This window comes from Brachyistius frenatus, unplaced genomic scaffold (genome assembly GCF_029030835.1).
Source record: "Brachyistius frenatus isolate BFR_SWC_R1_liver_20210118 unplaced genomic scaffold, ASM2903083v1 Contig_2, whole genome shotgun sequence".
Lineage (NCBI taxonomy): Eukaryota > Metazoa > Chordata > Actinopteri > Embiotocidae > Brachyistius > Brachyistius frenatus.
Genome location: NW_027210601.1, coordinates 3029680 through 3141610, shown reverse-complemented (window position 1 = coordinate 3141610; position 111931 = coordinate 3029680). Strand labels below are relative to the sequence as shown.

At 42.0% G+C, this 111931-nt stretch overlaps 1 protein-coding gene across 1 annotated transcript; it reads left to right on the top strand.

Annotated features, from left to right (window-relative positions):
* Positions 1–38538: 38538 nt before the first annotated feature.
* Positions 38539–95053, top strand: efna3a (ephrin-A3a). Its single transcript, XM_069693428.1, has 5 exons — positions 38539–39148; positions 84519–84820; positions 85113–85178; positions 86925–87002; positions 92688–95053. The coding sequence occupies exons 1-5, from the start codon at positions 39039–39041 to the stop codon at positions 92804–92806; spliced, it is 675 nt and encodes a 224-aa protein (XP_069549529.1). The 5' UTR covers positions 38539–39038; the 3' UTR covers positions 92807–95053.
* Positions 95054–111931: the final 16878 nt, after the last annotated feature.

Sequence of the window (111931 nt, the reverse complement as noted above, 5' to 3'; positions counted from 1 at the left end):
GCAGCAGAGTGAAAGATGATGTGTCAGAGAATCCACTGGCCACAAAAGATCTGAGTATAAACATGTATCCTGTTGTTAGCAACCTTGAACATATACTTTTATATTTACTCGGATAGGAAAAACATATATTGAGCTCTCACTTCTAAACCATCTTTTTCACCTTGTCATGTGCACAGGACAAAAAAAAGTAAATTGCTGGAAAAAAGCACAATAAAGGGTTGGAAAACATAAACACCAGAAACATTTAGTGAGCGTCTTACCGGAGAGACAATCAGCTGAGGACCAGGAGCCTCTGAGTTTTTGCCCTCGTGAAGTTAATAACAGCATATACCACAGCAAAACAATCAGATAGCAAAGAGCCACAAGAGGTGCCTTAATTATAGGTAGGAGCTAATTACGCTAGATTGAAGTTATGCTTGCCACACAGATGTCACCATATAATGAGACGGAATGGAGCGTGGGTCAGGAGGAAAGTGCATAAGGCAACGGACCACACAACTTGATACCGAGGTCACGCCAGATCCAGACGCAGATTTAAAATCTTCATTACAACTCTGATAATTGTGCGGCCCATTGGATGTAAATGAAGCTTGAAGATCGATAACCCCACGCTTGGTTCAGTCTAATGGAGAAAAGAGTGACTGTGATACATGGTTAGACCCACGCTGCTCCGCATTACGGATAACCCTTGCTAACCCTGTGTACCCGCTACACCTGCAATTAAACGATAATGCCTTTGGGAGAGAACATGAGCGAAGGGAGAAAGAGAGAGAGGCCCGCCGCTCAAAGCACAGATGCTTCTATCACTGCTAAATGTTACTCTGTCTGACCTCGGGTGTCGCTAGCAGTGGAGCGTTGGGAGCTTTTCAAAGCTGTAATGCACCATTATGATATTGAACGGCCGATAGCTTGCTCCCTTCTCCTTCCACAACCCCCACTGACCTCCACACAAGCCAAGCATGTATACTCCTTCTTCCTCCATCCCATTCAATGCTAAGCAATCCATTAGAAGCATGGCAGCGTGATTTTCAAGACTTGAAAACCCCGAGGAGAAAGCAGAAAAGTTAAATTGACCAGAATACTGAGACTAATTGGTCCAATCGTGAATAACTGGCTCATTAAGGTGTGCGAGGAGATAACGAAGCACGGTACCCAGTAGATGAGAAATGTGTGAATAACACACATCCAGAGTAAACACACACATGCAATATGCACACATGTTCTATTGGACTTTATGGCACACACACACACACACACGCACGCACACACACACACACACACACACACACACACACACACACACACGCACGCACGCACACACACACACACACACACACACACTAGCAGAAGAACCTACCTGGTTCCAGATAATTGGCATTGTTAAAGTATAGCACAGCATGTACTAATGAGATCTTTATTAAAGGCTCAGTTCACCCAAAAGGCAAATACCTGTTTTCTGACTAACCCCTAGCAGTATCTAATCTAGGTTTGCAGACATTTTTTGTTTTGTTTGTCCAAACTTTTCATTATCTGTCTCGGATGTTTCTGCTTCCAGCACCTAAATTTCAAAAACTTTTTTCTATCAAAGCAATAATCCCTGCACAACCTTGTCTCAAAATTATAGGTATGACTTTACATAATGGCCTGCAGCATAGTTTTGCCAAATTTACAGTGTAATTTTTTTGTACTAATGAGGTACGATTACAGTAACATTGACAATGTCGGTATAAAAGGAAGATGTCAATTTAGGAGAAAGAGCTAACAATGCAGTAAAAACTAAACTCTTCTCTTTTTCTGCTTGTTCCAAAGTGAAAACAAAAAGTCACCCCATAATTTTGGTAAAAATCCCCAAAATAAATAAAAAGCTTTGTAAAATCCACTTTTTCTTACAATCGGTACAATGCAGTGTTTGTAGTAATAAATGGTCATTTTCAAATTAAATTACTGCAGCTTTACCTGCTTCAAAATTCATCACCATATCTTCTAAACCTTTCTATTTGTTGCTTGGTAATGGTCATACTGTGTCCTATAATGATACAATAGGTACATTTGAATTAAAATAATACCTAAATATATTTTTTTAATGTTCCCTTGCTCCTTTGTGTATGTTTCAGTAGATACTCTACTTGTACACCTAATAACTCTGTACATAGTGCAGAATTACACTATATGTTGTACTATATGTAATTCATAGGATTACCAAATTCTTTATATTCACTAATAGGTGTTTTGGCAGTGATATATCTTGGACTTTCATCAACATGATAAGGAATCAGTTGTTAATTAAGGCGTCTGGTCAGTTGACAAATTCAATTTAAATGTTCAGTCTTAAAATGCAACATTAACTAAAGCATGCTCAAGCCATTCATGGTTAACTTCAGCTGCAAAGGTAGGGAAAGATTGTGGTCTTATTTAAAAACAAAGCAGCTAACAGCCACGAACCCTAACGTGATTTTTTTTTAAAAATGTAACCACTCAAAATTCAGGATGCAAACCCCTCCCTCCGATCTGGCCGCCTTTCCATGACTTCTGTGCAGCACCTTCTTTCTCGGAAACAAAGTTCCCATCAATCAAGAAAGGGAAGGATTATGTAATTGATCATAACAAAATCGAAACAAAATCAGACCTATCTGTTGTAATTCAGGTGAGTTGACCCTTTAATGTAAAAAGGTCCGTTGTTATGTTCTGAAAGTTGACGTACAGACAATAAATTATTAATCGAGTAGATGTTTAGTGTCAGCAAAAGATGCCAGAAGAGGGAAGGGAGTGTTTCCTTGTGCTGAAGGCCTCCATCGCTTCATCGCCCCTTCACTCCGAAAGCCATCCCTCCATCACAGAGTGAGAGAGGGGAACGGACAGCATTGCCGGAAGCCAACGGAGCAGCAGAGCGATCAGAGGAGAGAGAGAAAGAGAGGAACAGAAAATAAAGGGAGGAGGGAGGCAGAGGCAGGTGTGGAAGAGCGAAATGCAGAAAGACGGAGCATAAAGAGCATAAGAGAGCAACCTGAATGCTACCTGGAGAAGTTGTCCTTTCCTCTGGTTATCCTCCATCACCCTGCTTGTGTTTTCTCCATCCCTGTGACTCTCTTCATGGCCCTCTGGCTCCATGACCCCCGTGTCGGCTGCCATTTCTCTGCCAGGCCCTGTCACTCTCCCCCCGGCTCACACGCAGCCCACACCGGAGGGTCGAGTGTCGTCAGCGGACCTTGAACCTCACACCATTGTTGTAAGACAGAGCAGATCCTGTGACGGACTAAATGTGACAGTTGAGCTGCTGACCTTTGGTCCGGAGACGACAGACAGGAACCGGCAGCCGGAGCAGCACCGCCCCTGCACACATGGATACTTCATACATACAGAAACACACCCTTTGCTTTTGATGGGTCAGGGTGAGTGCAGAAGGTATAACAATGATGTGTGAAACCTACGAAGCACAGCGTGAGTCAGTTTTTCTTGTGCAGTGTTGAAATAAATAAAATATCACACAAGTATCTGAGGTCATTCTCAGAAGTAAAATTAGTATATCATTAAGAGATCAGATTAGATGACAACGGAAATTTATAGATTATTTATTGGCCAGGATCTGATGAAACATCATAAAGGCATTGGCATACATTTTCAGTTGCTAATTAGCTGACGATGCTCCTCTTAATCTCAACCGCTGAGCTCCGATTAGTTAATTCTGATCAGTCAGTTGTCAGATTTATATGAATCATTGAACAAATCATAAACATGTCTGGCAAATCAGAGGTCTGGAAACAAGCTACAGTAAAGAAAAGTCACCTTGGAATTTGGAAAAGATATATTGAAGACTTTTAGCATCATTTGAAATTTGCATTACCTTGAATTATTTATTCTATATGTCATGAATCAGCAATGAACCCATGCTTGTGTAAAGTATAATGTCCATTAATAATACATCTACTGTGCATGAAGTGCTTTACTGTATGAATAAATACATCCTTTTCAGTATCTGGCAAAAAAAAAGAAGACCCCCCCCCACCTCCCCGAGAGGACAGGTGGATAAAAAAAGCTCACATGTTAATTGCAGCACTTTCAGTTAAATAAGCATTTGTTTTTGTAAATGTCAGTAGGTTTAAACAGGTTTTACAACCCCTGTGGAGTCATGACACTGGCTCCTCACATAACAGACCGCGTAAACATTGGCTGAAATGAACGTGAAAATGACCAGGATTGGAGTTAAAAGGTTTTTCTATCCCAGCAGCCTTATATGAGGTAAGGCTGAAGCGGTCCCTGAGGCATTTTTTCCCCTCTGGCAGTCATTGCTTCTGTTTCCATCAATTCACTTTCCTCAGTCACTCACTATCTTTCCCTCTATTTTGCCAACCGCATTTCACCTTCATTGCCTCCATCTTTTAAAATGCTCCACCTCTGAGATCAGCTTTACGGGCGGGTTCGTAATCTGCCTTTTTTTTGGTGGCACACACCATTTACCTCACTTCCTTTACCACCGTGTCTATCTCCTAAAGCTTCTCCTCTTCTCCTTCCTTACTTAAAAAATAGCCTGCGTCCACTTTCTTGCTCCTCTTTTCTTTTTTTCTTTTTTTACTTTCGCTATCCCTCAGAGGGGCCTAGTCGCTGACCTTCTCCCCCTCTCTCCATCCCTCCTGCTCTCTTGCAGTGTTTATTTAAGCAGTTTCACAGTCACTGCACCCTGCTCCGACTGTGTCCAACGACCAGTCCTCCTCTCCCTCCCTCCCTCCCTCCCTCATGGACACACTTTGTCTGACTGCCTCTGTATATCTGTACTCTCTCTGTCCTTTTTTTTTTTTTTTTTTTTTCTTTCTCTTTATTATATTTCTTGTACACTTCTCCTTTACTTTATCCCTCCTTCATTTCACTCTTCCTCCTGGTGCTCCCTGCCTCTTCACACATTCAGAGATTCAGAGTTGCTTTAAAGACTTCACAGCCCCCCTCTGTGGTTGGCGCTTTTTAGATCAGAGAGGAGACGGCAGCGGAAAACTGGGCCAGATAGAACGAGGCATAGGCAGGAGAAAATATATCTTTACACTTAGGCTGTCTCAGAGACATGTAATTGTTAAATAAAAGGAAGATATTCCCAGGCAGCTCATAATTATCAAAAGAGATGGATGCCCTCAATGGGCAATTTAATAACCTGGAGAGGGCAGGGACTGTCGTATCTAGCTAATGTTTGAAAAGAGAGCAGCATCAAGACACTAATCCTATTCATTTTAAGTTCTATACTCATTTTTCTTGCATTAATAATAGCTGCATAAGGACATGGCAGTGCTTCACTAGCCTTGTCTCTTTCATCATTTAGTTTTAAAATGAGTTTGTAATGAAATTATATATATCACATCTCAAGTACCTGCTGAGGAATAAGAGGAATAAAGATTATTGGTCTTGAAAGCGTTTTATCCGTAGATTAACGTGAAGCTGGACTGATACGCAGTTTAAAAATGTACTTCCAATGTGTCCAACTCCTTATTAAATTTATAATCCTTCAGGTTTTCAAGAAATCAGAACCCATTCTTATCTCCGCCAAGGAGGTTATGTTTGCTGTGCAGTTTGTTTATTGGACAGCAGGATTGAAGAAAAACTACCTGCCCAATTTTCATGAAACTTGGTGGACGGATGTTGTATGAATCAAGGAATAATCCATAACATTTTGGAGAGGCTCCAGATCCCAGCTCTGAATTACAGGGCAGATCCACAACTCATTTGCCACTTTCATTAACATTGGCAGACAGGGCGTTTGTTCTACTAAATGCCACATCTGAAAATCCAGTAGGTGATATTACAGATCAATAGTCATTCTTATCTTCTATCCCTTAGTTTTCAGTTCACAGGAGAGTCATTTACCTCGCGTTATCAGGGCAAATGCTAAAAATCAAAACTGAAAAGTGTCTCTGTCAAAGTGATCTGAGTCTGTCGCACATGTGCAAACCTGTATTAATTAAAGTAAATGGTGCGCAAGACTCGACATGTAACAAAACACAACAGCCACATTAAACATCCATAAAAAGCTGCCACGTTCATGAGGCTTATTCCTTTCTAAGCATTTGATATTAGCACATATGTAGAGGATACTACAATGTTTTCTGTTTTTCACAAATGTAGGCTATGTGTTAAGGGTTAAATAAGCCTCTACATGATTTAAAAAGTATATATATAAAAAAGCCATGGGGACTATAGCACAGTTAATTGTTTTGATATTAAGTTCAAAATTGGACAACGTAAACAGCCCAGTATTTTTTAATTTTTTTTAAATTTCATTGTGTCTTTAAAAAGCAGGTAAAAGCCGAATCCATTGTAGTCTTGTTGTCTTGGTACGATGCTAGTGCAGTAAGTGATGACCGTGCAGTAAATCGTTAGGTGATAATGTGCAGTGTTTTGTGTTGAGTAAATCTGATGTAATGTGTAAAAGTAGACCTGTTTAGCCAAACCCTGCCATGCTAGGCTAACGGGCCTGTTTTCATATGTTGTTTTACTGCTCAATATGTAACAGAAGAACATTTATGAACATTTACGTGGTTCATTTCACAGTATGTAAGTTTATTATGTGTTTATACTGACCGAGGTCACGTTTGTATTTTCTGGAGCGGTTGTGACGTCTGTTTCTACGTGAAGATACTGTAAATCACAGTGATTCATTTGTTAGTTACCTCTGGTTAGTCGTTGGTAAGTGCTTCATATGTAGGAGGAAGCAGAATAAAACCCCGCAGTTAAGCTGGACACAAGCGAAAGTTTTCTGCCTCTTAATTTCTAAATTCAGAGCGGCAGGGTTCCCAACGACAACCCTCCCTGACTCCTACCAGGATAAGTACGAAAAGTATTTTCAAATTGTTAAGTACATAATAATCGCACAGCCGAGATGTGAGTCTTCAGCTTTGCACAAGTGTATTATGATAATCTAATACTTTTGGAAATATATGTACACATATAAAATGGTTGTTGTTGTAGATTTGTAGATTATAGAACTATGGACTATTGACCTTGATGGAGGTCGGTGCTCTCTGTGTGCACTTCTAGTTGTTAATGTATTTACCGTCTGTAATTATCTAGACATAATAGCTTATATTAACAGTCAGGGCGTCCACAACGTCCCCGCTAGATGCAAATTGCCTTCACATGCAAAAGGTATTCACAGAAAACATGTACTGCATCATACAGTTTGTGATTTTATGCATCTTAGTGATATCAATCTAACTATGAACAGTTTGCTCTCTTAATGTCGTAGCAGAGCTGTATTAAACGATGGTTAACCCAAACGTAATACTTCCTACTGTGGCCTCCTCGCATCACAATCATTCAACCGTCGAAACACAGGGTGGCTTTTCTTGTGGGGCAGTCACAGCGACGTAATGTATTTGTCACCGAGGTTAGATCTAACTGCAATCATTTAAAAAAAAAAAAAAAAAGCATCGGTAAGAATACATGTGGTCATTTTCTGCATTTGTTTCACTGTTGTTCATTTTGGCAGGGAGTAATGGAACAAAGATGACCAGCCACAGCTGTAAGATGAAGAGTTTCAGACGAGCTGCACACCTTTCAACACCTCAGCAAGGTAGGCAACTTTCTTATGTCCTGCTGTCACATTGAAAACTACAAATGCTTAGTGCTTGCCTGGTATTGCCAGACCCAAATTCACATAGTGATTAGGTGGGTCTGGCTACGCTCCATTGGGGATTGTGTCCAGTTGTTGCATCCTAATGGCCATGTACCTCAGGTTAATTTTGAAATGGCTGGAGCAGCTTTTAACCAATCAGTATTGACTTCCATACACCATATGTTGTCCGCTGAAACTCACCAAGCTGTCAACGATGGAGACCCTCCCCCAATATAAGCAGAGTCCAACGCCATGTGGCTAGATTACCTTTCCACACTCATTCTTCTTTATTTTAAGCATTGTTCTTGCTCCGGCTTCAATACCTTAATATTTGATAGCGTTGCTGCAACTGTTTGTATCGCTTCATCTAGCTCTGCCACTGCCGCCATTGTTGGAACTACATTTAAAAACAAACGCTTGGCGTCAAAGTCTTCCCATTGGTTGCTGATTGGTCCGCCCTTCAGATTGACAGAGCAAACATTCACGCGATCAGGGTTTCTGGACTGTAATCACAGCAAAGACTTAAGCTGTGAGCAAGAGTCGGATTTAGGCTTGTTTAGTGAAGGATGAAAACAGATGATGGCTGTTGAATGAGTTTTGTTTGGCTGCACTGTAAACAGGTACACCAGTAAATTTCTGATTAAAGGCGTAGTAAGCCACACTTACTATTACGTTCAGTTACGATGGGTTTTGCTAAATCAACTGGGTTTGTAATTTTAAGGATTGCACTTTAAATGTCTTCGTCTACTTCACTCTGATGTCACAACGCTGTAGCCTGGAGACAGTGTTTCCACTTTACATGCTTCAGAAAGGAAGCAGACACTTTCAAATGAGTTTTTCACATTTTCAGCTCATTCATTAGTGAAATGATATTTGTTATTGTAATTCATTATGACAATTCTCTATCATGTGGCTCTGCTCCACCACCACCCACTAACACACACATTCACACATGCCTCCACCTCCACAGCCCATCCACTACATCATTCACAGATCCATTGACAGCTAGAACACTTTGTAGTTCTATAGAATCGGTTGTGTTCTGCGTTGCCCTCGCTCTCAACACTACTTTATAGCCCCGTGAGTCTGGGGAACTGTGCCATCGATGACAGTAATGTATTCTGGCCCTCCACACAGGCCTCTATGGACCTGGCTCCCTTCCTTCTTCTCCTGGGACTTCCTTGATGTTGTGGGAGCTGAGGCCTGCTGACTACCTCCCCACTCATCCTTTTATAACGTGTTTCCTCCCCTGTTGATTCTGTCCCCCTGCCTTTATCATGGGTTAATGTCTTCTCTCCTAGACCCAGCAAACAGCTGGAGAAACGGCATGTGGGACAAAGAGAGGATATGGTGCAATATAGGCTCATAAAACTGAAATGCAGATTCTGTGCTGTAGACTCAAATAATGCCAAGATTACATTCCTGCTCCAAAAATTGGATTATGTGACAGACAATAGCATGATTTGGATTATGAAAAAGTGGCACAAATTGGATGAGCCTTCTTTCATCAGTGCGTTCGTGAGAAGCAAATGTTACAATCAGGCAAGAAAAACAACTTTTATTAGGGTTAATGTCAAGTTTGGGGAAACTAAAATGAATTTGAGCTTAGAAAAGTACAAAAAGATAAATTAAATATCACTGTAGAAAATCTCTATATCCACTTTACTGTTACCTAAATGTCTGCACCATTTCCTTTTGTATTTGTAGTATATAAATAATAGACCACAGTATATTTTCACCACAGCTAAATGCAGTCTCTTCTGAGAGTTGTGCTAAATCCAATATAAACACAGTCTACACTTGAGTACTTCACTGTACCTACGATTTTCAGATAGCCAATGTTAAATTTGCAGATATGATTGATATCCACAATACATATTAGATTTGAGATAGAAGATGTAGAAGCTGTGACTCATAGATGGAGATAAGAGAACTGTGATTTTGTCACATTTTATACCATTTGATTGTGGGTCACACATGATGACGATACAATGGTTAATAGCAAAGGCTCACAAACTGTTTATTGCTATCAGTTTGTTACCTAACCCAATGGACACCTGTGGTGAGACATAAATACGTTATGAAGCTGCTGAGGTCACCGTCTTTTGACTGTACTAAACGTTGTGGTTATGGACCTTAATTCTACATTGGCTAAGGGAGCTAATTTTGTTTACCTGTTCACACGCACACAGTGCTCATTTCATCCTGTTCTGCGGTGCACCACAGATTGAAATTCATTAGCGAATAGCTTATCAATCTCAGACACTGACAATACAAATGCACAGCAGGGTGAGCCTAAAAGGAAAAAACAAAACGAAAACAAATATTTTAGCGTGGTGGATACTCTAAAGAATTTGTTTTTTCATCTTGTTGTCTGCTGAGACAATATCAGCTGCCACTGCCAACAATTTGTAATACCAGCAGGCACAAAGAGAGACCTGTGGCGTTTTTAGCTGTTAGCTGTAACGTGGAAGCACCCGGTTTGCCGGTTCATATCTTAACCACAGAATACATGTTTGCACAGAAGAAAAGACATCAGAAGAGTAATGGCAGTGTCTTTTTCTCTTCCCTTATTTTTTTCCATATCCCTGTGCTCTCTTTGTGTGTGTTGTGTCCTTGTGTTTGTCCTCTAACCTGAATTATCTCATTGACATACTGATAAGTAGCTGTGTCTCACATGCACACACACACACACACACACACACACACACACACACACACACACACACACACACACACACACACACACACACACACACAATGTAAACAAAGGCGACAGTCACATGGGCATGCACATACTGCATACAATAAACTCACTGTCACAATGAACACTGCACATTCACTGACACAAACACCTACTGGGAAACTTTACTGACCGCTTGATATCTTGAGCAAACCTGTTTGGCAGAAGTAACATTTGGCAGCGGAGTTCCTCTACAGCGAATCACACTGAACTAATGAGTTCATCTCTTTCATTCCTCTTCTCTCCGTCTCTGTTTTGCTCCTGTGTTCACATTTGCACTCTTGTTCTTCCAGTTTTTCTCCTTAGTCTCACCCTCTGTCTCAAGCTGTCGCTCTCATCCACACTCCTCCTCTTAATTTCTCTGCTAGTCTCTCCTACTCCTCTGTTGTCCCTCTTGGACATCCTCTCTCTATTCGCACAGATGGTTTCAGTGACTCCTCTGAGTCTTAATTATTCCGTCAATTACTGTGGGAAAATGTGCAATTAAAGTGGACAGTTATACAGCGCCGTGCGGCTCCGTATTTATTAGGCTTACACCTGAATTTGGGCCTCGGGAGTTTTCCGATGCTCCATGCCATCTTTTCTGTCACCTCTAGGTACGCGTGAGGGACACCTTGGGGGAATTAGCACATTTTATTTCCCTAATCCTTTTCTCTGCAGGGTTTCCCACTAATGGACGAAACAGTATTGTGAACATGTGGCTATAACATTAGATGACAGACCACTATATCTTTCTGAATTGCTTGACACTGAGCAGGCAGTTCGGTGTTGAAATAGGAAACCATATCAACATGTAAACATTCAGATTTTGTTCTTTGTAGTGGCATTGATCTGTTTTCGTGATGTGCCAATCTCACTCGGGCACACTGTGTTCATTGCCGGCCTCGCTGCAACCCATAGAGAGTATTTCCCTGGGAATGAGTTTGTCAAATCACACACTGTGGTGCAACCAAACACTTATGTGCTGCGTTAATCCGTCGGAGTACTTTTCCAACCCAACCTTCAGGTCTGTGACTCTCCCTCTGCTCTTCATTACGAGGCCTTAATCCTGACAGCGACACTCCACACACAGGGCAGTGAGGAGACAGACGGACAACAGGAGACCTGCTTACTCACAGAAAGCCCAAAGCAAACATTGGAGCTGCTACGGGTGGGTGATGCTGACAGCTAGAGCAGTGTGTGGGGGCCTAGAGAAGGAGGGACAGGTATAATAAGAGTGATAAGTGTAATATATATTTATATATATTTATCATAGGCTGTATATGAAAGTGGATGTAGCCTCCGGGTCTAAAAAAAAAAATGGCCAATGCGCAAGTGCCTTAAACTGCCATACCACTGAGGGCTGCTTCGGGGTTGGCTTCAAAAAGGCTCTGACTCCATAGACTCCCATTAAACTTCTCTCATCAAATATGAAGTCAATACATTTTTTACACTAGTCATAATGGTCTCGTTCACTATCGATATCAGTGTCAAAAAGCTGTATTTTGGGGGAGCCTGTCTGTTTGATTGACAGGCCTGTGGTGCAGTAAGGTTTCTGCTATTGGTGGGCGGGGCTTAGTGTCCTTGGATTCCCAATCAGATTGCGTCGGATTCACTGCTTGCTCATCCACAGGCTTGTCCAAATATGGTCATTTCTGGCTCCAAAATAGTAAGATGGAGAGAGCAAAAAAACTAACTTGAGGGTTCATAATGGCTGTTTCCAAATCAATAGAAGACATCACGGTTGGTTGCCGCTCGATATACATGTATATATTGTCTGTATATATACAGACAAACCTGTACCCAAGTATGACAAGCAGCAGAGCAATCTAGACCAGTATGCAATGTAATGACAGTCACTTAGACACAGATACAGAGTGAAAGAGGAAAATGTGAAGAGGGTGCTTGGCTGATGAGAAAAGTGAAGGAGAGAGAGAGAGGCACGAAGGGCGTTGTGCAGGAAGAAAAGACTCAGAGGAGGAAGTTCAGGAGAACAGCACATAAAAAACCGAGAGAGAAGTGGGAGGAAGGGGAAGAAAGAGAAGGAATACGAGTGAAAGATTAATGGGGAGAAGACGGAAATGGAGGATGGTGGTGGAATAGAGTGAAGGGCCCGTAGCGCCACTCTAAGTCATCCTAACCAATGAGGACCTGGATGCTGAGAGGGCTTGTTCACAGCATGCAGCTGCTAACACATAATTTTGAAGCCTCCCTCACATCCCTCTTCTCCCTGTCTTCCCTGCTCCCCTACTTAGATTACATGTCACTTATATGAATTGTTTATTTTAAGTATTTCATTTTTGGTTTGGTAGTGGCTCTATATGAAGCAGCTGTTGAAGCTAGTTAATTAGAATTTAGATCGTAGTGGGAGTATCTTAAAGAAAGGTTAATCAAAATCGACAATAACATGAAAACTCTCCTCCTCCTCCTCATGTTCCTCTGCATTTGTAGATGCTGTAAACGTATGAGTTTAACTGTGCAGAAGCCTCCTCCTCCTGCTCATTAATGAAGAGATGTGAAGAAAGCTGTAAATAGTCCCAACATGATTCGTGAATATTTTCCTGTCAATGTAGAAAGAATATCAAGTTTCTTTACACATTAATGTTGAGGCGCATTGAGCTGCTGATGGAAAACAAAAATGGCCCTGTGAACATATCCATTATCAAGTCTTTGGTGTTGACTTCAATCTCGTCACAGTGATTGACAGATTGACAGGGGCCACATTGTGTCAGTTCAGTGTGCAGGCAAACCTTAAGTCCATACTATCCCTCCATTGAAGTTCAATAATCAAGTACAGAGGGAAAAAATATCGCAGACTGATAATTCTCAGTTAATGGGAAGCAAGAAGAACAACAGGGAACCTTATCAGCTGTGTGATGTAATGTTTACCGGCTTTTTAATTAATTATGAAAATTAGCCAAAGCGGTAGGAACACTGAGAAGTGAAATCAGATCTTTACGCTTATCGCAGCCTCGCAGCGCTCACAGTGCGTCGTTTGAATGACATCTCAAGCAGAACACACAGTCCCACACGCTGTCCCTCACAAGCCCACACACATATACACAGCAGGCCCTCGCAAATATACCTTCGCACACCGAGACACATGCAGAAACGCACACACGAACTTGGAAGTTCGTAAAGTTCACAAATTGACATTAATGTACGCAAACATAAAACAAAACAAAAAACACACAATAGCACTGAAAAACAAATTGGACGGATTTACACTTTTTCAAGGTCTGAGTAAATTTAGATTTTTTTTTCCTTTGATCCTTGAATGATGACAGAGTACTCCTCATTAAATTCATCTGTCAAAATGGACAGCAAGTGCGAGCTTGCCTGATCTATATTTGTAAGCATTGATCTGGAAAAAAAGGTGAACCAAATATGTACAGAGGAACACAAACAAGCAATTACTCCAGTGGCTGACATGACATTTCTGTGCTGTTAGTTTACTCAAAAGACACATTTTTCTGTGTTGTGTCTCCAATCAGCAATCAGTTGCCTCAGTGTTTAGTCTTCAGAGAGAGTTTTTATTTTATTTGCAGGAGAGAAAAACATTCCCAGACTGTTGAGAATATGACCGCCATACATGATAATGTACAAGTATCGCTGCTGTATTCTCATTGTTTCAGTGTTTATCATTACCTGTGCAGAGCTGGAGCAGGGAATCTCCTCTCTGTTAGGTCTTAATTACTCATAACGCAAAGTTGGTCCATGCAGCAGGGAGATGGGCAACAAGGCAGAATCCAATATTCCACCTTGGAAGACAACCTGCTCTGTTCCTGTCATCTCCAGCCGGATTAGGGAATGGGGGGTATTTTTGGAAATAAGAGCGCGAAGGAGAGCGGTGGAAGCTCCACTGCCAAGTTTCCTCCTCCTCCCTCTGGACTTGAGTGGAGAAGTAGTGCAAAAGAGAAACATGGACAAGACAAGAGTTTTTTTTTTTTTTCCCCCTCTGCAACTTTGGATCAAAGGAGGGGAGCCAAGAGAGGAGGTGTCTGTGGGGAGAGGCGGGATTATAGCTGGATTAGCTCAAATACACCAGACTGGGTCCTACTGGACAGATAGTCAGATGCTGGCAGCTGGGATAGTGTGCGTGGGCCAGATGAACGGGGCCCAGCATTGTCTCTACAAAATTGCTCAGGGCTCGGTTCACCATAGAGTAGGCTGCATCTACTATTTTCCTCCCACCTGTGTTTGTTTGTCGATAATAAAAGGGACACGCATTCGCTGTCAGGTGCAATGATTTCTAGTTTAGGTCAGTAAGTAGGTCTTTCACCTCCTCTTCTATGGAGAATCTCCTTCTTTCAGCTTCGGTGCCTTCCAGAGACTTGGTGAGAAGGTGTTATGAATAATTATTTCCCTGATTCTCAACATAGCATATTGAGAAAAAAAAAACACTGCTATTAATAACTAATTTATGAGAAATGTCTGCAGGGATAAATACAAAAATGAATAAGTACAGTTGGTAGCCATAACATAAACCAGCAATTTATTTGGTTGATTGGTCATGTGAGACAACATTAATGATCCACTGCCAATGTACCGTGCACTCTTCTAATTTAACAGTGTTTCCACTCTCAGGATGTTCAATTTCCCATGTTTTTACTTCTCCTCTCTGTGGATTATGTATATGTTATTACACTGGAATTTACATTGTAGGTGCTTTGTCGCAGGCACAATGCCCATAAGTCCTCCATAGCATCATGTGTGCCACACACTGCTCAATTTAGGCACTATATATATATATATATATATATATATATATATATATGCATCTCGTGTGATGTGGTCTCAGCATTCATTTCTTTGCATGTTGCCTCAAGGGTTCCCAACAGAATAGATTTCCTACACTGTATCTAACAGAAATCACAGACGAACTGGCAAAAGAGAGAGAACCAAACAGAGAGCAGCGGAGAGGAAGCCAGAGAGCAAACAAGAGAAAAGAGAGCCGTGAAAAGATGGGAGGGGAGCAATTAAAGGAGTGAGGGAGAAAGCCAAAGTGGGAACGTGAGAAGGAGAGAGATGTGAAAGTGTGAAAAGGGAGGGGGAATTGCATGTTATTAGCCATGCTGGTGTCACATTACAGCACCATGGAGTTTGTAAAGTGGCAAGATAACTCTCACCTGAGGCCGTATGCCGCTGCCATCACTCACAAGGACAGTCATGCGGCGAGACTAATGCTGCGGTGCCGACTGTTTCCACTGGGCATGCATGTGTTTGTGTAGCTGTGCACAGATTTGCACGTTGGCGTGTGTGTGTGTGTGTGTGTGTGTGTGTGTGTGTGTGTGTGTGTGTGTGTGTGTGTGTGTGTGTGTGTGTGTGTGTGTGTGTGTGTGTGTGTGTGTGTGTGTGTGTGTGTGTGTGTGTGTGTGTGTGCGTATCCATCTCTGTCTGGATTGTTGACAATGTGTGTATGGCCATGTGAATGAATGTATGTCGCGGGCCAAAACTACAGAGGAACATCTCCTGCATGCAGGCCTAAAGCTGGTCTGCAGGAGTTGCAGAGTGGCTCCTCCGGCCGTGATTAATTCTCTGGTCTGCACACGGTCCGAGGAGTCAAGCACGCTCTGGTGTTTATCTGCACCCTGGTTAGTCCCTCACAGGGCTCCCCCTTGGTCGCTTGACACGAGACCACGGTCTTATTGTTGTTCGCTGGTGCCTTATCTGCAGTCCTGTCGGGAAAGACAGAGGGAGGAAAAGGAAGGGGGGAGGGGGGAGGCGGAGGGGGGAGGGAAAGGGGCAGCGACGGGGCAGAGCTTTACCTGGATTGTCTTTACTCTGGCTTTGCAAAGAAAGATCGAATGTAAAAGAATACGGCATCATCTGTCGGCTCAAGTACGTAATGGAAACTGTCTTTAAATTTGAATGTAGATTAAAAAAAAAATAATAATTCTCTCACCATCTGAGCATCTCTGATGACAACTCGATGAAACAGTTTATTGTGCACTCCAGATGTAACAGCTTGCTGTATGCATGTCAGGGGTGGCATATGTAAATTTCATACAGACATATTACAGAGATTTACAAGTGGATGTGGGTGTTCAGGCTCCTCTTGAATACAATCCCAGTGCATTACAGGATCTGTGCGTCATGTGTGCGTTGTTTTTACAAGTGCGTGTGTGTGTGTGTGTGTGTGTGTGTGTGTGTGTGTGGGGGGGGTTTGAAGGAGACAAAGACAGAGCCACAGGGGAGGAGAAAAGAGACATACAGTAATAGAGAATGGCTATTCGTTACAGTACATTAGAAAACATTATGCTCCAGTAGCAGGGCCTCAATGATGAAAGAACAACAACAGCAAATGACACGCACACTTGAACATTTGCAGTCTTGCGCGCACACACACACACACACACACACACACACACACACACACACACACACACACACACACACACACACACACACACACACACACACACACACACACACACACACACACACACACACACACACACACACACACACCTAGTAATCACTGTGCAATCACACAGCTAAAGGGTAATTGCACATAGTAGGAAAGCACTGCAGCTCTGTACAGTATGGCGAGCACGTACTGATACAGGAAAAATGACCTCTACGTTCCATGTTCACTCTCACCTTTTTGTCTTTACTCTGCCAACATCATCACCTACCCACTGTAGTGAAGGTGTGCAGTAACTGCTTGTGATTTTACACAGCGAGGCTGAGCACCCTGGAAGCTGCTCACGGTAAAAGGGAAGGATTGAATCTCTCCCTCAGCGGGGTAAAACTACAGACCAATCACAGAATTATAGAGCCCTGGGGAGCACGACCTGTTTTCTGCTTGTGTTTAAAGGAAAGCAATGAGTTTGACCATCCCTCGGTTTTCTTTCTCCTTCTACAAGTCGAAGGTTTTCCTCTTCTTTTTAATTCCAACCAACCTCTGAGTGACGTCTATTTTTTTTTAAATTTTTAATACCCAGCTTTCCCAGTCTTCTCCCTCTCTATCTTTCTCTTTACTGTAATAACTAGCCTGATTCTCGTGATGCTGGTAAATGGTGGCCCAGTTTGCCCCCCCTTCTTGTCCCCCGTGCTCCCACTAGCCAAATTACCAGTTGGTTACTATAGAGACGTGTTTATAAATGCAGTTTATGACTCCCTTTCTGCCCTTTCTCTCACTGCATTTACCTCCTCATTTTCCACACCTATCTTCCCCGAGCCTCTAAAATGACATCTTTCTGTTTTCCTTTTTTCTGTTTCCAATCTGGCTCACTGCTTTCTCCTTCACCTGACCCTTCCATCCGGATTTGTTGCCCCTTCTCTCCTCTCTCTTTGTCGAAATCTCATTATTTTGTTAATTTCGTCGCCAGCAGCTGTCAACGCCACTTGCCATGCTAGTCTCATTGCATAGTATTAATACCTAATTTACCCCAATACCGAGATGGGCTCCATTCAAATAGCCTCCCGATTTAGATGTTTACAGTAACACGGGGCTCCCATCTTTGTCTGGCGTGTGACTCAAAACTCGTTCTCCTACGATAAGTCACTGTAGGCCTCTTCTTCATGATAACGCATTTGTGTGGGTATATGCCATATATCATTGCTTGCAAAGCACTCTTCCACCTTTGTAACTAGAGAGATAATGTAAAGGAAATAAAAGCTGTGGGTTGTCTTCCTGCTCCCTCATGAAAGTCTAATGGAGAGCTGATTCATGCTTATATCTACCCGAGAAGACAATGGACGTATGTATTTATAACACTCAAACCAAAGTGCTGCTGAGGCTACAGTTTTACTCCTACTGAGTTCAGGTGTGGAGGGGAGCTAATGCACAACAAAGGGTTACGCTTTATGTAATTATGTAATAAGCAAACTACCTCCACACTGACTCCAAGTGAAACACTTAGCACCAGTTTGATTTTTCCAACAGTTGTAAGTGCTTGTTTGAAAACACATTTATGAGCCTTGTTGTGAAGGCAGCTCTGCTAAAAGTCATATGTTTAACATTTCAAAAACTACTCAACATATCAAAAACACTATTAACCTAAACTAAGATAAACTGAGAGGAAAACAGCTCCGTTTTGAGTGGATGCCTGATGAGTTTGACGTGATTGATATATTTCCTTCAGCGATAGTGATTTTAGTAAAATGTCACTTTTCCCTGCAGCCAGGGAAAGTTCACAATAGAGAGGATTTGGATGCCTCCTGTCTGTTCACCTTTAATACCACTTTGATCCTGGCAATATTACAGTATGCCGATCTGAGTCTATCATGTGTCAAAGGTAACACACTGAGCACTCAAGATGTAGGCTATCACCTTACAACATCGATAAAATAAAGAAATGAAACGGAAAAAAAAAAACGTTGTTGGCTATTAACTCAAATGGGAACATCATTTTGGATTTTTTTATGTTTCAACAATAGTTTTTTAATAAAACATTGTAATTTTACTTTCATGGTGTTTCCACTTTCTTCTCACAAGCACATTTACCCTCAATCTTTTTGTTTGTTTCCAAAAACTAACAGTGGTAGTGAAACAGTGACAAGAAAAGGGTCATTTTTATTTTCTCCATGAAGGGAAACATTCTTTCTCTTACAGTAGCTATTATGTGGCTGCAATATGTGGTCTTTTTAGATAATTATAGACAGTATCTCCATCTTTTTTCCAAAACAGAATTTTCTCTGAATTACTGACGAGCATTAGATTGTAGGCGTATTAAAAAAAAAGAAGACTTCCTGCAGTTTAATACTGCCTGTCTGTTTGTGCATCTGCCTGCATCATGTTCCTGATTTTGTGTGTCTCGTCATTGCAACTCCATTCCAAGAAGCCATATTGGCACGGCAGAAAAAGCCTGTCTAACACCCGGGCTGGTTAGATTATACCGTACAAGACAGCAGGACGCGCTGCCATGACATCGATGACACAACGCGTGTCACCGCACTGCTGTCTCTGCCATTTAGCTATGTGGCGCTCTGTGTGGGGCCCGTGCCGTATTTTTTTAATTTTTTTTTATTTGTTTTGCCGTTTCTCCTTCAAGGGTGTGATGAGGTGCAGCAGTATATAAGAAATGACTTGGTGGCAACTCATCTAATATGATTTGTGTAGGAGCTCATAAAACCTCACCAAGCGTAACTTTAAAAGAATGAAATGGAGCTGCTGTGTTGATTCGACTCCCTCTGTCGCATTGCAGGGATCATAAATGTGTTTAAAATCAGGCCGTGGGATGAGGATTTTCTGTGAATTTCCATCAGCGCTAATTGCAACCACATAATTTTGTCATAAAACGTGTATGTGCACAATGTGTGTCATCGTGCAGCCACTTTGACAACACCGACCTGCACCTCGGTAACTCTCCTTCAGTCTGTATCATCCTGTAAGGAAGCAGTGAGGCGTCTGATTCTCCCTGCTTCTCTCCTGCAACGACTCTGGAAATAAATAATAAACACATTTAATTAAAAACGAAATGCGCTGCATTTCTGCGTTAATCCTAATTTATTCGCCTTAATTGAGCTTCCATTTGCTTTGCCAATGGTTGGCAGAGGTGTTAATAAATAAGCCATTGTCTAGATGCCATGAAGCATTTAGCTGAGCAAATTCTAATATACTGTAGCACTTCACCTGCCTAATCAGCAGGAAGAAAACTCCTCAATGTCATAAACCTCAACAGCAATCACACACAAACTCCAAGCTACAGACACATACTGGCAATTTTTCTGCAATAATTACAGCACCGCAATCAACTGTTGTATAATGTGCAATGATAATATTTCCTCACTCACTTATCTTCTTCCTTGCCCAACATTCAGTTGCTGTTTGGTCAATTGATCCATTTGTCCCTGTGTTCCTCAGCTCAGTGTTGCTTATTAGTGTAATTTTGGTAAGAGGATATCTCTCTGACGGCAGCCTTTACTCCCCTTCTAGCTCCTCATCTTTCCCACCTTGTCTTCTCACTTTACTTTTTCTCTTTTTTTCCACTAAATGATGAAAAGCTAGCTTTCTTTCTCTCAGGGCTAGAATAATCATTTTCCAAAGCGGGATTTAATTGCAAGTTAAGAGTCCTCTTCTGAGTCTTTCACTGTTCTTGAACTGTGCTCCTTTGTCTGTCACCAAACCAGCATGGAAGCGAACGCTCCCTCTCTCGCCTTCCTTCAGTGTCTCTCGTTCTCATTAGCAAAGTTTTCCCTTCATTACCCTAATGTCATAATTTTTTTGTCTCGTTCTTCTTCTTTTCAGAAAATGTAATTGGGCCTTTGCGTGTTGGTGATTGTCTCTGTATCTGCTTGCATGTAAAATCACCCAGAGGGAGGTTTCACCTGAGGCGTATTCTCCCTGTCTCTCATCATCCCTCCTGGTAAATGCAGAGAGCATAAAAAAAGGTTGATATGGGCACATCTCTATCAATCCCCTTCTCTCTGCCCCCTTCAATGACCCTCCAAACATGATTCGATGCAATAGAGGCAGGCCAGCAAAATATTACACCTCATGCATTCAAAACAGTGTTTATTCTGAGCAACTGATTAGAGTCCATGTGTTTTTCTCGGGGCGCAGTAGATATCTGGTATGTATATATATATATATATATATATCAAGTGGCATGGTCCTCTTCCATGTTGCCCTAGGCGAAGCATCTGCACACATCTGCAGAGTGCGCAGTATCCCCCGTTGCCTCGTTATCTTCTCCAGAGCTGCTTAGTGATTTATTTACCTGCTCACCACATGCCGCTCAGGCGAAAAGGACGAGGGGCATAAAGAGAAGAGAAAATGGAGTGAAAGAGAAAGAGAAGGGGGGAGGGGAGAGGGTCCGGCTGAGGACAGGTGACGTGAGACGCAGGAGAGGAGAGAGAAAGGAGGCAATGAGCGAGAAAGAGTGTTCAGGCGATGATAACATGCTGACGATGAGAGGAGCAGGTGGAGAGACACATTCAGTTGTCGCTTACAGACTGACAAAGCCAATGAAGGTCCAGGCGCAAGGAGGAAGAAGAAAATGAAAACGACATGAATGAGATTCAGTAAACACATTGCGCCTTCTGGGCCACTTTTAATTCTAATCAGGAGATTTTATTTGGGTAAAATAAAATCCATGCAAACCCCAAGGATGCCAATACGCATTAGTTTGGACCCTGTCATCCATAAGGAGACACCAGGTGGTGGGAGAGAAAAGTCTGTTAACAACTGCACTCGCTTGAATGCATAAATATACCTACAACGTATTTTTAGTGATAAAATATATATATATATATATAAAAAAATATGCTGTAGACATCCATTTAATATCACATAATTGTAAATATAAAAATAATACTTTGGCATGTGTTTTTTTCTCTCATTGTATACTGTACCAAGTCCAGACCTCGAAATCTAACAAGTGCTTTGAGCTTTTTAGTGTTGGCTGTAGGACACGCTAACATGGTATGAGGGTATTAAATGCAAATAAGCAACATGCCACATTACCTTCACAAAATATGAAGCTGTAGGCTAAATAAAGCTGACAACTTACAACATTAGGATATTTTTATCTGACTTATCGTTGTAATTCAACCTGTTATAATCCCAGGGAGTCAAATGCTGCTGTTTTGTCAAAGTTGTTGGTGTCACACAGATATGCACAAGGTGCCCTTTGACCTTGGCACTGTAACCTCTGGGGAGGAGAGGTCATGTGACGGAATAGAAAGTGACAATGTCTGCATAGTGAGGAGGTGAGTAATGGCTGGGGGAGTGAATACAGGACTGTCAACATGTAGAATAGTGTTTGAGTCCTTGAGGAAACAAAAGTCAAGTGAATTTTTTCTAAGTAACCAAAGTTAGTTACTTGTGTAATAACGCATAACAAGAAAATGATGTCATATACGTAACGTTTCCTAAATAAAATGACTTATTTTAACACAAACAATAATCTTTTCCTCACCCTAACCAAGTACTTTTGGTGTCTAAACCTGACCAAATTGCAACTGTCACATTTAACCCAAACCATGAACTATTCCTAAGCCTAATCACGTGGTTTTTGGAGTCTAACCCTTCACTGTATAGCCCTTTGTGCGTATCTAAGACGCCAGCAGGCTGCAACAGAACGACACTGTTTGACACCCTGGGATGAGAACGAGTTGGTTAATTGTGTAGATGTTATGTTGTACCAGGAAAGAAGCTGAAATAAGAAATATCCTGGATAAGATAAAAACATTCAAATCAAAATGCAAAACACTAACAGGCTACAAAATGTTGACAACTATCAACCAAATTGCAGCAGCGAGTCTAAGCCAGGATCCTCAGGTTTTAGGCTCAAAGGCTAACGATTCCGCTGTCTGACTCTGGTATGTGAGCAAATCTGTCACGTCCCAAAACCCCTAGTCAGTCTGTTCAGGATTCCTCAGCTTACCAGTTGCAGTTCGGCATGTATGGGATGTGTAGAGGGCATGGACTATGTCCAAGAGCTGCTATCAGCATCGGCCAAGTCGAGTCAAGTTGAGTATACAGATTTGCAGGAGTTTGTAGTGCTGAACAGTGGCAGCTTCAGTAAACCCAGAGGGGAAAACATGTATCAGTAAGTCACCACCTGCACTGCTTAAAGCAAGCTCAACTTTGTCACACTCAACTCAGTGAGTTTGGAACAGTATCTGAGGCTTGTATGCTTTCATCTGGATGGCCGGTAGTTAGGTTGGTGATATATAAAAGCCAACAGGGCAAAAGCTGTTTTCATGTTGGACTTCAGAGTACATACACAGGGCGATTACCTGGAGGTACCAGTGTAGACCTGACATGTATCCAGCTAGCAGAAGTACCAGTCGGGCAGATTTCATACATAGTGTAAGCACTGTATCAGAGACTTATTAGTTCCCCTTTATGGTGTGAAAGTATCACTGTTTTAAAGTCATTTTGGTGCATGCAACATTTAAAACAAATTTCTAATGACAAACAAAGATACCCCACTTACCTCCCTAACCACTACATCTCTGTGACAAGCAGATGGGCTGGCAGCAAGTGCAGGTTTGCCAAGGTCAACCCCAGGGTACTCAGAGATATCAGTGCCTGTGAGGCAGCACTTTCATCCACAGCCAAGACTCACGCTGCTCCCTGGAGCTCTGCCTCTCCTCCCCATGCCACCCCCTCTGTCCCCTCTGGATCTGCAGGCTTAGCTAACTCAACCGTGTAAGCACATCTCCCCACCGCTGGAAGCAGCCTCTGTGGGGGCCCTTGCTTGCTTTGCCACACAGCACGCACCAGGCACGCACCGCCAATTTCACTGGAAGCCAGACAGACGTTCGTGGAGAAATCCCCCCTGCAGCCACCCTCCTGTGCTCTCAGCCCTTTCCCCAACCCAGCCTGCTGGTTTTACCCCAGAGGTTCAGTGCCAGTCATGTCGCAGCCAAGCCTTAAACCGTCTAGGGGTCTGAGATCTTGCTACTACATTCCGCTGATTCCTGTCTGCTGCCGTTCGGTGGGGGGGGGTTAGGACTTGTTCAGCCCGATCAGGGTTTTTGGAGTTGCAGTGCTAAATGACCCTCTTAATGTCACTGGGGAGAAAAATGGGCAATCTCTCAATTTGGCATGAGCTGGTCCGTGGCAGCATGGCAAGAACTTGATAGAGTGTGGAGGTTTTAAGCGGCAGGAAACCTGGTGACCTTTCCCAGTTTTCTGACGCACTGACTCGATTGCCCTTTTGAAAATGCTAATACCGAATGGTTCTCGACAAAACAGGTCCTCCAAGAAGGCCCTTGGCGTGTCAAATAAAAGGGTGGAAGAAGACCACACGCAGCGTGTGTACAGAGGGCACTGTGTTAAGTTTTGGGGTTAAAGCTCTATGTAATGTGAAACTGGCTGCATTTATTACAGACTGTGTTCTTTAATGTCAGAGTAACTTTTCAGCGGCATCTAAATAACTTCAAACACTCAATTAAGTTCATGTACAAAACCAAATTCAATTACTCTCTCAAAAATTCATCGTCTAACGCTTTAATTTATAATTTTATGGCGCTGTTATGAATTCACTGTAAGCTTGCATTTCATATTGATTAAGCCAGTCTTATTTTTCCTCTTATAGATATTTATTATCTCCCCGTAGCACCTGCCAAACCATGCACCTGACGTGTAGCTGTTTCGTTTCTTGAGCACTGCAAAAACACATTAAGAGAAACTTAATTATTTGCGATTTTATTCATTCAATAGGCCACAGAGGTGTGCAAAAGGCGCTAGAAAGCATAATTATCTTAATGGAAGACTGAGATGCATGCCCTTTGTAACACAAGCACCTCTTAACATCCAAATCAATAGCGCACTACGGCTGTGCCCTCAACCCAGGAGTGGATCACCTCCATCTCCACTATTGAGCACTGATCATCATAATAAGCCCCTTTGATGCGATTCACATCACCACAAATAATGAGGCATCCTCGATCTAGAGAATGCTATTACCTTGTCCGTCTCCCTCTCCCTCTATCTCTCTCACGGCAAAGTTCAACATTAATGTAGCAAAACAACTTTCTCTTCAAACCTCTCCAGGGTTTTAAAACCCACTCATTTACTATCTCTCTTCCACTTTCCTTCATTTGCAGTTTGGGTGGCATTTTTCAGGAGATTATCGAACAAAAATGATCGCATCATGAGAAACAAAAATAGAACAACAGAATCTGGTGACAGTGGATTATCAGCTCATTTTAAGAGCACGGAAAAAGAAAAGGACATACTGTTTCAAGATGGCTGCCGCACATCGGGTACACTCTGCTGAGAAATAGATGCAGCTCCACATGAAGTTAAAATCTAGCTCCACGTCAGCTGTGTGTCACTGGGCTATGAACAAGTAACACTGATTGCTCGGCTCATTACTCCTCCTCACTGGACGACTGACTAACAATGCTCCGCTGAGGCACTGCACTTGGCCTCTGTGCAAGTACTTACAGCAAAGCTAGTTGAAATACCTCTTTGAGCATCAGCTGATCGTCCTGTGGCTTATACTTACATTCACTAAACAGTAGAGCCGGGGTGTTCGGGCAGATGCCAGAACAAAGGGGTTTAAATAGAGGAAGATGCAGCTTTGTGAATCTCAGCTGAGGATGGGGTCAGTCTGGAAGAGTTCTGGTGAAATGTCATTAGGGGCAGAACAAAAGGCATCAGGCTTCCCCACGTGTGGACGATGTGCATGCTGTTGGTTGACCAGATGACTCTTATGGCTGATTTTTGCATTCGCTTTCAGGAACTGCTACCATTACTGCAGAGATGTGGTTGAACTGAACACTTACTGTACAATGACAGCAGAGCTATTTGAATTGTTCCTCCGTCAAGAGCAAGGTCGTCTGTGTGAAACTTACTCGTCTGAAAGGAAAAAATAATATAAAGGAAAAAATAACATGAAGTTAGTGCTTCTGTCCATTGTCCATAGTGTGAATGTGAGAGTGACGTGGACAGTGTTGCTAGATTTGACTGATATACAGTAACCATTCTTACACTAAAAGTTAAAGTCTTCAGTTGTTTGAAGTGATGTAAAACCTTTACTAGAAAAAGGGAAATATATGAAGCACGATCAAAAAGTTCAGAGACAGTTCCTGTTGTGCACAAACATAGCGAAGCGCAGTCATGAGCATTGAGCAGTGTGAAGCTATAGCTTTTGTAAATAAGTAAACAAGTTACATCGTGAGATCAGCAACTGGGTAACACATCTTTTTGTGAACACTGTCATGTGCATATTTGTAGTTTCACCACAATCCTGGAACTTAAGCAGAGAGCACACATTAAATGTTGTTTCAAATGCAGGAAATCAGCAATGGATACCTTCAGAAAAGCCTCCAGCATGAAGCGATGACCTGGTCGAGGTGTCTTTGAGTAGCCTTTGCATTTCAAGAAGGGCAGAATTTCACTGTCCTAGAATGAAAAAAGCACATCAGGTCAGGAGTTCAGTCAAGAGCATGGTTGCGGTTTTCTTTGACATTCATGATGTTGTAGACCATGACTTCGTCCCCCCGGGTCGGACTGTCATCACCGGGTTCTACTGGGATGTTTTTGAGGTGGCTGAGGAAAAACCTTTCCGAACTATGCTAGTCGCTCGCTACCTGCGACTGCTTTCTGTTTCCCAAAAGGAAATCCAAGTTGCTGTTTTGACGTTGTGGAGGAGACCAAGTGCAAATTACAGATGGTGCTTGGCGTGCTTACCGGATGGGACTTTCATGCAGCGTTCCAATTGTGGCAGGAGCTTTGGGAGCGGTGCATCATACAAGAGGACTATTTTATACAGGATGACAGCCAGCCTCAAATTTTGGGATTTTAGACTTTTATGTCTCATCACTCAGGCCTCTCGTTCCCTGTTTAGCACGTTCAGTACGTTCACTCCAAGTGAAAGGACCTGAGTCGTCAGCCACCAATTTTTTTTCACTAAAATCTACTTGTCCTTTTCACCAAATGCATCTTTTGTCTCTCCCTCTGCACCTCCCTGCACGTCTCCCATGCCTCTTACACAGATCGGAAACCTTTGTCCTGTAGGCAGGTTGCTCGATATGTGACAGTCCACAGTTGGCTCAGAATGAAAGAGAAACATTGGATTTAATGGTTATTTATCATTTGTTTCTGAGTTGACATTTAGTTGACATTTTTTCGAGATTATAACCTTTATTTAAATGGTATGTGACAACTGTATTTTCTCAGTGGAACAGATTCGAAAGAAACTATTGGACAGATTTAATGGATAAAGAAAAGTGTGATCCTTTGTGAAAAAGTGATTCTAAATGCATACTTTAAAGTGTTATAAGTGGATTAACAAGTGAGGTGAGACTACAGTAATGGAGACTTGTCTACTTTTAGTTTTGTTCACAATCCAGACTCATCTATATGAATGAAAGGTGCCAAAAATGTTTCATTTAATGCCAGCCATCTACCAGATGTCCTCGCTGTCACTCCCTCTGTTACTTAGACACCATCACTGAAACACACACACACACACTTACATACATCAAAATCAGCCACATGCCAGGCAGGAAGGCAATTATTCAAACTGCTAATTAGGTCAGTCAGCTCCTTCGGCACCGGAGGCGGAGGGTTGTGCAAGATGGTCAGGCCTGACATACTGACCTCATGATGGCTTGCCTGGGCCTCACTTGCTGAGATTGGTCCAAAGCCAAGGGATGAGTGACCTGAGCGTCAGTTGGACTCATGATTGAAATCCTGAGCATCAAGTACAGGCCTTCTGGGCAGTTTGCCATGTATCACTGTGATATTATACTCTACGGATATAAGACAGCCAAGAGGAAAATCCTTTTGTACAGTTGAACAGGGTTATTTTTTCCCCCAGTAGTCAAATCTTGAATCAAGACAATAAAGATATGCCATTCACTCATGTTTATGCAGAAATGTATTCAGGATTTGGTTAAATTGTATTTGCAAATCATTTTTAGATTTTACTTATCTGCATGAGGTATCATGAGTTTTCAGGAGAAGTGATGAGGTTACCAGTTCTGTTGCGTAGCAGCGTTGCAGGTAGAAGGGCAATGCTGCATACTCATGAGACTCATAACTCATTTTATTTTGTATTCAATAGATAAATATTTGGGCACACCTTGTTTTTCAGGGATCATCATGAATTTCTTCAGGTGCTTAAGTTTTTCCTGCTTTCCCCAGGTTTTAATTTAACTACTTTTACAGACTGGAAGAAGAGAAGAGGGAAAGCAACGTTTTGAAGAAAGAATTATAAGCTACTATAATATTTGATTTTTCAGCTCAATAGTTGATTCTTTACTTTGAAAACAGTGTTCAAGGTCCATCAACTTTCTTTTGTAGCTTTTTCTAGTTCAGCTTTTACCCAACAGAGAAATCAGCAATGGAAAGCCTTCTACTCGTGCATGACAACACAGCTTCATCTGCTAATAAAGATCATGTGAAATGGTCAAAAGCTCAAAAGTAAGAAAATACTTGTAGATCCTTATGTACACAAATCTATTCCCATCAGCGAATTTCATCTTTACTTTCATTTGGACTCAAAGGAAAGTGTTGTTTCTCTAAAATTACATTTATTGGAGGCCATTTACTGTTGTGTTGTTTTGTCAACTTTATCAAATCTATATAACAGATTAGACAAGGTTAGCATGACCCATTGTCTGAAGTTGTTAAAATATGAAGGTTGTAAAATCAAAAGAATTTCCCTTTATTTTTCTCACAACACTTCATCTTTATCTTGCAACCTGGTATTTGTTTATAAACTGTAGAGACTAATGTATGATATGTATATAAATACTATGTAATTTGAACATGTTTATAGCAGGTAAACAAATAGAAAAGTAGGTCAGTGCAGACTGACAGGATGCAATTTGAATGAATGCGGGAAATAATGGCGCTTGAGCCACAGTAACTTGTTGCATGCTGACCATTTGGTATTTACAGCTGTCCACAACATTATGAGAAATAGCCTATAATGAGCCGTGCTGTAGATTACATCGCCTCTTGCTCTCTGCCTGACAGTATATACATAAATAATCAAATCGTTATTTTGCAGCCAGATGGATGTTGAATTTACATGGTCATCATCCCCCATAATCTGCTTGTCTCCCTCCTCATCACAATCACAATCTGTGTTTCCATTCCATAATTTGAAGACATAATCCAGAGGCTCTGTTTTTTCTTCTTCTTCCAGGAAGCACACACAGCAAAAGGTTGATGTCCAAGCCAGGCCTTGCTCTGGTAGTGATTGTGACATTTCTTCTTTTCCCTCAGGGCTTTGCTGAACCCCTCCACCCCCCACCCTCCCTCCTCTGTGCACCCTCTCATCCAAAATGCTTCAATTTCTCAGGAGCAATATCTTCTGCTCGCAGAGAAAAAGGTCACATGCTCCATTATTTCAAAGTGAACTTTCGACCTAACATTTACAGAGGAGGCAAAAAATAGCTGTCAATGTGAGGACACAGCAGGTTTAGTATGGCTGTATATTTTTGGATGAAGGATAGATGGATAGGTGAGTGGAGGCAGCGTGGAAGGATTATCATTGTTTGACAACACAAGGCTCAGTCCTGATACAGAGAAAAGGGATAACAAGGCTGACAGGGATAAGTGGTCACACATTGATCTCGGGTGTTCCAGTTGCACGAGCTGTACAAGATATTTCGGACTATTGCAAGTCGTTTCTATGCTAATAATAACTGTTTTCCTTGTGCATTATTGAGCCTATACATGCAGGATACAGCAGGCCCCTGAGGCTGTGATGGCAGTGACTAACACTGCTTTTTGACTCTGATTCACTCTGCCAAGATCAGTTCTCTGTGCCAGTGAAGCTTTACCTCCATAACTTCTCATTAGAGCTGTGGGCAGGCACAATGATGAGATGCAAAAAGAAATTTTATGCATTCAGGGTGTGTCGTTAAGTTAGCAAAGTGACAATGCGATGGAAGCTGTGTTTACTGATGTCGCCCTTGTTACAGCCAGTTACTGATCATTAAAGGATTTCAGGAACATTAACTTTACCTACCAACCAATGACATGGAGAGAGAGGAAGGGAGAATGAAGAGAGAAACAATCCTTTATGAATACATTGAGATGTACACTGAATTGCTTCTTCAATCGATGCTTATTCTGTGGTCAGTCGAGGCTGCTGATTCTTTTTTTGTCTTGTTATCGACTCAGCTGTTATTTGCTTTGTTGTACAAAGCCAATCCTCTAAGCTTCACTAAATGCAAAGCCAAGTGAGGAAAAAATACTTTTAATCAGACAAAATAGTGCACAATAAACATCACTTCCTGTCTTCCTGATTTTTTTTCCTCCTTTGCAACTCTTGTTGCTCTCAGCATGTTATCAAGTTTGACAATACTTGTTCCTGCTTGTGCTTGTCAAATGTTATTGTAGAAGGCTTATGTAGGCATTTTTAATGCTTGGTGTTCTATAATGACGCGCAACACCCAATTTCCAAGACCCAGCCGCAGTGAACAAAACACTTGGCAAGAAGATTTGTCATTACTTGCATTGATTTGTAGTCAGTCATGAAGAAGCTGGAAGGCTTTTCTTCATTTTTATCTATCTATCTATCTATCTATCTATCTATCTATCTATCTATCTATCTATCTATCTATCTATCTATCTATCTATCTATCTATCTATCTATCTATCTATCTATCTATCTATCTATCTATCTATCTATCTATCTATCTATCTATCTATCTATCTATCTATCTATCTATCTATCTATCTATCTATCTATCTATCTATCTATCTATCTATCTATCTATCTGTCTGTCTGTCTGTCTGTCTGTCTGTCTGTCTATCTATCTATCTATCTATCTATCTATCTATCTATCTATCTATCTATCTATCTATCTATCTATCTATCTATCTATCTATCTATCTGTCTGTCTATCTGTCTGTCTGTCTATCTATCTGTCTGTCTGTCTACAAATGGCACATAACATTAACATTTTGTTGAAATTTTTAGAATTTAGATGACTAAATAATCAGCTTAGTCATGGGAAATGGGGGTAGGGTAGGCCCACCTCCACATTTATCACGCCCTCAAATTAAATCCATAAATTTAGAATCAGAGGTTCCAGATTAAGTGTCAATAATTAGAGCTTCCTTTGGGAGTAACAGGTGGAACATGTCTTGATTAAACCTCTGACAATGTTGAAGTTGAACCGGAAGTGACCCTTTCCATAGGTTAATGATCCCAAGCACACCATCAAATCCAGCAAGACATGTCTCAAAGAGAAGGAAATGTAGGGTTATAGGGGAAAAAAACAAAACTGTTTTGAATCCCATCCAAAAATTGTGGAGGGATTTGAAAGCCACAGTATATAAAAGAAAACCATCAAATGTCCTGCATCTTTGTTCAGTAAATGAACATGATGAAGCTAATGTTTCTTGTGGTATTTTTGTACATCACCTTTGTATGTCAGCACTGTTAAAGAAGATTAAATGTTTGCTTTTCCAAATATGTCCAAAAAAAACCCAACAGTCTTCACATAACTGTATCCATGCAGTTAAACCTTATTAATTTTACAGCCTGTACTCTCCTCCCATCATTATTTATATAGCATGTCTAACTCACTCATTCAGTTGAGCACTCAGTTCTCTAGTATTCTTCAAACTATTTCTCTTTAACAATGCTCTGGTGTCACAATGTCAAAAATGATTAAAAAAAATAAATAGCTAGCAACAATTAAAGTTTTCTGGATTTTTGACAGGATGCTGGATAAAAGTGAAAGTGTGTGTGTGCTGACTAATTTGGGTTTTGAGGGTGTCAGTCAATGAGAAGTTAGAATATGCTGTGTGCAAGATAATATAGTATAAATGTTACATAAACCAGCCTACACTGAGAATTATTGAATTTCAACAAAATAAAATACAATTCTGACATTTATAAATGATCGTAAAAGTTTCATAAATGTCAAACAGGTATTTTGTTGATAGTAAACTCTAAAAAGGTTACAGGGAGTTGTATAATTTTGTGGAAGTGGCTGGAGATGTAATAGTGTTTGAAAAGTGACCTCTGCGTTTAAATCGTGACACGCAGCTGCCCATCTTTCACTGTAGTATGAAGCCCTTATTCCATTTTTATACAACATCAACCTTCCTGGTGGTGGAAAAAATGTCCTGTACTGTTCTGTTTGGCTTCCTGAAGCTTCTGTGCTATGGAAAATATTCCTTCATCCTGGAACAGTCATGCTAATAATTTCTCCTCTTTTTGTTTGCTCATCAGACGCATGCTGCTCGGCTCTTGTTTTCGCTCTCCTCCTCAATATTTCATGCCACTGAAAGTGCATCTATTCTCAGCAATGGCCGTGCCCTACCACCTCCTGCCTGTCAAAACATAATTTTCTATCATTCGACACCCCTCCACCTTTTTAACTCTCTCTGTGCCTCTCCGTCCTCCAAGCAGAGGCTATTAAAGTGACCTTTGGCGTACTAAATGAGCTTCTCTTTGCCTTCAGAGCCACATTTAGATTTAGGTCAGACTTTTAGTGTGAGGGGAAATACAGTATGTGGCCTATCATAATACTGGCCTTTTGTTATAATTGGACAATGTGTAACATATTTGGTCTTCAGAGAGTTTTGAGGGGCCTTGCACTACTTGAACTGCATAGCAAGGGCCATGAATTGTATCACATGATCTGTCTGATGAAATCAGATAAGAGTTGACACACATGGCCCAGATATTATGAAGCAAATCTGTTAGATTGCTGAATACTGAATGTGAGTGCAGCCTATAAAAATTGTATTATACATAATTATATATATAATTACTATCCAACTAATTGTGCAGTTGATTAAACATCGGTTTGACAAAAAACTGAATGTGGCACTCTCGTTCTAAAAAGCATTTTAAACATGTCAGACTGCTGCGATGCTACGGTGATATTTCAAAAAGTAATTTCTGAATCTTCAAGTTTTCTTGGCAGCAGTCATCCAAGTTTTAATTAGTTGATCAGTTTGTGTCAGACATTTTTCGGACGAACAAGGTCATAATACTAATATCTAAGTGGGCTGTGAGCCATTGATTTGAGACATTTTGACAACTTCTTGACATTTCTTGACAACACCATAAAGACAACACGAAGCTTCAACTATAACGTACCTTTCAAGCGATTGAATAGCATCTGAAAGCTTCTTTCACACCTCTCTGATGTGGTAACAAAGAAAGCATGATTTGAATATTTCTTCGAAGCGTTCTTTCTTCATTCTTCGCATCATTACTTCCTTCATGTATGTGAAAATGACTGCATCACTATGGATGACTTTGTAGAAAAATTGATCTATAATCACTGTTGCTTACCAAAATACAGTGTCGATATATTTCCAACCAAATAAAACATTTGCAAAGTTGACATTTTTGAATAATATGGACCTGGCATTTTTAACACTTACTTAGTCTGCTTACCAACACTGTAAGGTTTGTTACACACGCAGAAGAACAAACAAAACAGGGAGCCGGTGGTAGAAATCCTACCAGCTCTCCACGGTGCTGCTAATGGTCAAAAACTTGAGCTTTTGTGTAGCTTACAGAGGGCTTAACAGGGCTACCACACTCATGTTTACCTCTATGTCTTTACAGAAACTAGAAACTGCTATATTGTTGTTATTTTTTCAGCTTTTTTTCCAAGCGCTCATATAAAGACAATATTGTGATTTATTGAGAGGCATTGTGCCCTTAAACCATATCAATTTACTCCCATAATTACACTAGTATTTCATTTCTATCTGTTCCACTAAACAGATTGTCCTCACCGTCCATCGCCTTTGCTCCTGTCCTTTTCAACCGTTTACTAACACATCACTCCTTTCCCCAAAGGCTCAGCCTTCATCCGAGCGTCCATTTCCTGGTACTCTGTTTCCATCGCAGCCCGATGCTAAGGAACATTGTTCCTGATTGCTTGGCAGATGCCATTATTCTGGGCTTATATCTTCACAATCACATTAGCCACTTGCACAGCTGGGTACTTACTGAAGCGAGGCAGGTTAAGCGTCACACTCGAGGGGACAAAATGATGGAGGCCCACCTGGAGCTTAGGCCAGGACTCTCCTCAGCACCATACCATTAACAAAACCACTGTTGGCCTTTCTTCCATTTGGATAATGCTTCCATGTCTCCCTCTCCATTTTCTCTCCCCACACTCCTTTTTTTTTGCTCACTTAAGTCTTCTATAACTTTCTCTACCTCTGCCTTGATTCCTGCACTTTAATTTCTTCCTCCACCTCAAACCTCGATCAATCGGTGCCGCCAGGGATTCTTTATTTCTTTCTGTCTTCTCTCGCACCTCTTTGTCCCTCGCTTCATCACACTTGCATGGGCTGGGTGGAGCTAAAAGACTGCAAAATGCATATTCACAACAAATGAAAGAAGTAAAGGCAGGAGGATGAGGGAGGGCGGGCAAGGTGAGTGTGTCACTGTTGAGCACGGGGGGGGGGGGGAGGCATGCCAGAGATACAGATTTATTCAATTCAATTTTATTTATATAATGCCAAATCACAACACGGGTTATTTCATGGCACTTAACACATTAAAGTCCTTACAGCAGAACTTTACAGCATTATACAGAGAAACCCAACAATTCAACAATTCCCACATAAGGTAGGAGGGAAAAGCTCCTCTTTAAGGGAGAAAAACCTCCAACAAAGGGAAGGAACAACCTCCGACAGAACCGGGCTCAGAGGTGGGCGGCCATGGACCTTGACCGGTTGGGGTGAGGGGTGAGCAGAGAGAGAAAAGGACAGCATAGAGATCCAAAACATGAACTGTTGCTGGGGCCGACAATCACAGAGCAGAGACATGCAGCTACATGGAGATCTGCAAAAGAAAGAACAGAAACTACGCGAGCGAGGGAACTGTATGGAAAGGCAACAGACAAGCAAAAAAAACATTTATGCATTTTTACTTTTACACGGAGATGTTTATTTGTCTGTGTCGCTGAGTTCAAAAGTCTTCCACTTCCGTTGTTATCTTTGTCACAGTCACTTTATATTCAAAGTTTGACATTTCACTAGATTAACTGATTAATCAAATAAATCGCTGTTTACTGACACCGCCACTGGACATTAAGCTCAATCACGACAACCTCCTTTTCATCCATTAACATTAAAGCTGAGATAACTCCAAAATGAGACGTAGGGAAAAGGGGAACAGATGGGAAATTAGAGATAGCACCAATGGAGGCCAGGAGGAAGAATAAAGAAATCTCGCTAAGGGAGAGACCAGCATCACATTTTTTACTAGAATATTGCTTACAATGGGAATGAAGTAGGGTGAGGAAGGAAATCAATATTGAGCCAGCATGGATATATGAAAGTGTTGAGGCAGATTGATGATAACAAATTATCAGAATAATCAATATGCCCATAGCTACTGTTTATGAATTAATCACAAACAGAGTCACAGTCAAGGTAACGGGCCATATTTACTGTTACAATAGTGTACATCCAATGCATCGCGAAATAGCCCACAAAGAGTGCAGCCACAGAGGCTGCAGCAGGCAATAAGCATCATAATCAGACGAAAGAACAAATGTGTTCAATAAGTTATGACACTGGGAAGCTTCACTCAGTCACATGATCAGAATGCACACTCAAACCCACAAAGCATATCATAAATATGCATCTGTGACTCTGCTGGCTGAGACAGGTCCAGGAAACATATTAAATGTCATTCCCTATATTTTCATCTCACTTTCATTGGCACTGTGTGGTCGGCAGACGCTGTAGGAAGCGAGAGATCATCAGTTTATGGAGAATTGGGAGAATATGCTCCTTGTATACAGCACTTTCCCTCCTGAGTGAGAGGCGACAAAAGGATGACAAATGTTAGAGTGGATGGAGGCGAGTGATCCAGTGGAGCTGCACAGATAGGTGGTGGGACAGAGAGAGGGAGAGTTGGAGGGGGGAAAGTGATGGTACTTGCTCTTTCATCCACCCCTTTACTCCAGTCGCCACGGCAACATGCCTGGAGGGTACTCAAGAGAGGCGTCATCACTGACAAAAACAACAGAGGCAGAGAGTGAGTGAGAGCAAACGAGAGCAAACTAGACAGAGTGTGTATGAATGAGAGCTGTAAGAGGGGAAAGTAGGGAGCAGATCTACAACTGATTCGGGCTACCTCTCCTCACTCAAAGAAGTGTGAGTTTTGACCTTCAAGGACTCGGCTAAGAAGTGTAATGAACACTCATTTATCATTGGAGGTAATTCAGATTAATGCTTGGATTGCTCAGCTAAAGTTTCACCAACAGCGTCCATGATCATGTTTATGGGTGTGAATATCACTGATATCCCCTCCAAAAAGGACACTATTACGAGATATGAAATTGGCAGAGTTAATCAAACCGAGGCTAATGCCTAATATTTGGAATTAACTGAGCCATTAATACTGTGGGCTGCCGTTGGGCTAGATAGAGTGGTTAAACCACCACCGGCGAAATTAAACAGGTTAATTAAAGTCTCCAAATTTACATACACTCCCCCTAAGTCTGTGTTTCACTATTCAACACACATATGCACACAGATACACACTCATATAATTACTTAGACACATGTATGATTACTGTACTTGTGATGGCCTTCCACTTTTTTTCTAATATTCATTAGAATCTTAATTCTAACCTTCACCTTAACCCCTGCTGAATTGTATATCTGAAATAACCTAATTTCTACAAAACCCTTCTCTCCAAACGCACAGAGACTAAACAGTTTCTTTAAAAAAAAAAGAAAGAAAAAAAGAAGCATATCACACAATAAATCACACAAAAACATCCTAATGTTTTGTGCAAAGCCTTTCACTACTCATTACATGTGGTCTTTTTTTTTTTTACAATGTTCATTTTGTATGTGCATTGGGCATCTATGGGAATATGCTGATTGTAAGACATAATTTTATTCAGCAGGTCCAGGTCATTATCAGCTTTACATCACCGAACACAGTATGAGACGAAGCTCTCCACTGCTTTCATGTTGGTTCTTCCCATAATTTGTCACCAATTTCTGTATCAAACAGCTTCCACATTTTCTGGTTGTTACAGGAATTTGAACAGTGTGTTCATAATGCAGGGTGATAATCATTAAATGTGTGATAATGAGTCATTTCACAGCCGGAGAGGATTTTTGTCATTGAGCGTGTTCTTCCAGCTCAATCTCAAAGTTAAACCCTAAAACTAACCCACTGTACGTTTCGAGAAAGGAAACAGCTGTAGAACTTCCAAGATGGGACCTGTGGTGTATTTTATAACATCTCTTACTGTTCAGTGACTGGAAAGCATTTTATTTCAGTGAGTTACGTTACCAGTCTGTGGGGGGTGAGGTCTGAGAATAAAAGACCAAACAAATAAGCAATCCCTTACAGCAACAAAAGTGGCACGTATGCATTTCCCAGTCATACAGCTGGCTGGTTAGCAGTGGTGGAAAATAGCTAAGTACATTCACTCTACATCAGTACTGTACAATTTCTAGACACTTGTACTTGACTTGAATATTTTTGCTTTATCGTGACACTTCCACTCCACTATTTCACAGCTTTAGTTACTTCTAAGATGGAGATTTGACCTTTTGAAATACGACACATTGTTAAAGATTAAACCAGTGGTTTCCAGCCTTTCTGGCTTTTGACATCTTACAAAGTGTGAAGTCTGTGTCACATTTCAGATATCTGTGAGTTGTTAACAGCTCCACCGAATAGTAATGTTTTTTTTTTCCTCAAAATTTCACACATGGTTTAATTTCAATAAACGTTCTCATGGTCCAATTACTCAACAAAAATCAAAGCTCAGACAAAACTGGAAACAGATTTGTGTATCTGAACTTCTTATGTCCTCTCCCAGTAATCATTTGACGACCCTTCAGATTTGTCTGCTGTCCCTGTTTATAAAACTGGACATAAAGTAGTTCAAACTAGCTCCACTTGCTACAACATTAGCATGCTGCTTACATACAGATCCTTTAGTATTAGCTACTAATCTAATGATGTCATACATACGAATATATCAGTTAGAGGAAACCAAACCCGTACTTGTACTTCAATGTTTTAGCTACTTGCGTACTTTTAGATAAGCAGGATTTTTGATGCAGGACTTTTACCTGTAATGGAATATTTTTACGTTGTTTTATTGGTACTTTCACTTGTGTAAAGGATCTAAATACCTCTTCACCATTGCTCATAATACACTGAAATAGTATATCTACAATGTCATGTGTATACTCACAAACAAGCATGTCTTAATTTGAAGCTATCAAATGGCAATCACTAACAAACGTCCAAATATGGAAATCAATACATGGATTCTGACGTTAACTGTCATTGTTAGTGATTATTTACAGGTAATGTAAGTTACACACAATAAGGCAGCAGAGCTGGATGCAAACTAGCCGCTGGGTGTAGCAATGAATGAATGGCTCTGACCTAATTACTAATTAAGGGGTAGTGCAGCGCAGGCTTTGCTGGGTTTATGGTTTGTGAAATGAATGTACATTAACTAAAGCTGCTCCTAAAGTCTCACCTTCTCTCTAAACTCAAACAAACATTAATTGTAATCCTTATCCTCACACCGTAATCCTTACGCAATCTTTAACCTAATTCCTTACTAAAACACATCCGATATCCTTAAAAGATCGCGGGTGAGTGAAACACACACACACACACACACACACACACACACACACACACACACACACACACACACACACACACACACACACACACACACACACACACACACACACACACACACACACACACACACACACACACACACACACGCTGCCTGGTTTCAGGGGGCGGGGCAGCAAGATAGATGGACATGTGAGCTCCACTCGGCCATCAGAGGGCGGGTTTGTAGCGTTGTGTGCGCAACGTGCGGCTCCTTCTGCTGCTGTTGATTATGAGAGAGACGACAGGTACATAAACCTTCCAGCAGAGACACATCGGCTTGGATGCGCCTTTAAAGCTGTGTAAAGAACCATAAGACCGACCTCAGATCTTAGCTGTAAACGTGGTGCCTTTTCATCTCCGGTGTTGTCCCCCTCTAATGAAAGCAGAATTGGAAAACAAAAGGAGTGACTTGAAAGTGCGCAGCGGCCACGAGACAGAAGTCCAAACAGATTTGGCACAAGTAGGCTAAAGAAGTCCAAATGGGTCTCGTCGCAATGGGATTTCAGTTGAAGAACACGTAACCACTCAAAGTCACCCCGATTCAACCCGTTGTTAAGGTAACTGGGAACTTGAAAAGGCGTTTTTGACCGCTGGGATGTTGTGAACGACACGTCGCCTGGGACAGAAGGAGCGGGGACGCAGAAGGAAGAGGGGAACCAGGGCTGGACGAGCACCGGAGGGGATTATGGCTCTCGCAACGCTTTCTCTCAGCATCATCACGCTGGTGCTTACAAACTTGCACCTTTCGAGAGCCAGCGACCGGCATGCGGTGTACTGGAACAGCTCAAACATACTGTAAGTGGCTTTCGGCACCCGCAACGCGGTCCTGTCCGTGTTAACACAAATTAACCGGTGTTCCTCTTTGTTGATGCGCACCTGTGCTGATAACTTGTTTACAAGACAGTGGTCATACCCTGCAGCGACGCGTTTCCTTTTTTTTGAAACACCTCTGAAATGGGCTACATTACAATACATGCAATAGTTATTTTAAATTTTTTTGTTGTTGTTGTTTTTTTGCCAGCTTTCAGATAAGACAATCAACTGATTGCAATAGTGAATAACTATCTGAATGTTTCTTTTCATCTGTAGAATAATTGTGAGTCATATTTTCTTCCTGTATTCCAATCACTTAATCAGTCTGAGTACAGTAATGCATCTCCAGTGGGAAACTGTTTCTACGACATTGCTTCTGTTCACCCTGCCTGCAGAGTGCTTGCTGTATGAATATTTGATTTCTGTCTCATATTTAGTCCATCTACTGGCTCTCGGTAATGACTCATTTAAGCAGTTATCTTTTCATTTACCTTGCTTTCACATTTGTGCTGTCAGTCACCCTCTCTGCCTCCATTCAGCATCAAAACGGCTCAAACTTCCATAAATCGGCCTGAGTATGTGTGCACGCATTAACTGTGCTTGCCACACACACACACACACACACACACACACACACACACACACACACACACACACACACACACACACACACACACACACACACACACACACAGAGGCATACATTATTGTACAGAAACGCACATCTGAGCCTGTGCTCAGGCCCTGATTCCTCCAACAACAGTAAGGTTGCTTACCTCAGGTAAGCTTCCTCAGGCTCTCCTATCTCTCTACCTGTATAAAGCCAGCTTGCTGTGGGGCAGAGATCGATGTGGATTCTACTGCCTTTGTCTTCTCATTAACCAACAGTGAATCCATCTTTCTCACATTCTTTTATCACTTCTCCTCACACAACCTCCCTCTTGCCCCCCTCCCCCATCCTCTATCTGTGTTCCTCCTCTGTCCATTTGTATTCACCTCAGACGCGGGTCTCTCCTATCGCCTCTCTCTATCTCATACTTGGTTATTTTCTTCCCTCTTATTTTTCTACTGTGTCTCACCAGCCAGCCTGTCCCCCTCAATTCCCTTTTTTCTGCATCTCATTACCGCCCCCCCATCTGCTCCTGGTCCCTCACTCACCTCCCAGGCTCTCAGTTGAAGGCACACGTACAGTAGATGATGATTAGAATCAGAAATTTTATGGAAGTTATTTGAATTCATGTGAATGCGTTCCGATATTTGAAGGTTTCCTCTCGAAAAGCTGGAAAAAAAGGCTATAAAACCTCAGAAACAGTCAATGTGATGCAGAAACACTGTCACCTCCTCATTAATATTAATGTGTAAATGGCAGACTAACATTAAAAAATGATTTTACATTTATGACTGCAGTTAATCCCATCAGTGTGACATGAAAAGACAAGCAGTGTATTAACTCAAACTTGGTTGCATTTAAGTGCTGTAAAAGGTTTTTGAGTGTCGCAATCAGTATTAGTCCTATCTATCAATTTTAATTAGTCTTTCGTTATGCGCTTCATCTAAAATGATTTTCACAGCATGGGTATGGTCGCTCAGTGTAGTTATTCATTATGGTGTTAGCACATTTGGTGGCTATAAATTGACATTTATGTGCTAGAATGACAAATATGTGCTCATATTAATGAATTCAGAATACTGTGTGTGTGAGAAAGGCAGAAGGGGGGTGCAGGGGGGAACGGAGAGAGAGACAAAGTGCAGGTGTGGGTCTGTCTGCGTGTGCAAAACCTTGCTTTTCTCCACAGCGAGATACAAATCTCTAAAATAATGCAAAAAGTGACCCAGTTTGCAGGTAGCAGACAAATCCTCAGAGGCTATGGCAAGAATACTGATGGCCATCAAGCTTTAAAAGGCCTTAGGCTTGGAGCCACTTCTCCACCACTCTGTCTACATGCATAGAGGATCAGCTGAAGGCCTCACTTGTTCAGCAATGCACCTCTTTCCCTCATCCAGCTCTTGTTATAGTGACAAGCTCAGAAGGGAGCAGCAAGAAATGAAGGCAGCAACAGCGAGACAGAAACCAGAGGCCTTTAGGGCCAAAACTCTGGTTGAGGCTGTAATGTTTTACCCTTGAACGCAGCCTTCAGCCCAGATGGTTACGGCACAGCTGCAAGAAATGGGATCACATGGAAGCCAAGCTGTTTGTGCCAAAGCCATGAAAATGGCTTTTTATGAGGACGCTCAGCTAGATATGTCTTGCACTGGTGTACTGAAAGTCAAAAGTGGAATGTCAAACAGGTGCAATCCAGTAATATTGTGCTGTTTGACTTTTTGCAGCTTTGCTGAGGTAAATCAGATGATTTATTACAGTTTTTTTTTTTTCTGTCTCAGATAACTTGAAGCGAGATGTCTCGATTATCAAAACCCAAATAAATACCTCGGAGTGCTTTGATTACCTCCCAAGTCCGTCACGACTGCACTACCCCCCATTAGAAAGTGTTGGGCTCAGCTTCCACTCTCAGCAGTGCGCCTGGCCAACTCGTTACAGATGTCCCTGCTAATGGCTGACTGAGGCAAGAAAAAACACACACACAGGCCATTAAATCATCTCGCATCTGAGGCCATCTGCCAATTAGAGGGGGGAGATGTGGAACATCTTGAGAGCATGCGGGAGCAGCGATGCACTGCGGTAGCCTCGCCTACCCACAGGCAGCGTCCTGTGCGCCTGCCACCGCCTCCCATCAGGTGTTTGGTCTCACTGGTTAAACAGGACGCATCTCCATAATTGGGCACCCCATGTCAGCATGATGAAAACAGGAGCACAGCTTTCATTCAATCTCCCACACCTTTGCTAAGTCACACAGTGTCCCTGTAGCATTTAACTTAGCAGAACACCAGGGCATAAGTCTTGCATGGGTGTAGGAAGGAATAGCAGGGAATTGAGTTTGAAAATGTCCCACGTCTCTGCTAAATTGCCATTCCCTCGCCTGCTCAGCAAGATGAAAGCGTTCTTTCGCCGTTTGTGGCTGATCCTCAGTGATTTACAGCCCTGTGTGTTTCGTGCTACACATTATAACCCCGATTTGGACCTGAAATGGTGTCTGCCAAGTCCATAGACCACATGATGAAGAAACAACTCAAATTATCCGACACACTATACGTGGTGCTACAAAATATATTATCACCTTGACAAATAGCCTCACCGAGAGTTCGAGGGAACCGAGGCCTGGTGATCAATGTTGAGCCGAGGTGCCGTCTTCCTCAACAGGCTCATTAACCGCCAGATCGTATGTGTGGGCGTACAGACCAAGCTAGACTCGGAGTTGGTTTCCTGTGGGGCAAAGAAAAACCTGGCGCCCTGCAGGGAAAACTTTGTAGATGTTTAGCTGCAGGAAAGGTAATCATTACTGAGAAATAAAGGGAAAAAAAAGAGATGTGTGGTGATGGATAAAGAAAAATTCTAAAAATAAATGGAGAGGAAGAGAAGGGTGCAAAGTGTGAAGATTATTACTGTGGGGAACAGGTGTGCGTAATGGAGAGATTGTGGCAGAAAGGAAGAACATCATGCTGGAAAGTACAGCAGTCTTTCACCTGAAAGAAAAAAAAAAAAGAAGAGGGGAAAGATTGATTGAGTTGGCCAAAAGTCATGAAGGGTGAACGAGAACGTGGGCTCTAACGGATATGGAAGTTCGCTTATTTGGCTGAATGTGCTCTAGCTGCTGTTTTCTGAGGAGATGACACCCACAGGAGTTGATCCGAGCTAATGTGGACACAGTCTGGGTCATTCATGTGGACCGGTGCTCAGAGACAAAAGCTCCCACCATTCACCTGCTCCTCTGCCCCGCGCGACAGACGGAGCATGCAGCAGACAAGCAGATTTGCTACCTGATTACATGCACGTTCGTCCGCCTGCAGCTCCGTCTCTTGGCTGTCTTGGCAAGTTTGCATACAAATGCATCTTATTCACTGGCATTCAGTTGGTTCCTGCACATTCACTGTACCACAAAGCCACTTCAAAGAGCATTAGATACTATGCAGTTTTTTCCCTGCTTGCTTTTGAGTTAAATGAGAGTGAATGCTTGTGAATAGCTGGCAGAAAAGTGCAAATTGTCTTACTATGCCTTTTCGAATTGAGCATGTGTCTCCATTTCTATTGGAGCGTTTCTCTCGCCAACTATTCAAGTTGTTTGTGAACATTGTTGCATTTTTATTTATTTATTTATGTAATTTTTATGGTTTGGACATCCAAAAGATTAATCTGATGAATACTTTTAAATGGATAATTAACTTGACAATGTCACAGAGCTTCATTAAAGCATAGATCTGCAGGGGTGTCTTAAAGCTTATTGGTCTGCCAAGTGGTGTGCTGGCCATTTTTAGCTCATTGGAATCTGCCATGAGTCACATAAATGGATAGAGAAACCCTGAAAGGATATTTAATGGTTCGTATGGATCCACGAGTGGGCGTGAGGATCAATACATTTATATGGTATGGGAAGGTGAATGGACCCCGGCCGAACAAAAACACAAACCAGCTTGCTTTCTGAGCAGCAATCAATCTGAGTGCATCAGGTGATCAATTTCCCAAATGCATTTTTAATTTGATTTTGCGGTGTCAGTAAATTGCTGTGAAGCATTTGGAGCTCAGCTCGGGAAGCTCAGCTCCAGTATTGCCTTAGAACAGCATGCTGGAGAATTGATTATTACGGGCTTGTCAGTCACTGCTCCGGGGTTCATGCTCCTTGGAGGCCTTAACTGTGTCTGCACTACACAAGGTCTTGTATCTGCAGAGGCAACTTCAGAGAAAACAGGTTAAAAAAAACATGAAGCCGGGCACGGCGAAAGAAAAATACGTTTTTAATAAATCTTTCACTTAAACATAGTGCAACTTAGTCCCATGAAACATAAAAATGAAAGAATTTTTTTTTTTTGAATGAGTCTGTGAGACCAAAACAAACCGTAAATTAATTCTCCATGAGATAAAAATGAAAGACTTTCTTCAGAGCATACTTAAGATTCTGCTGGCTTTACAGATTCAAAGGTTAGGTGAGAACATCAGTGTACACTTGTTTTTGCCAAATGTCTCACTTAGTTAAAAAAAAATCTACCCTATTTCATCATGGGAAATTTTGATTTTTCTATTTGCATTGCATCGTTAAGAATTCTTAACACTTACAGTCAAACCTATGTGAAAATAATTGCAAAGACTAAAGACAATTACATAAACTTAAAGGCTGCTGCTGTTGGTAAACAGTAATTTGACTCTAGAGTGTAGTTAAATTAAAAGGTGGCTGGTGACGCAGAGGAAACCTCAGGAGGAGGTACTTAATCAACCTGGAATTTAATGGCTATAAACCAGGGGGGGAGATTGTGAAAACTTTGACTTTGACCCTGTCACAATAAAGTCTCCTATCTTGCTTTTTTTTTTTTTTATCCTCTCTGGTCCCTCCAGACGTCCAATGCACTCCAAGCCTACTGAGCTTCATTATTATGAGGAATTGGCAAGCTTGGTGAACCATTATAACCCATTCATGGGCTCTGATGGAAAGGTGCCACGAGACTCATCTAAGAGCTACCCCAGGTGAGGAAGAAAGGCGCTTACTTTCTCTGGAGGAATCCAAAGAAAAACATGGTTAGGCCCTTCCTTCATATGCCATCAGAAGCCATTAGCATTGCTGTGCTCCAAGGTTATAAAAACTACAGTTAACTGGCAGTGGGAACCCACAGGAGATAGTCTTGATCCCAGCGAGGTAGAACCAATTTCAGACTCAATGATTTGAATGCAAATGCTTTTTAAAAAGAGGGCTTTCCAACTTCTGAATGGCAGCTCCTCAGAACATTACACTGGGAGTCTGCACTGCAGCGCCACTCACCCAGTGGGAAATTATATTGCTGCTATGATGAAAATGGCTGCCATGGAGGAAAAAGATCAAAGCTGTTGATAGGTGGATGGTCACCGGCTGGACTTTGATTATTTGGAGAATGGGCCTTGTTATGCTACATGGCCTGAAAAACGACATGGCAGCCACAGCAGTTGGTCAAAATAATTTGTTTTTTTATTGAAGCAGAAGGTATGGCAATCGAGGTAGTATTTTCCAGTGCCTTCACGAGTTATCGGTGTCCCTTCATAAAAAAGGCAGCGAGTGAGGACACAGGTTTGTGCTCTGTCATATCTTGTTCTCTGTTCATTCACTTCAGGTCTTGAGCCGTGACAGGTCTTCCCTCTAATGCTCTTGGGTGCTTAACAACAGCAGTGTTACGAGAAGTGGAAACTGTCCTCACAGCTTAGTGGGTGATACGGCTCCAGTTTTCCTTTTTATGTGAGGGCAATTTCAGATATGGGCAGCGTAATAATTAGATATTCTGTTATAATTGAGATTTTTCCTATTGAAGATGTAATTATATGAACGTCTGAGACCCTGTAGCAGCTGTCATCTCTGTAATAAGAATATTTGAAGAAAATTGAAATCTCTCTCTTCTGCTCTGTGCATCCAGAATGACAAAAAGTAATTTGACCCCTCAGCAGCAGCAGCAGCACCAGTAGCACCACCAGCAGCAGCACCAGCAGCAGCACCAGCAGCAGCACCAGCAGCAACAGCAGCAGCTACCACATCCACCGGCTTAATGTATCCCTCTTATGCTGTTAGAGGGAACATTGAAATCAGTGCATCTTCAAGCGAAACTGCTCCATTACAAATATGATAGGAAAGTCTTTAGAGCTTGAAAGTGTGATGTAAGTGAATTGGACAGGAAGCTACCTACTGGCAAAAATGAATTTTTTTATTGTTGTGAGGGAGCTGGAGGGCTCTGCAGCTCAAATTTAACATTTGGAGATGCTCTGCTTGGTGAAGTAGTCACATAGTCATGAAATGAAACTTAATTTTTATTTAATTTTTTAGTTGACTTATAGCTGTCGTAAAATGTACAGTATGACCTGTACCAGGTAGTATTGAGCCAGGGGTCACATGGGCCCAACAGTACTTTTAGAGGATGTCGTTGCTTCGTTCAAAGGACGCAATAAACAATACTGTACTGTACAAAGCTGTATCCCTGGTGAGTGCAACGTAATATCAGAATATTATGTCTAACTCATTTTAGACATTATATTACATCATGTCATTTTTCTAACTTCAGTAGGGGTGTCTGAAGGAGCGTTAAATCCGTCTTGCCTTCTCATCGCCCCCCCGTAGTGGCGTTACTCTGAAAACTGTTGAGTGACAAGGACAGATACAGGAGATCATTCCTGCCCACCGCTATCAGACTACACAATAACTCACCTCTGGTCAAATCCATCACCCAACAATAATACCGTTGGTTGTTTGTTTGCTTGCTTAATTTCTTGCGCTATTGGTGAGTTAGTTTAATTTAATATTATTCTATTTTATTGTATATATTGTGCATTTTCATATTTAATATTTTTTTACTCTGTTATTTTTATTGCTTTACCTGTATCTATAATGCTGCTGTAGTGAAAAAATTACCCCTTGTGGGATTAATAAGGTGTCCGTCCGTCCGTCCATTCATCTATCTAAATATCTTATCACCATGTTGGTTTTAGAGAACAGTAAAACTATCACATCCTTGCCCTTACGTAATACAATACACAACACAAAGTCAGCAGATCAGAATACAACTCAGTGGTAGCACACTGCAGGCTTCCATATCTCCAACCTCATCATTTAATCAGGTCTCGTGTTGGTCTGTATCAAAAATCTATTCGGAATTCATTTGCCGCCTTGATGTGTAAATTCAGCTATGGTTAATACATGAGCCACGGCAGATGCATAATCATGTCTCTCTACTCGCACACATGTTCTCCTTTTCCTACCTGGTGTTCTCACCCATTGATTTATATGAACAATACGTGACTCATATCTGGCATGCTCCATCAATGGTGGCGTAGAGGGTGTGTGTGTGTTCCCCTTCTTTCTACGGCCTTCTCTCCTGATCGGTGCGTTGGTAAAAGAAAAGATCTACAGTGCAGTCTGTTAATGGTATTTGTTACGATCGGGTGTGCAGTGTGCGGAGGGATGTGGAGGGGCGGTGTCCTGCGCGTTATCACAAAACTTTGAGTGCCGTGGTATTAATGACGGGGTTATTGAGGAAATGTACAGCAGAGTCAATCGTCTATCTGTTCAATATGTTCCCCTGATTAAACTGTGCACACTCTCCTCTGGCTATGTACCAATCTGCTGCAATGCTTTGTTTGTTAACTTATTTATTGGGTTGGTTCAGCTGCTTTGCTGCTTCTGGCTTTGGGCTATGTACAGCAGACATCTGTGGGTGGTACCCTCATGACCGGAACTGTGTGAAAGCCCCTATTTCTTACACGACTTCTACTTTGTGTGTACAGTATGTGTCAGAGAATGGCTTGCGTCTCGTGCTCTCTCTCGTGTGCGTGTGTGTGTGTGTGTGTGCTGCCCGGGACCGTGTCTAGATGCGCATTGTGTTTAAAGCTGGGAAACACAGAGACGAGCCCAGCTCCTCACCATGCTGTGTGTGGGTGTATAGAATATCAATGTCCTGCTGTGCTCTCTCACTCCGTGTTGGTCTGGCTGCTATTAGGTGGCATTTAAGGTGTTTTCATGTCTCATCGCCTGTCTGGGATATTTTGTGCGTGTGCGTACGTGCTTGTTTGATTGATCGTCTTAATGCAGAATAATGATTCCGTCTCCCTGTCTCTTTTGGTCAGCTCCCCCACCCCCTTCACCCCCCCCCCCCACGACGTTTGCCTCGCGGAGCAGCAGCCCTCGCGCTCTTCCTGCCGTGTTGTTTGAAGTGTTTTTGCTCAGCCTTCTGTTCCTGCTCTGTTCTCACCTTGTGTGGAGTCAATGGGAAGTCCCTGAAGACTGCTCCGCTCAACCGCATTGCCGTGCGTGGGAGGAGAGTGGGCACTGCCGCCCATTTGCCTCCCTTTAATTTATCGCTCTGTGGCAATTGAAAGAGTAAATCGCATTCGTTGTGTCATTATGTAGAAATCCTTTTTGCTCACTGCACGTGCACCTGAGATGAGCTGTGGTGTTCTTGTTCTCTGCAGTCTCCGAGTTTGCAGTGTGTCTTCCAGTATAGGATAAAGTAAGTGTAGGTACAGTAAGAGATAGATGGTTATGATAAATAGATTTGCTTTTGTAGCACTTAAAGGGATTCTGTGCCACTTCCCAGGAGGAGGAGGTTGGAGGAGGAGGAAGAAAAAGTTATGACAAAAAATAACCAAAAGGGAGGTTGGGGGGGGGGGGGATGCACATAAAAAAAAAGGCGATGCAGGAAGGAGATACAAAGCAGAGATGTAAAGGCAGAGAGTGGAGTGTAAGTTGGGGGAGGGGGACGGGGATATTCGCATGTAGAAAAGAGGAAGAGTCTGTATGGAGAATATTAATGGTGTGTCAGGAAGTAGAGTATCTTTAAAGACCTCAACCTTTCTGCTGTTGCTCATGCGTACTGTATCGGAACAAGCAGCTCAGAGGCACCACTGTAAAACCAGGAAAAACGGCAGAATATGCATCAATGGGCCGACTTGAACCCGCACATTTTACTCCGAGTATTTGTCAGGAGCTGATCGCAACGGCCAAAACAGCTGGAAAGGAAATCTTATCTGTCCCCGTTCAGCAGATATTTCCCCCTGTGTGTCAAACAGCATTTAAGAGCATTTGTTCGGCTCGATAAAACATGTTTATTAGAGGCGACTTGTTTGTCCCTCTCTCATTATCAAAATCAGTGTGCCTAGAGGTAGGGATCTGGCCTGCAACACCTGCTCTGCTTGTTGACGTAGATACAGCAAACATTTACCCTCGTCCTCACCCATTCACTCTCCTCTTAAACTGTATCTCTTTCTGTCTGCATTGTATGCTCAAAAACACTCGCTGATCTTTGAGATTTTTGTGTCGGGGCTCTGAAATTCCTCCCAGCACTGACAGATGCTGGGATCTACAAGCAGGAAGGAGAAGGAGCTGTGGGAAAGAAGGAAAGAGAGATACTGAGACTGAGGTGATGCTCATTTACCACATGATGCAAGCTAGAAACATGCTGTCGCTCATGGAAGCGTGTGTCCTAGGTGACAGTCAATGACAGGGCCAAGAACCAGAAGAGGAGGAAGCACAGGAAATAATAAATAAAGTGTTCCTCTTGTAGAAAATGGATGGAGATATGGAGGGGGCGGGGGTAAGGGGGGAGGAGAGTGGGGGGGGGGTGACGACAACAACGGGGAGAACAACAGAGCACGTTGTTAAGAGTTAAATGATGTAGTAAGGAGAATAACATATACAGCCTGAGGTCATCGTTATGATGGGAAAAGCAAGTGTGACACACGGCGACTGCAGAAGATGGATTGTCCCCCTGTGGAAATTGGTCTAACACCAAGGGATTTATTTCCTGGGAGCCTTGACTGCTGTTAAAAACAGCGCGGTCTTGATTGAAAAGAGGGAGAGACTGTAGATAATCAAATTCACATCCCTGGCTGTTATTGTTTTTCATTTGATCTGGAGTAATGTAAATTGGAACATCAGGCTCTCTAGTTGTCATTTCTGTCAACATGAATTCTGTCTGCTGAAAGAAAGTTGTTGTACTTTGATCAATCCTTGTGAAGATTTCTTCAAATCTGTAACACTGTCCGACTTGGCATTTGGCAATTCATAAAACAGATTGCAATCCCTAATTAGACGGCTTTAATTTTCCAAACGGGAATGAACTTTTGGTCAAATTAGAGGTTCCATTAAGTTTTGATTCCAGCGCCTGCGCTGTTGGGGTAATTTAGTGCCAAGGAAACGATATCTCTCGCTAATGTGCAGCGCCAGGAAGATAACGGCAGTTTAAAAAAATGCAAGGGACATTAGCATTCCTGCATCGTGCTACGTGTGAGAGGTCTCCGTTTTTAAGTCTTAAAAATAATAATAATAATAATAATAATTGCTGTTTGTCAGCAAAAAACCCTCTCCCGCCTCACACACCTCCTCTTCATTAGACAGTTCATCAGCAATCTATCATTATATGTATTATTTATGAGCAGAGTGAAGTTAATTGTAAACACAGTGCAGGTTTCTCTAGTATTTAAGTTTTAGTTATATTTTCCAACTGGTGTCAGCGCTATTGTAGAGAGAGAGCACCCCGAGCTTCGGAAAATGGTGCTTTTCCGCTTAATGAGGACTCATTCCCTCCCTGCGTTGCCACCTCAACCTGAGCAGAGAGCCAGCGTTCGCTGCTCTGCCTGTCCCCCGCACACAGGTTTGTATGCAAATAGCCATTTTTCAATCAACCTTGTGGTTCGCTCTGAGGTGTTCAATATAGAGGTCTGGCCTTGTGTGAGTGTAATTTACCAAGAATTTCTTCGACCTCCGAGGTCGCCGGGTGCAATGACACCTCTAATCACCGACCTCCACTCAGTGTCATCCGAGACAGAGGGAGGTCACTAAAAGTAAACTAGCTCTTGAGTTTTTATGTAAATGAGAAGCATTGAGCGAGTTATGTTGCCACCACAGACTGTGCAGCCCGGTATAACGCCAAAGCGTGTAATACGCTCATCAGGCAACAAGACAATACCGTGTCAGTGTCACGTTTTGTCTGGTTTAGGCTTGAATAGTACACGCATGTATGACCAGGTTCGAAGAAAGACTTTCACTTGGGAGCAGCCAGAAATTAAAAGTCAACATGAATTTTACTTTTAAGGAAGGTAACTAAGTTACATACATAATGTATTTAACTTGTGTAATGTACATTAGGTAAGTTACATGACGTATGTACATAACATTTTTTTTAATTTGAAGCCAAACCGTGATCTTTTCTGAACCCTAACCGTTAGTTTCGGTACCTCAACCGAACTACATTGCGTCCGTGTCGCATCTAACGCAAACCGTTACATCTCCCAAACCGAAGGCGCCCTTCGTTTCTGGCCCAGCTAAGGCAACATGTGACACTGACACAGTATCCTCCAGTGGACTGACGGGTGTAATACATGCCTTGGTGAGATACAGGTTTCAACTTTAACACAATCAAATATTTGAATCCAGTTTTTGGAACTTTAATAGGCAATTCTGCATCATAATAACAGAAGCCACTGACCTAAGATTGCAGTTTGTTAACTTACCAGGTGTCTTCTTTTCCTCGTCAGGAAAAACTCAGGTGCCACTAAAACAATCTCTGGTCAGGCAACATTTTACTGATGTAAGAGGACACATTGTCGGGGACAATATGCAACAAGGTCAGGATGTCAGCCGCACGAATGAGGCAATTAAAAGTGAGCAAAGTTAACTTAATATCCCACATTTTTTAAATATTGTAATATTGTCTTAATGAATTGCAAAGCTGTTTTAAATGAATATAAGAAATGCAGATATGAGATTTTTACCTCTTTAGAAAACGTTGTTGTTGAATTAAAACAAGCAACCGAAAGTAATGGATCTTTAAACAAAACAAAAACCTATTTGCGAAATATGCTGAAAATATATTTAGGGTTTACATCCATATTTGAACACACTCCACCTCACAATTTATGTACGATACCAGAATTCAGTAGCATGTTCTTTATGTGGAGGTGGATAAGCGTGTTGCACGTCTGACTTTCAGAGTCCTGTCACCGACCTAGAACTAATGTTCTGCTTTTTAACCGTTTCAGACCCCAGCTATAGTTTTTCTATAACTTATTTACCATAATTGTTGTCTTTTGATGACCTTGCTTGCCATAAAATCTAAGAGGCAAAAAAAGTTGTTACTTGTTGGCATTGAAAGTAAAAGAACATCTTTGAACATAATTTTGTAAAATAGTCCAGCGATAAGCTTGAGCTGTCTATTTGTGAGCCATTGAAAGAGAGCGACTCCACCCTTTTTCAACATTTACTGCCAAGGTGCCCTTGAGCAAGGCAATAAACGATTAATAACTCAAGTGAGGCAGTTTAATAGCCAACAGCACAGGACTGATTTTACTGTGTGTGTAACCCTCCTCTCTTGCGACTTCGGGCCGCTGCTATAAAAATCAGCGTCGTCCGTGTAAACAAGTCTGGACGCCAAAGAGTTGGAAAACACGATAATGAGTCAGCCAGCGGTTCACCGGTCTGAAACTGGAGGGACGAATTACGCCTTAATATTGTTCACTCTCATTCCCCGAGACTCTCCCCTCACTTCAGCATCGAGTTACAACCACTGAGCTGTTTATCTGAGATGAGCGTCAGTCTCCGTGCAGTAAGACATCTCGTCTCACACACAAGCCAAAATGCCAGTTCTTCTGCTTTTCCTCCGTAAGCCCTGCGATTTACACCGAGATACGCCATGAATCCACTTGAAGATGCTTTGCGTCTTCAGTGGACGCCAACAGACACGTGGCTCTGTGCACAGTTCTCTTCAGCTCGACTGGAGGTTCTCAATAAGGAAATAATTGTGAAACTGTATGTATTGAGAAATTATGCTAATTTGTCCGTTCGACACATCATTTTTTTTTTTTCATCAGAAACATGTAGAGTAATCACGACAAATTGATGAAAGTTTTGATTAGCCGAGAGTTTTTGAACGATGTGGAGTTATCAGTGATGTGCTTTTACAAAACTGCTAATCAACCCAACAAAACTAAAGTTTTTGTACGACCAGAATAACATAATGTGTAACTAATCAAGGAAGAAAGGAGCTGCACGCACGCACGCACACACACACACACACACACGTTGACAGAAATCCGGTAACTCTGATTCTTCTCTGTCGAGCCCTGCAGGTGTGGTCCACTCCTCCTGCGCTGGCTATTAGCACAGCCTATCATTGGTATTCATTTCCCGCTCTTAATTCCCCCACAGTATTTTTTTTTCCCCTCCTCACTTGACAGAGGACCGCGGGTTAAACGCCGGGGGGAGAGCTTCATCACGACTAGATCTGATCCAATTAAATACAGATTTAATCAGCCCCGCAGTCGGCGAGTGAATACGCAATGCGATCAGGCTGCTGGTAACTGGAGGCCCGGCTCCGTTGGCGTTGGTTTCCATCCCCGGGATGGAAAATTAGCTTAATGGGTGAGGAAGGTACCTTGATCCTATCTGACCTGTTGGTTGAACACATCCACGTATCTGCACATACGTTTTGGTTTTCAATTTGAATAAGCTGAGTGCATGTTGAAGCTGCGTCTAAATTCTCTGCAGCATTCTGATGACGCCTGACCTTCTGATCGAGTGGTGTGAGATGCTGAGGCATCTGTGGAAGATCTGCGAGATTCAGTGTTGATGAAAGCGATTATTTATCGACATGGGAACTGGATTGTATTGGTGGCAGGTGGGAGCGATCTGCGGGGGGTTAATCTTTCATCTGTCGACTGTCCACCAGCGGCCGCACGGAAAGCATGTCGAAAAAACATCTCAACCTGCCAGAGAAGGAAGATTTTACCTCCTTTTTCCCAAATGGCTGCAGCTGCTGATTTTTTTTATTTTTTTTTATTTAAACCTTTTACTCTGCAGAGGAAGCAGTCCTGTGATATGAAGTACAGCTCCCCAGTGCCCCATCAAAGTCCACTGTAACTGCTGTGTCACCTTCAGAGTTCCAAGGGAGGATTGTACATGGGGAGCTGCTGCAGAGCCTACTAATGAGAAGTCATTGGAATCAGGTTGCTTTTTAACATAGCCCAGTGTCTGGGGTCATTTTACTTACGACCCAAGATTTAATTACAAATCCTGCTATTTAGTGTATGGTGGTGTGTGTACTCTTATGCGACTGCCAATCTGTGACTAGATATCACCGTGAAAAATAGCGAGTCTGGCTGTCACTCACATGTGTAACTGTAAATAAGTGATCCCTGCTTCAGTTCTATAGCCACGTCCCACGCAATGCAAACATAACACACCATGGCATTAAGTGCACTGTTTAGTGTCTGAACCAGATCCAAACTGGCAAGCCCATCGTCCTGGCTGCTGAATTTAACAAGCTGGGGGTTTGTTTCTCATCCAGCATGCCAGTCATTTATGTTAATGCAAACAAGTTCCTTCATTTTCTGTCCCTTTAATGTTTACACTGATGAATTATGTGTTATCAGATCGCAGCATCCCATCCCGGGTATCATTGACATTCAAACCATCCCGCAACCTTTTATTGAAAAACCACAGACCGATATGCTTTTAATGCCTGACATTGTTCAGGAAAGCTTATCACAGTCTATTGTATAGAAAAATCTGGAATGAGTACAAAAATGAGTTCAGAAGAATTCAGAGTGTTTACCAGCGACAGGTCTAAAGAGGTGTAATTTGTTAATTACTCTGTGAAATGATTCCATTTTTGGACTGTGAGCATTTCAGCCACATCCTGCCCCTGGGATGGCCATCTTTCACTCTTCCTCCACCTCAGATCAGTAGTCTTTAATTGCCTCTTGTGTTCGGGGGGAGCCTCACCTCACTTGTTATTTCCACGTGTAAATGAGATGAGGAGAGAAAGGTTACCCTGAGCCCCACAAGACTGCGCAGTCCTCCAGTATGGTCTCCGCTCACCCCTGATGTAGTCTGAAATCTCAAACAGAGCTGTGTTTGAAGTGCGCGGTTGGGTGCCTTCGCGTTCTGCACTCGGGCGAGAGTCGTGGTGCTTGTTCGACTCTGGCAGCCCTTCTGTAAGTTGCTCCTTTTGTATTTGCATACCGAACAAACAGGAAATTGTGTTAATTTGTATGCAAATGTGTTTGTCCCCAAGGCTGGGATTTTGAATTAAAAGTTTTACCGTCCCATTAATTCCAAATTACACACAGGCACTGACATGGGCTCCTCCACCCAGCAGGGGGGGGTATCCGATTTGCCATCCAAACGCATCTCTGTCAGTTTAAGCCGTTTAGTTTGCCATCTGCGAAACTGAGTCGGAATTTGGATTTAATCTGGTCCACTGATTTGCAGATTGATCGTCTGCACCACGTCGCAATCTCCTCTTAATTATCTCGCGAAAATATGCAAAGATTTTGGTGTGATTGATATTCGAGAATACTACTAGAGACAGACGTGAGGAGGCCTTGGAGTGTCTGACTGACAGGTTGAGGAGCATGGTGAATGAGAGGGAGTGGTGAAGGCCGTCCGCCATGCCGATGCAGCACACCTCATCAGCCCCGCTCATTAAAATACATGTACAACCTCATGAAAAATGCATGGCCCCATCAATGACGTGTGGCATGTATGGCCTGATGCTGACAGTCAAGGTAATATGAAAAATTAGCACCTTTACGCATCTGCTTCTCAGATGGAATTCATAAAGGGCCTTGTCTTTGCCATAATATTGCAGATCAAGCACTAACATTGTACTAATTCCGTCACTCTATGTATCGATGATAGAGATTGAATATCTGGTGTATCCATAGGTGTCGGCAGACAGCACGTGACACTCCAAGTGCTGAATGAGAAGTCAGCTTGCAAGAAAAGATGAATTAATCAAAGAGAGATGGATCGATAGATGTTCTGATCTGAATTACGCCCTTTCCAGCACAGAAATAAATACCACCAAATGTCACATTTTTTTTTTATCTTCATGTTTATTGTTTCAGCCAGAATTATGGAAATACGATAACAAAGGAGTAATAAAGTCATTTCATTGGAGGTTTTTGAAGGGCTTTTCTGACAGTATTAAGTGATAGGCTTGATATTCTTTTGTCTGTTCCTGTCTTTTTTTGTTGTTGTTGTTCTACTGCTGCTGGTATTAAATTTTTATTGTAGTTTGTCTGAGAATACTTTTAAGTCATGCACTTTGAGGCTCATGCTTGTCCATCGGTTGTACTTCTACTTTTAATGCAGTGTAAAATATTAAAAAAATTTTTTTTATCAAGTAAACCTTTTATATAGAACTTTGCTGCAGCTGCTGAATGAACATCACCACCTATGCATGTGTAAAAATGATTAACTTTAGCGCACAGAGAAAAGCACACACACGTACACACAATACTGTTCACAAATTAATAATGCATGGAGCACATCTTGTACACACGCCGACTTTTGGCAGACATCTAATGTCTCTGTGTGATGAGCCAAGTGGGACACATCATTTTTGACTCTGCAGTCAGAGAGGGATGGTGGCTGAGTGCTCGGATGCCAGGTTTGCTAATGAAAGAGGGAATCTGGCTTTGGGTCTTTTCAAAGACTTTGAAAGCGGCTATGATTTGTAGGTGGTACAGTAGCTAACCTAGAAGGAGCTAATGACTTGACAAAAAATGACTTTGACATTGAAACAGACTTGAAATTCGAAATGTCTTCTCTGAGAGGAATTTTCCTGTTTGCTAGAAAACACTTGCTATGCCTTAGTCTACCGGGTTTAAGAAATTCAGTTAACATCGCTAGATTGGAAAATATTTGATCAGTTATTTGTTTAAATCTGGTCCTTGGGTGTTATCATTTTTGTCTCGTTGAGATTTTAAGAAAGTTCTAGTAGTATGATTACATTTTATTTTGTTAGAATAAACACATTTGGCTGTCTTTCTTTCTTGAAATTCTGCCTGGAATAGAAATATTGCTATAATTGAAAAAATAAACTGGCTTTTAAAATAGATAAATAAATAAGCCGTATAATGCATGAAACACAGCATTTTTCATGCGAGCAATCTCCTTGTATTGAGTGCTGCGGACACAAAATGTCGTTATTTTAGCGATACTTTATCTCAGTAATAGAACAATATTCAGAGCATCCATTCAAAGAAATTGGTTTGCGTGTTTCATACAGTTGTTTATTATTTGCAATGGGGAAAAAAAATCAATGAAATTCATCAGCAAGAGATGGAACCAGGATTGTTTTGCACTTGAACAAAACCATTTTTCAACACTCTGAAAATACGAGGCAGATTTCTGTTTTCATTAGCAGGACTGGCCTCCACACTTCCTGCTCATGTCACAGGACTCTGACTGCAGAGAGGATGCTACATCTCTCATTGGCATCTGTCGTCGTGTCAAACACCCACCTGAAATCTGTATTGGTAAAAAAAAAAAACAACAACATGTAAATTTCAAATATAAACTGCATTGTATTTCTGATTTTGTATACGCCTGAAAACATAGATTTTTGCTTTCCCAAATGTTTTACACACAAAAATTCTCAGAAATTTGCATTTGTTTAAATATCTCTGGATGCGTTATGATAAAGTGAGTCCGCATGCTAGTCGCTGTTCATTTCAGTAACTACTGTTGATCTAGAATAAATATGAAATAGATTTTTGTTCAGAGAATTGGAACGAAGACTGAAAACGATTGCGCTGTCATGTTTAGTGCTGCATCACCATTTCTCTCGATTTTAAAGGACCTGCTGCCTTTGTACCATCTGTGACAGAAGGTACTGCTTTGTAATGGGAGTTGTTGATGTGTTTCTGCACCAGCGCCACTGAAACAAAGTAGAGCCTGATCATTGTATTTAGTGGGCAAGGTGAATCTGAGATAGTAAGTGACAAAAATAGAGAAAGTCGTGTTGAGCATACATGTATTAAATATCAGAGCTGCTAATTCTTAACTTGTAATGCAACACGATAATGCGGTTGATGTGCTTTTTATGAAATTTAGATTAACGGGCTGCTACGTCTCGCTTGGAATAAATCTGTTTGGCATCCCTGGTTTTGTCAGTTACACATATTTAAGTGAATGCATGTGGAAAATAAGAGGCTACTTTAATCAATCACAAGACGGAACAAGTGACAGCTGATTAATATTCATCAGGAGAAAAACCTCTACTGTGCTTCGAAACCCAATCCCGAGCAGCATATTCATTGAATGAATCTGCTGACTGCTCGCGTGCTGTTTCAATACCGACACCATTGTTCTGTCTTTTGAATGAACTGTCGGAGAGCACAATATGGTCTGCCGTGTACATTTCCTGAGATGAAGAACGTTGCCACAAGTTATTCCAGGTGTCATGAGTGTCAGAAAGAAAAGTGGTGACTTGGAACTTGGACCAGAGGAAACCTGCGGTGTGTGGGAGGCTGCAGCTGGTAAAAGTGGACGTTAAAGGTTAAAGGAGGCGGCAGAAGAACGTGACACAAAATGTACCTGCGCCATTATCACAACCCCCCCCCCTCAACATGGACACCGTATCCACCTACTATGAGCATTGAATTGGGAGGATTGAATTAGACTGACTTGTCTTTAAAGGCTCCTCGCTGCCAGAGACTTGCCGCCTTTCTGCCCGAGAGCTAGCGAGGGTCAGCGGGAGTGCGTGAGTGGGCAACAAGCGGCAGTCGCAGCCACTCAGAGACACCCTGGAGGGGGGGGAGAGAGGAGAGAGCCGACCACAGCTTGGCAGCTCCACTGGAGTCTGATAAGCTTTAATGGCACCGCCACAATGATTCACACCATGTGAGACACACAAACACACACGTACACACAAGCAATCACGCACACACACACACACACACACACACACACACACACACACACACACACACACACACACACACCTCGAGCAGCCTTGTGAGGAATAATTTCTGGACCCTGGATAAATTTGCAGTAGCAGGGAGTCTCTATTTACCAGTAATTGCATTTCTCTGCCCTCTTTCAGCCCTGCCTTCAAAAATGTTCTGTGCCTCAGGAAGTTGAAGGTGGCTTGGGAAAAAGCAACAGAACATGTTGTCGGCCTCACACGGTGCTCTGCCACAAGTTGACAGCTTATAGGCCAATCTGTACCACACACGGATACAAGCTGTGTACGATACATAACCTGTCAGACGGACATGTTGCATCATCTGCATTTCCCCTGAAACCTGTTCAACCGAAACCGAATATATTTAACAAGTGCATGTGCGTCTGCTCTCTATACAATGACTTAATAGATCCATTACTCACCATCACAGACGCAGCAGAACTATATTGCAGTAAATGAAGATGTTCAAACACAACATCTGTATTCTCCGCAGCTGTCTGTTGATGTAAATTATGATGAACGGTCCCGGTAGTTTGGTTAATTTTTCATGGTGGAAGCGACAGAGGCTCGTCTGTTGGCGGTGAGTGAACAGAATAAAACAGCCCAGCGTCTCTGGAAATTTAGCTCATGTTGGATGATTCTGAAGCACACAATTTACATCAAGTGCCAACGTTTGGTGCCAGTAGAGGAAGGTTGGATAAGAGACAGACATAACAGGGGTCTGGGTGGGGGGGGGTTGCATCTGATTTTTATGCGGGTGATCTGGTGAATTTGCATGCTGGCACAGGCCTGATTTTAATGACCTTATTTTATAATCACCATCTTTCTCCAGACCTAAAAAAGGGTACTTCACTGAGATTGTGTTGCATTACTCTGATAGTGGGGCATTTCCAAGACATATTAACAAAAAAAGTGGTCAGAAAAACCTCCCAAAACACGAGATCCTATATTTCCCCGTACTCCAACCAAAGAGCGTGCTTCATTAGAGCTGGCCTGCTGGATTAACTCCTCCAGTCTTGGAAAAGCTTGAAAAAAAAAATGATATCATTAAGAGAAATTAAATGCAATATTTAAGAAGCGAATGTTAATAAAGTATGCTTTGTTAAAGCATCTTTAAAGGAATAGTTTGACATTTTGACTGATAGCTATAAAGCTACAGCAAGTTAGACTAGCGCTGCACAGAGACTGGAAACAGCGGGGAACAGCTAGCTTGGCTCTGTTCAAATGCAACATGTTTGGGGTCGTTGTCATGCTGCGCAAAGAATTTGGGACTGTCTTTTTTTCCCCCGTTTCATTCCTGATGGTATTGTGTGATGGAGAAGAATCTTTTTCGTTGTATATATTTTTTTTTTAAATGTTGTACCTTTTGCCTGATCAAATGGATTGGATCAATAAAGTTAATATTGATTGTGATATGTGCTTTAAGGAAACAAGTGTTGCACACGTTAGGAATGGAGTTCAGAACAATCACAATGTATGGCCTCCGCTTAACCTACCATGTTGGAGACATAGGGAAACACCACATGGACAAAAAAAAAAAAAAAATCAATGGTGTGAAACAACCACTTGAATAAAATACCCAGCTCTGTCCAGCTCACTGTAATTTTTGCAGAGTGAAAATTCTTAAGTCGAAGAAAATATCTGATCCTTGTTAGGAGGAAGTCACCACAATGCAATAATGTACTAAGCAGCTTAGTGTGTGGCGAGTGACTGCTGCACAGACTGCTCGCAAGTGGAACAGATTGCAGTATTGCATATGACTCAAAATATCCATCTGCCCCCATTATGTGTGCAGTGTCTTTTTTTTTTTTTTTTTTTCTTTTTTTTTTTGCTGCTTTTTTGCTGCATTATGTGTAAAACATAATCACATCTCTGCTTTTTAGAGGTTCTTTTTTTTTTGCACATGAACATGCAGGGGGAGGTACTTAAACAGACACATGCAGGCAAGCCTGAGTACAACAGGTAATTATTTGCAAAGAATGGAGCAAGTGCGTGGGGTGCAAATTGCATTGTGGGGTAGCTCTGCGGGAATGAAAGATGTCAATTGGAGAGGCTAGCGTTTTTATGTCCACCTCATCCATTGTTGTCGGTGGTGAATGGCTGAGGGCAAGGTCAGTGTATTTACATGTACCCGTTAGAACCTGAGTGTGGGTGTATTTGTTTGTCTTTGTCAGAGAGGATGATTTGCCCCTCGCCTGGAGAGCACTGGCTGTGCACAAACTGCCGGTAAATGGGAACACGAGTTTAGCGATAATTTTGAACCCCTCCTGAGAGTGACACCGAGGTGTGCAGAAAGCCTGTCGCCACCTGTCATAACCTGCAAAACAGCAGGCAGGGCAGGAAGAAAAAAAAAACGGCACACACACCTGCCTGTCAAAACTCTTTTCTCTCTAATTGTTCTGCGCTCAATTGCAGGATTGCCGGTTTAATTCCGCTTTATAATCACTACACATTGTTCCCACTTATTGTTTCCTTGCTCAATTTGTTTGTTTGTGTTCACACTTTGGCAACACAAATGTTCTTTTGTCATGCCAACCAAGCGATTTGTGTTCAAGGCAATTGAATTTGATTTAATTTAAGGAGAGCGTAGAGGAAGCAGGCACTAGAGAAGGGATCGGGGGGACGACTAGGCACCTGCGGACGTGGGCAACAAGTAAAGCAAAGTATAGGGAATGCAAAATTAAGACTGCTTTAGTAATTCTTTGAAGGCTGTGTGGGCTCAATTTTAACCAATATATCTTGACAGTAAATGACGGATTGTTCATTTAAAAGGACACAATTACCATATTAAGTAGGCAGCTTTTCAATTCATCAATCGGGCTGCTAACCTATATGTGGTGCCTATTCATCTGGAGATACAATACAATAAGAACAAAGCAGCCTTATCACTTTTGGTTGCCCGTGCTTTTGCCTTACAAGATGGTGTTCGATGATCACAGGTTGAAGTTTTACACTTCTTCTGTTGAGATTAAGCTTCAGGACCAAAAAAACAACAACAAATAAACATGCTGTGGCTGAGATTGGGTTACAGTGTTTTTCAGCTCCAAACAGAAGAAATATTACTTATTTTGTCAAACAAAAACATGTATTTATTTGATGTATGAAAGTGGAAAAAGGGAATTCGCAGCTGCAGGATTAATAATACATATAATGGCAGTAATTTTGTAATAAAATAATATGTCTGCTGCTTATCACTATTATTAGAGCTATTACTGCTGCTAGAAAATTTTTTATGACATACTGCAGGATTTTTAAGTTTAATCAATCCAGTATTTACAGAACCGGTTAAGATCGGTACCTGTTTTGTGAAGTGTGACTTTCCACAGGCTGGAACGTGTCCAGCTCGCTCTCAGCTGGGCTGCTGGGTGGTTCAAGGCCTTTTGCCCAACACATAACGGTGCCGAGGAGCAGTGAGGGAGGAGACTGATCGAACTGGTTTTACACTGGGACTGTCATAGGTCTCCTGGAATCAATATGGGCCTTAAATTGCAGCCAGAAACTGGCTGCAATTTCCTCCAGGCTCAAGCTCTGTCCACATGTCTGATCAAGTAATGACTAAACAGTTTGAATTGAGCCAAACGCCACTGTGGGGTCCGGAGAACACTGACTCATGTTGTCCGCATGTATTAATAATGCATAATGCATGTAGCACAGGATAATTAACTCTGCTGTTAAATACAAGCTCAGTCCAAAGTGCCATTCGGCCAGGATGCTGTTTGCTGAGAGTGAGACAGTGTTGGGTGATGACTAAGCCATCCATCTTTGTTGTGAATGATTGTAGGTTTTACACGTTTTGTTTAGTTTGCATTTTGCGTCATCATTATGTCAACAAAAAGCGCTTCAATTACATGAATATTGCTCAGTTATGTGCCTGTATTCAGTCTTAGTGCAGAATTACAATGTGTGTGTACCATAACACCTCCTCCATGCAGGTATCATTCAATATTTTAGCTTTCGTTGCCAATACAATATGTCAGTGTCAGTATTAATACCGAAGTAAGGAACATTCATTTATTAATGTCAATTAACAGAAAAGTGATCATTCATTTTCAGCAAAAAATTAATTGCCTAAACACATCTGACAGTCTTTCTCAAAACCCCACCACTGAGGAAGACTGTGAGATGTGGTTAAAACCTCTGGGGGAAAAAAAGCTAGATAGGACCCCAAGTTAAGATTTTTATTTTGTAAATTTGCTGTTTTCATTATCTAAATTCGCAAAAATAAAAATAAACCCCAAAATTGGATCAGAAAATATCTGGTCAAACTGTGGATAAGACTAAAAATGCTAGCAGCCATTTGACGCTAGGTTTTAGTACTTGACAGTTATTGATACGCCTCTTCCCCAGTACACAGCATGACTCAGTTGTTTGTATGCTTTAGTTGTCTGGTGCCTCTGAGCTCTTTTAGTGTTGTTTCCTTGTACTGAATGTGAAGTCTAGTCTCTTTCACTCTCTCCTGCTGCTTTTAAGTTGAGACGGTCCACGTTACATTTGCTGCACATTACAAATAGGCCGATCCGAAGTGTGATTTGCATTCTGCCAGCCCTAATCTAACCAATGTAACAATCTAATTGATCACTTACGTGTAATTGAAATCATTTGAACCTCTATGCTCCAATCCATGTTAGCCATGCTTCAGTCCCCTCTAACACTGCTCCCCCCCCCCCACCCCTCCTGGCACTCTCTTTCCTCTCGCTCTCTCTCTATCCTTGGTGGTTCTGGTCCACTGCTCTCCCTCCATCTCCCTTGGCTCTTTATTGACTGTTGAGTGTAAGGCGGTGTTAAACCAGCATCGATGTAATAGTGGGCATTAGCCCTTTGAACTGCCCTTAATCCAGCTGCAATAAACTCACATTTATTTTGACATTTCCACACATGTATGTATAAATTATATATAGACACACACATGTGTGGATAGATGTCATACGGAGGTGTGTGTGTGTGTGTGTGCGCGTGTGTGTGTGTGTGTGTGTGTGTGTATATATGTGTGTGTGTGTGTGTGTGTGTGTGTGTGTGCGCGCATGTGTCCAGACTTGGTCTGATGCAGAGAGCTGGTCCCTGCATTAATGGCCATTGTAATGGGGATAGCATACCCAGCGATACCCTGTCAAAAGCTCTCGTGTGCTGCGGTGTACTAGAGCCGTGCTTGAGACTCGCCTTTAATTGGAATGTAATTGGAGAAGCACCATTGATCATGAATCGCATTTCGGCTCCAGCTCCCTCCTCCCTGAACTCCGTGCTGTTCTGTTTTCCACTGATTGACTCGGACTCTTTTTCTCCCTCTCCCTCTCCCTCTCCCTCCCTCCCTCTGTACACCCCCCCCCCCCCCGCTTCCTCCTCCCGTAAGGAGAACGTCAGTCATGTGCAGTGGAGCGACGCAGAGGAACAAGGCCCCCTACCGGGTCCAGAGCGCGTGGGTCAATGTGCGTCTGGGGCACGAGCCACAAGAAACAGGGAGGGGTGGGGTGGGGGGGAGGGAACGAAGGAGGAGTGTGGGATGTAGAGAAGGAAGAGAGATAAAGGGAGAAGAGATTAATAGAAAGAGAGGGTGGGAGCGATGGGATGGAGCGCACAAGTGGAATCATTTGTAATAGCTTGCGCGCTCTATTGCGCCATTTCATCCAGCATTTAGTTAGACGAGATTTGTTTTGTTTTGCCCATGTTGTTTGGAATGCTCGAAGAAGTCAATTTGTTGGCTCATTTGTCAAACGCTGGACTGCGTCAGTGGCATCTCAGCGGTGTCGCGGAGCGGAGAAAATCTCTCTCACTCAGCTGGTGTGTAGATGGGAATGAGGCTGGTGAAGATTGCCTGTGTAGCGTCTAAAATGTGGACTGGAAAACAACGAAAACTAAGGCCACTGGCAGAGCACCTCTGTCCCAAATTGATTTTTAAGCAGAATATGGGCAGCATGAGTGAAGCGGTGGGAGGGAGATAAAGAGGGAGAAAACTATGAAAAACAGGTGAAGATTGCTATTCACTGCTGGTATCTCGCAGGGCTGAAAGATATTCAACGCTGCAGTTTTTGAAGGAGCCTATGTTTACATTTCAGAGGCCACAATTGAAATCATAATCTCAAATAAACAGCAAGCTGAAGGAGGTAAAAGCTTTACTTGGTGACCATTGATTTCCCAAACTATAGTGACAACTGTTGATGGCAAGTTATTCATCCGTAGCAAATTCAAACTGGAATTGGTGACTAAACATCTGATACGTTCTTGTCTGATTAATATGCTCTCTGCACGCTGCTGTTCATTTGTCCCAATGTTGTGCTTTGTGAAAGAAGAAACACAGCTTGGTTTAATTTTGATGCCGGCCTAAACACTCCAGTTGGCTTTATGAGACTTTTGTGTTTAGACAAACGATCTCGAGGATCAAGTTAATAAAGGAAAATAAGCGGACAGCTGGCGGTCAGTGTTGTGGAATCTCCCAGTTTACGTTGTTTTAGTTTATAAGCCTTTTTTTACAGGAGACATTTTGACACGTAACAGATTGAAACGCACAGATGAAAATAATAACTTAAGTGATGGCTGAGTTCCATTTAGCATCTTCTCTTTGTACTCCATGCATGATGCATGCTGGCTCTCTGGAAATCTTGAATAAAACAGAAACACCATTAAAGTTGTTGGTTACATTCCTGCTGACGAAGTATAACTGACAGAATATGTCTCGTGTGGTCAGTATGAGTATGATAAGGAAATATGTCTCGCATGTGTACCTCTCATTTGGAGAAAACAAAGTTCATTTAGAGGTATTTGTATGGTCTGTACAATGTGTTGTGGATTTCAAGAGGGTTCTTAATCCAATTATTTTACATCCAACAATCTAGATCTAGGTTGTTTATGTTTTAAAGTTGTAGTTTTTGTTATGCTCAAAGCAGGAATGTATGGGCGCAGAAGGAGCAAGTCATACCATCATTTCAACACGTCCTCCAACCCATATGATCATAGACGTTGTTTGTACCATATTTGAGCGCTCCTGGTCAGGTTTAGGAACAAAAACCACTTGGTTTGGATTGGATGTATTTGGACTAAAATTGATAGAACCTTTGTCGTTATGGCAACAATACTTTTTTATTTTTTTATTTTAAACTGTCCCAACATGTGGTTGGTAACGGGAAGCAGTTTCTTGCATCCCAGTCCGTTGTCTTATTTAACATCTGCTAGAGGTTGCTCTACTCTAATACATAGCTGCGGGTCATGATAAGCTGCCTTCACACAAGACCTATGGGTTTGTTTTTTTTGGAGGAGGACGGTGTCCATCATTTTAAGCTACCCTTCAGGCTTCAGGACTGTGAAGCAGTGACTCTCCTCAGTCTGTGAGACTAAGGTTAACTCAAGCAGCAACAGTGCAGAGCTGTCAAAAGTGCTATTAGAGGTTGTCAGTCAGATATCAAAACATTTTTAGATGCAACTCGGAGGCAGCTTAACATCGCTTTGTATCTTTACAACTCTGTAGCCATTATAAGTCCAATTTGGAATGAATCTGTGTTAGATATAGTGTGGTCGTTTTTAAAATATACATTTCAGTAATGCTTCTTTATGCATTACATCCTCTTCTTCAAACCATTCAGCTCTACCAAGGATTCAGGAATGAAAAGGAGAAGAGAGAAGCGGATTGAGTAGGGTCAAGGATCCTTCTTGGATATGTATGAGGCATAAAGAGTGACATGAAAATGATCAAATGGATGAGACCAGAGTGAGAGATGAATGTTTGAAAGAGCAACGATCACTGATGAGACGCTGAGAACCGGTGTCGGGTTTCAGTATTAGAAAGAAATAAAGCAAACAGCAGACAGAACCCGAGCAATCAAAAAGACAAAACGCAAAACGGCAGATGAATATGAAGCTGCAAATGAAAATGAATGGCGAAATGAGGAAATGAAGTAGGGGCAGTCGTGAGATATGAGGAGGGTAGGAGAGAGGCCAGAGGGAGATTGAGAGTCGGTGTGAAAAGAGATGGAGGGGAGGGTGCAGAGAGGAAGAGGCGAGCGAGCAAAGAGGGAGAGTGGGGAGAGAGAGGGGGGAGAGCGGAGGGGGGGGGGTTGTTGTTTTAAGATCAGTACGGATGAGTGCGTTTCCCCTCTCTGGGGAAGGTGCCCATCGGCTCTCTGTCTGTCACTCCACTCGTTTATGCCTCGCTCCGAGGGAGAGGTAAAGGGCACTGAGTTGTTGGCGTGTGCTCGTTTGAGAATGAGGGGCAATTTGGCAAAGGGAGTGTAATGATCTTTTCATCATCAAATGAGTCACCCTTCCTGTCGTTACGTTGCTTCTCTTCCCTCGGACACACTTTTTTTTTTTTTCAAACACTATCCCCAATCTCTTCATTGTTTTTCCCTTCCAAGTACAGATTATACTGCTCCTCACTTCTGTAGTTGCTTATTGTTATATTCTTGTGACCGTACCTTTTTTTTTATATATATATATATATATTTTTTTAGTGACAGATTTTGAGGTTTGATTGATCGAAATCATTGTTTGGTTCAGTTTGTGTTGGTGTCTTGAGTCTGACCAAAACCAAAGCAGCGAGAAGGAAACACTGAGGTACTGCACATGGGAAATGATGTCATGGAATTTAAAAGGAGTACACGCGGTGGAATTTATTAAGAAGTTATCAAAAATGTTTGAAACTGTTTTTAGCCAGTACTTACTGTAAATAAATTGCTCATTAATTTGTTTATTTATTGACATGTTATGCTTCTTCAAATTCCCACAGAACTGGGTTGGAAAGTAGACTTAAATTTCAGTTTTCTTCTAAAAATGCAGGAAAGCAAAAAGTATATTTGTTGCAGTAATGGTGTTAATGGTAATTATTCACTTTCCACCCATGCTGCTGATTTAAAATCATTGACTTATGAAATTAATTTAGACTTGGCAGGACTCTGCACACTTGCATACACAAGTATGGAAAAGTCTGGGTTATACTACTGATTTGAAATACAAAATGAACCCTAAACAACTAAATCAATGACAAAAGAAATCACAATAAAATAAGACGTTTTGACATATGCACATACTTTTACTGTGCAGCGATAAAAGTCCATGATTTGACTTTGTAGCACCGACTGTCTGTCATCTGATATTTAATTAAAAGCCAGTATCAGTCAAATATATTAGCCGATTTAGCTGTCCAACCCAAGCAATAAGTAATATCCGCTCTGTCGTAAAATTAACGCTGAAATACGACTCTGTTTCAATGCGATAACATTCATTTGGCCTAAATTACATCATGTCAAATGTTCCATTTTTGGGGCAAATAATTTGATCAGTATTGTAACTAACTGGCAGCAGCCGGAGAATCCCTCCCAGACAAAGTTATCATTGTTTTTCCAGGTAGGCAGACCTGTCACCCTGAGTGTGTGTTTAGCCCAGTTGCCATGAAGGTTATCAGGCCAGCGCACAAACTAGACTGGAGGTGGAAGGGAGGCAGGGTGGGCTCCCCACAGGTTAGGAGGCATAAGTATGCAGCACCAGGTGCTTATTTTTACCTGTGTGTGTGTGTGTGTGTGTGTGTGTGTGTGTGTGTGTGTGTGTGTGTGTGTGTGTGTGTGTGTGTGTGTGTGTGTGTGTGTGTGTGTGTGTGTGTGTGTGTGTGTGTGTGTGTTTACAGAGCTGTCTGTCCATGTGTCTGTTTATCCACCTCTCTCTTTGTGTGTTTGTGTGTGCTCATGTGCAGAACCTCCCAGCAGGAGCAGCCAAAGTGCGTTCCTCTAATGTCATCCCGTGGCCGTCCTCCAGCTAAAAGCCAGCGGCTTGCTCTCCCCCACTCTCCTCCCCCAATGTCACCTTTCCTCCCTCCACTTTTTACTTTCTCCTCTTCTGACACCTCCTCCTCCTCCTCCTCCTCTCTCTCTCTCTCTCTCTCTCTCTCTCTCTCTCTCTCTCTCTCTCTGTTTGTCATTTTTCATCATCCATCCGTGTTTGCTAATCTTCGTCCTTTCTCTGCTCTCCGTCTCAATTCATCATCTCTACTTGGGTCTTGTGCTGAAGGTTACCGAGTCACTGATAGAGAGGAGACGAGGAATAGATGATCATAAAGACTGACAAGGATGGAAGGAGGGACTTTTCCTCTAATCTCCCTCTCTCTCTCTCTCTCTCTCTTTTCCTTCTGTCTCTCTTCCTTTTGTTTTTCATCCTCCACCTCTGTCCCTTTCTTTTCGTCCCCCCCCCGCCCTCTGTTCCTCCTCTCCTGATCTCTGTCCCTCCATCTGCTTCTTCCTGTCATCGCTACCCTGACACCACTCACCTCTCCCTCCCTCTGCTCCTCCTCCTCATCCCCTCTGTACTGACAGCCATCAATTTCAGACGGATGGACAAACATCACAGAAATAACGTGTGTGTGTGTGTGTGTGTGTGTGTGTGTGTGTGTGTGTGTGTGTGTGTGTGTGTGTGTGTGTGTGTGTGTGTGTGTGTGTGTGTGTGTGTGTGTGTGTGTGTGTGTGTGTGTGTGTGTGTGTGTGATCTGTTTGTGCTTAATATAAAGTGAAGCCTGTTAGGGTGACCCACGCACGAGGTCATCGCTTAACCCTGTGTTTCCTGTTGCCGCTCTGACCAGCATGTGTTTACAGTTTGATGTGTGCATGTTAAATACAGTCACATCACCTTGCCCTGTCATGCTTCAGCACATACAGCCACACACTCTCCCAGGTCTGTACATTAGGCTGTTGGACGATTCTATCTTGACGCTTGTAAGGTCACATTCAGAGCTCCTGCACGCCTCAGTACACGGGCCGACTGCATTAGGCCCAGGAATCATGGCAAAGCGGCCTGCCTGTCTGTATCTAAAATTCTAATCACCACTCGCAGACATTACTATTCAGTCTGTGCTCCCGCTGGCTGCCAGCAGCAACGGCTATGCACTAAAGTTCTGGTTAAACCGTGAAGGCCAAAGCCCATTCCATAACACCCACATTTGTATTACATATTGATAAACACAATCTGTCTGTTACTTTCTGCCCCCAATCTGCCTTCTCGTTTCCTCCCTCATTGCTGTCGCTCTCCCTTCACCTTGGCCTCCGCCGGTCCCAGCTCCAACTTCAAGACAATCTTTTTTTCTCCACATTCGCAGCGCATTCAGCGGATCCGTTCCTTTTGTCAACAGTTATTTATGCATTACACATCTTTTCTTAATAATCTGTTCTCTCATCTTTCAATTTTCCCTACTTTGCCGCCCCCTCCCCCTCCCCCCGTCTCTGCATTCCTTTCTTCTGCCTCGCTTAAAGCGTTTCACCTCTCTTCTATCTCCATGCCTGGCCACGCTTCCCCCATTCGACACAATTCTTATCTTCCCCTCTACATTCCTTCATCTCTTCTTTTCCTATCCTTCTTCTCTATCTTTATGCCCAGCCACCTTTTGCATGCTCCCTCTGTGTGCCCTCTCTCCCCTCCCTCTCTGTCCTCCTGCCCCCACCCGCCCCGGCTGAAATTAAACCCCGCCGGCGCGAGCCTGGCCCGACCACGTCTCCCACCGAGGCTCAGCCGCACGGACCCAAGAAAACAGACCTTGAAAAACAAGATAAAGTACATCAAAACTGCAATGGGTTCACCGCTCCATGGGCAGTGTATATTTTTGGATACCATTTCACATTTTTACGCCCTCCCCTCCCTCCCCGCTCCACCCTTTCGGTCTGTGTTTCTCTGCCTTCGTCTATTTTGCTCCGTCTCTCTTTCTCTTCATTTCCTTTTCAGACAGACATTGTCGCAGTCTTGACAGTGAGGCGAGTCTGCAGTGATTAACATTGATTAAAGTGGCTAACGAGTCTCCTTTTAATTCTGTGGGTGTGAGGCTGTGCGTGTGTGGTTGTGTTTGTGCGTTTTAATGCATGGGTTTCTGTGTGCATGACTTTGTTTTTTTGTGTTCAGAACGTGTCCATAAAGCTGTCACTCATCTGGGCCTGGGTGGGTGAGAAAAGATGAGCCCAGCTGTGAGTGCTTAGCAGCAGAGGTGTCTGTGTGTTAAATGATGATTGTGTGCAGGGTTTTTTTTTAAACACTACTTCAGAACTACTTGTGATTTCAGCTACCTGTTTAGCGGAGACTATCATCCTTGGTTTTCGTGCCACATGGAACATTTTACCCGCAGATTTGCTCAGTGAGAACCAAATGTCCCCCTCCGCTTCCTGACCAATCCAATCTATCATTTTACATCATGAACACACTGAATTTGTCATGGTGGCTCATCAGTTGAAATCTGTACACGCATTTCTACACATTCCGATTTTTCTTTTCTTTTTGTTTAATATCACAATAGAGACAGGCATTGTCTGACAAGTTCCTTTCAATACAGGGATATTTAAAGCCACTCATTATTTTACATTAACATTGAATTTATCAGACCCACAGAGAATTCTCACGTGACACTGCAGTTTCCCTCACTTCAGAGCATTTCAGTATCTTTATGATCCCTGTTTTCATCATTATCCATCAAATTGGCTGATAACCATAGCGGAGCATTTAGCCGTTAAAGAACCTGAAATGTCCGTCAGGAGGAAACCAGAAAGAAGTGAAATCACCAGAAACGACATTCAAACAGTTTCTAATGTTGCAGTATATCTGCTCGATGTGCAAATAAACAATTATTTGCCACAACAATTTCTAAGGTGATAATATGTGCTCGTTGTGCTGCCCAGGTGGTCTAGTAGATAAGTAGTAGAGGTTCATGGACATTAACTAATCACATTTAGTTACACAGTATGGACACTGCATGTAAAATCTGATATTCAATCATCAAACTTTCTTAGTTTTTAATTGCCACCACTTCAGAATCAGAACTTTAAAAAAAAAACTTAAATACTAACATAATACAATCATATCATCACGATGCAATTGTTAAATGATAGCATTCTGATTTTTGCTCAAGCCTATTATTTGCTGCATAAAAGCATACCAACGGTAGAAGCCTGTAGTCTGTGTAGGTTTAAAGAAATGCAGACAATTTGCATGTGCTGCATGATTCGGGTGTGATTGAGTGTGTTGATTTAGTCCTGTATGATACCTGAGCACAGTAGCTCGAGCGGTAACCCTCCTGGCTGAGGCAGTGCAGGCTGAGTGAGCCTCTGAGGCGCACAGATTCACATTCGACATGGCTGCCTGAGCCATAAGAACAACCCCATGAATTATGAAAGGGCACAAGCCCATTGCTGGGCCACTCTGAGAGGGGAAGAGATGGAAGGAGAGATAACTACACATTGTAGATAGATAGAAAGATAGTGTAGAGTGAAGCAAAGTGGAAAAAATACAGGAGGAAAAAGATGCACTGGCACAATAAGAGGGGGAGATAAAGCGTGCATGTGTAGTGGAGTGAAAGAGTGTTTGTTTTGGGGTGAGGAAGAGAGTGTGTGCGCTTGTCTTTGTGTGAATTTGTGCTTGTCTGTGTATGTCGGTAAGATCGACACTTCATACTTCCCAAATCCAACCAGCTGCGTGAAGAATCGCTAACCATGCCATTGGATTTGGGCTCATCACTGGGCCCACAAAGACAACATTTTCACACAGACATAACATGCAGCACACAGGCTTTGTTCCAGCCTCTTCAAACAGTTTTCACTGTGGAGGTGTGACAGCACGCCAGGCGGGGATCTGCTGCCCACCATTTCCAAACCCCAGCAGAAAAACAGAGGACAGACAGAGATGGGGGATTTTTTTTTCATTTTTTTGCACCAATTATCTAATGTGTGATCTTGGTTCCTGGCTGCTTGTCATGCTCAGCCTCCGGTTTATTCAGTCTTTTAATCTTTCTAGTAATCTTTTTGCCACTGCTGAGCCAGTGTCACAGCAGTGAACTCCAAGACAAGGCAATTCCATTAGGAGATGGCATGAGGCGGCATTCATTAATGGCCCCAGCCAGATGCTGCGCTGCACATGGAAGGGAGCGGGGAGGGGAGGGGAGGCGAGGGGAGGTGGCGGCGGCGTTTGAATTTGATTTGATTCCTCAAGATAATGTATTGTGCCTCTCCAGAAAGGGGGTTTCCGTATTCGAAGGGAGATACTGTGGCTTTTGAGAGAGCAGGTGGATTTCCTCAAGTATCATTGTGTGGTCTAACCCGCCTCCCTCCCTTCCCCTCCACCTCCCCTCCCATCCTCTGCCATCCCTCACTCTGCTCCTGGTCGATCTCCATGAAGCCTCATCTGAGCCTGCTCACTATTCAAGGCCCTCAGCTGTCCACTCAAATCGTCTCTCAATCAATTGGAAGTGTTTAAACAGCAAACGGTAAACATGTAGCATTTCAGCCTCCTGCACCCAGTGCACCCAGTGCTCCCTCTCCTGTCACCATCTGCCTGCATTGCCAAACAGCAGCAGCTGTGGTGTTAGAAATCGTCCCGAAGAAGTAAACACGCTAAAAGATGCGTTGCCTCTCCCAGGATGCCTCACATCTTTCACTCTTCTCCTCTGTTTATGTCCTCGGTTACATAAGCACCTATATGTACCAGAAAACCTTCACAATTCATACCCTTAGGAGGTGTACAGTGGTGGAAGCAAAGATGGAAGAAAAAACAAACGTCAGAGAGATGGGGGGGGGGGGACAATGGAAGGAGTGGAAGCATGCAGGTGAGGAGATATAGAGGAGCGGGGGAGGAAGGGAGGGAGGGAGGGGGGGCACAGCCAGTCAATTATTCAGAAGAAAGGTCTGTCGTACCCTGGGAGCAGCTTTGAGCGCTCCTGCCTGGCATCACCTGCTAATGGGCCACAGATTGACATGCTACCTGAGCAGACTCTCCTCATCCACCCCAGTGGCTCGCTCTCCTCCTATACGGCCTCTTATCAGTGTTCTCTGGTGGAACGTGTAAATAATTACTCCATGACCACTCTGCCGTGCGAGCCGGAGGGTTGTTTGCACAAAGAAAAGAGGATATATTTTAAAAGGACGACGAGTTATTTTAGGAAAATGGTTGAATTATTTATGGTGGTCTGCAAGGAAGTGTTTGTGCACTTGTGGTTCTGTGTTTGGTGTTTTTTGGGTATACCTCAAGCTGGAAATAACATAATAAGAGGGTGTTTATCTGTTAAAAGACATGTGTACGTTGATTATATTTAGCTGAAGTAATTAGGAAGTGTGTTCATATTGCTTTTTGAAAGTGCATGAGTGTGTCTGTCCTTGTGTGTTTGTTGGTCTTGAGGGGCGTTACGTACCTACATGAAACCCTGCAGTTGCCATGGCTTGGAGATAAAAGACCAGATTATTCCACTTGGCATCCATTAGGTTGGCGCTGTCTGAATATCAGTTTAAAACTGACCTATAACTACTTTCCTTCATCTTCCTTTCTTCCTCTCCACCTCTCCCCCTCTCCCTATTTTTTTTGTCTTTGTTCTGTTTCCTCTTTTTTGTGCTGGCTGAGAGGGGGATATGTGCGGCAGCCCAAAGTAGGGGCTTAAAGAGAGTTATTTATTTTTAAATGAACACCCTACTGTGGTTGACTTCCTGGGAGAGCCGCCGAGCCCCTCGCACACTAAACTTCAAAGCTTGCGTACTGCACTTTATAAAGATAATGTAAGTGCCACTGTTGTCTCGTGGCTCATGGGCCTCTCTGTGGATTTACCCTTGTGTTGCGTTGCACTGTGCCTAAATTGCCTCATGTGTTCTGATTGTTTCATGATCACTTTTACCAGCACGCCGGCTGAGACGCCTGATTTGTTGAAGATTTACTTTCCAGGCATTAATACTGGAAACTGATGTGTGTTGGAAACCTCTTAGTCTTCTTCCTGAGCGTGTCCTCTGCTCTTTCATTCGCTGGACAGTTGGAGATTGGTTAGATAAGCACTTTGTTTATGGACATTGCCATGTGGGCTAGCGGGTGCTGCCTGGCACCCATGTGAGGGTGTGTACTGTGGAGAATTCATCTTGATGAGAGCTCCTATTGTGCGTCACAGCTTCTCTGCTATCTCACTTTCTGTCAGTCTGACTCTCTGTCTCTCGTAGGCCAGCACGCTTTACTTTTAAGTGGCAGCAGACAATAAACAAAATCGAAGTTGACCTTTTGTTACAGGTAATATGGTGGATTTAAAAAAATAATAATAATAATAATAATAATTTTTTTTACATAAATACACGCCACATGGGGCTCTGTTTGCCACAATGCGCTGACACCTCTGGTGTGAACTGGTCAAAAATTTCAAGCGATCTTTTTTCCATGTTGTGTTGCTGGACAAGCTGTAGCACGAAGATGAATCAATTCTGGGTGAAAAGAAATTGATTGTGGATGTTGCTGATATCATTTCAACAAATCCAAGAATGTGTTGCAGCAGAACAAAATGTATGAGCCAGAGCAGGCTGTTTTTTTATTTTTATGTTATGTAATTTTTTACAGTTTTATTAAATAGTTATTTTATTGCAGGTTAGGAGATCCATTAGGTAAAGGCTTTAAAAAAAAAAAAAAAAAAAATTGTTTTGTCAATGGGTTGAATGGAAGTCATTGTTTTTCAAAAATTACAAGAAAAGAAAAAAAGGTAACCTCAAAATCCTCAGATTCAAGCATCCACTCACACGGTCACCTCCACCATGCTCCTTGTGTTTGGCTACATAAGGCTGCATGATTTCTAAACCCTGTTGGATTTAAGAAACACGCCATCTCTGGATTAATTTTTCTATTTAAAAAGCAGTAGCCGATCAGATCATCTTGCGCGCTACTGAAAATGAATCACAGCCATAACAGCATTTTTTTGGGGAGATTTCTTGATATATACATCTTTTGGGCATCACCTGCTTAGCAGGCTCCAAATTGTTCTGATTTATTCCCAACTTTGTATTCAATGACAGAACATGTCACATCCCATCATGTTCAGAATGTATCAAGCTGTTACTTGAACATACACAGTCCATGAACACACACACAATCATCTGTCTGAGGTCTGGTAAGGTAAATTATGTCCATGTATGAATGTGGAACCTGGGAGAACACGATGGAGAGAGAGAGAGGGATGAGTTGCCTTTTTCATGATTTGATGAGAGCAGATAGATAGCGAGGGAGAGGTAGGAGGGGGTTCGGTGTGAGACAGCGAAAGAGCAGCAGGCTCGCAGAGAGAGCAGATGTGGGCGATCAAGCCTTTAATAGTGAGGTACAATTAGAGCCTCACCTTGAGGGAGATGGACCCTTGTTATCACGGCATGTCGCAGGATATAATCACACCAAGCACTCAGTGGGATGGATCACTTTTCTAGACTGGCCGGGACTGTGGATCGGCAGCATCTCGTTATCCCTCTGAAGGTTTTCTATCTGCTGTCATTTGGAGAGGAGGGATTCCCGTGTCCTTTTATTTTTCTCTCATTCCTTCCAGTTTGTAATTACAATTTCCCAAATTTTGGACATAACAAACACTGCGGCACTGATATTTTAGCCCCTCAAAAATCCCAGTTGCAACTAAACCATAGTCATTAACACGGGGACTTTAATTGCTGTATTTGAGTGCTCACTAAAGTGTGAGCCATATTGCTGCCAGTGTGAGTTGCCACACCAATGCAAAACCCAAAGCCCAGGGGCCAGTTATAGCCAGAAAAACATTCCCAAGTGGTTCATTGGAAACATTCCACTGTAATTAAAGCAAAGAAAAGATGCCTACTGGCCTCTGTTATATGTATTCTGTGCAAAAAGTCTTTCTAGAGAAGAGCCACAGTTTAATATTCAACCGTGTCATCCATATTTCTGTTTGATATTTAAACCTCCTCTGTGGATGTCTAGAAAGTAAAGAGCAGCTTAAGCCACATAGATTAATCAATGAAATGTATGCCTGTTCATATTTCCTCTGAACAAGCTGGAAGCAACCCATAATGCTGTACAAGTGATTTAATCAGAGGTTGGAGCTGTGGAAATGGCATTATTATGTTGATCTTGATCAGTTTGGTTTCCCCGCTGTGACAAATCAAATAAGTATGCCCAGTGAGCCAACAAGCAAACACCAAATGCCCTTTTGCTTCAGGCCAAAGTCTCCCAATATTTTGGGTTTTGACTCTTTAAAACAGAGTATTGTCTATTTTTTTAAGTGTTAGGTCTGTCCAAATGGTGATTTTTCACTTCAATTATGAAGAGACTAGAGACCTGAGGAGGTAAAACTTTAAAATATTCCACAAGAAGAAAGCTGAAAAACAATATTCAGCACACATGTGAAATAATGAATAATTTGTAATGATAATTAGTTAATTTTCAAAGGCATTAATGAAGCAAATTCACCAAACATTTCTAGCCTCTGAAGTGTGAGAATTTTCTGTTTTCTGTCACTCTCCACTTTTCTATTTAATAAATTGAATATTTGGGGATTTAGGACAAAGCTAGTAATGTGAAGACCCCTTGGGGAGCGGGGATATTGATTTCTTGACATTTTATGATCATTTAGAGACTGAATGAATTAGGAATTATTCATAAAAAGAAAATGCTAACAGAAGAAGCTCTTGTATCAGACATATTGAATGTTTCATTTTCCAAATTGAACTTGTGTTTATCATCTTCTGAAGTCGTTGGCGGGTCCGCTGTCTATACTTTTCATTTCCGAGTGGATCCCTCAAGCTCCCTTCACCTACTTTACACACATCCGGAGCGAGAGACATTCTTTGACCTAACTCAAGGATTAAAATCACAGTGCAGCATCAGCTAAAGAACAAACGGTCTACGACCCCACCTTGCCCCACCAGCAATTACAGGAGAAAGTAAAGAGATTTCACTTACAGTAGATCAATAAAATATCACTTTAAGGCTGCATCTATATCCGTCTGCATATTCAAACTACAGCATCACTGACCGATTATTTAATGTTGCTCTTATGAAATTGTTTCCTCTCACTGTTGTTGGCATGTGGTGTAAATGTCATGGTGAGCCAGCATCAACACAAATGTATTAATCACCGATATTATTAATTCATTTGAAAGCTTTGGCATTTCAGTAGTTCTCTGTAGCAGAGCAGACAGTGTCTCCAAGCAATTTTCTGTGTTTAATCTCAGATCTTTGCACACTGTGGATATTACGACAACTGAGTCATTCATCGGTTTATTAGAAAACATCCCTTCTTGTAGCTCCTGCTGCAGGTTGATGTTTGGTTTATGTGGAATGTAAAGCTATATGCTGTGCCAACACAAAGGTTAGTCAGTGATTAAAAACGCTGACATCTGATTGGTTTGAGTCGATAAACTGCTCTTAAGGCGATTGGTATGAAAAGGTAAATTTTGTCAGTGTCCTTGACCGAGACTTTTAATCACCTTAGCAGAACTATTTATTGTAAGTGGGTTCGATACATGAACACTGCAGCTTCACAGAATAGATCCTATATGTGGATATCTGTAAATGTTAGCCATGTATTGCAAAATAAAAACATCCCTCAATAAATAAAGGCAAGGGTATCAACATGGCAGAGCCTTTCAAATGAAGCAAACGAAGGTGGAACATCAGAGAATATATGTGGGGAGTTTTGTAGAGGAATGAGTAAATACAGTATGAAAAGGTAATGTTCCTCAATTTTCTCTGGACAGAGGTGGTGGAGGAAAGCGGCGGATGACTCCCAGCGGTCTAATAGTACCAGAAGAGAGTTGCTGCGTCTGCCTCTTCCCACAAACTGGCTCAGCACTTGTTTCTCCCTCAATCCTCCATTTTGGATCGAAACATTGTAAACCGGGCCGTTAATTGCAGCGTTAACTCAATCAGTGACGACTCACAGGAGATATAGCGTTTGTGTGTGTCTGTGTGTCTGTGTGTGCGCGCGCGCTCGTGTCTTATGTGTGCATGTGTGCGTGCACGAGTAATGAGTTTTGGTGCTGAGGTACAGAGAAAAACAGCAGAGTCGAGCGTGTCCCTGCCAGAGAACTTGATTGGAGGAGGCTTGTTGGTGGTAAACAGATGATTGGTGAATTGCATTTAAGTCACGCCATTTCGTGCCTCGGTAGTTCATCCTCCTGATGAGGCTGATGTTGATTACCCCAGAGAGCGTGTTTTTTAAGGTCATCAATGACGATGCCACGCTGACTTCATCTTTACAAAGCGAGGCTTCTACAACTCTGAGAAAACACCGTGTACCTCTTGCAAACACTGCAGAGGCACACAACACATACAACATGACTTTAATAAAAGGTTCCGTTTACAAAAATTTTCATGGCAGCCGTATTGGAAACCAGTAATGGCAAAAAAAAAAACCTCTGTTGTGACATTGATAGTGTCAGTGTATAGTGTGATTGTCTGTGCATTTATCCAAAAAGTCCTCTATAAATTTAATCATACTAACATTATTGTGGTATTTTGGATATAGAAAAGCGCACATAATTGCTTTGTCGGTGTTCAAGCACAAAAAGCAAAGACATTTTCTGATTTTGATTTTATCTGCTGAAAGAAAGCAAGGTTTTGAAAACTGCGAGGTATCGGACAAAATGAAAGCACTTTGCTTTCAAGCTGCTTTCATGTATGATTGGTATTATTCCATGAAAGTGAGCCCCTAACAGTTGTTGAAATGTGCATTTGCAAAGGATAATACTGGTGTAATTTTATTCTCTCCAGTACCCATCAGCATGAATACCTGTGAAAACCACAAGTGCTTCGCTCTACAGTCAGAAGCTATTACTCTCTTTTCTGCTGCAAGCTTTGTCAAAAGCAACAACTTGTCTCTTCCAGCTGTTTTTAATAGATTTTTGAAAACAGCAGGAGCCTCTGGTGGTAATGTAGGACGAACCTGCAGCAGAACAAACAGCAGTAACTTCTGTGACAGTGAAGAATACCTCAGTGGGTTTAGACTTTCATATCCATTCTTGTCAATTGACAAAAAAATAAACAAATACTGTGGCAGTATTGTTCTCCTTGAAAGTCAGCAGCGGTTACGCATCTGCTCTTTCCTTTTGATGCAATCCTGCAAAAATTCTTCTGGATGTCGGTTTGAGTTTTAAGCTCAGTAAATGCAAAGCAATAAAAGATTGACATCTCTCATGTTCAAGTTACTTGAAAACTGTAATCAGTTACATTTGAAACAGAGTTACAAAATCACAAAATAAAGGTAATTGTAATCAGTTACATTTACTGAGAAAAAAATATGTAATTAAATTGAAGTTACAATTCAAGATATTGGTGCGTATAAAGGGGTCATACGCGAACATATTTTTTTTCGATACAAAGCTTATATATAGAATATAATAATCATTGTTGCTCTGCATCTTTTGGCAGGAATCTCATAAAGACCCCATTTGTTTGGCAGTATGCGCTTTGTTTTTGAATGGTTTTCTTGTTTCAATTTGCACCGGCTCTCGCCTGTCAATCAAATTAATCTGTATTGCTCTATGCAACCGCGCCAAGGCGGTAGGCCTATCAGCCTATCATCAGTCAGCATTGAGTTTACCTGAATGTTGACTTGGTTTGAGGTTCTGGGAACATTTTTCTGTTACTGCAGTCACCTGTGATGTCCATACTTGTGATTTGTTTTGTTTTTTGTGCTTTAAAATCAAAACATTTTAATCTTAACTCGAGTTATATTGAAGAATTTTTAATAAAAGTTTGACTGTACTGTTGAGGTTTACACTGCCTAGTTTACGTAAAAAAAATTTTTTAGGACTTTTCAATTTCATTGCTCACTTTAAAACATTTGTGGAAGAGTAGCAAAAAGTTAACAAATGTAATGAGTTTCATTACTTTGATGATGTTCTTGAAATAGTTGCATCACTTATTGCATTTTTTTAATAGGATAACTAGCAATCTCTTACTGAGATATTTGTATCTGTAATCTATCCATCCATCCATTATCTATACCCGGTTTATTCTGAACAGGGTCACGGGGACGGGGGGCTGGAGCCTATCCCAGCTCACTTAGGGTGAAGGACATAGAGACAGACGGAAACAAAGACCATTCACACTCTCATTCACACCTAAGGGCCATTTGTAGAACCACCAATTAACCTGAGACGCATGTCTTTGGATGGTGGGAGGAAGCCGGAGTACCCGGAGAGAACCCACGCGGGCACAGGGAGAACATGCGAACTCCGCACAGAAAGGCCCAGGCCCGGATTCGAACCCTGAACTTTTTTGCTGCGCGGCGACCATGCTAACCACTGTGCCGCCCTAGTATCTGTAATGTCATTTCAAATTACACATTACTTTCCACAGAGCAAGTAATCACATTACTGTAATTAGTAATCCCTTATTGTCCCATAACACACAAATGATTCATTATAGTGTTGTCCTGTCTTAGTTTTTAATGGGAGAACTGATATTTTTTAATGTATTTTTTTTATTCTATAAACGCTGTGTTTCTGTATGCTTGTAAGTGTCTTCCACAGTAGCGCTGCCTCACCATCGTTATTTATTACCATCAGTAATCTCCAAAGACTCTTTTTAGCGCAGATGTGAAGGGTGCAGTGGTGCTATCTTTGTCTCATTCTTCCTTGCTTGTTCTGTCTGCCCCCCCCCCTACCGCCACCACCGCCACCACCACCTCCTCTCCTCCCTCCTCTTTCACTCTATCTCCCCTGCTGTCTGCCTCCCCTGGCAGTCTTCACCAGCTTGTGCAGCCTTTACTAACTAGCTGCGCACTCCCACTCAGGAAAATGATGATGAGACAGCAAAACCGGCTACAGAGACAATGCACAGCGGAAAGAGAGGGCGAGAGTTGCATGAAGGGAACGGGCTGCAGGAAAAGAGAGACAATGCGCGAATGAGAGCCATCAGTCTTTTTTTTTTTTTTAGCACTTTTACCACATATATGTTCATCCCTGGGGAGCACTACGTCTCTGTCTCGGCCTCTGCCTCCCTTTCTGTGCCTTTTCCCTCCGTAGTCATCATTCAATGTGTTTTCCTCCCTCACCCCTTCCACACCCTCCTTCCCCCTTCCTTAAGTTATTAAATCTGTTTTCAACCCCCCCCACCCCCACCCCCCCTCTGCTCCTCTCTGCCCCGCAACCTTTTTGTCTTGTGCCACTAAGTGGACTGCTTATATAACAGTGTACACCTAGAGGGATCCCCCGCCTCCTTTCGCCCAGCCAGCCCGTTCTTCTCACTCCACCCTTTCAGCCTCCTCTCCTCCTGTTTTTCTCCTCTGCCCCACCTTACCTTCTCCTCGTTTTCCTCCTCCTCCTCTTCCTTTCTTCTCGCGCCTCCTCTATTGCGGACTATGTTTTGGAACAAACGGTCCTCCTGCTGTGTAGCCACGGCTGGTCAGGCCGAGGTGATAACCAAAACAGTAAACAGTAAAGTAACAGGACTGCGTCTTTGTTTAATGCAGAAACAGTTAGTCGAACAGCAGAATATTAAATAGTAGATATTTTGATAATCACATGCCAAGAATTATTTAAGTTATATACAGAGTTAAATTCTAAACATTCTCAATAAAAAATTTTAAAAAACAAGCAATTTGAAAATGTCCCACTGGCTTTGTGAGATTGCAATGGTCATTTTTCACTGCCATTTTATCGACTTAATGATCAGTGCATTCATCTACAAATGATTCAGTGAAATAAATCACTATGGCGCTACATTTATCCCCAGCTTATCCACTCAAACCACACGGATGCACCAAATATGGTTAAATTCAGTAGCCTCCCATGTACACTTTTGCATATTTTTCCGTCCGTCCAACCAGTAAATGTTCAAGCGCAAATGCTTTGCTGACAGGTGTACTGCGTTCGCTGTTCTGTCTCAGCAGTGCCCAACAGCCTTTCATCCATAAATACTATTGAGCATTCAAACACAGACGCACTCTCTTCCCCTGATCTTCGTCTCCTCGCGTTCAGCTCCTCTCTCTTGTCGCACACCGCTGTCCTCTCACTTATTTCTCAATGACTGTGAGTCTGCCTGACTTTTTACACGCCACTCGCATCCAGGATTCTCCTCGGCGCATATTTTCATATTCAGCACACCATCTATCTCGCACTTTCATCTCGGCTCTATCTACCGTTCTCCCTATCCCACACCCATTGTACTTCTTTATCTATCTCTACCCCTCCGTACCCCAACCCCACCCGCATCTCAATCCTCCTCCCCTCCTCCTCCTCCCCCTCCTCCCCCTCCTCCTCCTCCTCCACCAACCCCCCTCTCTAAATATAGTCCTTTGAAGCATAGCTGTGTTGTCTTCTTCCCGCAACACAAGACAAAAGTCTGTCATCTCACATCTTAGCAGCGGGGATAGAAAGCACAGATAAGATTGATGGCCCAAAAAGAACACTGGTTAAGAGAACTGATATTCATCTGTCTCAGCATGTGTGCAAATGAAGAGAAGGGAAGGGATGGATATGAGAGGGGAAAAAAGCAGACCAGAGTGGAGGAGAGGATCCAGAAAAAGGAGCAGTTGTAACACCACAGTGAGACAGAGAGAGTGAGAGAGAGTGAGAGAGAGTGAGCGAAGGGTGCTGTGACATTTCTGATCTTCATTTAGTAATTGAATGATAATCTCTCTGGGGGCCTAACCGAGTAACACGTGCGCATGTTTGTGGGAGCCAGCAGCGTGTGTGTGTGTGTGTGTGTGTGTGTGTGTGTGTGTGTGTGTGTGTGTGTGTGTGTGTGTGTGTGTGTGTGTGTGTCTGAGCACAACGTATGCACAGTGAGCGCTGGTTATGTGAAAGTGTGGGGTCCTTTGTATGTGTGGAACAGATAATGTGTAAGAAAGAGGAAACAACCGAGAGGAAAAAAAAAAAAAAAAAAAAAAAATGGGTGCAGAGGATGAGAGGGGAACTTTGCCCATAAAGGGGGAGGTTTGCGCACATAACACAGCACAATACCGCCACCTAATGGTGCTTATGAGTCATTGCAGCCCGTCGGTGCAGGTTACACATCACTGCTGCCGAGGACAATTCCCATCTCATCAGCTCACCTGCAGGAGCCCTTCTAATGACTTCTACTTTGTCTAATTACAGATTGTGTAATTTACATAATAAGTATACTTAGTATTATAAACAGTGAAGGTAACAGCATGGCAGCTGTACATGAAATCATATCACATCATCCCCCTGTTGTTCGGTGAAGAGTTTTAAATCAACTAAAGGGTTACTGTACCGTCATGTACATCTCACACACACACACACACACACACACACACACACACACACACACACACACACACACACACACACACACACACACACACACACACACACACACACGCTCCAGCTTTGAGTGCTTTCTTTAGCTGCTAACAGCCTGCTCATCCATCAGCAGCGGTTGCCAGGGGAGCTTGGTCCATGATATGTACAGTGCTCAGGCCGTTTCCCCTGCGGCCAGAGCATACATCGCCACGGACAGGATCTACTTCCACCTCAATGACCCGGCCTCTAGCTGGCTCGGGGGTGGAGGGAAGACAGGAGTGCAGATTATCATTCTCAGCGCGGTTCTCAGCACTCGTCACGAGGCATTTAACAGAAGAAAAAAAAAAAGTGTGTTTTTATATGCAGAGGACAAAGATGTGATAGTTCATCTCTTGAAGAAAAAAGGTGTTAAAATGCTGAGGGAAAAATCCATCCCTCTACAGCCTCTTTGCACTGCGTTGTGTTAACCATAGTGCTGGAATTATTAGTCCATTCATTTCAGCTTGTCGATGGGCAGATCATTAATTGAAAAGTAATTGATCATTTTTTAAAGTAAAACTGTTGATTATTCAGTGTCTCGCAGAGATTTTCAGCTTTTATCTGTTTTACATCATTGTGAATTAAAGGTCTGTGTTTTGGTCATAAAAAATAAGCTATGTCAATTTTATGAGTACTGAGCAATTACATATTTAAATAGGAAACTAACTATCTGTGAACTTGAAAAAATACTTGGAAATTTGCTTTTTTGCTTAGTTGCTGAAAATCAAATGAGCAAACTGATTCCTGTCTCCACCTGCAAGTACTGCTCATGTTCACTCATCATCACCATGTTATGTCTTGTTTGTTTGTAAAGTGGAGAAACAAGTTGTATTTTTCCAGGACGTTTTGTGCAGAACTACTTTTGGCTGAAAAGTGAGTTCCCGGAGTACTTGGCACCTTCACAATTACAACAAGCTTCCAAATGTAAAACTATTCCTTTAGTCGATAAGGAAAACACTTATTTGCGGCCTCGGTTGCTTTCTTCTTTATGTCTGTCTTTGTTGAATTTTTCTAATCACCTTCTGTCTGTGTTTTTATTTCAGGCTTCGAAAGGAGGGATACACGGTGCAGGTTAGCGTCAATGACTATCTGGACATCTACTGCCCGCACTACAACACCAGTCAGCGGGGCACGCTGGAGCGCGTCATCGCCGAGCAGTACATCCTCTACATGGTCAGCTACCGTGGCTACCGCACCTGTGACCCCCAGCTGGGCTTCAAACGCTGGGAGTGCAACCGGCCCCACGCACCCCACGCACCCATCAAGTTCTCTGAGAAGTTCCAGCGTTACAGCGCCTTCTCGCTGGGCTACGAGTTCAATGTGGGCCAGGAGTACTACTATATCTGTGAGTCTGGCCAACAAATACCAGCGCTGGTATATTGTGATGGATAGGAAAAAATGCCTGAGGGTGCAGCACATCCAATATTTTGATCCGAGATTATAATGAGGAGCCGCTCTTCAGCTGCTGTCACCCACATGTATTGACGGCGTGTGGGTGTTGCTAATAGATTCTGGAAGTTCAGCTGAGGACGGGTAGTAGCTCATCTGCCGCAGTTTACACAGCTGGTTGTTGAGGGTACTTTGGCCTGCAGAGGGCACATGGTTGACATGTTTTGTGTGTTTGCTCTCTGTCTTAGCCACGCCCACCCACCACCACGGCCACAGCTGCCTGAGAATGAGGGTCTTCGTCTGCTGCTCCACTGGTGAGACTCTGCCTCAGCTCCACATGTCTCCTCCAGTCATTGTGTAGCATCTCTGCTCTTTCTGTGTCACTTTACTTCCCCTCCTATCTCTTTGTATCTCAAAAACACACAGAGAAACAGAAAGAGGCAGATAGGGAGAGGAAAAACTAAGATCTGACAGTCTTGTCTCAGAGAAAGGCTTTTCTGTCTCATGGTGTTTTGGCGAGGTTTTGATGGTGCCGTCTTTTCCCTGGAAGCAGTGCTTTGAAAGTGATGGCTTAATGTTATTCTCTGTCTCAGTGCTATTACAGTAATGCTCCTTCTCTCTCTGTAAAGGACACACTTTTGATGTAAAATGACCAAAAAAAAATTTAAAAAATAGATTCAGTTGCAAGGAGCAGCTCTCTCTGCCCTCCTCTCCCTCTGTCATTCCTCATACCTCTCTCCCACAACTCTCCTGAGCACCTCCTCTTTCTCCCTCTCTGTCTATCTCTTCTCTCTTTCTTGCTCTCTGATGCCTGCTGCTCTGTATAGTGTGTGTGTTATTTTTACCCTGGTAGCCTGCTCTCTCCCCTGCAGGCCTTTGATCAGGCAGCACAGTGCTGAAAGGCTCCCCCTCTCCTCTAACCTTGTCAGCACTAATACATCCCACACTCAGGCCAGTGTCAGCCCCTGTGTACACATCACCTTAACACCCCCCTCGCCCTCCGCCCCCCTCCCATCCCAGTGTCAGTGCTAATCTATTGATGTGGCTACCACGCCTGCATTTGGCTCAGTTTGCCTGCATCTATTTGTGTGTGTGTGTGTGTGTGTGTGTGTGTGTGTGTGTGTGTGTGTGTGTGTGTGTGTGTGTGTGTGTGTGTGTGTGTGTGTGTGTGTGTGTGTGTGTTTAAAATTTGAACATGTGTGTGTCTGTCTGCACATGGTCGTAAGTCAGCCGTAAATTTTTCTAATGTTGTGTGCGTGTGCGTGTGCGTGAATTGCCGTGTGGAAGGGTGCATTTAGCCGGTTTACGATCCACAACCTTTGCTTAGCAAGGTCATTTTAACACCCTGCTATCAAAGCCGCTGTTGATTTCAGCTGCCTTCTTTTCATTCTCTCCAAGTGTCTCCCACTTTAGCCCTCATAAGACTTTGAAACAAGAAAGCCACGTAAATATTCATGAAATACGCTTTACATCTGCGAGGAGTTGCAGAACTGATTGCTACCAGCATCTGTGTACATCTTCTGTAAAAGCTATTTTAACCTCCTAGCAATGCATCACAGTAACAGGCTCACACAGACACACATATTTAGCTGAAGAAAAACAAAGCAAAAACAATGCAGACGTATACGCATCAACAAACCCACACATCATTCATTTGCAGATAATTTGGCAATGCAGACTGATTATAATTCCATGTCTAGACAAACAGTAAATGTAATAATGATTTCTGTCTACCAGTTACAAATGCTTTTAATCGTCAGATGGGATTCACAGTCCAGGATTTCTCCGTTCATTTTCTGTTGCAGGAGTACTCTAACTCATGTTTTCATGTAACTGTGTACTATAACAGTACACAGTTTAATGGTACCTAAATCACACATTTTTCTTAGTCTTGTCATTTTAATGTGTTTTCTCCTCCTGTCTGTGTCTCATTTTCTCTATCTCTCTCTCTCTCTCTCTCTCTCTCTCTCTCTCATATCTCTGTTTCTGTTCTCTGCTTTTTAAATCTCCCTCTTCTCTCTGTATCTCTGTGTTTGTTGTGTGTGTGGTGTGTTTCTCAGTCTCCCAGGCAGATGATGAGTCCAGTCAGACCTCTCCCGACTACACAGTCAGGCCGAACATCAAAATACACAACCTCGGTGAGTGACTCTGAAAATGAACGGCAGCCAGTTGCCAGATGCAGGTCAATATTTGGCTTTGGCTGCAAAGCCTGATTTGTGTACCAATCATTGTGGGAAAAGAACCAAGCATTTGTTAGTTCTTTGATTCAATGGTTGGCAAAAGAAAATCCACAAGTCATAGCTGGTCGATGAATAAAACCTTTATTTTCTGCTTTTGAGAGTTGTGCAATAAGGACAAGACCATGAACACGGCAGCTTCAGGGATTTAGCGATACTGTATTCTTACATACTGTATTTGTGCGGTATGTGTCAATTTTATTATATTTCTGGTCCCATTTTCATCATTTCTTTTCGTTATAATATAACAATCCCAAGAAGTAATGTGGAAGCATCAAGCCAATACACTGAAAAAAGAATGGGCCTCAGTATTGACCTTATTACACCATTCATTCGTCAGTGTCGCTGCAAGATTAATTGTTTCCCCTATCGGTTGCATTAATTCAGATATGATGCTACACAGCAGTCTCTGACCTCACATTATCTCACATAAAAATGATTTTAATGAGTTTGCACACGGTGAGGAATACAGATTACAAATTCAGGGAGCACCAAAAAAAAGGAGCACGCTATTTGATGCACAGCAATGCAGACACACTGAGTATCAAATTGAGCATAAACTGTTTAGCCAGATTATATAAAGTCTTACTCACAATCTCAGTAAAAATCTGTCGTCAAACCAGGAAAAACTGCTTTCAACTCAGGGAAGTACAGCAGGTCATTGTTGCTCCAAGTCCGTGAATTATGAGGGATGTGCACAATGGACTCTTTTGGTAATAATTGTACTGTTTGCCTTCTCTTCCAAATAAGTTTGGCTTTGAAAGCCGTATCTAACAGCTTGTCTTCCTGTCTTTTTTATGTGATCAGATTCCCAGATCTCAGCTTGTAACTAGTACAGTCTTGTTAAAGAATGAAAAATCTGAAAATAATCATTTGTTGTTTTTAAATCTTCAAATGTGGTAATCTGTAAAACAAGAACAACACAAATCCCCTACAACGTTCCCCTCGCACAGGTCAAACCTTCCTTCTTCCTCTGTGGAAAATACACAAGGTCAGTAGAGCTCTTGTAAGAAATGAAAGGTCCATGTTTACCTAAGGAGAAAGCATGTCGGCAAGCGAGTCAATTGTGCAGCTGAGTGGTTACATAAACCCTCTATTTTTCTTTCTCTCTCTCCATCCCCGTCTCAAACAAAAGCCTCTTGCTGGCAATCATTTAGTATGCTTGTTTCTGGGAGCTCTAGGCAGTCTATGACGAGGGCTAAGGGAGTGTGACCTGCCAGAGATGGAAACTGAGACCAACAGAGACGAAATGAAAAGAGCTCTTGAGCCATCAGCGATGAGTACCTTCAGAGAGAGCGATAAGCCAGAAAAGAGAGAAATAGAAAAACAGAGAGAGAGGCAGGCAGAGAGGGAGAGACAAAGTAGAGACAGAGAAAGTCAGAGAGATGAAAGACAGGAAGGAGGCAGCGAAAGAGAATTGCAGCAGGAGAATGTCTGACTGAAAGGACAGATAAGGCAAAGTGAGGCAGAAAAAGAGATAAAAACCGGAGTGGGGGCAGAGAAGGGGGAGTGCAGAGAGAAGGGGCAGAGGAAGAAAGAAAAGCACAGTGGTGGGCGAATTGCTCAGCAGTAACTTAGGCTCCAAGCTTACGTAGAATTTAATATATATATATATAAAAACACATTGGCAGGGAATCATAAAAAATCATAGCCTCGAGCTTTGTGATGCATTTTGCTGAATACATTTGGTGGAATAACAAAATCAGGGCATGCACAGGCAAACACACACACACACACACACACACACACACACACACACACACACACACACTTGAAAACAAGCCATTGCCCTGATGGCCTTGCTGACCGCTGGACTCCCACTCTCTGACTCACCCTCAGGACCAGACCAGCCCACAGACGAGCATCAACAGATCTCTCCATCGCTCTTCACATATGTTCGGGCTTGCTGTCATCCTCGTTTCTTTATTATTAGCTTTGCTCCTGCGTCACATTTTCCTTATTTACCACAGTGTTTAAAGGATACATTGGCTCTTTGACAGCTAGAGTCTCATTGTCAAAGTTTTACACGTTATTTCTTGTGTAATAAATGCCGAGCTCTGGAAACAGAGACGTTGCTGATGTCAGACAAGAAACATAACATACAGGTTTTAAACAAATCCCCAGGTCAGCCAAATTTACTTGGAAGAGAACATTTAAGGGCAACGATAAAAATGCTATCCGGGCTGTCCGCCATTAACATTCATCACAATTTATCATCTGAGAAACAACATGCTGATACCATTTGCAATCTGCATGTAAGCAGTGCTTACGAATCGCTTTTGCCTCTGTTGGTTTATTTACAATCTGTCACATGGTCTGATTTGCTTGCTTTTCTTTCCCCATTAAAAAGTGTTTCCAATTATGAGTCCACTGCATAACACAAAACATTATTCATGAAGTGTGAAATGTCTGGATTTTGCCATTTTTATGTTTACTTCCTTAAACTGCTTTCAGCTCACCTCTCCACTGTTTATAGCTGTGGATGTATTCAAACATGAATTATGAATAGCAGAGATTTGTTATGGTACAGCTTTTTACTGCAAATGGCTACCAGTATTTCCATAAATGCGTTACGTGATTCAGCATCAGTATTGCCTCTTCCTGCTTGAGCCAATCATAAGTTTCTAGTTTCCTGTAGCAAAAGCAAAAGCTCAGTATACATTCAGTCATGTGTGAAATACTTGTCCTTAAACACTTTCCACCTGAGTATCTGCAGCCACAGAGGAGGGCTAAAGGCTGAAACCTATATATAGTAGGTTAGAAAAGAAAATACAACCGGAAACAGAGTTTAAAATGTATAAATTAACATTTAAAATACTTGTTTCATCTGTTTTGTGTCTTCTTTTATGCAGATTTCCTCAATACTTCTTCCGATATGTTCAGTCTGTAAACTCGTTTGAAACCCTCGTTCACAAACGTGACAGCTGCTGCTGTTAACAGATGCCATGTGTTAGCAGCAGACTAACAACAGACATGTAGCCTCCTGACCTCACAAATTCATTCATGCAGCCTGACACAGCGATCGTGGTAGCCATTTTTCTCTTGTTTTGTTTGATTTGTATTGTGCTAACCAATCACTAATGTTCTGACAACATATTCAATTGACACAGAAGCTGCATTCGTGATTGTTAGTAGCAATTTAACTCATGACAGTAGAAGAAATATTTTGACCAAGTCATTCTGAAAGTTAACTTAAAAGGACTTGTACAGGTATATCAGTGTCATCCATGCTAGATGTCTTCTTTTGTTGCTATGTTTTAGGAAGCTACTAGGAGAATGACAACCCCTGATTAGAATCAGTGAACATGTCAATGTAGGCAGCGATTCAGAGATCTGACACCAGGCTAATAGCTTCCTGGTCTCAAAACAGGTTTAACTGAAAACATCAGTACGTTGTCGAATTGCTCACGGTTAATGAGTGATTGGTCATTTCTCTGGCGGTTTTACTGATGACAACAATCAGTGGATTGTTATTTGGACAGACTGTAAGCCCTCTGAATCTCTTCCACATTATTATACCTCCCCCCACTGACCTGTAGAGCTGTAGGCGTGCATGATGGGCCCATTGCCTCATGTTGCTTACGCCTCGTTGCAAGTCTACCAACATTGTGGCTTAGCTGGCACAAGGATTTATCAGAGCAGACAACCTTTTTCCTCTCATCGACAGTCTAGAGCTGATGTTTCTTATCTCACTGTAAATGCCTTGGGCGTTTTACTGTGGCCAGGAGAGCTACCTTGCCTGCCCGTCTGTTGTTATACCCCATACAGAAAAGACTGCACCGGATTCTGCGCTTGGAAATTGATTGCTGTATCCCACAATTGTACTGTGATGTTAAGTGTCATACTGTGGTCCTTTTGATAACTTGTTATGGCCTGAGGCCCTCGAAGTCCCCCACATTCATCTTCCAAGGCCGGCCTCCCTAAGTAGCAAGTGGTTTTGAGGTGGTGCATATTGTGCGGCTTAGTGATCGTCAAAGCTCCTGGCGCCCACAAACAGGTCTGTGAGAACCCGTTAATAAGCAAGTGAACTGTGGAGATGTACTTGTTTATTTTAAAGGTGAGGAAGGGCCCTCTTCTTCTACAGGGGACAGCATGTCTCTTCTTCTGGTCCCAGACTGTGCATTGCAGCTCAGAAACCTGTCTGATGAAACCTTTTGGAGAGACAATCCACATGGTTTGACGGCCCTGCTGTGACCTGTGGGTCCCACCTGAGGCAGTGCTAGTTTATATTCTCCATCCTGCCTTCGCTTAGTGTTTAATGTCCGAGTTCATCCCCGGTGCACGGCGGTGTGAATGTCAATGTTGTGTGTCATCAGGGCAGACAGATGCCTCGTGTTCCTTTAAAACAACTCTGACGTGGGCTCAAGTCACACATCACCAGGACAAACCAGAGCGGTCGGATGGTTTGCTCTCAGATAGAGACGGCAAAAACAAAATTCCGTACATTCATCAACCGTCACCTGCGAGGCCACTGTTGTCTCTACCACTTATGTTATCATCTTCCTTGTTTTTACACACAGCCAGAGACTGTTCTGGCTATATTTAGAAAACTCCAGACAATTATCTTCAACATTGCACTGAAACAGAAGAAGACGTCTTGCTCACTCAGGTTCATGCTTTTCCTACTAAAAGCGAGTTTAGTTTCGTGGAAATGTCTGCTGAAACTTTTACACAGAGATATCATGATGACAACATGAAATGACAAAACATATGATTTTGTCAGCTTTTGCCTGCAATTTGTGTGTATATATATCTATATATATATAGATATATACTCGTATGTCTAAGGTTTTTAACCCAGATTAATTTACCATTGATGCGATTTAAGAAAAGTAGGTCACATCTTAAAGCTTTAAACTTTAAAATGTGACACACTTTGAACACCATCATCTCCATCAACTACATCTATCTTTCATGTCTGATGTCGGCTGTTGCTACTAACATCAGTAAGAAATTGCAGCTTTCCTCTGTACTTCATAGATCTCAATGCAGCTCACCCAGGTTGTCCTGAAACTGTGATGGATGTGTAAATGCTGGCTTTATTTTGATAGGTAATAACTCTCTGGATACAATGGGGAGCTTTATGTGAAGACAGAACATAATGACTCACTGTAATCCACTTTTGACCAAATATTACTAAATGTCTTCCTCCAGCTCTTTTCCATCTTTCCCCTCAAGCTAATGTTCTGTTGTGTCTAATCAATAGCAAGGCCATAGTAATTTGGTTTGATTGAAATCCCTCTAGGATAAAAACATCATTAGTGTGAGGAATACATGAAAAATATAAAACAGCTCAGAAACAAAAGTGTTTTTAATTTTCCATCCCAGGGGGGGAAACGGCCATATGTAGCTGATGATAATTGGTGGTTTGTTGATAATTGCATCATGTCTCTCTGCATAAGTTGAAGCACAATTTGCATGCATCACACACTTCCTTTAGATTGATGAATTAATAATGTAGTAATGGTTCGTTTCCTTCTTTCTGGCACACACACACACACAGACACGCACATTATCTCTCTCGCTGTTGCACACTCTTCTCTTTTCTCACTTTCTTCTTTTCTTTTTCGTCTCTTTGCTCTGCAGATGAATTTAACCCTGAAGTTCCCAAGCTGGAGAAAAGTGTCAGTGGCAGCAGCCCATCACGTGACCGCCTTCTTCTCACCGTGGCTATGCTGCTTGTGTCTGCCGTCCTTTTGTCCTAGCGACTGTCGCTGAGAGACACTTCATGCATAGCTGGACCGCCTTGTCCAAAGGGCTTTGTATCCACCCAGTTTTTGATGACGTGAAAGTTGACAAAAACACAGAAGTGAATCAAGCGGAGGTGCAACAACCACAATCAAAAGGATACGGGGGGAAAAAATCTTGAACTTAGCTCATTGGACTTAAAAGAGAGGCCTTTTTGCTGTCATATTTACACCAGTGTGTTTTGACACTCCGTGTGTTGTTGGACATCATCGTCACATGAATACCACAACATTTTCATGCAGGTGTGGTGACCACATGGAGACCACAACCGATATTCAGAATCAGACTTGCGTGCTGCTCTCACACCTGGTGTAAATGAGAAACCTGACTTGTATTGAGTTGGGTGCAGACTACACACTCCTATTGTAGCATGGATATTAAATCACCTGCGTAATTTAAGCTGCACTGTCTTCAGCTGACAAAAACAAAATTTTTGTAACTGTGGCAAGAGTGGACGCTGCTGTGGATTTTTAGGCCTTGGACCACAGACCCAGTATGTTTGTTGATGTATTAAACCCAACTTTGATGCAGTAAGGAGCAAGATGGACTCTGGAGCTGTTCTGATTTTAACGTGGGCTATACAGGATGTTTGTATAGTCGATCGGTGATGAGAACGGCTGACATTGTCCAGGATATTGAAGAATGTTTTCACACTGGTGAGAGGGAGCTGCGGGAAATAAGAGCCCAAGAGAAAGGGAAAGACTTTGTGAGGATATCCGCAGGCTTTTCAAGAATCCATTTTCTCCAGACATCAAAAATACCCCTGGCTTTGTGATAGGTACAGATGCAAAGCCTGTGTTTCTTAGAAGGTAGCTAGTGCCCTCTTAGAACTAGTCTTTTGTCTGCATTTCCTGCCTTCACACTGTAACAACCTTAGAAAAATACAGACCTTGGACTAGTAATTTGACGGCACTTAGACGTGGTAGATGTGTGTTTTATTCCAATGCATTTACCTTCAGCACTTGGCATAGATTTTCCAGATGTCAAACCTTTCTCCTCGCAGCAATCAGCACAGTCATTCAGAATGCCAATAATTTATAATTCCTCCAAAAAAAAAAAAAAAAAAAAAACTCTCAGCATCAAGTCCCCTGTTAATCCCAGACAACCCTGTCTATTCCTTTTCCACTTCAGAGGTTCACAGCCTACCAATGCTGATGGCCATTACAGCTGTCACAGTCACCACGGGAACGACCCCATACAGTCGCCAAAGTGCGGCAGGTGCCTGAGGAGAAATTGTGCTTTGACTCTCAAAGTAACGCTGCCGCCATTTTGTTAAAAAACAAAACAAAACAAAAAAACAGAAACACGTGTGAATGTGCAAATAAAGAGAAGTTCACTTTTTTTTATATTGTAATACAGGACAACGTAGGCTGGCGTTAATCAGATTACAATGTTGTGCTTTTTTAATTTATTTACTTTTTACAAGTATTTATTTTAACATTAAAGTATATTATTTATCTACCTAATTTATCAGTGTGCATTCGTAGGCCTTTGCTCAATAAGCTATTGTGCCATTTTTTTATTGTTTTTTTTAAACAGTGGAATTTTTACTGCAGCATTTTGCTTGTGTAGATAAATAGATGTAATTCAACCTGACACAAAGAGAGGGTTATTGGTTATGACTAATCAGTAGGGACGTTCACTCAGTAACCCCACTCTCATGTAACAGATACTGCTAACCAGATTATGTTGCTGAAGAGCACGTCATAAACCAATTGTGATTGCACAGACAGAGTCGATGTTGATAGAAGTGCAGCATTCCTCAAGTGCTGCACTCGCAAACCGAGGGAGTCAGCATTGTAATGTATATTTATGCCGGTTATGGAATGTGTATGCGTGTGCACATGCGTGTACGAGTGTGTGTGCGTGTGTGCGAGCAAAAGGAAAAACATATGTGTGCACACTGGTGCGTATGTATGTAGAATGTGTTTGTCCGCGCTTTTCAAGTATGTGGCATTTAGAAATTTCGTACCCTGTTAAGGAGTCATTTGTAGGATCTGAATATGCAAGTGTGAATGAGAGAATATGCTCTTCTGTAATGTTACTTTATGTTACAGGGTTTGGGAAGCGGGCAAAAAGCATTTACTGATGTTGAAGACAACCACAAGAAATGTGTTTACCTTTGACAAGAATGAATAAACAACTGTAAATTGAACCAAGAATGATTAAAACAATGCCAATTAAAATCTTTTTGCAAATTTAAATTCTGTATTTGTTTGGAAATGTTTAACCAACCGATTATGTTGTTTCTTTACGCAATTTATGCTCCCCTTTATATTCCCTCTTTATCTGAACTTTCACCTTGACTCACCCTGCACTCACTCGTTTGGTTTTCTTGTGCACTACCTCTTTTTCTTGTTTTCTCACACCCCACTTTTAGATATGTTGGTCCCGAGCAGACGTGTAAACAGACAACACTTGTGCTGCACATAAAACTATCGCTCCTTTCCACATGGCCTATCTTCTCAGCACCTCGCTTTAGTTTCACAAACACTTTTTCTGCCATAAAATAAAATGACAGCATTGGGGGGGGGAGAGAGAGTCACGGTTCCGCATCTCACCCTCGATCCATTCCTCTTTCTCCTTTTTCTCAAAAAAAAAGGGAAAAGAAAAAAACACCTGCAAGCTATTCACATCTCCACAAATCTGTTTCTCCACGTCGTTCTCTTTTCCCTTTGCTCCAGTCAGTTTCTTTCTAATCTTTGCACGCAGAACCGAAAGGAGCTGACAATCGGGAGGGACTTTCTCAGAGCCATGTCCATGTCTAAAAGGACTGAGGGGGCAGATAAGATTTTGTCTTTGATGTTACACGTCAGGCCTGAAATCACGAGAGAGAAAGAAGTGGAGCAGAATCTGCTGTCTGCTTTTGGTTTTCATTTCCAGACATAGGTCAAAGAGTGTGTGTGCTGAGGGCTTGTGCCAAATTAATTTGATGTACTTTGTGTGATTGACAATTTACTTGACATAATGTGAGTTACCCTTACCCAAGCAGGTTACAGTGAAGTGATCGCGTCTATTAATGTCTGTTTCACAGCCGTTTGACTCCGCTGTGAGGGAACAGCTTCTGATTCTGTCTGACATTTGTGCGTTTAGCTGACAGACTGATAATTGTTGAATATTACAGTAGGTCTTGGCTTACAGTCTCCTGCCTTTTTATAGGTCTGGACTTGCACATAAACGTTTCAGGGTTTTGACACCGTGAAACAGTGGAAGGGTTTTAGCTCCTGCTCTGGGGCCCAAGTTAACAACTTATTTTTTCAGTAAATCATCCTGCTTAGTTTTTTTTGGCAGCGAGGATGTCTGTGCTTCGTTATGTAAGGGAATTAACACTGTCATATTTACACCTTAAATTCCTCCCTGGAAAAGCTTATGCTTTGCTTTTGCCTAACTGAAACATTAACTGATCTGCTTACTATTCAAATGAGAGGATCAGGAGTGTTGCCAGAGGATTAAAGATGCCTACCTTTCCATGAGCAGCTGACAGAGTTTCATGTTTCCACCGTGAAATGGATATTTACCAAGTGCTCTGTCCAGACTCTAACTGAGGAAGACATTCCATTACCCGAAAGAGATGACCTCTTCTCTGTTTGGAGGCATATTATCGTTTTCTGAATCATTTACTGTGAGATAAGCCATCTGTAGCACAGGCAGGTCTGTGCCATCAAGAAGCAATTCCCCTGACAAGCTGCACCGTCTGGCCCAAACAATGAAACAGATGTCTTTTCCACAGAGAACTTGTTATAACTCAGGACATCAATGAGAAAATCACGGAGAATAGTGCAGCATTCAAGTGCTGAGTGGAAACTCCTGAGTCATAAAGATGAGTTGTGGCTCATTCAAATGTCTATGCCCCAAAAAAATTACGTAATTGACAATAGCTTGTTTTCTTTAAGTGTTTTAGCACAAGAAACAAACAAATATTTTAATTGTAGTCATTGATTTAATAAACACTGATTTAATATGTAAAATAATATGTGAACCCCTTCAGACAATAGCTTGTGACAAATTATGTGAATGATATGTCTCCAATAACAAATAATCAGTCTCACATATATGCTTTGGGATTTTTGCAGACTTCAGCCACTTGAATGAGGTTGGATAAATGTCTGTCACAACCTGTTCGCTTCATGTCGAGCCACAGAATTTCGATGAGCTCTAGAGAAAGAAAAGAAGCCCAGATCTCCACGTATTCCACCACCATGCTTCAGGGCTGGGATGGAGAGTGTTTTGGGTCTGTTCAGGTGCTCTGTAGAAAAGTTCAGACCGCTTGGTTCTTTTTGGAGAGCAGAGGCTTCCTCTGAGCAACTCTCCCATCAATTTTATGTCAATTCATTTCCTGTGATTTATGATGCATGCACATACAGTGTATCCCAGATTGAGCACATCTCGAGATGTCATGTTTGCGTTGGCTCTTCCCTCACTTATGAGCTTGCTTGTGTTTGTTGTGGATATTTTAGAAAGGCGCCCACTCTTAGGCAGAGCTGCATCCATGTTAAATGATGTCCATTTGTTAACTATTTGCTTCACAGAGGATGGATAGAGAGGATGTTTCAGCTCTCCACAGACGGATGTGCTCCCTCTTCCTGGTGTCCTCAGAATGGATCAGTTCAATGGGTTTACTTTGGTAAGACTAAACTGACCTGGTTTCTTTTCTGTTTGAATCAGTGCCACCCAATCTTTCATTAAGATCTCTCATTTGATCAGTTAATTAAGCACTCAATTATGCCTCATCTGATTTCCTTGATTTACCACTTGAATTAAACAGCACAGTGAGGCTCCCTTCCTTTTGTACATATTCCTTTTTTAATTTTATACATGATTCCTTCTTATATAAGTAAAACATGGAATTGATCAATATAAAGCTGGATCTGAGTAAACAAGTGAAAAACATGGTAAAACAACATAAATTCTAAGGTCTATGGCAGCTCCACATTAAGCAGAGGGAGCAGGAAAACATGTATTAGAGTCAGCTATTTACAGAAAATGCTTCACACTTCTCACTGTCCATTTTCTTTGATGCTGAGCTTGTATTTGTGGTATTTCTTTTTCTTGGATGCTTTCAATCCAGAGTATCTGCAGAACCAAACCTCTCTCTGTGTTCTTTAAACCATTCAGCGCCTGCATTTTTGCACATCTTAAGCATATTACATTTCTGCATTCGGCAGCTCCCCTCCGTTTTTCTTTCTATCCCTGCCTGCTGTGGAGAAAAAAATGTCTGCAGTTTTTCTATGGATATCTGGATTCTTTTTTGACAGTGAGGTGAAATACCTACAGTCTATGTGCAACCATGAATTTCTTGTGTATACATGTAACAAGGCTGGTTTCAGTTTCCTGTGCTCTCTAGTCATATGTACTCTCAGATCCTGCAGCTTCAAGAAAGAAATCTAATGAGACATAAAACATTTCTAACATGTTGGCAGACAGCAGATGTCATGTGGAGTGTGTCACTCAGATCAATGTGCAACCAGCTAAACAACTTTCCACCCATAGATGTCACCAAATCTTTCTCACATTCCATATTTCTCCTGGTGAGAAATACAGAATAAAACATGCAGGACATCTGAAAACAATATGTAACAGATTTACTGTAAGTATGTCTGCCAATAAAATAGATATTCAGAAAAACAATAACGACAGCACTGAGCTGATTTCTGAATTACGTGAGCCCTGCCCTGAATAGATTTTGGTATCTCAATCAAGCAGATTTAAATTACGACTAAAGCTGCTGTTCGGTAACACTTTAATGAGATCTTTTTTCATTCATTCAAGAGTTACGTGTGCCATCACTGCTGCCCATGTTTGATATTTGTTAAATGGTGCCAGTGAGGCGGCTCTGGGACACTCGGTATGAACAACAACATATTGAATTAGATAAGAAATTTAAATATAAATCAAACTTTGATGAAGCCCACACAGGACAAAATAGAAATAGCTGCTTAATATTGTATATTACGTAAACACTGACAAGATGGCTGACCTACTGTACTAAAAAAAAATTCTACACTTTGCAGGATTATATTGCTTCAGAGGTGATGACTGTATCATAATGCCAACTATTTCTGGCCAACATGGAAATCAAAGTTTATTCTTATCATAATCTCTGCACACGGGGGGACAGTTTTGTTGAAGATTTTTGCTCTTTTAATATGTTTTGATATCACAGACAGAATGTTCGTTTCACATGTACGGGTTTCAGAAAAAACAGAGTCATGCCAACTGTTGAAGACACTGAAGTCGACCTCTGTATTTCTTCTTGTGAATTTTAGAGTTTACAGACATTCTACACTTAAAAAGGTAACATCTGGGTATTTAAAGGCTGGTGCCAGTACATTTCTGACTTAATATATTTAAATATTATTTTATTTTAAAGGTTCCATATTTTCCCATGCCATAATTCCCTTCCTGGCTTTGTGGAAGAGGCTTTAAAACAAAGTTTTTTTTCATGTTATATAATACAATTAATACATGACCTGAGTGATTGAATCACTGAATTGTACTGAACTGGCGCTGTCTGACTTGTTTGATGTTCAAGAGCTTACATTTGTTAAACAGAAAATGCAGTACCTTAGAATATCAACGTAATCACAGTAAAACACAAATAACTAAGAAAGGACTCCGTGTTCTGTTAAAGCACCTTGAAGTTACAAATGTTATAAAACTGTCATGAAGGGGAAATCCCTCAAATATGTACTTTTAGGAATAGTTCAAGATCTTTGGAAATATGCTGATGTTTCATTGACTTGCTGAGATAGTTTAGCTTCGCAAACTTTACCCTGGCTCTGTTCATCATCTACCCTCCAGCAGCTCTAGTTAAGCCCTCTAATTAACACATTTTATCTTATTTATATAATTCATTCAAAAGCATAATATGACAAATTGCCCTTTTACAGAAACCCCAAGGACATCCCTGCACTCAGACAAAACATAATCTGGCTCATTATCCCCTGAAGAAAAAAATGTCATCTTTGCTTTCTGCTAAGCTAAGCTAACTGGCTGCTTTAGTTGGCATACAGATGAATGTGGCATCAGTATTCTCATCTAACTCTCCGCAGCAGTCCGTTTCCCAAAGTGTCAAACTATCCCTTTAAGTACAGTTAAATTTGAGCATTACACTTCTAACTGTACTTTTTAAGCGCCCAGGGACTGGCAACAAATCTATTGATTCTGCGATCAGAAAAAAATCCTCCTGTAATGTGACTTTCGGAGCACTGAGTGAACCATAATGATTTTAGATCCAAAGCTGTATTAAATGTACCTGCTCGCCTTGAAACAGGTGATAGCTATGATCCATGCTCCCTTGGTTGAAAGTGTCCTAATGGGACCTCTTCAAATCTTCTCAGGAGTTTGGATCTGACTTGACACTCCCACAGCTTCAGGTCATTGTGAGGCAGCGCTCCTCCTCCACACACAGAAACTGACCCAGGTGGAGGTTTGAGCTGAGAAGAGGTGAGGAGATGTTTTGGGATCCAAAATGACGCCATTTGATCCCCTGGGAAATAGGGGAAAAGATACTGACAAGAAAGGGGAGGATGGTGTGACAATGCACTGGAGACGCAAGCGATCAAGGCAGTTAACAAGTGTGATATGTCAGCGTTCGCTTTATTGCGTTTCACAGCTGCTGATCTGATACATGCTGCACTCAGGGTGAAAGGGATCTGCAGGGACGGCATTCAATTTCATTAATAGTCCCTTTAATGCTGCTGATTGGCCCTCAGAGCAACAAGAGTCGTGATAAAATATAAATGTGAAACCCGAGAGCAAGAACATTGTAGCTTCCTTGAGATAAGCAAAAACTTACATTTATTGATAATGGGCCTAAATTAAATGAAAACTTTGCACTTAACAATGACAGCCCACTAATTTAAGGTTTTAATGAACAGACTTTCTTTGACATGTTGTTAAAAGAGGCAGAAAAATGTGAATGTGCATCTTAATTAGAACAGCGTTAAGCTTCCTAGAGGCTTTGCTTTTGCGCACATTAATTTGGGCTCTAGCCAATCCTCTCCAGATCAGTTGACTAATGTGTTGACAAGTGGAGGAAAGTTATCACAGAATATAAAACAGATCACATTTGCCAGCTGCATCAGCCTCTAGTACTTGCCATCAAGGTGTGTGTTTGAAAATGCTTTGAATATTAAAGAGGGCATTGACTGTAACCCTGGGCTGGAAGAAATGGAGGTAGATATGAGGCAGCAAAACAACCAGGTTTTTATTGCCCTAGTTGAGATCTTCTATATGTATTACATTTACATGCATATCCACGAAAACCATCTTTTTTCTAATGTAAACCATTATCTGTTTCTCCATTTAAGAGGATGAAATTCCTTATGAATTGTTGAAAACACAGCAGCACTGTTCTTTTGCAGAAATGCTGTGAGGGAAAAGATCCTGGCTGCATACATGTGAGTGTATAAATGGATGTGAAATTTAATTTAAGATGCTTTAACTGCAGCTTCTTCTTGCATGCATTAATGCATCTTTGTCTTGGTATTGTGACATAAGTCAAAGATATAAATGAATTTGTTGTCAAATGGCAAAAGAAGGAGAAATTATTCTCAGCATGGGGGCATTTTTTCTTTCTAACAACAACCTTTTTTTTTTTTTTTCTTCCCTCCAGGCTTGTTTGAAAAATATCTGTTCATTTGCTTTGTCACATTTTCTCAAATTTCCTGTACATCTCACCCTGTGGCCTCTCATCGTTTGGGTCTAATCTTTTCATCATCAGGTTGCCTTTTCGCTTACCCTCCTTAACACTTGTCTTTGTTTTTGACAGTAGCTTCCCTCCAGTCTCCACACTGTTCCCTAATCACCCTCACCCTCCTCCTCTTCCTCCCTCCCTCCAGATTTAGCTGTAATCCCTCATTTCTGGTTGTTACATCTGCACAGCACTCAACAGCTGGGGACCAACTCGCACAAACAGCCATAGACATTGTGCGTGTGCGCGCGTGTGTGTGTGTGTGCGTGTGTGTGCGCAGATGTGTCCGTGTGCCCATCTGGGCATCTGGTCAAAACCTAAGTCCAGGAATAGCTAATGCCTCTCTCCAAAAAAGATGTTGTGACAGAGTATTCATGTTGAGCTGAACAATTCAGGATGTTAACGACTGACAAAAATAAGTCTTGTATATTAAGGATTTTTCTTCAATCTATTTCATTAGGATTCAAATTAGCTAATGCAAGACATTAGTTTCTGTTGCTGGGATTGATAGGAAGAGTGTTTAAATATAGCAAAAGCACTGAGGAGAGTGCATGTCGTCTGGTTTGTAAACAAAACTAGAAATCCAGCCCAAAGAGGATATATTTCATTACCAAATATGTTTTCTCTCTTTTGAATCCTGACTCTCAACTTCTCTCTTTCAGAGTTCACAGACGAAGCAACATCACTTTGCCATCAACTGATACATTCGAGCTGCTCCACTCGGGCGCCGATAAAGTAGCCACATTTCTTCGTGTTTACACACACGCATACACACAAAATCTAGTCAAGCAACTCATTTGGACTGAAAGGTAAACAAGATTTCGAAGCCCCCAGTTTGGCATTTTCTTTTTTTGGAACATAGCTGACCGTATTCGGATGAGCTGTGGAGGAGCGAGGGATTGATCTGACTGAGAACCAGAGGAAACTGAGCGCCTAGCTCTGCTGGAAACCTGCTGGCGCCACAGGCATGTCAATTAAAGCAGGTACGCCCAAAACACACCTCTCTTTTAGCCCAAGAATGGAATCATTTTCAGAAGGACCACCAAAACACTGATCAGAAGGAGTTGATTTAGCAAATGACATCATTATGACTTGTGAAAACAAACTTATCGGCGTTTTATTTGATGAACAAAGTTGACAGGTTTTGAATGGTAGTCAACTGGAGCCAGTGGGTTTTTTTTGGAACCAGCCCCTTAGTGGCCCTCGGTGGTATTGCACTTTAAGGCATTTCTGCATTGGCTTCACTTTTCAGACACAAACTCTATTTTTCTACACAGTCTATGAATAAAACACACAGATGTAGAGCTAATGGGAATGTCATTACTTTGGCAGGTATTCCATCAGAAACTATACTATTGTGGAAAAGTACAAGCTTGACCAGATGACAGGAGAGTACACGGTATCAGTGAGGTGATTATGATTAATCCTGAGCGGAACATTATTGTTTGTACCAAATTGCATGGAGATTCATATGAAACGTCAACCTTGAGGTAACGCCAAAGGTCAACAATGTTTGTCGGATTCAGCCTATGATATGGGAATCATAAATGTCTCAGTTTAAAGATATGAATCAACTGCATTAATATAAATTCAACTCAATAGGATCATGTAGGCTGAGTGACGCATTGGTTTTGTCATATCTGGACACATAACTTGCTAAACTGCGTCTGATGAGGGGGGATTTTATTAAAAGTTAAAGCTTGCCACACTTCATAACAATATTTTGTACCTTATGTGAGCATGTGTCAAATCCACTTATTTCAACTGACTGCCTCAGATGTCACAAGGTATCCTGACTCACTTCCCTCAGGCAATGTTTTCCCTGAATGTCATATTGACAAGCTAATTTTACAAATGTCTCTCGGTTTCAATTTTTTTTTCTGGTTTTGATGCAAATTTAGACAGACATGTTGTGTCATTCCAAAATATTGAAAATGAAACACAGACATACAGAACATGATTTCATGAAAACATTTATGCTTTCGCAAACAATCTGTGTTTATAGGTTGTCATTGTTTTCATCGCGTTTCATCGACAGTTACGCGCTGGTTTCAGCAGGAAGTTTTATCTTAGTCTTGTGAGTGCCACATGAGACCGGCAGGCCGCAACAACAAGCAGTCGCGATGAAAAATGACATGTTAACACAGACGTACGTATTCATATGAAGTGAAACAACAGACTGACATCTTGTTGCTCAAACTTGAAAGTGTTGGAAATGCACAAATGAAAAGCTATTTTTATTAATCAACGGCATTTTCATAGTTTTTTTGTGGTTGGTCGAACCATTTTTCTTATTTTTGATCGGTAACATCTGCATGTGTTTGCATTGTTCACGAATTGTTGCATGTCCTACTTACAGATGGATGGTTTTCCCCAGCTTGCAGCTTATGTTTACGGTAAACCCAACATGACGTGAACGCAGCGTGACAGCTGGTGAGAAGCCAGCAGAGGTCCAGCCTTTAATGAGCCACACCTGTGCCTAATCAAACCCCTGCCTTTATATCTGTGAGTTTCAGTAAACACTGAGGGAGGCTGGGACCGAAATAATGGATGACTTTCACTTTACGCGCTGCACGTAACGCTGTGGTACAACATGGTGTGTTTCGTACTGTAAAACCCATGCAAAGTCAGCCACGGTGCACCAGGAGGCTTTCATTTAAAATATGAACCAATAAAATCAACGCAGACGTTTGCCGCTCCCCTCAAACCAGCTCTTTAACTGATATCCTGCTGATTTACACTTCAGAAAAGTGGATCCACTCCAACAGACTGGAGACAATCGAAGGGATTAGTGAGTTGGATGGAACATCAACAACAACAACTTGTCATAGTCTGTCCAAGATCCTGTTAAACCCTTCGAACATCAAATATAGTTTGTGTAGGCAGCAGTGTAGAGCATATAGAGATTCTCTCTAACCCATTTTGAAAATGTACCACCAGGTGTGTGTTATGGTGATAGCAGCTAGCAGACCATTTTCCCTGGAGACATTTTGACTTGTTGTAGGGAAATTACAGTATTAATGATGGCTGCACTCCACTTACGGCAGGTCCTGCGTGCATGTTGGTTCACCGTCATGACTTACTGACGCAATGGAACTGAGCCATCAGTTGACAAGTGAAAATGTGAATGACAAGTGAAAGTGTCTGCCCGTGAGAAAGGTCTTATGTGGCTCTGGTCCGTTGGTGATGAGCTGAAGGTGTCACACCCAAGCGGCAACCTACCATGACGTTAGCCGTTGGTTTGTGAACACCCGTTTTGAAGCCTCAAGTTTGGCATTTTAATCATCTCCAACCTGTTTTTCTAGAGCCAGAAGTGACCTTCATTGGATGAACCTGGGAGGACTGAGCGGTGGGTCTGACTTGATCTGATTGGAAACCCGAGAACAATTCGCTCGTCCACCTATAAGCGGACACCTGACTGCACCACAGGCATGTCAATTAAACCAGACACGCCCCCAAATTATAACACTTTTTGAGGCCTAACGTTTAATTCATTATGGGACTATTTTCAAATGTACCGCCAGCCAACTAATTAGAAGGAGTGAATTTAGCTAATGACGCCATTATGACTAGTGGAAAACAGTTATTGACTTTTTATTTCATGGCAGAAGTTGACACTTTTTTAATGGATGTCTATTGCAGCCAGAGGTTTTTTGGAGCCCTTAATGGCTGCCTTTGATATTGCACTTCAGGCAATTCTGCATTGAACATTTCAGACGCTTCGTCCATTATTATATACAGTCTATAGTCACACCCCGTTTGGACCCTATGTAATCGCTTCCTATTTTATTTTCGAATCATCCACCTTTAGTGTACATGTGTTTTTTATTTCCTGCCACTGTTTAATTTCCTGCCAGTTTCTCTACCCACCTGTGTCTTATTATCCTATCAGGTCGCTGTGTAGATAGACAGCCTGTTTGCCTCCCAGTTGCCAGATGGTTATGTTGGATTGCAGGTTTCTTAGTCTACCTGAGTTTAGTTCTTTTTCTGCTTCTTTATTTCTATTTGGGTTTTTGGATGTTGCCTGTTTTTGAATTCTGCTCCAGCCTGCATCCTATGTTTTCAAATCTCACTTAGCCATGACTTACTGCCAGAGTGTTGTTGTTCTTCCTCCATCTTGTGGAGTGTAACGGCAGCTGGCTACGCACCCACACCCCCATATTTTCATTTTCATTCTGAGCTGGCTCCGATTTATCAGATTTTACACTGTTCCCTCTTCTGCCTCAAAAGGCTTCCACTAATACAAACTGTAATTTTTTGCATTAGTACTACTTGCCTTTTTAATTTGAAGTATTGTAGCTCTATTTTTGGCCTCTACCAACTCCTGGGGGAAAGATCTGCTTCATTAGATGCTAAATGCTCCACAGTGTTCACCAGCTAGTCATTAACCTTGTCTGGTGTTTGTTTATTGCAAGGCAAGTAAATGTGTGTATGAGTTTTGGTCATTGTGTTTGGACTTTGATAAATCTACCTGGATGGCTGTTTTATATTTTAGTTTTTAAGGTGTAAATATTGCAGAGTAAGGGTACCATGTCATGTCATTTGTCACATTAGATTATTCACACAGGATCTGATTGGTAAAACTTGATTATGAAACCAGGAAGAAACCCACGTGGTTATTAGAGTTAGGAAAAACAACTAAGGTCACCGCTCATACCTCGTTACATGTAGTTCAGCAGCCTTTCGTGTCATTACATTCTCACGTCTAGACGACAGAAGGTGTGTCAAAGACACCGCTTTTCTTTCGTGGACGAATGTGCATATTACTCACCTTGCTGTGATAAAAGGTGAATTGTTGCACCTTTATATAAACAACAAACTAGAGAGTAGCCTGTAACTTATATAAGTAGTGTTTTCTTTCACTTCAGTAAAGGCAGTTTCTTTCCACCATATTCACTTTTTCCACTAACTGCCGTTGTGAGATACTCTGAATGTATTAGCAGCTTATGCTGAAAAACTGTGATCTCAAAAGTAATTTTAAAGATTAATTGATGTTAAAATGCTAGTTCGCACTTTTAATTAAAGCGGTCACTAATGGATCCAACTTCTTTAGTCCTAACATATCTTATTTCCCTTTTATGCACAATGATAATGATTTTCAAGTATTTCTTATCCATTTCTATGCAATTTAAATAAAAGAGACTGTCATCCTAGCTCATTTCCCATTAAATGACCCGGAACTAGCATCACTCCCGCTGTGGCATCGAGGTCCCAGAATGGGCACAAACGTCTGTTCTGACAGACACTGATGACTTCCAGGCATGGACTTAGTTTATCCCTACGCTGCTTATAGCTTCTATCCCCAACTACACCCTATTAGCTGGAGTTTGAAAGCAGCTTTTTAATGGAAACCTTGGTGCAGACAGATTAATGATTGAAAGACCTTAGCTGGCCTTTTATCAGTAATCAACTAACCTATATGGGGGCAGTCCGCATTTGTGGCCTCTGGCCAGACATGCATGTAGCTAAGCCCTTTTAGGCCATCAGTATGTGTTCTGAAATGACATTGATTTTACTGAGTGGCGGTGAATACACACACATCTGCATCACTGTGTAGTGCTTTAGATTTCTAAATGGATATTTTTTTAAAAGAAAATGAAGTAGGTGCAGGGATAGTTCAAAGGGATGATATGTGAGACGTGTGTGTGTCAGTAGCAGCCCATTTGAGTGAGCTGAGTTCAAATGTGTACAAGTGTGTGCGTGTGTGGATACATGCTCAAGGCAGTACTTATTCAACAGAGTGAAAACAAGTCAGAACATGGTTACATGGTTCACCTGTCCTGGAGAGCTGTTACACAATCCCTGCTCAGTTAAAGACACATCTCGTGAGACAGAATAGAAACTAGTACAACTGCCTCATGGTTATATACCTCCTCCAAACAGTCAATTTGCAGTTTACATCCATGGTTGTCCAAACTCATACATGCAGTGAACAATCTGAAAGAATCCCTATGAGTTTACACGCCTGGCCAGTAAAGCTGTTTCTGATCAAACAAAAAGTTGCAGCCATATCAGTAGATAATGCTTCAAATATGGATGCCCAGGATTGATGTCACTAATCCAGTGTCTGACCAACTATGATCACAATCTCCCCTTCTGTTCCTTCGTTATGGCTTCATGTTCACATGAATGGGGCAGACATGAAGTCACCGTGACCTTGACCTTTCACCCCCAAATTCTAATCAGTTCATCCTTGTGTCCAATTGAACGTTTGAAGAAATTCCTTTTAAGGATCCTCTGAGATGTTAAGTTCACAGCAATGGGATGGATCTGAGGCCACAGTGACCTTTCGCCTGTGACCACCAAAATGTTGTCAGTTCATCTCTGAATCCAATGCCTGTGCCAAATTTGAAGAAATTTCCCCAAGGTGTTCCTGAGATTCTGCAATCACAAGCATGGGACAGACATGAGGTCAGATTTACCCTGACCTTTGACCTCCAAAATCTTTTGTGGTCATCATTGGGTCCAAGTAAATCTTTGTGCCAAATTTCAAGAAATTCCCTATTGTGTATTGTAAAATATTGTGTTCACAAGAGTGGGACCTTGACCATGACCTTGACCTTTGACCACCAAAATGTAATCACTTCCTCATTGAGTCCAAGTGAACTTTTGTGCCAGATTTGTTTGTGCATGGGCACCGTCTCTGCATCCCAGGCTTGGCACCACCCAAGATGACTGTGATTGATTTAAAGAGATACCAACACGCCAGAGTGTTTTCCCTACACCAGAATGATGAGCCGCCCAGCTATTCTCCAGCACTGGCAAAGCCCCATGTTAATAGATTTGGCTATGCAAGACCAATAAAAGGAGAGCTGTTTGCTCCTGTTTCCAAGAGGATCAGGACTGGTTTAGGACAAAAACAGCCTGCAGTGACCTTAATCACCGGGCACGACGTTTTTAACTTTTAACCCATATCCTAATCTTTCTCTATCGCTAGCAAAAGTTTTTCGTTGTCCAGACTTAACCATAGACAGGGCTTCGGATGCAAATCCCAAACTGGTGTCAAAAGGTCTACACTTCTTTGACCACCACAACAATCTCCTTGTAATTCTGGGGTGGTTGACAATGAAGCAATTTGTTCACTCAAACTTGTTGCCTGCCTGTTTTCTGCAAACGTTTGTGAAGCCTGTCTTTTAGGGGACAGGTTTGCAAGGTTGCATATTGGTTGGTTCCGTTGACTGACTCCACTCGCCTTGAGCGTTTATACCATGCTGCTCGGGACAACAGGCTCTACAACACTACGATCACCAATCCATTAATAGCAGACCACCAGCAGGGAAGGCCAACATGGACACTCTGATTAATATCACTAATACGATTTTTTTTACCAAAACAGTGAAATTTGCCAATAGCAACGGCATGATTTAGAGCAGCAGACTGGGCTGAGCCTCTCATATCTCCTGAGATGAACATAGCTTACTATAGATGCACTAATGCCTCCTTGAAGCTCGTTTGTGAAAATCCAAATGAAAGCATCATCCCAGATAGTATCCATATGTGTCAGCCCACCAAGAGGCCCAACAGAGGTTGCAAACAGACCATCCAGCTGTTATGCCAGTTGTGTGGTAAACACAGCAAGGATTAGCCCCTACTCTTAAGCTTGGAGATAATGATTTGAAATGGTCCGGGGTCAGAGGTTGATTGCATCTGTGATGCTCCGTGGGCGGCATAATATGCAGCCTGTATCCTGTCTGGTTTCATAAATAAAAAGACCTCTGATCTGGGTCGGTGCCCCAACATCCGATTTAGTCACAAATGACAAACTAATATTTATGGTGCACATGCACAAGCAATCAGGCATGCACATACATATACTATATGTATACTATATATATATATATCCAGCATACAGCATTTCATTTGCACTTTTCTCTTATGATTAGAACTAAAGACCTTTACGGTAACCTCTGGATAAAGTGTATAATTCACAGCAGGTCATAGGAGGTCTTTGTCAGCATAAGAGACATTAATGGATGTTCCAATGTATGAAAACAGCTCACCTCATTAAGATCAACTGATGAACATGACCTTAACTTCCCTCAAATAATAAATACTATTACACAATATCACCAGACCGGAAAGAGCAATCTGTCACCACTGTGGCAGCAGCAGCTATTTTATATATTCATAGTAAAGTTCCTCTGGTCCAGAGATTAAAGAGACCCATAAAGGCCTATAATGTACCTTTGGAGTTCATAACCATGAAAGGCTACAGCAGTTATTGGAAAGTAGAATTGTGTCCCAGAATAAGTACCAGTATCCTTTTTTTTGGCAGCTATTTTTTCCCCCAGGTTAAATACACCACCAATTTATTATGATGAATACTGAAGGAAGAAATGTCTAATTATTTCATTTAATCTTAGTATATCATCATTCAAACACTTTTCAGTTTTCACATCAGTAAGTAATACATGAATATTGATGAGACCTTGACTTTAGACTAATGGCGTCAATTCAGCCTCAGACTGGTCTGTTAAGGCGCTGTTGGATTTAGGGTTTAAGTTTATTAACAACACTCCAACACATCTACAAAATTGTTGAACATAAAGTTGTTTTTTTCTGAGGTCCTTTAAGTTTACACAGTCCACCAACCTCATCGAGCTAGTGACAGGCTTTCAGAGTCCAACGTTAAGATATTCAAAAACAAGGCCAAAGAAAATTAAGATATATTAAAAGAAAAAAAGAAACAAAAAAAGAATTGAACTCAAGGTCCACTTACTAGATTTTCTTTTCATCAGTGGACAGTATCCCTGGTTGTCACAGAGATCATGTATCTATTGACGTGTTTACTCAATTGTTTTTATTTTGTCATTGAAAATTTTGGAATTTGAAATTGTAGTTTGGCAAAAAAAATATCCATCATTCACATCAATCTCCATGAAAATTGATAAAAAATAATAATAAATAAATAAAAAATAAACGTGATGTAAGTTATGGTAAAACTGCCACCAATTTTCAGCTTATTACTGAAACCTGCAAAACTGATGACGTGAACGTGCTAAACATGTGACCATGTTAGCATACTGACACTAGCATTTAGCTCGGAGCACAGTAGTGCATAGTTAGAGTGGCTAGCATGTCTGTGTTCCAATTACTGTCCAGAATTCAGTTATTTTTGGATGTTTATGTTTATCAGGAAGATTAGCAACTGCAGTAGCAGAATTTACTGTAAATCCTTTAAACAATAAATGGTTTAAAGTGATACTTAATGATTAAAGTTTGTTTCTAGAAGGTGTACAACATATGGGTATACACCTCTTTAACAGCGATGAAAAATACTTAAGCGCCCTGCTAACTCGTGTCCAGTCACTTTCTACTGCAGAACCTGTTTAACAGACAGGACAAGTCTCACACTCCGCTCATACAAACAGTTCTTCCCTGCACAAACAGGTTTCTTTTTAAAGGGGCTCCTACTCTCCGGAGAAGAAAATAAGTGAGCATGCATATTTATGACACGTGCATGTATTGTCATGTCACAGTGAAAGACAGGAAAGCATGCACTCGCTAACCCTCCCTCAGGTAAAACGTAGGGGTTTTAACACACCGACAAACACAAGTGCATGATGCATAGTGGTTATGATGCACAGGAGGCCATGCAGAAAGATATATTTCCACAATAATTAATGTGTAGTGCCAGCAGCAGAGAGCAGCCTGTTTAAGAATGATAGCTGAAAGCCAACCCATTTTAGAGGGCAGATCCATAATGCAGAAATCCCAAGGGGCAGCACCTGCCTTCTTATACAGGCAAGAACACACTTTTTTTTTTCTCAAACACACGCACACACAGTATGTAGGGCCAGTGGAGGCAGTTGCTGAGGTGCAAAGAGGGGCCCACTTGGGCAGAGGCTCTTTGTTCCTCTTTCATGGGTTTTGCTTCCCTCTGATGATGGGCCTATTGTCCCTGCTTCCAGTGGACCTGCACCATTCAGGCCTGCTGATAAAGCCCCCTTTCACAAAACCAAAGCAGGGGAAGAAGGGGGAAAAGTGGGAGAAAGGGGAGAGAAAGGCAGTGATGGAAGTGTGGAAAGGCAAAGGAGATGGGAAGAAGAAATTCAGTAAGAAGCAGCAGAGGGTTAAAGGCAAAAAAGAAAGTGCTGTGATGGATGAGAGAAGGAGATTTGCAAGGGTGAAGGGTGAGGATTTTCAGAAGCTCGACTCAAAAAACAGCTGGAAAAAGAAAGGAACAAAAGAATTCAGAAAAGAAAGCAAGATTGAAGTTGAGTATTTCAAAGTGCATGAAATAATGAAAGGTTTTACTTGCTTCCTTCACCGGCTCCTCATCTGCTGATTTGAGATTAGCCAACAGGTGAAGAGAAGATCTTGTCATTCCAGTTGTTTGGAGCATGTGAAATCACACACTGCAGTCAAGACCAACAGTGTGCATTGC

Bases quoted from the DNA above. Each gene is read 5' to 3' on its own strand.
- efna3a (XM_069693428.1), top strand. From the start codon at position 39,039: ATGGCTCTCGCAACGCTTTCTCTCAGCATCATCACGCTGGTGCTTACA. The intron at 39,149-84,518 runs GTAAGTGGCTTT...TTTTTATTTCAG, and splicing joins TGGAACAGCTCAAACATACT to GCTTCGAAAGGAGGGATACA. The intron at 84,821-85,112 runs GTGAGTCTGGCC...TCTCTGTCTTAG, and splicing joins CCAGGAGTACTACTATATCT to CCACGCCCACCCACCACCAC.